Source organism: Oncorhynchus nerka, linkage group LG9b, assembly GCF_034236695.1.
Source record: "Oncorhynchus nerka isolate Pitt River linkage group LG9b, Oner_Uvic_2.0, whole genome shotgun sequence".
NCBI lineage: Eukaryota > Metazoa > Chordata > Actinopteri > Salmoniformes > Salmonidae > Oncorhynchus > Oncorhynchus nerka.
This window is the reverse complement of record NC_088424.1, coordinates 30,057,037-30,201,215: the sequence shown is the minus strand read 5'-3', so window position 1 is coordinate 30,201,215 and position 144,179 is coordinate 30,057,037. Positions and strand designations below refer to the sequence as shown.

The 144,179-nt window shown below is 40.6% G+C and overlaps 2 protein-coding genes and 1 long non-coding RNA gene across 3 annotated transcripts; 2 read left to right on the top strand and 1 right to left on the bottom strand.

The window, feature by feature from the left end:
- Positions 1-52,954: 52,954 nt before the first annotated feature.
- On the top strand, positions 52,955-124,897 carry LOC115114577 (corticotropin-releasing factor receptor 2-like). Its single transcript, XM_029642948.2, has 13 exons — positions 52,955-53,243; positions 56,871-56,964; positions 61,879-61,998; positions 100,528-100,613; positions 102,658-102,764; positions 103,099-103,216; positions 103,315-103,468; positions 110,495-110,555; positions 112,024-112,096; positions 112,398-112,483; positions 122,067-122,202; positions 123,047-123,088; positions 123,735-124,897. Exons 1-13 carry the CDS (start codon positions 53,202-53,204, stop codon positions 123,873-123,875), a joined length of 1,260 nt encoding a protein of 419 aa, XP_029498808.1. The 5' UTR covers positions 52,955-53,201; the 3' UTR covers positions 123,876-124,897.
- On the top strand, positions 66,279-67,829 carry LOC135565696 (uncharacterized). The gene is made up of 2 exons (XR_010461799.1): positions 66,279-66,338; positions 66,574-67,829. It is a non-coding gene; the product is annotated as an uncharacterized LOC135565696 (long non-coding RNA).
- Positions 124,898-132,999: 8,102 nt separating the features above from the next.
- Positions 133,000-137,129, bottom strand: LOC115114576 (myosin light chain 1, cardiac muscle-like). Its single transcript, XM_029642945.2, has 6 exons — positions 136,929-137,129; positions 135,146-135,173; positions 134,192-134,341; positions 133,742-133,915; positions 133,406-133,483; positions 133,000-133,295 (listed from the first exon to the last, which is right to left on the bottom strand). Exons 1-6 carry the CDS (start codon positions 137,028-137,030, stop codon positions 133,267-133,269), a joined length of 561 nt encoding a protein of 186 aa, XP_029498805.1. The 5' UTR covers positions 137,031-137,129; the 3' UTR covers positions 133,000-133,266.
- Positions 137,130-144,179: the final 7,050 nt, after the last annotated feature.

Below are 144,179 nucleotides of genomic sequence, written 5' to 3'. Positions count from 1 at the left end.
CTTCTGAAATGGCACATTTGGGAATAAGCAGAGGGGACTTCCTTTCCAACTAGGTTACAATAGATGGTTCATCCATTTGGGTCCTGAGGGACATTTATAGCAACATGGGTGGGTCGTCTAATGTTTGACCGAGGTGCGAGACGTTGGGTTAAAAAACAATGTGTAGTACCATAAGGGATGGAATTGCATGTCTTCTCCACACAACACAGGTCATTCTGACCTTATCACACTTGTTGTTAACATGCCGTTAAATCTCTTTATTCTGATGTTCTTTCACTCAGATCTGGTCAGTCATGTTACTTTTGCTCTTTGTACACTAGTATGTTGTCGTTGCATCAGTGAATACTGATTTTGTCTGTTTGATGGTTTCTTGGATAAGAGATTGATGTAGAAACAATGATCATTTTTGGTGATTGTAGAATTCTGAAAGAAACCATTTTCAGGTATTTAATGACATGTTACTTACTTCATAAATTCTACAAACAATCACCAGAAATGACCAATCATCACAATTTAATTTCTACAGGAAATTACTCATTATGTTCTTCAAAACTTACGAGAAGGCTGGGCTGGACATGTCCCCCCCACATTCTGAGATTGCACCACCCCCCCACAGAGTTTTATCATTGGAATGTGATACAAACCGAGACAACTGTGTTGACATGATGAGTGGGGGAGGGATTTTTTTCTCCGCTCATACGGTAGTAATAAAGGCCTAGTGTATCACAGGCTGTATCAGAACCGGCTGTGATTGGGAGTCCCATAGGGCGGCGCACGGCCCAGCGTTGTCCGGGTTTGGTCAGTGTAGACTGTCATTGTAAATAAGAATTTGTTCTTAACTGACCTTCCTAGTTTAATGAAGGTTAAATAAAAATGTAAAACATAAAATAGCGCACTAATTTGGTGGGGTGGGGGGGAATTATACACATTTTGATTCATCAGGCAGCACCGAGGCAGCAGGATACATTTCTGCACTATTCTATGAGTCGCTCAGCTTCCCAAACTTTACACGTCGCTCATGCCCCCTAGTGAATGCAATGTGGAAAAAGTTATACTCAAAAAGATGCTCTCATTTGTACTGTCGTAGCCTGAAGTAAGCTGTTTTATGCTTTATGAAGGAACATTCGATTGGAAATCAGCACCATCATTGTGAACCTCTTCTCGCCTCTTGTCCACTGGACAGAAGAAGATGTTTTATTCTTATTTTCTGCTGAGATGGGACTGCTATATAGCTTCCTTTTATTCTCAATCTAGCAAGAAGTGTTAGAGATGGCCTGACAGGCTGAGGAACAGATCTAATTTGAATTGGAAGTGAAGTGTTCTGCATTTTTCTTACTATTACTATTTTCTTATTATTCTCTACAGCGTCAGATCCAGCCGAGCTTTGAAAGGTGCTTAAAGAGAGATGATTTACCAGCACAGGAGAGACCTTGTATAATCTCGCCATGTATTATTTTTTTCTCCATGCATGCACTGCAATTTGAGCACTTCTCTTCCCAAACTAAAAGATTAATCAAATCATTCAAACTATCTTTTGTAGTGCACCAGTGCTGAATTTAATTCATTACCGTTTCCCTTCCTTTCTGGATCCACTTGGAATAATTATTGAGACTTGACATCAATGAGGATTATAATAGTTAACATGTATTGCTGAGTGGAAATCCCTTTCTGACTGCCAACCGAGAAAAACATGAGATAGCTAAGACAACTAGAGATAACTAAGACAACTACAAAGATGACCAAATTTGAGGAACAATACGGTTTGATACAGACTAAAGACTACTGATTTCCTTGAACACTCAGACCATGGGATTATGCCCCACCCTCCTGCATTCTCTGTCTGAAAAGCTTTTAATAAAATGCCATCACACACTCTTTTCAGTTTGTTACTTCACTTTGCAGATGAGTTGACAGAGGGGCCGTGTTCTTCGAACACAACAGCATCCCAAATCAAAAGAATTCAGAGCATTGCAGCAACAATAAAGACTGGATCCCCAACACATCACCAGATGCAATATACGTAGGTTTGTATACAGTAAAGGTGTTTGTTCATGTATGACTCTCTGTATTGTATTGATTTTACTTTACCATAGGAAATCACACAAACTAGTTTGTAACTGTGACTGGTAGTTTCACCTGTCTCTGACTTTGAAGCCCGGTCTTCAATCCAATTTTATGTAACAGATTAGTATTATGCTTCCACTTGCCATAGTTGACTGCATTCCAATTGTCTGCCTTTTCTCCTGAAGCATGCACTTGTTAACTTCTAGAGGAATGTCACGACTTCTACCGAAGTCGATGCCTCTCCTTGTTCGGGCAGTGCTCTGCGGTCGATATCACTGGTCTTCTAGCCATCACTGATCCATTTTTCTTTTTCCATTAGTTTTGTCTTGTCTTCCTACACACCTGGTTCCAATCCCATTCATTATCCTGTTGTGTATTTAACCCTCTGTTTCCTCTCATGTCCTTGTCAGAGATAGTTTGTTTGTTCATGATCGTGTAGTTTGTATTGGTGCACATCAGGTCCTCGTACCCACTTTGATTATGGTTTTGGAGCTGTGTTTTAAGTTATTAAACTACTCCATTATACCAAGTTCGATTCTCCTGCACCTGACTTTCCTGCCACCTATACACACGTCGATGACAAGGAAACTTTCTAGTCCAGGCTTACATCAATCCAATGCCTTTACTTGGGGAGTCAGCCCCGTTAAAATCTTCCCAACATACCGATTCTGCCCCACCAATAGGTCATGTTATGAACAGGGCTGGATTAATGAAGGGTACAGAGGCTGAAGTCCAAGAGGCAAAATAAACAAATAAAAAAGGAAATATATACAGTGTTCAGTGTTTCCCAAACTTGGTCCTCAGACTGAGTTTGGGAAACCCTGGATATTATATATACACAGAGTCCATCAGCCAGCAGAGGGTGATGATGGACTGAACGTGGCCTGGCTAATGAAAGACCTGAGCCATCCATGCCAATTTGTTATTGATAGGTTCACAATATTAGTAAACTGCCATTTAGAACATGTTACTGAGTCATTTGTGTTAATGACATTCATCTTATTCTCTGGATTTAAAAACAGTAAATTACTTGCGTACATATAATTTCCCGGGAAGTCTAAAGGAAATTTAAATACAACCACAAGTCACTGTAGCATCGCAACAATAATCCATTTGCACATAAATATGGGGATTTGTCTGTGTAGAGGAAGTCTCAAGGATGTCCTTAAACCATCTCAAGTGGTGTTGGTGTTGATGCGTTGGTGAACTATATTCAAAACGTTGACCTCTGTGTGAGTTCATAATGCTGTGTTGTTGCTAATACCTCTTCTACCTCCACCCTCTTCACAACCCTCCAAGCTGCCTGCCTGCTTGTATGTAGATATCAGACACCAGTCAACCCACAGGAAGTACTGCAGGATGGAGATGAAAATTATTCCAGTCTGACTAGCTGCTCAGGTGTCAGGTTTCGGCAGCTCATCAAAGCGTTAGCAGATCATAAGAAAGGAAGCAGCCGACAGACTGCCTACATTTCCCTACTTTCAAACGGGTCCGGGGATGGGAGGGAGAGAGAAAGTGAGAGAAATAATAGAGAGAGAACATTGTTTAAATGCAGCTTTTCTTCAACCTCTTGAAATGCAGATGACAAAAACAATTTCACAGGTTGTGATGTTTTTTCTGTTATATTTAATGTGGATCCGACATTACAATGTTGGTGTTAATATGGGGCATTGGTTCTCTAATAGGGTAACCATCACTATAAGGGTGTAAAATACAAAATGCTAGAATATTATTAACATTGATTCAGCTCACTTAGAAGGAACCCCCAGACTCTTAATTGCAATTAAAACCATGATTAGAATATTAAATATCCTTGGGAAGGAATCTTTTTTTCTTATTTTAGCCTTGCAGCACATAAAAGCTGTACTGTAACATGTGGGGAAAATAATAATTTTATTCATTTAACTAGGCAAGTCAGTTAAGAACAAATTCTTATTTTCAATGACAGCCTAGGAACAGTGGGTTAACTGCCTGTTTAGGGGCAGAACGACAGATTTGTACCTTGTCAGCTTGGGGATTTGAACTTGCAGCCTTTTGGTTAATAGTCCAACACTCTAACCACTAGGCTACCCTAATGAGAGAGGAAGTTCTCTAATCGAATACTTCCTCTCGATTAGACCCAGAGACACAGAACATTCCATAAGAGAAGGCTGTTTTCTCTCCGTTCAGGAGCCACCTGACTTCTTTGTTTACTCTCTAGAATCCTACCAGGGGAAACCGATAGCTCCTTGACATGCCTCTGTTACTCCAAGGTGACAATCCTAGCTGTCACCATACAGTATCTCATCTTGTACCCCGCATTTACAGTACATCGCCTGCCAATATGGATGATAGTGATTTAACTTTGAATAGGTTATTCCTGATACTGAGTGAATGCCTTGGAACAGTAATTAAGGTTGTGAATAATAGGGGCCGTTAGGTTAATAATATAGTGGTGTGGGGGCTGTGCTTTGGCAAAGTGGGTGGGGTTATATCCTTCCTGTTTGGCCCTGTCCGGGGGTGTCCTCGGATGGGGCCACAGTGTCTCCTGACCCCTCCTGTCTCAGCCTCCAGTATTTATGCTGCAGTAGTTTATGTGTCGGGGGCTGGGGTCAGTTTGTTATATCTGGGGTACTTCTCCTGTCCTATTCGGTGTCCTGTGTGAATCTAAGTGTGCCTTCTCTAATTCTGTCCTTCTCTCTTTCTTTCTCTCTCTCGGAGGACCTGAGCCCTAGGACCATGCCCCAGGACTACCTGACATGATGACTCCTTGCTGTCCCCAGTCCACCTGGCCATGCTGCTGTTCCAGTTTCAACTGACCTGAGCCCTAGGACCATGCCCCAGGACTACCTGACATGATGACTCCTTGCTGTCCCCAGTCCACCTGGCCATGCTGCTGCTCCAGTTTCAACTTCCACCTGACTGTGCTGCTGCTCCAGTTTCAACTGTTCTGCCTTATTATTATTCGACCATGCTGGTCATTTATGAACATTTGAACATCTTGGCCATGTTCTGTTATAATCTCCACCCGGCACAGCCAGAAGAGGACTGGCCACCCCACATAGCCTGGTTCCTCTCTAGGTTTCTTCCTAGGTTTTGGCCTTTCTAGGGAGTTTTTCCTAGCCACCGTGCTTCTACACCTGCATTGCTTGCTGTTTGGGGTTTTAGGCTGGGTTTCTGTACAGCACTTTGAGATATCAGCTGATGTACGAAGGGCTATATAAATACATTTGATTTGATTTGATTTAATATTTGAACTTGCTTTGAAGGGGCATGGATGTTCTGACAGGCTTTATAGTGGGGTGATTATTTTGCAAGGAGGGGTCATGATCACCAAAGCCTTTTAATTGCAGTGGTTGGATATGTTTCGGTCGAAACATAGGCTAATACTTAGACCTGCATGTGTGACTCCAGGACAGCCAGAGACTGAAAAAGGTTAGCCTTGAGGCTACTGCTCAATCTCAGAGAAATAGTTGTTTATCAATCTGGAAAAACAGTGGGCTAATCTAGGCTAATCAGTTAAAAATAGGATTCAGTCCCTCCAGCACTAGTAGCCCACAGCTGTGTTCCACACAGTTCCTTTAACATGCTTACAGTTGACATGCTCACTGCTCACTGTATTGTATTGGTTACCCACGTTCTTTCCAACTCATTACATTTAATGTGATTCACTAGATTGGGAACTCCTGACCTGGAACAGGCCGGACAAAGCCACAAATGGACCGTTGGTCATCTGAGGCATTTGCTTAGTTTCACAGAGGTAGCATTGACAATGCAGTATTTGCAGCTTCGATCCTTTTATTTGCAGAGCTCCAGGGTTCTAGTGGGGGACAATTCCACGCTAACAGAGTGATGCTGAGACTCACTTTTTCACTTTGAAATGTATGCTAACCAAAAACCATTGATTGAAAAGTTTGACAATCCATACACCTATATGCAGCAGTCTACTTTTAACAATTGCCACAGAAAAAAAAACACATTTACTTGAGGAACAGTGCAGATGCAAAGTTTGGTAACAGAATGACAGTAAAATCTCCCTCAGTTTTTTATGTAACTGTGGTCACATTTTGGTTATTGAACTACAGTAAGTAAAGTGGATCAATACCCGGTAACAGCTGGTTAACGTGGTCTCAGAGCATTTCATATTATTCTGTACGTAAATCCGAGACACTCCATTTTTTATGATATGTTACGTTTCGTATGGTATATATTAACTTGTGGATGTCCATCATTCATTTCGTATGTGTCACGGTCTTCCTCCTCTTCATCTGAAGAGGAGAGGCGAGAAGGATCAGAGGACCAAAATGTGGCTTGGTATGTGTTCATAGTGAATTTTAATAAAGAGAACACTGAACACTGAAACACTATACAAAAGAGTAACAAAAACAATAAACCAATGACAACCGTGAAGCTACAAATGAGACCTGTGCTGACACAAGCCACTAACATAGACAATCACCCACAAACAAACAGTGCAACCCAGGCTACCTAAGTATGATTCTCAATCAGAGACAACTAATGACACCTGCCTCTGATTGAGAACCATACTAGGCCGAAACATAGAAATCCCAAATCATAGAAAATCAAACATAGACTGACCACCCAACTCACGCCCTGACCATACTAAATAAATACAAAACAAAGGAAATAAAGGTCAGAACGTGACAGTATGAATTACAATTCGTATGATATGTTAAGACTCGTGCAATATGTTAGGAATTTGCTATATGTATGATATGTTACAAATTCCAATATGTTAGGTGGCTAACACTAAAGTTAGCTAGCTCTCGGGGTTAGGGGTTAAGGTTAGGGTTAATGTTACGGTTAAGATTAGGAATTAGGTAAAAGGTTAAGGTTAGGGTTAGGGGAAGGGTTAGCTCAAATGTTTAAGGTTAGGGTTAGCTAAGTAGATAAAAAGTAGTAGTAGTTGCAAAGTTGCTAATGTGATAAAATACTAAGTTGTCCGTGATGGAATTCAAATATTCAACCTTTGGATTGTTAGATGTTCACATTATATGACAACCCACCCACCCACACCAACCAACCAACCTCCCTAAGTAGCCTTCTATCTTATGTAAACATACCAAATGTAACAAATCATACTAATTTGAGTGTCCTGGACTTCTGTTTACTATGTTACATCTAGTCTACGAGACCAGTCTGGGTAACATGAAGGTAACAGAATGACATCATGGGTCCTTGATCTGATCTGCTAACTCTTCCCCTAATTCTAATCCTATGTCATTCTCTTCATGGTGATGTATCCTGAATAGGTTCACAATTGTATGAAAATGTAATATCCTCCTTTGCATGTTATTATTCTACACACTTTTTATTCTAATGAGCTCCGCCCCCAAACAAGACCAAATTTGGTTGGTCCGGACCGGACCAAATCTGTATCAATCATAGATGTCTATGTTTCACATGTTTGGACATCACAGTACAGCACAGTAGAGCACAGTACAGTACAGTACAGTAAAGTAGAGGAGAGTTCAGCATAGAACAATAGCGTACAGTACAGTAAAGTAAAGAAGAGCAGAGCAGAGCAGAGTACAAGCAGTATATACAGTGCCTTGCAAAAGTATTCGGCCCCCTTGAACTTTGCGACCTTTTGCCACATTTCAGGCTTCAAACATAAAGATATAAAACTGTATTTTTTTGTGAAGAATCAACAACAAGTGGGACACAATCATGAAGTGGAACGACATTTATTGGATATTTCAAACTTTTTAACAAATCAAAAACTGAAAAATTGGGCGTGCAAAATTATTCAGCCCCCTTAAGTTAATACTTTGTAGCGCCACCTTTTGCTGCGATTACAGCTGTAAGTCGCTTGGGGTATGTCTCTATCAGTTTTGCACATCGAGAGACTGAAATTTTTTCCCATTCCTCCTTGCAAAACACCTCGAGCTCAGTGAGGTTGGATGGAGAGCATTTGTGAACAGCAGTTTTCAGTTCTTTCCACAGATTCTCGATTGGATTCAGGTCTGGACTTTGACTTGGCCATTCTAACACCTGAATATGTTTATTTTTGAACCATTCCATTGTAGATTCTGCTTTATGTTTTGGATCATTGTCTTGATGGAAGACAAATCTCCGTCCCAGTCTCAGGTCTTTTGCAGACTCCATCAGGTTTTCTTCCAGAATGGTCCTGTATTTGGCTCCATCCATCTTCCCATCAATTTTAACCATCTTCCCTGTCCCTGCTGAAGAAAAGCAGGCCCAAACCATGATGCTGCCACCACCATGTTTGACAGTGGGGATGGTGTGTTCAGGGTGATGAGCTGTGTTGCTTTTACGCCAAACATAACGTTTTGCATTGTTGCCAAAAAGTTCAATTTTGGTTTCATCTGACCAGAGCACCTTCTTCCACATGTTTGGTGTGTCTCCCAGGTGGCTTGTGGCAAACTTTAAACAACACTTTTTATGGATATCTTTAAGAAATGGCTTTCTTCTTGCCACTCTTCCATAAAGGCCAGATTTGTGCAATATACCTCAGCTGTAGATCTCTGCAGTTCATCCAGAGTGATCATGGGCCTCTTGGCTGCATCTCTGATCAGTCTTCTCCTTGTATGAGCTGAAAGTTTAGAGGGATGGCCAGGTCTTGGTAGATTTGCAGTGGTCTGATACTCCTTCCATTTCAATATTATCGCTTGCACAGTGCTCCTTGGGATGTTTAAAGCTTGGGAAATCTTTTTGTATCCAAATCCGGCTTTAAACTTCTTCACAACAGTATCTCGGACCTGCCTGGTGTGTTCCTTGTTCTTCATGATGCTCTCTGCGCTTTTAACGGACCTCTGAGACTATCACAGTGCAGGTGCATTTATACGGAGACTTGATTACACACAGGTGGATTGTATTTATCATCATTAGTCATTTAGGTCAACATTGGATCATTCAGAGATCCTCACTGAACTTCTGGAGAGAGTTTGCTGCACTGAAAGTAAAGGGGCTGAATAATTTTGCACGCCCAATTTTTCAGTTTTGGATTTGTTAAAAAAAGTTTGAAATATCCAATAAATGTCGTTCCACTTCATGATTGTGTCCCACTTGTTGATTCTTCACAAAAAAATACAGTTTTATATCTTTATGTTTGAAGCCTGAAATGTGGCAAAAGGTCGCAAAGTTCAAGGGGGCCGAATACTTTCGCAAGGCACTGTATTACATTATACTGTGCTCTAATTACTGTACTCTAATCATGTGTGCTCCACTGTACTGTACTGAATTCTACTCCACTGTACTGAACTATACTCTACTTTTATTTTATTTTCTTTACTGTATTGTACTGTGCTCTACTGTACTGTAATGTACTGTACTCTACTGTGTTTTAATGTACTGTACTGTGCTGTACTGTGTTCTACTATACTGTGCTCTCAACTGTGGTTTGTGACTACTGTGATTTCCCATTTCCCATTGTCATTCTGTTACTGATTGTTTGGTAACAGAGTGACACAGTGATTGGTAACAGAGTGACACATTTTAATTACTTAATTATTCATACACAAAATTGTTACCAGTAAAACCACTATAACTAATTGGAAGGTCTACCTTTACTTGTTTCTTCTGTGAACTTCCATAATCCTCCCTCCTCATGAGGGAAAGAAATGATACAATATCTAAAGATATGCAGGTTTTGGTAACAACAATACACAATGCAATATTTCTTAAACGTACAGAAGGCAAATAATTTATGCAAAACTAAATATAAATGTTAATATTAGTTGGCAGGGGCCATTACTTCAACAATATGGTGCTTCGATATTTTTTTTTGTATACCTTTAAAGACTTTTTCTAGTAGGTGTTTTTTAACTTCTGTGTGACCAGAAATTCCACATTTCTAGGATGAAATGGTTAAAAAACATGTCTGTTCCTTAATTTCCTAAAAATAAAGACTGTTGGCTTTCATTTGACACCAATTTTGATATGCTCCTATACACTTCACATGTTGGTGCTCATGGGTCACTTACACTTACACCGGCCAATAAGTTTCTGATACGTTCACAACCACAATAAAATACACAGAGACAAACACAAAGCAAGACAGCCTGAAGGAGCTTTAGCATTTGTCTGGGTATGTAAATAGCCCCTCAAATACAGATACATTCATGCAACAACCTTAAAGGCATCATTGAGGACAACCAAAGCAGGTAGCCTAGTATTTAGAATGCTTGGCCAGTAACCGAAAGGTCACTAGTTCAAAGCCCTGAGCTGACAAGGTGAAAAATCTGTCGATGTGCCCTTGAGCAAAGCACTTAACCCTAGTTTCTCAAGGTTTGCTGTTAATAATGGCTGACCTTGGCTGGGACAGCACTCTCCAGGGGTGTCTCAGGGGGAATTGGGATATGCAAAAAGCCTATTTTCATTTCACACGTGTATGAAACAGGACAGATTTAAGCACCCACCTTATTATTACATGAATCATACTATGATGTACAGAGTAACTGCTCAGACTCATATTTATTTTATAAAAATAACAGAAGGAGGTTTGGTTCAACCATGTATCAGAGTTGGACCCAAATGGGATTTATTAAGCATGTTTTCATGATGAGCTTTGATGATTAAAGAGCCACTCCACTGTCCAGAGGAGATTGCAGGGGCACTGTAATGATGTAGAGGTGATGATAGGCCGATTGAATGGTTCTTGAGCTTCACAGAGTGTATGGGTAGAAAAATATCCATCTGATGGCGCAAGTGGATGCTGCAGTGTGGTGATGATGGGTCGTGCTATTGTAAGTAGGTGGAATATGTTTTGAAATGAGAAGGTACTACAATATCTGGACTTTTTTGTTGCAAAACGCTGTGCACACTGAACATGTCTGCAGCAACCCACATCCCTCACCCACCTGAGAATATGTATTTTTCAGCCATCTATTTCCTGTGTTCGAGGGGTGCAAAATTCACTTGTCACTTAAATCTCGCTGGACTGATTTTACTCCTCTGACTCTTTCATATTCTTGCTGGTTGTGTCTGCCATTTTATCCGTTAACGTTACCACTGCAGAAATGTTTGTAATAACCTGTCAAACACACCCTGGCTGAAATAGGCTCAATGAGATACATGGGCTTTCCATTGAATCTATACGAACTCTAACGCCATATGTCTAGCAGATGTACATGCGCTTTGCCATATGTTGTTTTTGCCGGGTGTCTAGCCCGCATTTCATTTTCGTACTTGATGCACATGTGCTTAGCAAGGCTGGAGAACGGTTTGCAGCCTGGAGAAGATCATTTTAACCCTGTTTCACCAAAGCTAATATTTCAAACAGATGTAAGTTATTCTCCTATCCATATACTGGTTTCATAAGCTGGCAGAGCAACCAACAGACTGGTGTGCACAAGGGTGCATTACAATAATTCATCCAGTTTGTTACCATTCTTCTGTCACCCATCTCTAGCTACATCAATAAATTGAACTGGCTGTTTCCAACTGGCTGTTCCCATACATAATTTAGCATGCCATCATGCAGGGCAAGCTAATGATTTGAAGATTTGAAATCAGTACTCAATAGGGTGCTGATTTCAAATCACTAGCTTGCCTGCATGTTGGCAGTTCTGTGCGTATGAATTTTGCACGGCATACTAGCCAACAAACCAAAATCAAATCAAATCAAATTTATTTATATAGCCCTTCGTACATCAGCTGATATCTCAAAGTGCTGTACAGAAACCCAGCCTAAAACCCCAAACAGCAAGCAATGCAGGCGTAGAAGCACGGTGGCTAGGAAAAACTCCCTAGAAAGGCCAAAACCTAGGAAGAAACCTAGAGAAGAACCAGGCTATGTGGGGTGGCCAGTCCTCTTCTGGCTGTGCCGGGTGGAGATTATAACAGAACATGGCCAAGATGTTCAAATGTTCATAAATGACCAGCATGGTCGAATAATAATAAGGCAGAACAGTTGAAACTGGAGCAGCAGCACGGCCAGGTGGACTGGGGACAGCAAGGAGTCATCATGTCAGGTCGTCCTGGGGCATGGTCCTAGGGCTCAGGTCCTCCGAGAGAGAGAAAGAAAGAGAGAAGGAGAGAATTAGAGAACGCACACTTAGATTCACACAGGACACCGAATAGGACAGGAGAAGTACTCCAGATATAACAAACTGACCCTAGCCCCCCGACACATAAACTACTGCAGCATAAATACTGGAGGCTGAGAAAGGAGGGGTCAGGAGACACTGTGGCCCCATCCGAGGACACCCCCGGACAGGGCCAAACAGGAAGGATATAACCCCACCCACTTTGCCAAAGCACAGCCCCCACACCACTAGAGGGATATCTTCAACCACCAACTTACCATCCTGAGACAAGGCTGAGTATAGCCCACAAAGATCTCCGCCATGGCACAACCCAAGGGGGGGCGCCAACCCAGACAGGATGACCACATCAGTGAATCAACCCACTCAGGTGACGCACCCCTTCCAGGAACGGCATGAGAGAGCCCCAGTAAGCCAGCGACTCAGCCCCTGTAATAGGGTTAGAGGCAGAGAATCCCAGTGGAAAGAGGGGAACCGGCCAGGCAGAGACAGCAAGGGCGGTTCGTTGCTCCAGAGCCTTTCCGTTCACCTTCCCACTCCTGGGCCAGACTACACTCAATCATATGACCCACTGAAGAGATGAGTCTTCAGTAAAGACTTAAAGGTTGAGACTGAGTTTGCGTCTCTGACATGGGTAGGCAGACCGTTCCATAAAAATGGAGCTCTATAGGAGAAAGCCCTGCCTCCAGCTGTTTGCTTAGAAATTCTAGGGACAATTAGGAGGCCTGCGTCTTGTGACCGTAGCGTACGTGTAGGTATGTACGGCAGGACCAAATCAGAGAGATAGGTAGGAGCAAGCCCATGTAATGCTTTGTAGGTTAGCAGTAAAACCTTGAAATCAGCCCTTGCTTTGACAGGAAGCCAGTGTAGAGAGGCTAGCACTGGAGTAATATGATCAAATTTTTTGGTTCTAGTCAGGATTCTAGCAGCCGTATTTAGCACTAACTGAAGTTTATTTAGTGCTTTATCCGGGTATCCGGAAAGTAGAGCATTGCAGTAGTCTAACCTAGAAGTGACAAAAGCATGGATGAATTTTTCTGCATCATTTTTGGACAGAAAGTTTCTGATTTTTGCAATGTTACGTAGATGGAAAAAAGCTGTCCTTGAAATGGTCTTGATATGTTCGTCAAAAGAGAGATCAGGGTCCAGAGTAACGCCGAGGTCCTTCACAGTTTTATTTGAGACGACTGTACAACCATTAAGATTAATTGTCAGATTCAACAGAAGATCTCTTTGTTTCTTGGGACCTAGAACAAGCATCTCTCTTTTGTCCGAGTTTAAAAGTAGAAAGTTTGCAGCCATCCACTTCCTTATGTCTGAAACACATGCTTCTAGCAAGGGCAATTTTGGGGCTTCACCATGTTTCATTGAAATGTACAGCTGTGTGTCATCCGCATAGCAGTGAAAGTTAACATTATGTTTCAAATAACATCCCCAAGAGGTCAAATATATAGTGAAAACAATAGTGGTCCTAAAATGGAACCTTGAGGAACACCGAAATGTACATTTGATTTGTCAGAGGACAAACCATTCACAGAGACAAACTGATATCTTTCCGACAGATAAGATCTAAACCAGGCCAGAACTTGTCCGTGTAGACCAATTTGGGTTTCCAATCTCTCCCAAAAAAATGTGGTGATCGATGGTATCAAAAGCAGCACTAAGGTCTAGGAGCACGAGGACAGATGCAGAGCCTCGGTCCGATGCCATTAGGGCCCACTACCCAAGTGTAGTAATGATGCATTGTCCCAGTGTCATAATTACCTGAGAGAAATTTCCAGTTGTTCAGCTGGTATCTTCTCATCTCTAACGACACAATAGTCATCATAGTTTGGGCTCTGTATGGTGCCATCCCCCGCCATGGAAACTTTTATGAACTTTTCTTTGTACCACCGCATGCTAGTGCAATGCAGCTAGTGCGGCATCCAAAACATAGCGTTGCGGACTGCAGTAATGCAAAGAGTTTGACGCATCTGGTGGACATGAAGCTGACGCCTCGATCTTTGAAGGGTTGGTCATGGCTCACAACACCATTATCCAAGAAACCCTAGACCCACTCCAATTTTCATACTGCCCCAACAGACCCACAGATGACGCAATCTCCATTGCACTCCACAGTGCTCTTTCCCACCTGGACAAAAGGAACACCTATGTGAGAATGCTATTCATTGATTACAGCTCAGCACTCAACACCATAGTGCCCTCAAAGCTCATCACTAAGCTAAGGACCCTGGGACTAAACACCTCGCTTTGCAACTGGATCCTGGATTTCCTGACGGGCCATCCCCAGGTGTTAAGGGTAGGTAACAACACACCTGCCACGCTGATCCTCAACACCTGGCCGTGTGGTGCCAGGATAACATCCTCTCCCTCAACGTGATCAAGACAATGGAGATGATTGTGCACTACAGGAAAAGGAGGACTGAGCATGCACTCATTCTCATTGACGGGAGCAGGCTGTAGTGGAGCAGGTTGAGAGCTTCAAGTTCCTTGGTGTCCACATCACCAACAAACTACCATGGTCCAAACACACCAAGACAGCCGTGAAGAGGGCACGACAAAGCCTATTCCCCCTCAGGAAACTGAAAAGATTTGCCATGGGTCCTCAGATCCTCAAAAAACCTGACTGGTTGCATCACTGCCTGGTATGGCATTTTTGTTTTGCTACAGTGATATCTCTGGTGCATTTTTTGTTGTTGCTACAGTGTACCCACTGAACATGTCTGTGATATCTCTGGTGCATATTTTTTTAACCTTCATTTATCTAGGCAAGTCTGTAAAGAACAAATTCTCTTTTACAATGGCCCACCAGGGAACAGTGGGTTAACTGCCTTGTTGAGGTCCAGAACAACAGATTTTTACCTTGTCAGCACGGGGATTCGATCCAGCAACCTTTCGGTTACTAGCCCAACACTCTAACCACTAGGCAACCTGCTGCCCCACAATGATGCCACTGGATGTAAATTACACTTTTGTGGAATGGTTACTCTTTCTATATGCTGACTGGCCTTAAAGAAAATCACAACAGACTATACACGGAAACAAATATCAGAATGAAAAATGACAACAACTCAGGGTAATATTATTAATTAAATGACTCTGATAGCAACACCTGAAACGAGGTGGGATGAAGAAGAATATCTTGACATCTCAGACAATCACTGAAACAGGCCTAGTAATTCTCTTAAGGCCATTAAGATTCTCCCTCCCTCGTGAATTTTATGAGGATAAACAGTTTGAGAATTTTAGCTTTCCTCTGTGGGTTCTACAACTAAAAATGACCACGATGCAAGTTAAATTGATTTTCGTGCAGCTTTATAGATCATCAAACAAGTCATTGTCTATGGTATAATCACACAGTTTTTATAGAGATAATGGAAATAGAGCACCATTAAAAACATACACTAGTGGTTAGAAGAGTTCCACTGTTAAATGTCAGGTATTGTCATCCAGTCCTTGGCCTGGTTAGTTGTATTTATTATTATTGGTAATTGTTAGTATATTTTTCATGTCATTGATCGGGAAACGTTGTTTGGGCAGGACAAACTCCACCATTCTATAATGAAAAAGCATCTCCTACGCATCACCAGCATCCACCAATCCATACAGGGAACACCAATGAGCACAACATGACATTAATCTGGATGCACACAAATAACAACCATTGGCTTTTTGAAGCAGACTAGTGCTGATTTCTACCCTTCCTCACAAAATAGCAACAACAGTATTCAAATTCCTGTAATGAATGTATTCCTGTAATGTATTCCTGTAATGTATTCCATGTATTCCTGTAATGAATACATGATGAATCTGGATATATAACATCTTCTTAAGAAATGTGTAGTAGGCTGGAGATGTCCCACTGTGATAAAAATCTAGGCCTATTGGCTATGAATTTAACTTCTGTGACTTCACACCCCAGGAGCTCTTTCGTGACGATTATAAAAATACCTTATTCATACAATTTGCAGAAAGATGACTGCTATGACAACAGAGTACACTCTGCTTGTGAATAATTCAACCCACATACTCTGTCTTGTTCCCCTTTGGAAGTGGGACTGCAAAACTACACTACTAAGCTAATTATCTCAGTGTTGGAGTCGACTGAAGCTGTCTCTGTGTCTCCCTCTAGCTATGCCACTGATCGTTCTCATCAAAGGAAGAGATGTTTCAGAGTGGAAGGTAAAAAATTCATTATCTGACTGACATGACAGCCTGGCCTCAGAACCATACGAAATTTTACCTACTAATGGTCTAGCAACTTGAGACAGAAACGAGAGTAGGGAGGTTAGTCGGGCATAATCCGCTACAGTCTAGCAATGCAAAGGTTGCATGTTTGAGTTGCATAAGGGACAATTGTAGGGACAATTTTAGCATTTTAGCTAACCCTTCCCCTAATGCTTTTTCTAAACTTAACCCAGTTCGACTAACCTGCTACGTAAATTCACCTAATCTTTTGTTGTTTTAGTTTTCCTAACCTTTGTCGTGAATTCCCCTAACCACCAGTGAAAATTCTCCCTGTAATTGTCTTTGTTCTGACTGTGCAGCAAGCAACCTGGTATCAGATAAAGACGTGCAATACTATACGTCCTCCAAGTAGTATGATAAGTTTGAAATTCCAATTCGCATGCTATTCCATTCATATTTTCACCAAACATAATGTAACTTAACATACTAAATGGAGTGGCACAAATTTACATACAGAATAATACGAATTGCCCTGAGACCACATTGGACAGGGGGAGGGTGGAGGGTGGGTTGCTTCAGAGGACTGCATGGTGAACTGCAGGCAGTGCATCTGCCTTTGAAGGGAGTTAGAGTCACTGTAAAGGAAACCACAATCTATTAGGCTAACATGACGGACAAAAGACAATTTTGTTCTGTCATTATGGGGTATTGTGAGCCAAATTGATGAGGAAAAAATTCAAGGGGTCTGAATTATTTCCAAAGGCACTGTAGATGCGGTAGAGGTCAATTGAACTGGACCAAAACAATGACATTGCCATGGAAACGTGTGGGGGAAAAGGCCGTAGGAAAATATCCTGAATCTCCTCATTGCCCCCCAGCAAAATTAGCCTACATTTAGGCTATTGTTTATATGTGTTTTTCACACTATGTTGAGGTAAAAATCAGAGTATAATGCTTGTACTGTATGGATGTCAACCCCTACACATGTCTTCTTAACCAATGTCATCTTAACCAAGCAATTGCATTATGGTTAAATCAACTTTGACTACCACCACCGATTTCTGTATGCTAGCTATGCTAACCATCTTATAAAAACAGGAGTTAACATTTGGTAGTCACTTCTTCTAAACATGAAAAGGGACAACTTTTAATTGTTATGCAGTGAAAACAGCCAAATATATCAACATTGGACCTAAGTAACCACATTGGGGTCCTGTTACAATACGTAAATAATGACACATTTGACTAATATCTACTTTGTTAGGCCAGATTGGTTGAATGTGCACCAGTTGGGTCAATGGAACAGTCTGTACTCCATTTACCCCTTTACTGCATCTATGTTTGGGATAGTTTCAATGATGGATAGGTCTAGGGATACATGTAGTTTAAATGATATATTGGACCTAACATGGTTGAGAGGAAAGGAGCTTAGAGAGTGATGATAGCAGGTCACGGTTGGTTGATGGCCTATGGTGGCCCGTTTGGCAGGAGAGATAATTGGATCGTAAAACAGACACTTAAGGCCAAACATCTTTTTACCAGAGATGCTAATAACACTGGACAAATACAAAGAGGCGCAAATGGCTCTCGACCAACCAATCTGTGACCCTTGATAAAACAACAGCTAGTGCTCGTTTTCATAGACACAGGAATGACAAATTCAGAAGATATTTACAAATTATAAAAGTAATTACATATTTTCATTGTAGACACTATTTTATTCATATCACACCACTACACAGCAAAATATGAATACATAAATTAATATATTTATAATCTGTCCAGTGCCCAGTGCCCACACAGATCCGGATTTCCAATATCCATTAGCGCACCTGGTTTGCAGGTATTGGCATCTCACTTAGGTATGTATACAGGATTGAACATTGATATGAACAATCACTGAGAGTAAACTATAGTTGTAGTTGCTAAGATTTTGAATAGCGTGTTAATTAAACATTTGAAAATCACGTTGATATGGTTAAACTCAGCTCGTATAAAAGAGATAAGTATGACAAATGCATCCTCTACCTTGGATGTGACTTAATGCAGTTCCTTCACAGCCACCTAGGCTAGGCGGGTCTGGTGTTACCAAACAATTTGGTAAGGGTGAGAGTTTCGTTAAGATTATCGAAAAATAAATCATTAGCATGTCATTATCTAGTCTCCAGAGATAGAGGAGAGAAGGAAGATCACTAGAAAATCAAGCATAAAAGAAAGTAAGAGGCACAAGAGAGAACCTGGAAAAAACATGTGTACAGCAACATGGCCCAGAATTCAAATGCTTCATTTACATCTGAGAAACATGCTATGTGCAAAAAGGACATTTTGTAATGAGCAAACTACTGAGGGTTAGAAGCACATTATGCCTACATGTTGTTAGAAGGGAAATCCAACCCTTTTGTGTGCAAAAGACCTACTTATGTTTTTCAAAGTGTTTTTTTTCTCTCGATCATCTAAGACAGTTTGATGAAAGTTTCGTCCAAATGTCTAACCTTTCGTTTTCTATTCAACTTACAAAAATAACCCAATTGACACATGATCCCCATGGGGGCAGGAAAGCTGTTTAGTGAGTCTCTAGCCATTGCTGGATGCCTCAATTATGGATTTAGCATATTTGAGGATAAGCTTTTAATTTAATTGCCTATCTGGAGCCATCGTTATGCATACCAGATGTTGTCATGAGATTTCAAGGGCATCGATGAAAAAATAATCAGTTGATGACAAAGGATCTGCGATACTATTGATTTAGTAATGCACAGCATTATTTACAGACATCTAGATCTTCTTAATCGAAATGTTCAAAGGATGGAACTCTGAACATTAACTGCTGACATAATTCAATATTGTGTATTGTGTATGTACACTGTAATTTGCTGTTATATAGTATTGACATTTCCTCCACTCCAGATGTAAGACTACACTGGCTTCATCAGGAATGGAGGCATCCTCTCCTCCTACCTCCATCAGACCACTCTCTCCATCCCTCTTTACTATGCACTGTTGCTTCTATGATCTGCTGCTGACACATGGCACCGCAGGGGGAATACTATTAAGTGCGTCAAATGAGTTCATACAGGTTTGAGCACTTAAAATTCTCCACACACAGTTGCTAATGCAACAAAAGCACACGTGGATATCCAACGTTTTACAAAAAAAAGACTACTAGGAAATTAAGTGCTGAGTGAATGACATCCCATCTAAGTGTGCATGAATTGGTAATGATGACCAAATCATCACATTTTTCTGATGATCTTGTAATGACGTTTTTCAACATTTATTGTCATATAATTGGATTCATGCTACTAGCTACAGCATCTGTTACTCTGTTTATTTTCAGATCACATTTGAGAGGTTTTTTTTGGGGGGGGAGGGGGGAATATGGTTATTCAAGATACAGTATATCAGCAATCTCCCTGAGATACAGTAAAGTGAATGAATATTGACAATGCTGTCTGAGTTTGGATGCAGACTGTATTTCTACTTGTATATGTGGTGTCACAGTGAGATTGACCCTTTAGATTCCTGTCGCTCTGCTTCCTTACTCTCAGGATACAGCACAGAGCTTTTTCCCAAATCAACCCCACAGGTGAACATTCCTCTTGCTTCTCCTTTGGTGGACCCAGTTACTCAGACACTTCCCATTATAGAATAAAACATATCTGACATTGTAATTGATAAACTTTTACAGAATCAGAATAGCTTTTGTCATAGTAAAGGAATGTCAACAAATAGTAATTTATGGGGACATTAGTGAACTACTGTCCCCAAAAATTGTGAAACAATGTCACCACTGTGTCTATATACTGTTGCTGTCACGATGACAAAACAGTTTTATGAAGGTACACTTCAAATTGGAGATACAGCAGTTGGTGACAACTGCTATAATAAGGGCTTTCAAAAATACATTTGATTGTAATTTTTTTTTTTAAAGGTTTTTGATATTCAAATGATACATGGTTTTGTAATATATTTCAGCTTCTATATACTGTAGTGTTTTTGGGATGGCTTATTTTTTGCTGTTTCATGATGGATGCATTTGAAATCAAACCAGCAGTTTCCTGGAGCATGGAGTAAGAGGAATTAGCTGTGAAACTACCCTATTCCAAGTGGCTGTATACATTGTATTATGAGTATGAAAACCAAATCAGATTTGAAAGCATTTTCTAATATTTGCCTTTCAAATATAATATGCATGATGTTATTTTTTCATGTCCAGACACATTGTCATTAGGTCATGTTAAAACCAGAGACAGATTACACTATTTCTAGGAAAATAACAAAGGTCCAATTTGTAGATGCTTTCAAATCTGTTCCAGGGTTATGGTGAAATATTGAGATTACAGGTGGCAAGGTCAGAAAGAGTTTAACCACTGCACCATGTTAACACAGTTTATTCCCATATAATAACCATTCCTCCTCTCTGTCAATATTAGTTCCCTTCATCCTTGTGTTAGAGCCTGCATGGCCTTCGCTCCCTCTCTTGTCCGTATTTGCTCTGTCATTTATGGCTTTTCTCTATTCCTGCCATGCAGCATCAATGACCTGTCACTCTCATCTTCACCCACCCCCGTGTCCTCTTCATCTCCAGTGACCTTGTCCTTTGCTCTGGCTCCTCTCCTACATGAACTCTATGACTTTCAACAGTCCCGGCCTGGGTCACAGGCCTGAACAGTTACTCAGTGCTTCCCCTCTAGTGCCTTTAGGCAGGCAGGCACTGGATGGGTAGAACCTTGGAATCATGGTGACTAATGCCCAACCCCAAGTGAGGACCTGCCCCCTACAGGCAATATGATAAGCTGGATGGAACGCTTTCCCATTTTGTTTATGCTGGTCCTATCCTTTCAGATCGTCAGTGCCGAGAAGGTAGTGTAAAACGGTTGATTTGGATTTGGGAAAGTGACACTTAAGAGTTGGCGATGTCCCACATACCTGTATAGCTCTGAGATACAGTTTCTTCAGAAAAGTATTCATACCCCTTCACTTATTCCACATTTTGTTTTGTTACAGCCCCAATTCAAAATATTTGTTTTTCTCTAAGCCATCTACACACAATGTGAATGAAAAAGTGAAAACATGTTTTTATAAATGTTTGCTAATTTACTGAAAATGAAATACAGAAATATCTAATTTACATAAGTATTTACACCCCTGAGTCAGTACATGTTAGAATCACCTTTGGCAGCAATTACAGCTGTGAGTCTTTCTGGGTAAGTTGCTAAGAGCTTTGCACACCTGGATTGTACAATATTTGCACATTATTCGTAAAGAAATTCTTCAAGGTCTATCAAGTTGGTTATTGATCATTGCTAGACAGCTATTTTCAAGTCTTGCCATGGATTTCAAGCAGATTTAAGTTCAAACTGTAATTAGACGACTCAAGAACATTTAATGTCATCTTGGTAAGCAACTCCAGTGCATATTTGTCCTTGTGTTTTAGGTTATTGTCCTGCTGAAAAGTGACTTTGTCTCCCTGTGTCTGTTGGAAAGGAGACTGAACCAGGTTTTCCTCTATGATTTTGCCTGTGCTTAGCTCTATTCCGTTTTTTTTAATCCTAAAAAAAACTCCCTGTTCCTTGCCGATGGCAAGCATGCCCATAACATGATGCAGTCACCACAATGCTTGAAATATGAAGAGTGGTACTCAATCATGTTGTGTTGGATCTGACCCAAACATAACGCTTAATTTTTTCATCCTCAGTTTTCTCCTATCATAGCCATTCAACTCTGTAACTGTTTGAAAGTCACCATTGGAAACTGAGATAGGAAGGATGCCTGTATCTTTGTAGTGACTGGGTGTATTGATACACCATCCAAAGTGTAGTTAATAACTTCATCATGCTCAAAGGGAGATTCAATGTCTGCTTTATTCTTTTTTTTTACCCCGCTATAAACAGGTGCCCTTCTTTGCAGGACATTGGAAAACCTCCCTGGTCTTTGTGGTTGAATATGTGTTTGAAATTCACTACTCAACAAAGGGACGTTACAGATAATTGTATGTGTGGGGTACAGAGATGAGGTAGTCATTCAAAAATCACCTTAAACATCCATGCAACTTAATAAGTGACCAGTTAAGCAAATTTTCACTCCTTAACTTATTGAGACTTTCCATAAGAAAGGGGCTGAATACTTATTGACTCATTTGACTGATTTTTATTTTGTATTAATTTGTAAACAGTCCTAAAAACATAATTCCACTTTGACTTTATGGGGTAGTGTGTAGGCCAGTGACACAAAATCTCAATGTAATCAATTACATTAAGGCTGTAACACAACAAAATGTGGAACAAGTCAAGATGTGTGAATACTTTCTAATGGCACGGTATAAGCAATAATTATTATAGTAGTGTTTCCACAGTTGTCCTCAAGTTGGAGAGAGAGAAAAAGGATTGGGGGAGCAGCAAACAGAAATCACCTCCATTTGCACCTGCAGTTCCAGTTTGCCCAACAGTCTTTTTAAATTAGATGACAATTCTTTATTTTTGCATAAAAACAACACCCCTTGGGATATTAAATTCGTCATCTCTTCTTTAAAGATGAATGTACTAAAACATAAGTCTGCAGTATGCGTCCATCTGGTGCATCCTGATCCTGTCTCTGCTACTCTAACATACTGTATGACCAAGCTTTTTTCTGTCCTTACCCTACGTACGTTGTTCCCATTGTTGCCAATTCAATTGCAGTCATTCTGTTACAGATTTTTGCTCTTTGTCCGGGGGCCAGCTCTATGAAGAGTGTTGATGGTTCCAAGCTTCTTCCATTTAAGAATGATGAAGGCCACTGTGTTCTTGGGGACCTTCAATGCTGCATTATTTTTTGGTACCATTTCCCAGATCTGTGCCACGACACAATCCTGTCTCCATGGACAATTCCTTCGACCTCATGGCTTGGATTTTGCTCTGACATGCACTATCAACTGTGGGACCTTATATAAACAGGTGTGTGCCTTTCAAAATCAACAAAACCACGTTCTGACCTTAGTTCCTTTTTTATTTCTTTATTTTAGTTGGTCAGGGCATGAGTTGGGGTGGGCATTCTATGTTGTTTTTCTAGGTTTTGTTCTGTTGTTATATTTCTATGTGTTTGGCATAGTATGGTTTTCAATCAGAGGCAGGTGTCAGTCGTTGTCTCTGATTGGGAGCCATATTTAGGTAGCCTGTTATCTATTGTGTTTTGTGGGTGGTTGTATCCTGTGTTAGGGTTTTCACCATACGGGACTGTTTTGGTTGTTTGTTGGTACTTTTGTTATTTTATTCAGTGTTCTGTTGATTTTATTAAATACACTACATTATTAAAAATAATGGGAACACTTAAACAACACAATGTAACTCCAAGTTAATCAAACTTCTGTGAAATCAAACTGTCCACTTAGGAAGCAACACTGATTGACAATACATTTCACATGCTGTTGTGCAAATGGAATAGACAACAGGTGGAAATTATTGGCAATTAGCAAGACACCCCCAATAAAGGAGTGGTTCTGCAGGTGGGGACCACAGACCACTTCTCAGTTCCTATGCTTCCTGGCTGATGTTTTGGTCACTTTTGAATGCTGGCGGTGCTTTCACTCTAGTGGTAGCATGAAACGGAGTCTACAACCCACACAAGTGGCTCAGGTAGTGCAGCTCATCCAGGATGGCACATCAATGCGAGCTGTGGCAAGAAGGTTTGCTGTGTCTGTCAGCGTAGTGTCCAGAGCATGGAGGCGCTACCAGGAGACAGGCCAGTACATCAGGAGGCGTGGAGGAGGCCGTAGGAGGGCAACAACTCAGCAGCAGGCCCGCTACCTCCGCCTTTGTGCAAGGAGGAGCAGGAGGAGCACTGCCAGAGCCCTGCAAAATGATCTCCAGCAGGCCACAAATGTGCATGTGTCTGCTCAAACGGTCAGAAACAGACTCCACGAGGGTGGTATGAGGGCCCGACGTCCACAGGTGGGGGTTGTGCTTACAGCCCAACACCGTGCAGGATGTTTGGCATTTGCCAGAGAACACCAAGATTGGCAAATTCGCCACTGGCGCCCTGTGCTCTTCACAGATGAAAGCAGGTTCACACTGAGCACATGTGACAGACGTGACAGTCTGGAGACGCCGCGGAGAACGTTCTGCTGCCTGCAACATCCTCCAGCATGACCGGTTTGGCGGTAGGTCAGTCATGGTGTGGGGTGGCATTTATTTGGGGGGCCGCACAGCCCTCCATGTGCCCGCCAGAGGTAGCCTGACTGCCATTAGGTACCGAGATGAGATCCTCAGACCCCTTGTGAGACCATATGCTGGTGCGGTTGGCCCTGGGTTCCTCCTAATGCAAGACAATGCTAGACCTCATGTGGCTGGAGTGTGTCAGCAGTTCCTGCAAGAGGAAGGCATTGATGCTATGGACTGTCCCGCCCGTTCCCCAGACCTGAATCCAATTGAGCACATCTGGGACATCATGTCTCGCTCCATCCACCACAGACTGTCCAGGAGTTGGTGGATGCTTTAGTCCAGGTCTGGGAGGATATCCCTCAGGAGACCATCCACCACCTCATCAGGAGCATGCCCAGGCGTTGTAGGGAGGTCATACAGGCACGTGGAGGCCACACACACTACTGAGCCTAATTTTGACTTGTTTTAAGGACATTACATCAAAGTTGGATCAGCCTGTAGGTTGGTTTTCCACTTTAATTTTGAGTGTGACTCCAAATCCAGACCTCCATGGGTTGATAAATTTGATTTCCATTGATAATTTTTGTGTGATTTTGTTGTCAGCACATTCAACTATGTAATAATAATAATATTTCATTCATTTAGATCTAGGATGTGTTATTTTAGTGTTCCCTTTATTTTTTTGAGCAGTGAATATCATTATGGACACTTACCACGCTGCACATTGGTCTGATCCTTGCTACTCCTCTGAAGAAGAGGAATTCCGTTACACCTATCAATTGAATTTACCACAGGTGGACTCCAGGCATCCAGAAACATCTCAAGGATGATCAATGGAAACAGGATGCACCTGAGCTCAACTTAAAGTCTCATAGGAAAGGGTCTGAATACTTATGTATATAAGGTATTTATATTATTTCTTAATTTGAATACATTTGCAAAAATGTCTAAACTGTTGTTTTTTTTTGATAGAATTTTTAAAATCCGTTTTATAATAAGGCTATAACATAAAATGTAGGAAATGTCAAGGGGTCTGAATACTTTCCAAATGCACTGTATCTATGCCTTTATTTCCACAAAATATAGACTCTTAGCTTTCATTTGACACAAATGTTGATATGCTTCTATACATTTCACATGTTGGTGCTCATGGATCCTTTAACATGGAAATGACCTTGGAGAACACTTACCCCGGCCAATAAGTTTCTGATATGTTTACAACCACAATAAAATACACAGAGACAAACACAAAGCAAGACAGCCTGGGTATGTACAGTAAATAGCCCCTCAAATACAGATACATTCATGCATCATTGAGGACAACCACAGCAGGAACCCTAACGTTTTGAGCGTTTGTTCAGTAACAAAGGTCACTAGCTAGAATCCCTGCGCCCACAAGGTGACAAATCTGCCGAAGTGCCTTGTGTAAGGCACTTAACCTTAATTGCTCCAGGAATGCTGTTGATAATGGCTGTGACACTCTCCAACGGTGTCTCAAGGGGAGTTTGGATATGCAAAAAGCACATTTCCATTTCACACATGCATATAATACATACTTGCACATGTGTGAAACAGGACAAATATAAGCACCAGACTTATTATTACATGAAGTATACTAAGATCTAAAGAGCAACAGTTTAGACAACAGTTTAACCCCCCTCCCAATGTGGTTGGTTCACCAGTCAGAGCTCTCGCTCTCTCTTTTTTTCCCCTCTCGCTCCCCCCTCTCTCTTTCTACCTCTCTCTTTCTCCCTCTCTCCAGTCCGGCCACCACTTCTCCTAATATCCAGTATTATTCCCCTCCCTGTAGCCTAGGCAACAGATGCCTCCAAGGTGGTGACATTAATCTGGATATTCCTCTGTCTCGCCATGACATTCTACCCCCCCTTACTCCATCATCAACCCATTCCTCTCCCAAACCCTGTTTAGACTGACAATTTGTAATTCTAATTCTCTCTTGTCCTCTTTGCCAGATTGTACCGTTTCTTTCTAAATTGTCTCAATTTAGTTATTTTGCGAAAGCCATTTGGTGTTCCTCCCTCAGCTGCACTTTGGGTTTGGCCAAGGACAGTATAAGTAATGCAGAGGATAATGACTTCTGAGTCCTGTCATTGGCTTTTTCCAGCGCCAGGGGAACTGACTGTCAAGAATCAGGCAGTTGAAGTAGGAAACTCACTCTCAGAGGGGAGTGCCAGTTCAACTAATCGACTTTGAGGATTACTGAGCAACAATGAATTTGTTTACAACACCTCAATAGCAGAATGAATTTGCTTGCAACACAACAGCAAAGCACATAAGCAGAATAAAAGTGCTGTGCATCCATAGATGTAATCAAATGTATTAACAACCAAACAAAACCAGCCTACCGAGGATTCAAAACTGCAACCTGGAGTTAGGAACTTTTTGCTTACGCAGAGCAATGATAAACCAGGAGTGACATACCATATATAATATCAATAGGGACATACTGTATAACTAATATTGACATATTCTAATGAGACCATGTTTGCAGTATTACAAAACTCTTCATGTACATACCACAACAACAGAATGAAAGAGAAGAACACTTAAAGGTTAGCTTTGTACTCTTTACAGAGGCCTCAGGCTCTCTCAGGCATCAGTGTTTGGCCTTTGACCTATATCTCATCCTCATAGAGTTTAAATACTGGAATGGTCAGAGTGGAAATGTAGAAAAGAAAAGAACCACTGTCATTTTCTTTCTCCCTTGATGGTAAAGGTGGAATGTGGTTTGATTTAAGAACTGTTGTTTGATGAGTCATCTTCTTTGGCGGATGGTATTTTTATTTACAGAGTACTCGGGCCAATGCTGCTTATTTGCAGAAGTCATCTATCCTCCGTTCCCCAAGTCAGTCAACCCTTCAATTTTATATAGAGGTTTTGGATTGGAGGCAATTTTCTGAGATTTGATCTAGTTCAGTTCTGATGCCACCCATACAGACAGCACACACAAATACAGTAGCAGGCGAGTCTTGGATACAATTATATTCTAGAAAATTCTGTGCTTCCAAATTTGTGGCAACAGTTTGGGAAAGGTCCTTTCCTGTTTTAGCATGACAATGCCCCTGTGTACAGAGCAAGGTCCATACAGAAATGGTTAGTAGAGATCTGTGTGGAAGAACTTGACTGGCCTGCACAGAGCCCTGACCTCAACCCCATCGAACACCTTTGGGATGAATTGGAACGCCGACTGCAAGCCAGGCCTAATCACTCAACATCAGTGCTCGACCTCACTAATGCTCTTGTGGCTGAATGGAAGCAAGTCCCCCCAGCAATGTTCTAGTGGGAAGCCTTCCCAGAAGAGTGGAGGTTGTTGTAGCTGCAAAGGGGGACCAACTCCAAAAATGATGCAGAAAAAGTATCCATGCTTTTGTCACTTCTATATTAGATTACTGCAATGCTCTACTTTCTGGCTACCCGGATAAAGCAATAAACAAACTTCAGTTAGTGCTAAACACGGCTGCTAGAGTCTAGAACTAGAACCAAAAAATAGAATCAAATGACTCCAGTGCTAGCCTCCCTACACTGGCTTCCTGTTAAGGCTAGGGCTGATTTCAAGGTTTTATTGATAACCAACAAAGCATTACATGGGCTTGCTCCTACCTATCTTTCCGATTATGGTCCTGCCATACATACCTACACGTACGCTACGGTCACAAGACGCAGGCCTCCTTACTGTCCCTAGAATTTCTAAGCAAACAGCTGGAGGCAGGGCTTTCTCCTATTGAGCTCCATTTTTATGGAATGGTCTGCCTATCCATGTGTGAGACGGAGACTCTGTCTCAACCTTTAAGTCTTTGCTGAAGACTCATCTATTCAGTAGGTCCTATGATTGAGTGTAGTCTGGCCCAGGGGTGTGAAGGTGAACGGAAAGGCACTGGAGCGACGAACCGCCCTTACTGTCTCTGCCTAACCAGTTCCACTCTCTCTGCCTCTAACCAAATCAAATCAAAATCAAATCACATTTATTTATATAGCCCTTCGTACATCAGCTGATATCTCAAAGTGCTGTACATAAACCCAGCCTAAAACCCCCAACAGCAAGCAATGCAGGTGTAGAAGCACGGTGGCTAGGAAAAACTCCATAGAAAGGCCAAAACCTAGGAAGAAACCTAGAGAGGAACCAGGCTATGTGGGGTGGCCAGTCCTCTTCTGGCTGTGCAGGGTGGAGATTATAACAGAACATGGCCAAGATGTTCAAATGTTCATAAATGACCAGCATGGTCCAATAATAATAAGGCAGAACAGTTGAAACTGGAGCAGCAGCACGGCCAGGTGGACTGGGGCCAGCAAGGAGTCATCATGTCAGGTAGTCCTGGGGCATGGTCCTAGGGCTCAGGTCCTCCGAGAGAGAGAAAGAAAGAGAGAATTAGAGAGAGCACACTTAAATTCACACAGGACACCGAATAGGACAGGAGAAGTACTCCAGATATAACAAACTGACCCTAGCCCCCCGACACATAAACTACTGCAGCATAAATACTGGAGGCTGAGACAGGAGGGGTCAGGAGACACTGTGGCCCCATCCGAGGACACCCCCGGACAGGGCCAAACAGGAAGGATATAAACCCACCCACTTTGCCAAAGCACAGCCCCCACACCACTAGAGGGATATCTTCAACCACCAACTTATCATCCTGAGACATAGCCCACAAAGATCTCCGCCACGGCACAACCCAAGGGGGGCACCAACCCAGACAGGATGATCACATCAGTGACTCAACCCACTCAGGTGACGCACCCCTCCCAGGGACGGTATGAGAGAGCCCCAGTAAGCCAGTGACTCAGCCCCTGTAATAGAGTTAGAAGCAGAGAATCCCAGTGGAAAGAGGGGAACCGGCCAGGCAGAGACAGCAAGGGCGGTTCGTTGCTCCAGAGTCTTTCCGTTCACCTTCCCACTCCTGGGCCAGACTACACTCAATCATATGACCCACTGAAGAGATGAGTCTTCAGTAAAGACTTAAAGGTTGAGACCGAGTTTGCGTCTCTGACATGGGTAGGCAGACCGTTCCATAAAAATGGAGCTCTATAGGAGAAAGCCCTGCCTACAGCTGTTTGTTTAGAAATTCTAGGGACAATTAGGAAGCCTGCGTCTTGTGACCGTAGCGTACGTGTAGGTATGTACGGCAGGACCAAATCAGAGAGATAGGTAGGAGCAAGCCCATATAATGATTTGTAGGTTAGCAGTAAAACCTTGAAATCAGCCCTTGCTTTGACAGGAAGCCAGTGTAGGGAGGCTAGCACTGGAGTAATATGATCACATTTTTTGGTTCTAGTCAGGATTTTAGCAGCCGTATTTAGCACTAACTGATGTTTATTTAGTGCTTTATCCGGGTATCCGGAAAGTAGAGCATTGCAGTAGTCTAACCTAGAAGTGACAAAAGCATGGATGAATTTTTCTGCATCATTTTTGGACAGAAAGTTTCTGATTTTTGCAATGTTACGTAGATGGAAAAAAGCTGTCCTTGAAATGGTCTTGATATGTTCTTCAAAAGAGAGATCAGGGTCCAGAGTAACGCCGAGGTCCTTCACAGTTTTATTTGAGACGACTGTACAACCATTAAGATTAATTGTCAGATTCAACAGAAGATCTCTTTGTTTCTTGGGACCTAGAACAAGCATCTCTGTTTTGTCCGAGTTTAAAAGTAGAAAGTTTGCAGCCATCCACTTTCTTATGTCTGAAACACATGCTTCTAGCGAGGGCAATTTTGCGGCTTCACCATGTTTCATTGAAATGTACAGCTGTGTGTCATCCGCATAGCAGTGAAAGTTAACATTATGTTTTCGAATGACATCCCCAAGAGGTAAAATGTATAGTGAAAACAATAGTGGTCCTAAAACGGAACCTTGAGGAACACCGAAATTTACAGTTGATTTGTCAGAGGACAAACCATTCACAGAGACAAACTGATATCTTTCCGACAGATAAGATCTAAACCAGGCCAGAACTTGTCCGTGTAGACCAATTTGGGTTTCCAATCTCTCCAAAAGAATGTGGTGATCGATGGTATCAAAAGCAGCACTAAGGTCTAGGAGCACGAGGACAGGTGCAGAGCCTCGGTCTGATGCCATTAAAAGGTAATTTACCACCTTCACAAGTGCAGTCTCAGTGCTATGATGGGGTCTAAAACCAGACTGAAGCATTTCGTATACATTGTTTGTATTCAGGAAGGCAGTGAGTTGCTGCGCAACAAGCTTTTCAACATTTTTTGAGAGGAATGGAAGACTCGATATAGGCCGATAGTTTTTTATATTTTCTGGGTCAAGGTTTGGCTTTTTCAAGAGAGGCTTTATTACTGCCACTTTTAGTGAGTTTGGTACACATCCGGTGGATAGAGAGCCGTTTATTATGTTCAACATAGGAGGGCCAAGCACAGGAAGCAGCTCTTTCAGTAGTTTAGTTGGAATAGGGTCCAGTATGCAGCTTGAAGGTTTAGAGGCCATGATTATTTTCATCATTGTGTCAAGAGATATAGTACTAAAACACTTGAGTGTCTCTCTTGATCCTAGGTCCTGGCAGAGTTGTGCAGACTCAGGACAACTGAGCTTTGAAGGAATACGCAGATTTAAAGAGGAGTCCGTAATTTGCTTTCTAATATTCCTGATCTTTTCCTCAAAGAGGTTCATGAATTTATCACTGCTAAAGTGAAAGCCATCCTCTCTTGGGGAATGCTGCTTTTTAGTTAGCTTTGCGACAGTATCAAAAAGGAATTTCGGATTGTTCTTATTTTCCTCAATTAAGTTAGAAAAATAGGATGATCGAGCTGCAGTAAGGGCTCTTCGGTACTGCACGGTACTGTCTTTCCGAGCTAGTCGGAAGACTTCCAGTTTGGTGTGGCGCCATTTCCGTTCCAATTTTTTGGAAGCTTGCTTCAGAGCTCGGGTATTTTCTGTGTACCAGGGAGCTAGTTTCTTATGAGAAATGTTTTTAGTTTTTAGGGGTGCAACTGCATCTAGGGTATTGCGCAAGGTTAAATAAAGTTCCTCAGTTAGGTGGTTAACTGACCCTATTACAGGGGCTGATTCACTGGCTTACTGATGCTCTTACATGCCGTCCCTAGGAGGGGTGCATCACTTGAGTGGGTTGAGTCACTGACGTGATCTTCCTGTCCGGGTTGGCGCCCCCCTCGTGGTCGTGCCGTGGGGGAGATCTTCGTGGGCTATATACTCGGCCTTGTCTCAGCTTGATGGTTGAAGATATCCCTCTAGTGGTGTGGGGGCTGTGCTTTGGCAAAGTGGGTGAGGTTATATCCTGCCTGTTTTGCCCTGTCCGGGGGTATCGTCAGACAGGGCCACAGTGTAGCCCTGTCTCAGCCTCCAGTATTTATGCAGCAATAGTTTGTGTCAGGGGGGCTAGGGTCAGTCTATTATATCTGGAGTATTTCTCCTGTGTGAATTTAAGTATGCTCCCTCTAATTCTCTCTCTCTCTCTTTTTCTCTCTCTCTCTCTCCTCTCTCCTCTCTCCTCTCTCTCTCTTCTCTTGGAGGACCTGAGCCCTAGGACCATGCCTCAGGACTACCTGGCCTGATGACTCGTTGCTGTCCCCAGTCCACCTGGTCATGCTGCTGCTCCAGTTTCAACTGTTCTGCCTGTGGCTATGGAACCCTGACCTGTTCACTGGACGTGCTACCTTGTCCCGGACCTGCTGTTTTGGACTTTCTCTCTAACTCGGAATGATCGGCCATGAAAGCCAACTGACATTTACTCCTGAGGTGCTGACCTGTTGCACCCTCTACAACCACTGTGATAATTATTATCTGACCCTGCTGGTCATCTATAAATATTTGAACATCTTGGCCATGTTCTGTTATAATTTCCACCCGGCACAGCCAGAAGAGGACTGGCCACCCATTAGAGCCTGGTTCCTCTCTAGGTTTCTTCCTAGGTTCTGGCCTTTCTAGGGAGTTTTTCCTAGCCATTGTGCTTCTATGTCTGCATTGCTTGCTGTTTGTGCTTTTAGGCTGGGTTTCTGTACAGCACTTTGTGACATTGGCTGATATAAAAAAGGGCTTTATGAATACAATTGATTGATTGATTGACTTGCAGGTGCACAAAATACCACCCAAGGTGTTTTCAAGTGAAAACAACTTTTAAGTTCATAATCACAAACTGACAGGAAAACTGCAAAACCATGAAGCTTTTAAGACAAGGCATCTGTTCAATTGTCATTTGTTCAATTGTAAATCATTTGTATCTGAAAAATTTCTTTTTTTAGGATTTCTGAAATAGTATTTTAAATCTGAGTTGGGATATGATTCACTAGAGTCACACTACGCCACACAGCATGGTGAACTCACTCACACAGCAAATGTACAGTACAGTTGAGTATCTGCATGCGATGAACAAGTAGCAGTACTTCCATTCAATTTAAGTGTTTGCCCCACTCAAATAAGTCCAAAGAAACCCCTCAATGGCTATACTAGCTCAGAATGTTCCATCTGTATATATAAAAAAAAATACCTACAAAGGAAATTGATTACAGTGAGAATCCAATCGTGATGCAAGGACAGAAACATTCAATTGAAGGAAATTGCAAATACAATTCATCAGGGTCTTGGAGATAGTGGGGAAGTATTTTGCTGAACTGAAAGCTATTCGTTGTTGTTGTTGTTATTTTCAATCAAAAGATCCTCTGTTCCACTGTGTTTTTCACCAATACAGCACCTGACCAGACAAAGGTGATAAAACAATCATGTTCCTACAAAGTGTCCAATTTCATCCATCCATATTTGCTTAAGAAAAATGGCCAAATGGGTTCAGCCGCCTTCCACTGTGACTTACAGAAGTGTTCTCAGAGCAAATCAGATGTTTTCCTTCTGATGAAGAAAGTGTCAGGGGTTTTCTTTGTAGCAGAGGGAGACAAGACACCTCATGAATAATGATGTGTGGGTATGCAGGGGAAGAAAGGTGACATTTAATTGCGTCACTCAGCCCAATGGCCAATGCATCACCTTCATTACACATGACAAAGGAGAGTTCACTGAGTTCACAGATATTATTTTGAGTGATAAAGATAGACCACTTGTTGCATACAGAATTCATTAAACATTTGATGTGGTGTACTGTATTACTGATAAAGGCTATATTAATTTATATATTAATATTAACAGGCTGCTGAGCTTACAGGTACGTGGACTGAAATGTAATTTAGTGATAATCAACAAAAAACGATTATCATCCCATCCCCAAGAGGAAGGAATGTCCATTTCAGGATTCCTAGCAGCAAGTCAGACATTTCTGTACATCATCCATCACTGCACAAAAAAGCTATTAAATGAGTGCATCATCAGGTCTTTCTCATAGCCATGTCAAGTAGATGTTTTTACACCAGAGACACCCCATTATAGAGTGTGACAGTCACTGCAGTCAATCACTATATACTGTACAAGTCAATCATAATGCATTAATGTACACAGCTACCACCACATATAGAATCACTGCTGAAAGAGACAGTGACACACATCATACAATGTATAGCCTAGTGCACATGCACACATTTCTGGTTCATTTGGACGGTTCACGTAATTGTAGCTCTGTGTCTCTCCCTAATATTTTCATGTGTCTTTCAGTTTTCCAATTATCCAAGAAAGTTGCTTTCCCACTTGTAGGTTACTTTGCTTGTCTACCTTCTGATTAAACTGTTGTCATGCATATGCAATGTTGTTTTTTCTCAACATAATTTTCAGAGTGGCTACGGATCGGACTTTCCCTTTCTTCCTGACAATTAAAGGCCTGAGAGGGCCTGCACATGTGCAAGATTCTCTGTAGATTTTGTACATAGCTGCTGCTCACTCTGCTGCTGCTTCCCCCTCCTTCCTTTCCGCTGCGATGATCGGACGTCTTTGCTTGGTGTAGTCTACAAACTTCGACATGTACAACAGACATGATCGATATGTTGTTCAACAAACTTCTTTGTCTGTGTTTGTAACAGTAGGCGGTTGACAGTACTGCATGTATTCTTGGCTATCGTGCCATGGCTGTGTCAGAGTAAGTTGTATGTTAAACTTGGCTATTCCTTTATGGGTAAGACACATTTTTACTTGCAGTCATTAGCGGCCGTAAGAATCTGTTACTTTTTCCTTTATCCCTTCTTTGTCGGAATAAAACAGGCTATAATGAGGACTACATTAAATGTGTCTTGCATGCAATTGTCACGACTTCCGCCGAGGTCGGTCCCTCTCCTTGATCCAGCTTTCATTTTCCATGTGTTTTGTCTTTATTTTCTACACATCTGGTTTTCATTATACAATTACATGTTCATGTATTCAACCCTCTGTTTCCCCCATGTTTGTTGTGCGTGATTATTTCTATGTTTGGTTATGATGGCTGGTTTTTTAACGGGTGCTGTGTTCACCCGTGCGTAATATTTACCGTTGGTTATTGGTGAAGTGTATTTCTTTACCGTGTGCCTTTATTTTTTGAGTAAAATACATTGCTCACTCATTTTGCTCTTAATTCACAAGCTACACTCACCTTCTGACAGCAATGGGCATAAACAACTGGTCTTGCGATATATATAGGTTGTTATCTTTTCATTTAAAAAAAATGTTTGAACAATTGAATCCAATGAATTGAGCAGGTTGGGTTGAGATGCTTATAGCCTTGCTAGGACTTTCTAAATATTAATTTATAAGATTGTGCTGTTATTATTTCTATTAATATGATCTATTATTGTTACTATTAAAAAAATCGGACTGTTTTCCATGTCATTTGGTTAGTCCTCTTTAAAAGCACCCTTATAGACATTTATGTTATCATGGGACTGCTCATATTTCCTACATCAATTGGCGGCCAAGGGTTTTTTCTTAGGCACCTTGCCAAAGGTGCGTCATGAGTCAGGGAGATGGTCTGATGGTCTTAATGGGGGGAGGTTTTAAGGGGTGGAATATTAGAACAAATGGAGGTTTACAAATTTGCAGCTACAGTATGCTTAACAGTGCAAATATTATGGTACAGCTATATGGACACTTAATCATTATGGTGCTTATTAATGGTAAGTTGACAAACATTGGTTGTGGTAAGTATAATTGAAACGTGGGTATTATTATGGTATGTGGGGAAATAAGTATAGCCAGTTATAATTGTAATGGCTTAGCCGAACATAAAAAAGAAGATAAATTTTTACCTGGCTAAAAGAGAATGAATATGATATATATTGTTTACAGGAAACTCATTCTACAAATATAGATGAGGTTGGGTGGAAAAAGGATAGAGCGGGAGAATTATATTTTTGTTATGGGCAAAGAAACTCAAAAGGGGTGATTTATTTTATTATTACACATTTTTATCCGATTGTGCAAACTGTGCAAACAGATCTGCAAGGAAGATGGATTATATTAAATATGCTATTGGATCAAAAACAGATCTGGCTAAATAATGATGATCCACTCTTCTTCGAAAATATATATAATAATCTATTGCGCTCACAAGAAACGAATGAGTCTATTATTATGGTGGGAGATTATAATACGTTTTTAAGTATCGCAATGGATCGTAAAAGAAATCCCCCTCAAGCACTTAAGGAGATCACAAAGATCATGGATACATTAGAACTATGACCTCGTAAGACGTGGAGGATTTACGTGGAGGAGGCTTTATCAAGCTAGCCGTCTTGATTACTTCCCAGTCTCATTCTTGCTGGCATCAAAAGTTAAAAAAGTATTAATAAGGGAAAGGGGATACCGAGTCAGTTGTACAACTGAATGCATCTTACACATTTAACCCAACCCCTTTGAATCAGAGAGGTCCATAATCAACATCCACATTTTCAGCGCCCGGGGAACAGTGGGTTAACTGCCTTGCTCAGGGGCAGAACAGCAGATTTAAACCTTGTCAGCTCAGGGATTCAATCCAGCAACCTTTCAGTTACTGGCCCAACGCTCTAACCATCAGGCGACCTGCATAGGAGACTGAATGTGATCGGACCACCATCTAATTGGCCTCCATATAACTCTTACAGAATTTCCACATGGACGAGGATGTTAGAAATTTTATCAAAGCCTATTGGATGAAAATGTGTTGTTAACTAAGACAAAATAATTAATTATTGACTTTATTTTGCACAACATACAGTAGGTATAGCAGATCCCCTTATTGTATGGGACACTTTTTACCTGTCTAGGACTGGGGTTCCGCTCGCCAATAGCCAATGAAATTGCAGGGTGCCAAATACAAATCAACAGAAATCTCATAAATCTAATCTCTTAAACAGACAAGTATTAGGCAACATTTTAAAGATACAATTCTCGTTAATCCAGACAGTGTCTGATTTCAAAAATGCTTTACAGTGAAAGCTCCACAAACGATTATGTTAGGTCACCACCAAGTCACAGAAAAACCCAGCCATTTTTCCAGCCAAAGAGAGGAGTCACAAAACGCACAAATAGAGATAAAATTAATCACTAACCTTTGATGATCTTCTTCAGATGACACTCATACGACTTCATGTTACACAATACATGTATGTTTTGTTCGATAATGTGCATATTTATAGCCAAAAATCTCATTTTACATTGGCGTGTTATGTTCAGTAGTTCCAAAACATGCTGTGATTTTGCAGAGAGCCACATCAATTCACACAAATACTCATTATAAATGTTGATGAAAATTCAAGTGTTATGCATGGAACTTTAGATACACTTCTCCTTAACCTTTTTGGGATAGGGGGCAGCATTTTCACTTTTGGATGAATAGCGTGCCCAGAGTGAACTGCCTCCTATTCTGTCCCAGATGCTAATATATGCATATTATCATTAGTATTGGATAGAAAACACTCTGAAGTTTCTAAAACTGTTTGAATGATGTCTGTGAGGATAACAGAACTCATATGGCAGGCGAAAATCGGAGCAAAATCCAACCAGGAAGTGGGACATCTGATGTTTGTAGTGAATATTTATGGTGTTGTTTCTAACTTTGTTGATTCCAAAATGGCGGATATTCCTCTGGCTGTTTTGGGTTCTGAGCGCCGTTCTCAGATTATGCTTTTTCGTAAAGTTTTTTTGAAATCTGACACAGCGGTTGCATTAAGAAGTCTATCTTTAATTCTGTGAATAACACTTTTATTATGATGTTTATTATGGGTATTTCTGCATAATCACTGGATGTTTTGGAATCAAAACATTACTGCATGTAAGGCGCCAATGTAAACTGAGATTTTTGGATATAAATATGCACATTATCGAAAACATACATGTATTGTGTAACATGATGTCCTATGAACTAACACAATCATATGTTGTGTTTTAGCTGTATAGCATTTTTGAAATCGGACACCAGGGGTAGATTAACAAGATGTTTATCTTTCATTTGCTGTATTGGACTTGTTAATGTGTGATAGTTACATATCTCTAAAAAATATTTTAGAATTTTGCGCTGCCTTTTCAGAGGAATGTTGTCGAGGGGTTCTGCTAGTGGAACCCCTGCGCTAGAAAGGTTAATGCAACCGCTGTGTCAGATTTTTTTTTTTACTTTACGGAAAAAGCATACCATGCAATAATCTGAGTAGGGATCTCAGAGCCCAAACCAGCTAAAAGAAATATCCGTCATGTTGCGCAGTCAACATTAGTCAGAAATAGCATAATAAATATTCACTTATCTTTGATGATCTTCATCAGAATGCACTCCCAGGAATCCCAGTTCCACAATAAATGTTTGATTTGTTTGATAAAGTTCATAATTTATTTCCAAATAGCTTCTTTTGTTAGGGCGTTTGGTTAACAAATCCAAACGTGCGTTCAGGTCCAGCCGAACGTCCGACGAAAAGTTCAAAAAGTTATATTGCAGGTCGTAGAAACTTGTCAAACTAAGTATAGAATCAATCTTTAGGATGTTTTTATCATAAATGTTCAATAATGGAGAATTCCATTGTCTGTAGAAAAACAATGGAACGAGAGCTACCTCTCATGTGAATGTGCATGACTGAGATCAAGGCTGCTGCCAGACCTCTGACTCAATCCCCTCTCATCCAGCCCCCCTTCACAGTAGAAGCCTTAACTTCATATGGCTGCAGGGGCAGTATTGAGTAGCTTGGATGAAAAGGTGCCCATTGTAAACAGCCAGCTCCTCAGTCTCAGTTGCTAATATATGCATATTAGTATTAGTATTGGATAGAAAACACTCTAAAGTTTCTAAAAATGTCAAAAAATAGTCTGTGAGTATAACAGAACTGACATTGCAGGCGAAACCCTGAGGAAAATCAAAACAGGAAGTGGCTTCTATTTTGAAAACTCCATGTTCCATAGCTTCCCTTTGCTGGATTTAAAGGGATATGAACCAGATTCCTTTTCCTATCGCTTCCTCAAGGTGTCAACAGTCTTCAGACATAGTTTCAGGCTCTTATGTTGAAAAATTAGCCAGAACGATAACATCACGTCAAGTGGTCACATGAGTTTTGCTCGCGCAACAGAGTTTGGATAGGTATTGCTTTTCCCTCTCCTACTGTGAAAGACATTTGCGGTTGATATATTAAAGCATAATTTCAAAATCTGACACGACAAGTGGATTAACAAAAGGCTAAACTGTGTTTTCCTATTTTGCACTTGTGATTTCAGGAATATAAATATTTGTAGTAATATTTATTGAATGTAGCGCTATGCTATTCAGCGGTTGTTGATGACACTTATCCCGATAGGGAGATTGCAGCCATAACAAGTTAAACAACGTTCTAAAGATGGTTTACATCTAGTGGAAGTCTTAGGAAGTGCAAAATGACCCATATCCCACTGTGTATTCGATAGAGGCTGAGTTAAAAAACTAGAAACCTCAGATTTCCCACTTCCTGGTTGGTTTTCTTCTCAGGTTTTTGCCTGCCATATGAGTTCTGTTATACTCACAGACATCATTCAAACAGTTTTAGAAACTTCAGAGTGTTTTCTATCCAATACTAATAATAATATGCATATATTAGCATCTGGGACTGAGTAGGAGGCAGTTTACTCTGGGCACGCTTTTCATCCAAAAGTGAAAATGCTGCCCCACATCCCAAAGAAGTTAAATGTACTTTTACAGGCCATTCAATGCAATATTCATCATTAAAACTAAATCAGTTTAGTTCAAAGAGTATGGACTAATAAAGAAAATAGAGGAAACTATACTGTAGAGGCACAAAATAGGTTAGCGGGGAAAAAATGGAGCTACTTATTCAAGAATGATCAAGTGTAATGTATTACAAAAAGAAGGTGAATTGGATGGAAAACGGTGAAAAATGCACAAACATTTTCTTCCTTTTTCAACATAGAAATGCTACCAGAAATAATTTACAGAAATTCATTACAAATGATGGAGTCATCCATGATTCACCAAATTACATTTTGAAAAAGGATGCAAAATATTTTAAGCATGTTTTCTTTTCAGTCTCCTCAATTTCCACTGAATGATGTGAACTGTAAGGATTTATTTCCTAATAATAATAATAATAATAATAATGTAAAATTAACAAATTTACAGAAAGACCTGTGTGAAGGCCAACTTACAGAAGAGGAACTTTTTGAGGCAATAAAATATTTTCAGTCTGGAAAAACACCATAGCTTGATGGCATACAGTAGAGGTACATCAGACCTTTTTTGATGTACTCAAAGATCCATTATTGGCATGTTTTAATTTCTCCTATAAAAATGGTAGACTTTCAGGTACTCAACCAGAAGATATGATTTCATTACTACTAAAACAGGACCCAGGTGGTAAGTATAAAGATCCAGTCCATTTAAAAAACTGGAGGCCTCTTACACTTCAACGTTGTGATGAAAAATTCGAGCGAAATTTAGAATAAAAAAGATTTAACCAGATATTGTTCAACCTGATCTGACAGGTTTTTTACATGGATGATATATTGGAGATAATATAATAATTACTTGAAACAATTCAACATTATGAAACATCAAAGATACTAGGCCTGGTCAACATAGCACATTTTGAAAAGGCCTGGATTACTTTAATTTTGGTGAATCTCTTAAACAACGGGTTAAAGTTGTGTACAGCAACCCCGGATGTAAAATAGTAAATAAAGTATTGAGCTTTTAAGAGGAGTAAAACAAGGCTCTCCGTTGTCTCCATATCTATTTATTAAGGCCACTGAGTCCGCAATCTGGATCCCTGTACAGTCTTATTGAAGATATTGATCACTTTTCTAGCCTGTCTGGACTAAAACCTAATTGTGAAAAGTGTACCATATTACGTATTGGATTGTTAAAAAACACAGTGTTTACACTACCTTGTAGTTTATCAATAAAATGGACGGATGGTGAAGTACACATACTTAGTATTCACATATCAAAAAATATAAATGAACTTACCGCAATCAATTTCTATAGAAAGTTATATACGATTCAAAAATAGATACGATTCTAAAACCATGGAGAGGTAAATGCTTGTCTATTAATGGAAAAATCACATTGGTTAACTCTTTGGTCCTATCACAGTTTACTTACTTAATAATGACACTGCCTACACCAGATGACTTGTTTTTTAAATCATATGAGCAAAACATATTTCATTTTATTTGGAATGCTAAGTCAGACAAAATTAAACGTGCTATTTGTATAATGAATATGAGTTTGAGGGGGCTCAAATTATTAAATATTAAAGCTTTAAATCGCTCACTAAAAGCTTCACTCATACAAATGGTTCTCCAGTAGAATATTAAGAAAGGCTCATCCTTTGTTAAAAAAATGGCCTTTTTGCCTTCATACAGATTAAATCAAAACAAATTTTATTAGACACATGCGCCGAATACAACAGGACCTTACAGTGAAATGCTAACTTATGAGCCGCTAACCAAAAATGCAGTTTAAAAAATAAAATAAAATATGGATAAGAATCAGAAATAAAAGTAATAAGTAATTAAAGAGCAGCAGTATAATAACAATAGCGAGACTATATACAGGGTACCAGTACAGAATCATTGTGAGGGGGCACCGGTTAGTTGAGGTAATACGCAATTAAATTAAAAAATATATTATAATATTTCACCATTATAAATCCTCTTTAGGGATCCCTTAAAGCGCCAATCCCGTTAGCAGGATAGATTTGACAACATCCGGTGAAATTGCAGAGCGCCAAATTCAAACTGCAGAAAAATCTATATTCAACATTCACGAAAATATAAGTGCAATACATCAAAATAAAGCTTAACTTCTTGTTAATCCAGCCACTGTGTCAGATTTCAAAAAGGCTTTACGGCGAAAGCACACCATGTGATTACCTGAGGACAGCGCCCACATACAAACACATGAAAATCATTTTTCAACCAGGCAGGTGCGACACAAAAGTCAGATATAACGATACAATAAATGCCTTACCTTTGAAGATCTTCTTTTTGCAATCCCAAATGTCTCAGTGACACAATGAATGGTCGTTTTGTTCGATACATTCCTTCTTTATATCCCCAAAATGTCAATTTATTTGACGCGTTTGATTCAGAAATACACAGGTTCCAACACACCCAACATGACTACAAGGTATCTAATAAGTTACCTGTAAACTTGGTCCAAACACTTCAAACAACGTTTTTAATCCAACCTCAGATACCCTAAAATGTAAATAATCGATAAAATTTAAGACGGGATAAACAGTTTCCAATACTGAAGAAAAACAACACGGAGCGCACTCTTGTTCACGCGCACCAAAATACTAGATACCTTCTGTGTGACACGTAGAAAGTGACACGTAGAAAGAATGTGTGACACGTAGAGAGTGAATGTGTGACACGTAGAGAATGACACGTAGAAAGAATAGCACTACTTCTTCATTTCTCAAAAGAAAAACATCGAACAATTTCTAAAGACTGTTGACATCTAGTGGAAGCCATAGAAACTGCAATCTGGGCCCTACTAAATCAGGGTTCCCATAGAAATGCATTGGAAAACACAATGACCCCCAAATATTTTTTCCCTGGATGGATTGTGCTCGGGTTCCGCCTGCCAAATAAGTTCTGTTATACTCAGAGACATTATTATAACAGGTTTAGAAATGTTAGAGTGGTTTCTATCCAATACTTCCATACATATGCATATCCTAGCTTCTGAGCCTGAGTAACAGGCAGTTTACTTTGGGCACGCTTTTAATCTGCACGTGAAAATAGTGCCCCCTATCCCGGAGAAGGACAGTTGAGAACAAGTTCTTATTTACAACTGTGACCTGGCCAAGATAAAGCAAAGCAGTGATAGAAAAACAACAACACAGAGTTACACATGGGATAAACAAACGTACAGTCAGTAATACAATAGAAAATCTGTATACAGTGTGTGCAAATTAAGTAAGAAGGTAAGGCAATAAATAGGCCATAGTGGAGAAGTAATTTCAATTTAGCAATTAACACTGGAGTGATAGATGTGCAGATGAGGATGTGCAAGTAGAAATACTGGTGTGCAAAAGAGCAGAAAAACAAATAAGGGATGAGGTAGGTAGTTGGTAGGATGGGCTATTTACAGATGGGCTGTGTACAGCTGCAGCGATCGGTAAGCTGCTCTAACAGCTGATGCTTAAAGTTAGTGAGGGAGATATAAGTCTCCAACTTCAGCGAATTTTGCAATTCGTTCCAGTCATTGGCAGCAGAGAACTGGAAGGAAAGGCGGCCAAAGGGGATGTTGGCTTTGGGGATGACCAGTGAAATATACCTGCTGGAGTGTGTGCTATAGGTGGGTGTTGCTATGGTGACCAATGAGCTGAGATAAGGTGGAGCTTTACCTAGCAAATACTTACTGTATACAGTATGCAGCTATTGAAAAGATATGGGAATATCTGCTCAATCCAAATGTACAACCAACTGATTGAGGCATTACCACATAAATGGAGGAGGCAAGTTGAAAAGGGAAAAGGTAGGGAACTTGTTTGCCTGCCATATATTAAAGATACAAAATGGCTGAAAGGATTTGGCATAAATGGAAAAATACAGGTTGCAAAAAAATGGGAAGAGATTTTAGACGTACCGATTCCATGGCACATGGTTTATGAACTGGTACAAAAAAACAATACTTGATTCATTACCTGCAAAAGTATTCACCCCCCTTGGTATTTTTCCTATTTTGTTGCATTACAACCTGTAATTTAAATAGATTTTTATTTGGATTTCATGTAATGGACATACACAAAATAGTCCAAATTGATGAAGTGAAATGACAAAAATAACTTATTCAAGAAATTATTTTTTTTTTAAATGGAAAAGTGGTGCGAGTATACGTATTCACCCCCTTTGTTATGAAGACCCTAACAAGATCTGGTGCAACCAATTACCTTCAGAAGTCACATAATTAGTTAAATAAAATCCCCCTGTGTGCAATTTAAGTGTCACATGATCTGTCACATGATCTCAGTATATATACACCTGTTCTGAAGGCCCCAGAGTCTGCAACACCACTAAGCAAGGGGCACCACCAAGCAAGCGGCACCATGAAGACCAAGGAGCTCTCCAAACAGGTCAGGGACAAAGTTGTGGAAAAGTACAGATCAGGGTGGGTTATAAAAAAATATCTGAAACTTCCCACACAGCACCATTAAATCCATTATTAATAAAAAATGGAAAGAATATGACACCACAACAAACCTGCCAAGAGAGGGCCGCCCACCAAAACTCATAGACCAGGCAAGGACGGCATTAATCAGAGAGGCAACACAGAGACCAAAGATAACCCTGAAGGAGCTGCAAAGCTCCACAGCGGAGATTTGAGTATCGGTCCATAGGACCACTTTAAGCCGTACACTCCACAGAGCTGGGCTTTACGGAAAAGTGGCCAGGGAAAAAAGCCATTGCTTAAATAAGAAAATAAGCAAACATGTTTGGTGATTGCCAAAAGGCATGTGGGAGACTCCCCAAACATATGGAAGAAGGTAGTCTGGTCAGATGAGACTAAAATTGAGCGTTTTGGCCATCAAAGAAAATGCTATGTCTGGCGCAAACTCAACATCTATCATCACCCCGAGAACACCATACCCACCGTGAAGCATAGTTGCATCATGCTGTGGGGATGTTTTTCATCGGCAGGGACTGACGCCAAATACAGGGAAATTCTTGAGGGAAACCTGTTTCAGTCTTCCAGAGATTTGAGACTGGGATGGAGGACAAGCAGGACAATGACCCTAAGCATACCGCTAAAGCAATAAGTGTTTTTTATGGGAAACATGTAAATGTCTTGGAATGGCCTAGTCAAAGCCCAGACCTCAATACAATTGAGAATCTACGGTATGACTTAAAGATTTCTGTACACCAGCGGAACCCATCCAACTTGAACATTTTTGCCTTGAAGAATGGGCAAAAATCCCATTGGCTAGATGTGCCAAGCTTACAGAGACATACCCCAAGAGACTTGCAGCTTTAATTGCTGCAAAAGGTGGCTCTACAAAGTATTGACTTTGGGGGTTGAATAGTTATGCACGTTCAAGTTTTCAGTTTTTTTGTCTTATTTCTTGTTTGTTTCACAATAAAAAAGAATTGTCGTTTTCAAAGTGGTAGGCATGTTGTTAAAATCAAATTATACAAACACCCCGAAAATCTAAAACAAAACAATATTTGTCCTTCGAAGAGGGGGGGATGGGTTCATAATAAAAATAAATAACAATAATGATAATAATATAAATAATATCATACAAAAATGGGAAAATGAAATGAGGCTATTGCAAACATTAGCATGACATAATCAGGGAGTCTAAGTAGCTATTTAATTATTGGCTAAGCAGGAGGAAGACATGCCGTTTAAAGTGGAACGTGGGCATACAGCTACTCTGGCAATCAATCATCTGCTGTATATCAAATTGTGTGGTACTGTATGATCATTAAGAAGCAAAATAACTTAAGGTTACTTGCGTAACCCAGGTCCTCTGATATTATGAGTGAGACATCTCACTTGTGAATTCACCAGAATCTCCTAAGTAGCTCCAAGAACCAATCATACACGTCAATCGGAGTGTCTTGCTAATGTTGTCATTTGGTGTTCAGTTTTCCAATTATTCAAGAAAGTTTCTTGAATGCTTGCAGGTCATTTTGTTTGTCTACCTTCTGATTAAACTGTTGTCATGCATATGCAGATAGGTGTTTCTTATACATATCATTTTTAATTACAACACCTTTCGTTTCCTTCTTCTGTAGTAAATGGTGTAATGAAGTCATGTGACCATGCCAGTGAGTCAACATGAACGGCAGGTCTTGTGTACACTATGTTCCAACATAAATATAATGGCACAATGCCTATCTTTCTTCAGCCCTCAGTATCTTGTGCATGACTAAACAGTATCAATACCACAACAGTGGGCATGTGTTTGTTGTCAAACAGAGGTTGCATCGTCACTGAAACGTTATAGAAGATACACATGATTATTGCAAAGATACGGAATTTGGCCATCACTGCCCCATTTAAAAAATGTCTTAGGCTCAAATGGGCTGTGGTTGGCAGGATTTCAAAACGCAAGTACCGCTATAGTTCTGGTCAGAGTTAAACCCTAACATGATATACAGTAACTGTCTTCCCGAGGAGAGTTAGGACAAGGTTGTTCAACCTGGACAGAGCCACCGTACTCAGAGGTTAACCTCAGTCCCAGAGGTGGAACTCTTTTTGTGACTTGATAAGGAAAACTAGAAGTAAAATACCTCCTTCGCTAGCCCTGAAGTTGCCTCACGCTAACTAGCTCCTTTGACCATGAACTCCAGGTGTCAGATGTCTTGGGAGCAGCTGAGTTAGAGGGCTGTTGTGGTCTGGATGAATATGTTAGACGTTGTGGAATGGACTTACCCAGATAGGAAGACTGAGAGCAGCAGCTGATGCCTGTCCTACTCGAAAGACTTGATGAATAACCTGCCAACTTCATGTTCCAACATAATCTTCTGTTTCATGGTCCAGCTAGCACACTGGTCCTTAACAGTATTTCTGTTTACATCCGAAGGAAATTATGTGACTTATGTGTGACATGCTTCAACTGAGCGACACATTTGGAATCTTGCATTGATTTTGTGGTTGTTGTAAAGCTGACTTCACATAAAGTCTTGTTCCTGGAGCTGTCATGAAGCATGTTGACAACAACAAACAGCCTAATGGATCACTTCTAAATAAATTAGCTACCCACATTCTAAGAGGTAGCCTGCAGCACCCGGTCTTGAACTCTTGAACTAGTCACTGTTACTAGCTGGCTACCACTCAGTACTCTACCCTGCACCCGAGACTGCTACCCAATGCACATAGCTATTGAACACTGGTCACTTTAATAATGAAAATTGTGTTTTTTGACCTTTTTATAAATTAATAAAAATTCAAAGTTGAAATGTCTTGAATGTCACATAATAATAAGCAATAATAGTGGTTAACATGATTTTACCTCATCTCTGTACCCCACACATACAATTATCAGTAAGGTCCCTCAGTCGAGCAGTGAATTTCAAACACAGATTCAACCACAAACACCAGGGAGGTTTTAGGGAAAGAGAAAGGGGGATACCTAGTCAGTTGTACAATTGAATGCATTCAACTGAAATGTGTCTTCCTTCCGTATTTAACCAAACCCTGTGAATCAAAGGTGCGGAGGGCTGCCTTAATCAACATCCACACCGTCAACGCCCAGGGAACAGTGGGTTAACTGCCTTGCTCAGGGGCAGAGCGACAGACTATTAGCTTGTCATCTTGGGGATTAGAGGCCCAACACTCCTACCCGCCAGGGTACAATGCCTCGCAAAGAGGGCACCTGTTGGTAGATGGGTAAAAATGAAAAAGCACACATTGAATATCCCCCTGATCATTGTGAAGTTATTAATTACACTTTGGACGATGTATCAATACACTCAGTCACTAGAAAGATACAGGTGTCTTGCTTCTTTTATTGCTTCTTTAATCACCACAACAGTTTTCAGCTGTGCTAAATAATTGCAAAAGGGTTTTTCTAATGATCAATTAGCCTTTTAAAATTATAAACTTGGATTAGGTAACACAACGTGCCATTTGAACACAGGAGTGAGGGTTGCCGATAATGGACCTCTGTACGCCTATGTAGATTTTCCATAAAAAATCAGCCATTTCCAGCTACAAAAGTAATTTACATAATTAACAATGTCTACACTGTATTTCTGACACATGTTATATTAATGGACAAAAAAAATAGCTTTTCTTTCAAAAACAAGGACATTTCTAAGTGACCCCAAACGTTTGAACGGTAGTGTATGTAAATCAGATATTTATTTTAAATCATTTGAAAACATTTCTGAAACCCTGTTTTCACTTTCTCATTATGGAATATTCTTGTGTGGATGGTTAAGATTGAAAAAATACTTAATCCATTTTGAATTCATGCCGTAAACAGGGGTGGACAATACCAGTCCTCGAGGGACTGATTGGTGTCACAGTTTGGCCCCAGCCCCAGCTTACAAACCTGACTCCAATAATGACCTAATCATGATCTTCAGTTTAGAATGCAATTTGACTAATCAGCTGTATTTGCTAGGGATGGAGAAAACGCGTGACACCAATCAGGCCCTCGAGGACTGGAGTTGCACACCCTTGCAAGTAACACAACAAAATGTGGAATAAGTTAAAGGGTATGAATACTTTCTGAAGGCGCGGTATATACTGTATTCTAGTCATGGCTCATCCTATATAACTACTGCTGTACACATCTTTTCTATTCGTATACTGTCTATACTGCCCATACACAACATAATATAACTAACTAACTATTTTGGGGATTTGTGTGTATTGTTTTGTATTGTTAGGTATTACTGCACTGTCTGAGCTAGAAACATAAGCATTTTGCTGCACATGCGAGAACAACTGCAAAATATGTGTACTCGACATGACCAACAACATACTATTTTATTTGACATGCACTTAGTGCATCTGTAGTCTGATCTGTTTGTAGCTGGTGTAGAGGAGTCAGGAGCCGGACAGCAGATATGAGTAAATAAACGTACTTTACTCAACATATACAATCGTAATACAAAAAGAGAGCCCACATTAACGGCCCGTACTACATACAAACAATTACTCACAAACAGATATGGGGGAACAGAGGGTTAAATAATGAACAAGTAATTGGGGAATGGAAACCAGGTGTGTAAGACAAAGACAAAACAAATGGAAAACGAAAAGTGGATCGGCAATGGCTAGAAGGCCAGTGACGTCGACCGCCGAATGCCGCCCGAACAAGGAGAGGGGCCGAAGTCATGACAGCATCATTTTATGAGAATGCATAAGAATCACTACTGTATATGATTGCATTTCACAGAAGGTTAAACTGAGGCATGTTATATATGCCATCCATCCTCTGAAGCAAAGCACAGGCCTTCAGTCTAGTGACATCTGAATGTCACACGGGACAGATCACTCTAACAAACCATAATGTGATGAAAAAGGGGGGATGAAAAGGGAGATGAGATCATCAGCCTTGTTTTTCTTTGCTTGAGAGAGCGTGATGCGGTCAGGTCAGTGCGTAGCCAGCTCAATGTAAGCTGCAGCAGTAGCTTGGTCTGTCAGAGCCAGATGTAAACAGAGGAGAGATGCCAGGGAGAGTTAGCATTACCTTTAGGTCCCCAACAACTCCATAGTTCACACTACTGCTGCACGATCATCAACATCAGCCTCAGTGAGAGAGAGAGAGAGAGAGATCTTTGTTTACTTCAAAGAGTTTGATAACTCTGGCTTAGTGACAAAACATGAAAACATTACTCAGGATGAATAGAACAGAAACTAATTAGACATATTACTTCACAACTCACAATCACAGATGCAGCAGAATCACATCCACAGATCCTTTGTCTGTAATAAATAGAAACAATTTAGGAATTGATGCAATAGTATGACCCAGCAGCTCCCTGATCATTGTGTAATTAGAATATATTGTGAAGATAAGATAGAAGAGCTATTCTGCTATTATTGTGACTTCGGATAAGAACCTTTCAACTAACTTAATATACACAGTAGTATGAGTATACAGTAGCTCATTTTACAGTAATTTGACCTGGGTGATAAAGAAGTGTTGAACTGTCATGAGCGCTCTCAAGGTATGACCAACAATTTGCCTCGGTTTATCCGGAGGGGAAGAAGAAACCACTAAAATGGAGAAGCATGACGTTTTCCCCCATATTTCCTTAACTGTGGTTTCTTTGTGTCAACAGACGGCTCAGACATTAGTCTCTTCTCTTCCAGACCTTCAGACAAAAGAGCTCAGTGAAAATGAAGTGAGCACAAAAAAAGTCTTCAGTACCAAGTATGAGCACGGTCATTGATCAGTTATCTCAAATATCTCATAATCGTTGCAGTTAATATGTCACAGCCATTAACTCGCTATCCCCTCAGGTGCTGATAATTACACCCCATCACAGCTCTTCATGCATGATCATCATGCACTGTGCCGTATTTGCCCAAAGGAGCTAACAATTGTTTGCCTAGTTTTTTAGGTTAGGAAACGCAACAGTTGAGACAGTTGATTCTTCGATCAGGTACAAATATGGTGGAAGAAGACTGGATCCATGCAGAGTATTTACAAAAAAAAATGAAATGGCAAAAATGACTTGAGAAACATAATAGTAACATAATAAACTTGAATAATAGCATTTGATTAGGCCTAACAATAGCAATAGACAACTGTGTGTAGAGGTTAGGCTTGGAAAGGTTTTTTCACCTGGTCACATACAGCCAAACCGCTACACACAGCCTACATCGTTGTCACCATATTAGCTAAAGTAATGTCATAGTCAGCATAGCTAATAGAATTAACATGTTAGTGAACCCGCTAAAATCATGCAGTAACATTAGTTTACAATCAGTAAGCAGTTACACCAGCAAGCCCCTCAATAAATAAGTAATCCCAAAACTGTGCCTTGACTTAGAAGACTTCCAGTGTTGTGTTCAAAAGTCATAGCCAGCTAGCTAACATAGCATCCCTCTGTTTGAGCGGGGTGTTTCAGTAGGCTAAGCTAGCTAGCTGCATTTGCTAGCTAAGTAAGTCAAACTGAAAAAAAATGGCACTCTCTGTCTCTCTATTTATCTCTTGCTTCTCCTTCAAACTGGTCAACTATTGTCTTTCTCTCTCTTTGAGTCAACTACTCACCACATTGTATACACTGCAGTGCTAGCTAGCTGTAGCTTTTGCTTTCAGTACTAGATTAATTCTCTGATCCTTTGATTGGGTGGACAACATGTCAGTTCATGCTGCAAGAGCTCTGAAAGGCTGGAGGACGTCCTCCAGAAGTTGTCATACTTAATGTGTAAGTCTATGGAAGGGGTGAGAACAATGAGCCCCTAGGTTTTGTATTGAAGTCGGCTACACCATGGTGCTACCCTACAGAGTAGTGTTGAGGCTACTGTAGACCTTCTTTGCAAAATAGTGTGTTTTAATCAGTTATTTGGTGACGTGATTATATTTAGTGTAGTTTTATCTAAAAAGTATAACTTTTTAAATATTTTACAATTAAACATTTGATGAAATTCACTGGGGAGTGATGGTCCTCCCCTTTCTCCTCTGAGGAGCCTCCACTGGTATCAATGCACCCAGTCACTACAAAGATATAGGAAATCAATCAGGGATTTCACCATGAGGCCAATGGTGACTTTAAAACAGTTACGGAGTTTAATGGCTCTAATAGGAGAAAACTGAAGATGGTGTCACGCCCTGACCATAGAGAGCTGTTTATTCTCTATGTTGGTTGGGTCAGGGTGTGATTTAGGGTGGGTTATCTAGGGAAATTGTATTTCTATGGTGGCCTGATATGGTTCCCAATCAGAGGCAGCTGTTTATCGTTGTCTCTGAATGGGGATAATATTTAGGTAGCCATTTTCCCATTGTGCTTTGTGGGATCTTGTCTAGATATAGTTGCCAGTGAGCATTATTATTCGCGTCATGGTTAGTATTGTTCTTTAAGTTTTCATTTCCAAAATAAAGGATGGAAACATACCACGCTGCATCTTGGTCTACTCCTTATGACGAACGTGACAGATGGATCAAAAACATTGCAGTAACTCCACAATATTAACCTAAATGATAGACTGAATAGAAGGAAGCTTGTATAGAATAAACATTTCAAAAATATGCTTCCTGTTGGAAATAAGACACTTAAGCAAAACTGCAACAAATGTGGCAAAGAAATGTACTTTATGTTGGGCTCCCGAGTGGCGCAGCGGTCTAAGGCACTGCATCTCAGTGCAAGAGGCATCACTACAGTCCCTGGTTTGAATCCAGGCTGCATCACATCTGGCTGTGATTGGGAGTCCCATAGGGTGGCGCACAACTGGCCCAGCACTGTCTAGGTTTGGCCGGGGTAGGCCATCATTGTAAATAAGAATTTGTTCTTAACTGACTTGCCTAGTTAAATAAAGGTTACATATAAAATAAAAAATTATGTCCTGATTACAAAGCGTAATTTTTGGGGCAAATCCAACACTCTTCATATGTTCAAGCATGGTGGTGGCTACATCATGTTATGGGTATGCTTTTCATTGGCAAGGACTAGGGAGTTTTGTTTTTGTTGGATAAAAGGAAACAATACAGAGCTAAGCACAGGCAAAATCATAAAGGAAAAACCTGCTTCAGTCTGCTTTCCAACAGACACAAATTCACCTTTCAGCAGGACAACAACCTAAAACACAAGGCCAAATACACACTGGAGTTGCATAGACGACATTAAATGTTCCTGATTGTCTAGTTACAGTTTAGACTTAAATTGGCTTGAAAATCTATGGCAAGACTTGAAAATGTCTGTCTAGCAATGATCAACAATCAACTTGACAGAGCTTGAATAATTACAAAAATGTGAATCCAGTTGTGCAAAACTTAGTTGTGCAAGACTTACCCAGAATGACTCATAGCTGTAATCATTGCCAAAGGTGATTCTAACATGTATTGACTCAGGGGGATGAGTACTTATCTAATCAAAATATATTAGTGTTTTACCTTACTTTTTTACTTTTTATTTTATTTTTACAAATGTTATTTTTCTTCCAGTTTGACATTTGAGATTTTTTTGTAGCTCGTTGACAGAATTATCACCATGTGTTATTACTTTTCTATTATTTCTCTATTTTATTTTTCTCTGCACTGTTGGGAAGGGCAAACCTTTCACTGTTAGTCTACACCTGCTGTTTACGAAGCATGTGACCAATACAATTAGATTTGACACACACACACACACACACACACACACACACACACACACACACACACACACACACACACACACACACACACACACACACACACACACACACACACACACACACACACACACACACACACACACTGGAAGTTACAAAAAATAGAGGCCTGAACTTTAGAATGTAATCTATGGCAGAAGGTCCCAAGACCAGCTGATCACTGAGTGGGAGGTGAAAGCTTGGAGAAATGGGAGAGAAATATTTGATCTCACCAGTTGATCTGATGGTCTCATTACAGTAGAGTTGCTTTTCCCCACCATGATTTACTCTCTCTGCTATTGCTTTCTGCTCTGCTCTGCTGCACATCTGACATGGCAATGTTTATTTTTGTTTTTTTTTAGAAACCAGTTAGATCAGATTCTGATTCCTGGCAGAGAATACATGGCGGCATGAAGACATTCAGTCATTCACAGTTAATGAGGAGAAGTTTTATATTGCAGTCTTTTAAGAGTTGACCTCACCCGTGTTAGTGCATGGATGATTGTTATCTCTTTTCTAATGCTTTATTGGTCCGTCTCTGTCGATGTAAAATTGAGCAGAATATTTTCTTTCATTCATAAGTATGTGATTCCGTCTTGATGACAGTTTGAGATATGGGATGTGACACAGACCGTGAAAGAGCTGTCGTTTTTTGGGATCTGTCTCTCCTAACATGATTTCAGCATCAACATGAACGCTGCAAATATTTTGTTACTTCTGTTACTGTTGTATGTGAGTATTTAATACTTTTCCTTTCCTGACAGTTTAGAAATATTATGTTTTTTTTTTACATGTACACTTCAACTGCAATGCCGTTTTTACCTTGACTGAAGGCAGAAATGCCTTGAAACTATGTCAATCTTCTTTAATGTATTCTATTCCTCTTACCTTGAGATTATACATTGCTATACACATACAGTACTTGAAAACTAACCAGGCACATGTTGAGGGGCTACATGGATGGCTTTGAGTCAATTCACTGCCACTTCAGTGAGATCTACTTCAGAATGTGACTTTATTTTCGATGTCCTTAGTTGATCTATTCTACACTCAAGGCATGCAATTCTGTTTGAGTATACATTTGTGAGACAGCATGCAGTCCAGATAATGCTAATCAAATCTGTACTTGATATTTGGATCAGATCGGAATTGAATATACAGTATGTTATAGGCCTACATGTGTGGGGGTTTAATGCTTACCAATTATGAATGGTTTTAAAGAATTCTTGACTAGTAACATATTGAGACCTCACCATGAGTGACCTAGACGCGGACATGTGCAGATACACACACACAAACACCCGTAATGGAAAAGCAAATGTGATCCCTTAGGAACTGTGTGGGAATGTTTTCTAAAATGTATTGAACGAACCGCGGATATTTCCTACATAGTTTTATAGGTAGACAAGTATCTTTTTTTTAAAGGGAACATTTTCTCGATGCAGTTATACAGTACAGGTCAATGGATACCTTGTTCATCAAATTATTTTGAGGGCTATAGCAGTGAAGTGAAAACTGTACATGGCTAACTAGTCTTTAACAGTTTGTTCCAGATCCCAGTAACCATTTCAAAATTAGGCTACCATTATGAAGCCATTGTAAAACTGTTAGTGCAGATTCCAATTTGTTACATAAGTATTCCCACCCCTGAGTCAATACACGTTAGAATCCCCTTTGACAGCGATTACAGCTGTGAGTCTTTCTGGGTAAGTCTTCTAGGAGCTTTGCACACCTGGATTGTACAATATTTGCTAGACAGCCATTTTCAAGTCTTACCATGGATTTTGAAGTCGATTTAAGTCAACTGTAGCTAGGCCACTCAGAAGCATTCAATGTCATCTTGGTAAGCAACTGAAATTTATATTTGGCCTTGTGTTTTAGGTTAATGTCCTGCAGAAAGGTGAATTTGTCTCCCAGTGTCTGTTGGAAAGCAGACTGAACAAGGTTTTCCTCTAGGATTTTGCCTGTGGTTAGCACCATTCTGTTCATTTAGTCCCTGCCAATGACAAGCATACCTCTAACATGATCAGGCACCACCATGCCTGAAAATATGAAGGGTGGTACTCGGTGATGTGTTAGCAAACCTCCCTGGTCTTTGTGGTTGAATCTGTGTTTGAAATTCCCTGCTCGAATGAGGGACCATACCGATAATTGTATGTGTGGGTACAGAAATCAGGTAGTCATTCAAAAATCATGTTAAACAATATTTTTGCACACAGAGTGAGTCCATGCAACTTATTATGTGACTTACTAAGTATATTTCTACTCCTGAACTTATTTCGGCCATAATTAAAGGGTTGAATACTCATTGACTCGACATTTCAGCTTTTCATTTTTAATACATTTTTACACATTTCCTAAAACATAATTCCACTTTGACATTATGGGGTTTTGTGTGTAAACCAGTGAAACAAAATCTCAATTTAAAACATTTTAAATTCAGACTGAAACACAGCAAAATGCAGAAAAAGTCAGGGGTGTGATGAATACTTTCTGAAGGTGCTGTATGTATAGACTAGAGGGGAGGGAGCACTGTGACAGCAGCAGCAGTCAGCTGAGCATTCTAATTAGGCTTGCTGTGCTGTTATGCAATTCCTCAAGTCCAGAGCTACAGTTGTGAGTGAGGTTGCAAAATTCCGTGACTTTCAATAAATTCCCTGGTTTTCCAGAAATCCTGTTTGGAGGTTTATGGATTTCCTGCTTATTCCCTGCTGATTCCCGGAATCCTCCAACCGGGATTTCGGGTAAACCAGGGAATTTATTAAATGTTCCCAGAATTCTGCAACCCTATATTAGGGAGCATTAATATGTTGCATTTTTAAAATATCTTTGTTGCTGCAGCGGTACATCATTAATGTGACAAACTCTCTTGCAGGGTGAAAGATTGTAAGTTAGTATGACTACACCACATGTGAAACAGCCCTGACCTGCCCTGTAATAGACCCTTTAGACAGCGTCCTTAGAACGACTTCGTCCACCACAACCCCCAGAACCCCCCAGAGATCTCAGTCCAACCCCAGAGGAGACCTTAATGCTGCAGCTGCCCTTCTACCCTCAGCTTCCTTTGTGCTCCAGCCTGTTCTTGTCCCCCGCTCCCTCCAAAAAAGGACATTCATTTTACAGAACACAGCTGGCCCCCCAGTTATAAAATGAGGGCTTACCTTGCCCACTATCTAATCTGACCACCAGTCAGTGCCCGTCAAAAAGGGAGGGATAGAGGAGAAGCGGATGTTGCTTTGGCCCAAACACAAACATCTGTAACCTCTTGTTGCCACATTTGCCACACTGTCATATCTGACCACCAGTGGAGGTAGAGGTGGTTAGAGAGCAGGGGAGGAGAGAACATTTACATTACATTTAAGTCATTTAGCAGACGCTCTTATCCAGAGCGACTTACAAAGACAAAAACAACTGCACACGTGGCAGATTTCAAACACAAACAGAGAACTTACAATTTAAGTACGTTTAAAGCTAATTGAATCTCATCCAATGATAACAGGTCTTCACGATGGCTTGTTACTGGCTCCTCCTATCCACCTCCAAACCAAACCACCATCTCCCAAAACAAATATATACAAACAATTTAACACTGGTAATAATAGTGGGATTGTCCGACAGTGCTACAGCTCAACTCAGAGCCTATAATAGAAGTGATGGTCTGGTAACTGGCTCATATAGTGTTCAGTGTGTGTGTGTGTGTGTGTGTGTCAACCACAGAAGAGGGGAGTGGAGGAGAGAGGAGAGGACAGGATAGGGGAGGAGAGTAGGGAACGGTAGAGAAGAGGTATGGATAAAGATGAAGCTTATATTTTGGCCCACACCCAAACTCAGCCATGTGGGAGCTCACGTTGCTACCCTGTTATTGTGCTCTGCCATGCCTTCATATCACCCAGAGGAGCAAGTCATGGGGTCAGGCCAGCCAGTCTGTCTGGGAGGGGAGGGTCACTCTGATAAGCTGCACACATGCTTCTGTAGAGTCCTCCTGCCTGCCAAATGAACTTAGTCAGGTGGGTACATTACATTAGCAGGAGTCATTGCATTACCTGAGGACAGGAGGGACACACTGTCGACTGCCTCTGATTAGAACCACAGCTAAATTAACCTTCAGATCTACCTACTGTCTGTTTGGTTATTCACCATAGCTAGGTAATACCACCATGACTAATATGACGTTTTTTAAAATCCTTAATGCAATGCATTTGTTGCCAGATTTGAACCGTTTGTCAAAATTATTCAGATGATTAAAAAAGCCTATTTGCATCCCTAATCATAGAACACTTACAGAGTAAATTAATATTTACATTCATTCATCAATTTGCTCACATGCACTTTATTTTTCTTCTTCTCCTTCCTTTCCAGCCCAGTACATTGTGTGAGCAGCTCTCCCAGCTCTCCCTGCTTGCCCTGCTACAGAAATACTGTGAGGCTCTCTCCGCACTCTACAATGTCACAGGTAATGTCAAATATGAATGAAAGTGGGGAACACAATGAGTGTTTGTTCTTTACAGCCTGTTAATGACTTTACTTTATTTATTGACTGAAGAATTAGAGTGATGCTCAGTCAGAGCACATACCCCAAAGTAGCTTTGTCACGCAACGAGACTGAGGTAACACTCATTGGTGTGCACAACGGGCTGATTGAATGACAAGCACTGCTTAAGCCAAGGCAGATCATTTCACTAGAGGATGTTTATTGGCATAATTAACTAGTATTAATAATCACATCCACCTTCAGTGTTCTAAGTCATAGTCATACCAATTAATATGCTTGAGCAGCACTTATTCCAAGAGTGTTGGATGTCTGGGGTTTTACACAGACTTGGTTGTTCGTTTGCGAGCGTGAAATTAACCTAGCTTCATAATATGTGAGGAATGAGTCAGTGTTGCTGTAGCCAACTATTTTTGGGACATGGAGACATGTAAATACCAACAGCTCTATTGTGTCATAATTTTTTTTCCCCCCGGAATATTGTAAATGAAGGAATACGGGAATAGTCTGGCCTCCTAGCACAACATGTCAAATTATTTTCCAATGTATTTAGCCTGTTGGATGTGGATAAACATTTCAGCAAGATTTGGAGATGACAAAATAATGAATTACACGTGTGTTATGAGAGAAAATTCTTATTTCTCTCCTCCACATGGAACCGGTGTGAAATGGCTAGCTAGTGTTGTGCGCTATCTGTGATGTCACTCGCTCTGAGACCTAATTGTTTGCCTTGCTCTGCAAGAGCTGATGCTTTTGTGGAGCGATAGGTAAGAATGCTTTGTGGGAGGCAGTTGTTGATGTGTTAAGAGCATCCCTGGTTCAAGCCCAGGTTGGGGCGAGGAGAGGAACGGAAGTAACACTGTTACACACAGAGAGCATTAATCATCATTCCTGTTGACAGGATTATTTGAAAAAGGCATCTTCTGCTCCTGTATTCTCACTAGCATGTCAAACTAAAAGCTCCCTCTCCCTGCTTATTTTAGATCAAGTCTAAAACACAAGTTAGATGCATCGTGAAAAAACAGCACTTTGTCAGAGAGATTCTACAATCATGTATCTATTACAATAGAGACTTTTGTATTGGTCTGTATCCCCCCACCCCACTAATTCTGCCACCGCTGCAAAAAAAAATCCTAGGGGAAACATTATGTAGTATCTGACATGAAGCCAATTGATACAGAACAATGGCAATAACTCTTTCAGCTGCTTCTTCCTCATTCGTGCTGTGTCTCCTACCTGCATGATTCCGCAATCTGTTTTTCCAGCCCATTGTGCCCTTGCTCTGGGCAACACCTTACTGAGTGAGAATCTGCAGATTCTCTCTCTGTCCGCCGGGCCTAGAAGACTCAGTCTTTGTCAATCAGACAACTGAATCAAAATGTGTCTCTTTGAACCAGCACAAAGAACGTCAGGATCTGAGCTTGCAGATAAAGTATGACAGTCAGTGTTTAAAATTAGGTCAGACAAGTTTACTCTAGAAGGAAGAATATATTATTAAATTGCTGGTTTCTTTTGTTATCCTCAAATGGTCCTCACTTCTCACTGTTATGATGACATATAAAGAGTTACCAGGAAGACCTGTTATGATGATAAACTATATAAAGTTACCAGAAACTCAACACATTCAATTCACCTGGTTTAGATGGTCCATTGCGCCAGTAGATGAAATCTAGGTCTTCTCTCATCTGGTAAGGATCGGACCCTTTTTTTTACAGTTTTTTGCCCAAATTGACATACCCAAATCTAAATTCCTGTAGCAAGAATATGCATATTCTTGATACCATTTGAAAGTAAACACTTTGTAGTTTGTGGAAATGTGAAATTAATGTAGGAGAATATAACACACTAGATCTGGTGTTTTTTTATTTTGTTTTTCCATCATGTTTGAAATGCAAGAGAAAGGCTACAATGTATTATTCCAGTTTAGGCGCAATTTAGATTTTGTTCACTGACTGATCCAATGAATCATTGTATTTCTGTTCAAAGTTTTGTATCAAGTCTGCCCAAATGAGCCTGATTGGTTTACTAACAAGAATTTAAGCTTACTGCCCATATCAGATATGTCTACGTTCTGGGAAATGTTATTGTTACTGTTACTTACAACCTCATGCTAATCACATTAGTGCACGTTAGCTCAACTGTCCCATGGGGGGGGGGGGGGCACCGATCCCGTAGAGGTTCCTTAATTTACCAGACATTATGAGCCAATGCATTCTTCATCTGAAATATTTGATGAGAGGTGAAAGCTGTGCAGGACTGATTCACAACCTTACGGTCTCAAGGCGGCTCTGGGATCCATCGGTCTCCTATATGTGCAAGTATTTTGATCCAACTTTGCAACCCTGATGTAATGTCTCTCATCTTCACTTCAAGACTTTTGAAGCAGAAAACCCAGAAGGGTTTACCTTTACCTTTCCTCAGCAGATGAGAGAATGCATATTTTATTGGACATGCCCAGACTACACTAAGATGCACAGAGTTGATGACTGCAGGTCTAGCCTATTGTCCCAAAGTATACAGACCACCACAGGCTATTTGTTTAAAATCCTTTTTAGGCGAAAGATATTAAAAACAAATAATTGTTCCTTCAACATGCTCTTCGAAAAGCAATCAAATGCATTGCTATTAGTTTTATTCAAACTGAAATATAATTGTCTTATACCACAGCCACTTTATTTTTATAAAGCCATATCAGTCAATATTCATAACGCCTTCTTAATTTACGGTTCTGCATTCAGGGAATAACCCTGAAAAACTCTAATTAATGATCACTTGGCAGTTTTGTTTAAATCAGTTATTAATACATTTTCAAGTTCATAACTGTGCACTCCCCTCAAACAATAGCATGGTATTCTTGCTATTGTAAATTGCTACTGCATGCTACTGTAAATTGGACAGTGCAGTTAGATTAAAGACTTACTTTCAACCAGTCTGAACATTTCACAGCAGAACCACAGGCGATATAGTATGACAGCCAATATGTGAATACTGTGCCTAAGGCCTATAAATTCGATGTGCAGGGACGACAATCAATGTTATTTACAGACTTGTTTACTTATCTGCTTCCCCCATTAGCCTAATGGAATATGGAGCATAACAAGTAAATTAATAATGATCATCATCATCATGATGGTGATAATGATATCTAGTCTAATTCCATAGCTGGTAGCCTGCTCTGGGGGAATACATTAACATTTAGGTGGTGCTATTAATAGACATGGGCAATTAAAACTTCCTCCACTAGGCTACTCTGTGCTGAAGTTGACACTCACAGAGCTGGGTTGGGGGACGGATGGACGTGTATGTTTCAGATCTCCTAATACGTGTCTAGACTGCATATCACAGTAAATGAGATGGAACAGTAATTGTATGTGCGAGTCCAGTGCAAAACTGAGAACTCTCTCATTTAGATAAAGGTCATGAGTCTAATTGAACAAATAAATAGATAGATCATCAGTCTGTGATACATATGTAATACAGAAAGCATTGGAGAAAGTGTTCCTACAGGACATTTATCATAAGCTTCATCAAAAGCTTTATGAACATTTATTTCAAAAGTGACATCTTCAAAAGATTGTTGGACACATTTTTCATGCAATTTCACAACCGTTTAATGTTCATTCCTTTATCAACCTAACAGATTTTTTTCACCCACACAAAATAGATAGGTCGACTTAAAAATACATTGGAATAAACACTTTTCCCTGCAGTCAGAACTTTAGATGGATAACGCAAATTATATTAGGGAATTCTGAATCTCACAACGGTGCTTGGCATAACTCAGAGGTATGGGAAACCTAATCTGATAGTAATCTGACTAACTGTTACAAAAATGATCTTATTTTTAAATAAAATAAGAGATTAGTCAGAAAGGGTCCCTTTGATGGGATTCTGAGAGGAAAACAGACTGTAGTTAGTTTAAAACCATTTTCTTGAATTGATGTGTGTTTTGGATTTAAACATATAAATAGAATATAGATATTTATATATTCTCTAGGCTACATGCCACTGAAAACTATTTAAGGTAACATTTATGTCACCCACATCATGTCTGGGATGTATCCATAACCTGTTTCAATGCCCCCTTTTCCCTGCCTCCTGCTCCTTCCTTCACCCCCCCCCCCCCTCATATATACCTAAAGAAAATACCTTTAATCTTTTTACTAAAAGGTTTATGAAAAAACTATAAATATCGTTTCCAACAGTGCTTCCATCAGAACATTGGATCAGCCACTGCTACCAGATTGGACGCATTTGTCTCAATAGCTCACTGACACCGGCTGTCATGAGACATAACAGATGGGTAGTGTGTAAAAGACATCGTCTATCTGTATGAATTTAACTAACTTTGATCATTTGTGCATAATTCCACAGAACGATTATGAATTTGTGCTAGTAGGCTGAAGCTCACTGCATCGATCTGATTGTACAGGGAGAGTAGGAGAGAGAAGGAAACTCTCGAGTAGCCTACGTGGAGTCAGAATTCCGAGTGCGTCAATTGGACGAGCAGCTTTCCACGGGTTTGAAACGGGCGCACTATTTCTTGGCATTCTATTTTGGATGAAACACATGCACGTAGTAGGCAACGTGTTAGGAGCCTTTCGGACTTCAAGCCTAGCTCTTTGATTTAACGTATCAATTGAACCATGGATGCTACGATTTACCAAATCATCTTTGGGGAGTTTGGGGACCCAAACTGTAGTTTGATGGATGCCTTTCAAGACACTTTCTACGAAAACGCATCGTTCTCTTTGATGGATTTTGACGGTACGAGTTGGGGGGATTTTGACACTGTCATCAATGGTTAACCTCTGCTTTCCCTTGAAGTCTTGAGCAATTAATTATCATTATTTAAACGCCTTTTTTGTTTATTTAAAGGTTTGTATTGCAATGCCACAACTGATGAGATTGGAACATGTTGGCCAAGGAGCAACACCGGACGGATGATGGAGAGACCCTGTCCAGAGTACATCAACGGGGTGAAGTACAACACCACAAGTAAGATATTAAACCATTTCAATATTTTGTTTGATTTTTTCACCGTGCATCTTTACACTGTTAACATTGGCTACATAGTGGGGATTGTCCCTGTCCATGCGTAATTGGGTGGCAATACTTATTTAGCCGTGATGTTTTGATCATAAATGAAGGGGAAACTGTAAACTGTGCAATCGGAGCCAATCTTCTAATATTGGATACAGCAATAATATCATATTCAGTTTGCGGGTGGGTTGCTGGAATGGAGCCAAAGACTCAAGTGCCATTTTTAAACTCGAATAAATTATTAATTAATGCAGTGTTTGCAGCCACTTGCTCTCAAATATTAGCTGAAATGTGTTTCTTCTACCAAGATGTGTGATGATACAATACATTTTTATTTGAGCGAAGAACATTTTTTCGAATATGGAACACTGTTTGTAAGCAATTTGTCCAGTTATGTAAGAACCATTCTGTTATGACACATTATCATCAATGTCAAAATAAGACACACTATCTCTCCTGTCTGTTTTGGCCTTGTGTCCTTCCCTGTGATGTTGGTGGACTCACTCACTCTTCATCACCATACCTCTCCAGATGAATTAGACCACATTGGTGAGCAGCAACACCCTGCTGATTGATAATATAGAGAAACACCTGTGTCACCCAATGCATCATTGTCAGCATCCAGGAAAGTAGTTGATGAGATTATACAATAACAACCTCTGATTAATGAATACTAACAGGTGTCAATATGAAAACAATAGATCACAGATGATGGTTGACCAGCCAACTCTTTTGAGAAATTTTAACATACAATTAATTGTCCAGTAGATCTTGTGCTAGCTCAGCAATCTAATGCCTAAGCTTTAGCCCAGCAGGTTCACACAGGAGACAGAGGTTTGAATCCAGTCGGCCATTTAGCATAAAGCAAAATACAGGGTATTAAACTGATCCAAAGTGAAATGTTTAGCTTTTTGTTAGTAATTGGCACTGATATAGAAATTCAATATGTTGGCTATGATAGCGGGATAGGTTGACTGATTTGATCATTTCAGGATATACACAGACAATGAGTTTGCCTCTCACATTCAACTGTGATTTAACAGAAGCCCTATGTCCACACTAAATCAAATCAAATGTTATTGGTCACATACACATGGTTAGCAGATGTTAATGCGAGTGTAGCGAAATGCTTGTGCTTCTAGTTCCGACAATGCAGTAATAACCAACGAGTAATCTAACCTAACAATTTCACAACAGCTACCTTATACACAAAAGTGTAAGGGGATGAAGAATATGTACATAAAGATATATGAATGAGTGATGGTACCGAACGGCATAGGCAAGATGCAGTAGATGGTATCGAGTACTGTATATACATATGAGATGAGTAATGTAAGGTATGTAAACATTATATTAAGTGGCATTGTTTAAAGTGGCTAGTGATACATGTTGTACATGTATGGCAGCAGCCACTCAATGTTAGTGGTGGCTGTTTAACAGTCTGATGGCCTTGAGATAGAAGCTGTTTTTCAGTCTCTCGGTCACTGCTTTGATGCACCTGTACTGACCTCGCCTTCTGGATGATAGCGGGGTGAACAGGCAGTGTGTAACGGCTTTCTTCCGTCGAAGGAGAGGAGGACCAAAATGCAGCGTAGTTCGTGTTCAACATGTTTAATAAAAGACGATAACGTGAACACTACACAAATACAAAATAACAAACGTGGCAAAACCCAAAACAGTCCTATTAAATGCTGAGCTGTAGTCAATGAACATCATTCTCACATAGGTATTCCTCTTGTCCAGATGGGTTAGGGCAGTGTGCAGTGTGGTTGCGATTGCTTCGTCTGTGGACCTATTGGGGTGGTAAGCAAATTGGAGTGGGTCTAGGGTGTCAGGTAGGGTGGAGGTGATATGGTCATTGACTAGTCTCTTAAATGACGGAAGTGAGTGCTACGGGGCGGTAGTCGTTTAGCTCAGTTACCCTAGCTTTGGGATAAGGATTGATTGAATATGTCCGTAAACACACCAGCCAGCTGGTCTGCGCATGCTCTGAGGATGCGGCTAGGGATGCCGTCTGTGCCTGCAGCTTTGCGAGGGTTAACACGTTTAAATGTTTTACTCACGTTGGCTGCAGTGAAGGAGAGTTCGCAGGTTTTGGTAGCGGGCTGTGTCAGTGGCACTGTATTGTCCTCAAAGCGAGCAAAGAAGTTGTTTTGTCTGTCTGGGAGCAAGACATCCTGGTCCGCGATGGGGACAGGAGCTTCCTGTTTTAGTTTCTGTCTATAGGCTGGAAGCAACAAAATTTCTGAAAGGAGGGCAGGAGGGCCTTATATGCATCGCGGAAGTTAGAATAACAATGATCCAGGGTTTTACCAGCCCTGGTAGCACAATCGATATGCTGATAGAATTTAGGGAGTCTTGTTTTCAGATTAGCCTTGTTAAAATCCCCAGCTACAATGAATGCAGCCTCAGGATATGTGGTTTCCAGTTTACATAGAGTCAAATGAAGTTCTTTCAGGGCCGTCGATGTGTCTGCTTGGGGGGGATATGCACGACTGTGATTATAATCAAAGAGAATTGTCTTGGTAGATAATTCGGTTGACATTTGATTGTGAGGAATTCTAAGTCAGGTGAACAGAAGGACTTGAGTTCCTGTATGTTGTTATGATCACACTACCACTTCGTAACCGTGTTATGGGTTCAAACAAGGTTGTGTGAACGTTCAAACCCTGTTTGTGTTCAATTATAAAGTGCTTATTAACTGTATATTAACTCTCGTTTTAGAACACTGTGTTCAATCATAGGTTTTTCCAAACAATCTAATCATCCCAATCCTTCTCTGGGTAAACTATGAACACAGACTTCCCATGCACTCTCATGTACTGTATATTGTACCCTAAAAGGCTGGATGTCAAATCCAGCACAATAATGTTAGGCCAAGTTAAAGGGACAAGACACTGGTTAGCAATGAAACAATTGCTAAAGCAGCTAAATGAACAACAAGGAAACAAGAGACCAGCTAAAATGACAAATCGATGGTCAGAAACATCTCAAGTCCGTGGAATAAACTGTTTGTTATTGTTGTACGTTTGTGCAGTGTTGCTTGCATCATTTGCATTATATCTGCTCAGTGCCAACTGAGTTTCAATACGCCAACATCCAAGGCAGCACATTGTTCACTCCCATAGCGTTCACATATAAGGTACTTTAGATAAGCATAATAGGGACATTGCGTTTGCTGAAAGCTTGGTTTCATATGAATGGTTTAAAAAGTAGCAGTTAGGTAGGACAACACATTAATCTGCTGTAAATGGATTGGAATAATTGTGCTACCAACTTTGCCATAAATATTTTTAAAAGTTCCTATTTTCAATGCTTTGAAAAACAGGCAGTATAATGTAATTCACTCATTTACACCATGTAATGACCTGAACATGTCAGTAAGGATAATCAATAGATCTTTTGCTCATCACTGAGATATTATGAGTTATGTTTAGTTATGAGGAATATATGTGTGGAATCCCAGTGGTCTGGATAAGAAGTGTTTCTTCCACAGTTCTTCAGGGCATATTTAAAAATGTTATGTTCGAAAAAGCAGCAAACTCTGCAAAATGTAAAATACTAGTCAAATTTTACATGAAATCTCTGGTAATATTGAAAGAGTTAATGTCTTAACATTTGTTAGGCTGTTAAAAGCTTCTGGGCAGGGAGAGATGTGGTGTGTTAGGACTTTTTTTTAATGAAAAAAAAAACAGCCAGTGAAGGACATAGGGGTGTATGAAATGTACTCCTCAGCCTGAAGCGTCCCCACTTTTCGCATGGTGTCGACTGATAAAACGCTTCAGGAGGGTGGTCACGTGTGCTTGCAAGACAGAGGTCCTGGGGTTGTGCCTCTGTGTCAATTGAATCAGGAGGAAGTGGTACTGGCTACGCAAGCAACGTGACATCCTTTACACCAGCATCACAGCCTTTAAAGCTGCTATATGTAACTTTTTGGGCAACCCAAACAAATTCATATAGAAATTGAAGTTATAGATCTGTCAATCTCATTGAAAGCAAGTGTAAGAAGTGGTAGATCTGTTCAATGTGTGCACTATTTCCTAGCTTCCCAGTCTTAACCTATTTAATCCCATCAGTCACAATAGTGACCGTACAAAACTTTCAGTTATAAGGCTCCATTTTTTTTACTGAATGATGTATCAATGCGTTTCCAGCAAATATTGAAATAATAAAGGTGCAGTGTCACATGTGTCATGTGTCACATGTTTAGTGTAAATTGTCACATTACCAGAGCTGTTTACTTCCTGGTTGCACCATGAGAAGAGGATGGCCGCATCAAAGCTCCTAAACAAAAGGTTAGTAAAGTATGTTAACATAAAGATAGGACAAATATTTTTGGTACATATCATATATAAGTTGTCTTGTATTGATATATGCATTTTCAATTACTCAACTTTGTTCAGTGTGGTCACAGAATGAGTAAACTTGTTGACGGCAACAATAGTGAACTGCGGAATAACACATTGCATCTAGGTGTACACATACATAGTTATTGTTCTACCTAACTTTCTACTCTGTTCTTTCTTTTAGTTTCACTTTGAGTCAACTTCTGGATATGTTAGATCTAGGTGACCGCCCAGTCAAGGCATGCAACATTGCAGTTATCCCTCAAAATGAGAGATGCTGTCCTCAGTGATTGTGATAGCAATAGGTCAGATATGGTCTATGAGGGGGAGACAGGCCATTAGCCAGCCAGACTGTTGAATGCATATGCTGAACCAAACCTATGCAAACAGATCATGACAGGAACAACGTTATCAGTGATGATGACCTACCCCCTCCATTGTTGATAATGAAGAGCCAAGGGCCTCACCCGCCAGAGGGTCCAGTCAGAAGAGCCAAGGGCCTCTACCCGCCATAGGGGCCAGCCAGAAGAGCCAAGGGTAAAGCTGCAGGTGGTCAAAAATAAAGATCAAGTGTTCAAACAATCGAAGAGGCCTGGCACCTACGTGATTTCAAAACACATAGTATACAGCCCAAATATGCAAAGGTTTGTCACGAAACCACTGAGCCACAGAAGGACATCTCTAATGGCTGCTACTGTTGAAGATCAGGCAAGATATGACAAAGCTTCTCACTGGCCAATCAACACAATGCACCGGTTCCAGAGATGTCGTCATTGTGACAAACGCACTACCTATGCATGTGAGAAATGCAAAGCGCCACTGCACATTGAGTGATTCAAGATATACCACGGACAGCAGAAAAGGAGATAAGAGTGAATGAAAAAGGACTGAAAAAGCCAATACAAGAAAAATAGAAAAGTCAATAAAGGGTGAGGAGAAGCAGTACAACGGACTCTAGGAAGAAAAGTCAAAGAAAAAGTGAAAAAGACAATCAAAATTACTGGTCAATTGAAGGTCAATTGATTCAAGACCCTGTATGACAGTAGGTGTGACTGATCACAGTTCAAAAGAGTGATGAACAAAGTGATGAACAAACTAATATATATACAGTATATATATATATATATACGTATATATATATATAAATATATATATGTGTATGTATGCATGTACTGTATGTATGTATGATGTGTGTATATATATATATTGTTTTATTTTGTTCCGTGTAGGCCTCTACTTGAATGCATATTCTACAGGCTACCTCTATCCTAAATGTTCAATGTGAATTAATCACACGACTGCTATACAGTTGTTAGTGAATGTTGCACTGAAATGTCATAATGACAATGTTCCAATAAAGTTACAATATTAATGTTTCAATACATGTTGCACTAAAGCAACAATGCATGTTACAATAAAGTAACAATGTTGAAATTTGTTGATGGTTGTTGTTTTTTGTCTTTGTGATGGGGCATTCTAGTGACAATGCTGGAGACTACCAGTGACAGAGTTTTAAATGTGTTAATAACTGGGCTGGGATAAGAATTTTGATGACTGCGTAGGAGAAATATGTTAATTCAGTATACATTACATTATCCCACCAATTGTGACCGACCATAAAACACACCTTTTCACCTACATTTCCATGGAAAATTCCCCCAAATAATTATTGATTATTTCAAAGGGTTAGTAATTTTCTTGTCTGGGAAAAATTAGGGATTAAATGGGTTAAATTTCATTTTTGCATCTTTTACTTGCAGTTTTGTATACCAGCTTCAAACAATACAATATCGTTGGCAATGGAAAAAATATTTCACAGCGTTTTAAGATGGTACAATGATTCTCTACACTAAACTGATATTAGGTGAACTATAAGAAATTTAGCAACCAGGAAATGGCAGAGCGAATTCGGCATAGTGCACCTTTAAAGACAAGAAACTCAAAGACAAGAAATTCAGTATGCTCAACGAATCTTTGCAGCAGGCGTGTAATATTACAGTCCCGCTCTTTTATATACACTATATATACAAAAGTATGTGGACACCTCTTCAAATTAGTGGATTCTGGTTGCTGACAGGTGTATAATGGAGCACACAGCGATGCAATCTCCATAGACAAACATTGGCAGTAGAATGGCCTTACTGAAGAGCTCAGTGTTGAGTGCTGTAGCACGTAAAAATCGTCTGTCCTTGGTTGCAACACTCACTACTGAGTTCCAAACTGCCTCTGGAAGCAACTTCAGCACAATAACTGTTAATCGGGAGCTTCATTAAATGGGTTTCCATGGCCCGAGCAGCCGCACACAAGCCTAACGCATTGATCACACCGACAGCGTCATTGCGCAAAATGTTACGGACCATAATCTGGATATGTGTGCAACAAAACTTCAACATTCAACTGCTATCATTTCTATCAAGCCATTTACACATACAGTTTGGGGCATACATTCGATAAATCCAAAGTATGCATCACACAAAGCGCACTGCAACTGCCTCTGCCTCTGCAACGCAATGCAATGCTCCAATGCAAATGCAGTGTTCCATTGGAAATGAATGAATTCCTGGTGTACCAAAATGCAATGACGCTGTCGGTGTGATTGAGGTGTGAGATCACTATGCGCAATGCCAAGCATCGGCTGGAGTGGTGTAAATCTCACCGCCAATGGACTCTGGAGCAGTGGAACACGTTCTCTGGAGTGATGAATCACGCTTCATCCTCTGGTAGTCCGAAGGATGAATCTGGGTTTGGCAGATGCTAGGAGAACACTACCTGCCCATATGCATAGTACCAACTATAACGTTTGGTGGAGGAGGAATAATGGTCTGGGGCTGTTTTTCATGGTTCGGGCTAGGCCTCTTAGTTTCAGTGACGAGAAATCTTAATGCTACAGCATACAATGACATTCTAGACGGTTCTGTGCTTCCAACTTTGTGGCAACAGTTTGGGGAAGGCCCTTTCCTGTTTCAGAATGACAATGCCCCCATGTACAAAGCTAGGTCCATACAGAAAGGAAGAACTTGACTGGCCTGCACAGAGCCCTGACCTCAACCCCATCGAACACCTTTGAGATGAATTGGAACACCGACTGCGAGCCAAGCCTAATCGCCCAACATCAGTTCCCGACCTCCTCAATGCTCTTGTGGCTGAATGGAAGCAAGTCCCCACAGTAATGTTCCATCATCTAGTGGAAAGCCTTCCCAGAAGAGTGGAGGCTGTTATGGCAGCAAAGGAGGAACAACTCCATATTAATGCCCATGATTTCAAATCAAATTCAAATCAAATTGCATTTGTCACATATTCTGAATACAACAGGCATTACCGTGAAATGCTTATTTGCAAGCCCTTAACCAACAATGCAGTTCAAGAAACAGAGTTAAGAAAATATTGACTAAATAAACTAAAGTAAAAAATAAAATGTAACACAATAGAATACCAATAGCGAGGCTATATAAAGGGTACCGAGTCAATGTGTGGGGGTACAGGTTAGTCAAGGTAATTAGGGGAAGGTAGGGTTAAAGTGACTATGCATTTTGTAATGAGATGTTCAGAGAGCAGGTGTCCACATACTTTTGGTCATTTAGTGTATCTTGAGAGTCCTAGCAATACAGACAGTCAAGCTCAGAGACGATGGGGAACAAAATCAGCATGTGTGGATCAATGTATTTCACAGATTCATGTTAAGCGTGCTAGACAGGCCGTTATACTCAGTGAACCCAGCAGGATGTTACAGCACAGGGTCATATGGGCCCTGAGCCAACTAAGCTGCCATAATGTGGTTATCCTGACCACATGGTGTCATACAATTTTTCATACAGGGGTCATACCTCTTTCCAGTATCTACAACCACTTACTTCTCTGGAATACACCCTAGAGTATTACACCAGAAGTGTAGTGGAGGGCAAATGCAAATCCACCTTTTGCAGAAAAAAATATAAAAAATTAATATAGAGAGCGTTTGTAATGGGTGCGTGTTGGTGGCAGGGAAGTCAAGCGCAGGAGAACGAACTTAGTATAAACAGAGTCGTTTAATAAGTGCTCATAAAACAAACAAAAATATATACAAAAATAATAAAAGTGGGTACAAAACCCGTCGCACACCGACACATGACTTGCACAAAACATACAATCAAACAATCTCCGACAAGAACATGAGGGGAAACAGAGGGTTAAATACACAACATGTAATTGATGGGATTGGAACCAGGTGTGAACGAAGACAAGACAAAACCAATGGAAAATGAAAAATGGATCAGTGATTGCTAGAAGGTCGGTGACATGGACCGCCGAACACCGTCCAAAAGGAGAGGGCGGAAGTCGTGACAGCGTTACTTTACACAACACGAACGGTGGTCAGCATTTACCCACCAATCTTTCTTTTTTACTATTACATCACCGCTTACAGCAGTACATCTAATATGACACAACATTGAACATAAATACCGCTATCTATAATCCATGATAAGGACGTACAATATAGTTATTTTGATATGCCTTACCTATAGACTTTGGATCTGTACATTTTCACTTTAACATAACTTTGTGACTGCTAATTTATGCTTAGTATTTCTGTTATTTCAGGAGACTTTGTCATGCAGATCAAGAACAACTTCCACACTCTTATGTGAATTCACCTTATTAAGACCCTTCTAAAGCTGTACAACCTTAGGCCAAGATTATGTAAAATTGCATTTTACGTAAAAGCAACATATTCTGTGACAGGTGACTCTTTAGACACAAATCTTTCCTACAGATGTAGGATCTTAATTCGATCACCCTGTTGCAGGAGAACTTTCTTACAATGTAGGATATTTAAAACGTGTAGTGTTTTTGAGGTTTAAAAATGATTCTGAAGATTGTAATTTCCACTGACTTGATTTTCCCTTACAAAAAATCTAACCAACCTTTACAAAAATGTCCATTAATTATAATCCACTTAATAATGAACTTTTCCTTTTGCTACAGGATAATTTTCCTGCTGTAGCAAACTGGCTCAAATTAAGATCCTACATCTGTATGATAGTCAGAATGATTTCTATTCACTGAATGATTGTCTCCTTGGGATTACAGTACAATGAACAATATTGGACATGCAGTTGTAGGCCTGCATATTAGAATAAGGGTTCAAATTCAGGTCACTGAATTGTTACTGGGAGGGTTGAAGATACTGTATGCCTGGACTCATAGTCTCAGTATTTTGACTTTGCGGTTCTAAAGATACCACTGTGACTGTCAAGTCTCTCAAGTTTCACCTAGTTGGCTGACAGTGCACTAAAATGAACAGTTTAGTGGGCCACATGCCATGGTTACATTAGTTGGTTTTGGAATCAATTGAACAGAAATCAGAGGTTTCAAACGGCAACGGACCCTCTCAGATAGGGTGCCGCACAGTAAATTGATTATTTCCTTTCCTTTCAAAACGTCTAAATGTTAATGTCAACGGAGTGGCTCTTTAAGAGGTTTATACATTTTTAAACCTCCTCTGTGTGCCTTTTTTTGTATGAGTGTTCATCTAATTCAATGGTTTATTTAAAACATGCTTTACCAGGCTGTATGGAAGGAGGTCCATCATTGTCTGTCCCTTCGATGTCATAACCGTGTCATTCAATAACTGGCCAGCCTCTAGGTCACTGGATCTTCCCAAGACCTCTAGAGAGACAAATACTGTATATTAACACTTTGGTGTCACAATTGTGTGACGTCCCTCAGGAGCCTCATCTAATTTCAAGCCACTTCTCTGTTGCCTCAAGTGCTCGTCCAATTCAGTTAAATCAAAATTGGAGTGTGTAACTCTGATTAGTCAGACTGAATAATTTTTCCTTTCCACTGTCAACCCATCATTCTGCATGACCCTGTGTCCAGTAAAGCAACGAGTCTGGCTTATAGTGTTTATAGTTTTATAGCTTCTTAAAGAGCAAATCCAATATCACACCAATCAAGTGCTACTGATTGTTTCAACCGCTGGCAATTAAGAGTCAGCTGGAACAAAGCACTGACACCTGCCTGCCCCGCAGGTCTAGAGAGAACAACACATTTTTTGCAGTATTGTGGGGATAGCACTTGTCACTTTCACTAAATCAGAGAGATAGAAAACAGAGTCCCACCACAGGGATTAGCCGTGGCTTGACGATCCAACGGAAAGCAAGCTGGAGCAGCGGAAAGCAAGCTGGTCTTTAACATACTAAATAGTTGGTGATATTACAATAATAGAATGTCAAGCTTTTTCACGTAATGTGTTGGAAAGAGTTGACTGCAGTAGGACCACACAATACGATATTATCACAAACCGTAGGTGATGATTTGGGATTTGATACTGCAATTTCATTCCGTTTTGATGGTCCAAACAATTTTGCTCAGTCATGAAAATAAAAGTTCTGAAAACATGTTTCCTTGCCATTTGAAAAGAAAAAGGAGAACAGAGTTTTGGTGCAGGAACAGATCATTTTCGCTACCTATTAAAAAAAAAAAACCTTTAGAGTCGATACCTGCTGTCAACATATAGATATAAAAATCAGCTAAAATAATATTACGATACTCTGCTGTAATGATGTATTTTACATTTTTAATAATATCCTGGTATGCCAAATATTCAAGTCAATTACGATAATAATTTGTATCAATTGGTAGATCACCAATGTGATGGACACTTGTGTCCTCATGAAACTGATTGGAATTCGGAAAGTGCATTCGGAAAGTATTCAGACCCCTTGACTTTTTTCACATTTTGTTATGTTACAGTCTTATTCTAAAATGTATAAAATTGATCCCCCCCCCTCATCAATACCCCACAATGACAAAGCAAAAAAATGGTTTTTAGAAATCTTTGCAAATTTTTGCAAATGTAAAAAAACGGAAATATCACATTTACATAAGTATTCAGACCCTTCACTCAGTACTTTGTTGAAAGACCTTTGGCAGTGATACAGCCTAGAATCTTCTTGGGTATGATGCTACAAGCTTGGCACACCTGTATTTGGGGAGTTTCTCCCATTCTTCTCTGCAGATCCTCTCAAGCTCTGTCAGGTTGGATGAGGAGCATCGCTGCACAGCTATTTACATGTCTCTCCAGAGATGTTCGATCGGGTTCAAGTCCGGGCTCTGGCTGGGCCACTCAAGGACATTCAGAGACGTATCCCAAAGCCACTCCTGCATTGTCTTGGCTGTGTGCTTAGTGTTGTTGTCCTGTTAGAAAGTGAACCTTCGCCCTTATCTGAGGTTGAAGCGTTCTCTGAAGCAGATTTTCACCAAGGATCTCTCTGTACTTTGCTCCGTACTTTTCTCCATTCACTGTACTTTGCTCAACAATGCTCCTTATAGGGCACATCACCGCACTCTATACTCCTCTGTAAACTGGTCATCTCTGTATACCCATCTCAAGACCAACTGGTTGATGCTTATTTATAAAACCCTCTTAGTCCCCACTCCCCTCTATCTGAGATACCTACTGCAGCCCTCATCCTCCACATACAACACCTGTTCTGCCAGTCACATTCTGTTAAAGGTCCCCAAAGCACACATATCCCTGGGTTGCTCCTCTTTTCAGTTCACTGCAGCTAGCGACTGGACCGAGCTGCAAAAAACACACTAACTGGACAGGTTTTTCTCCATCTCTTCATTCAAAGATGGACACTCTTACTGACAGTTGTGGCTGCTTCGCGTGATGTATTGTTGCCTCTACCTTCTTGCCCTTTGTGCTGTTGTCTGTTCCCAATAATGTTTGTACCATGATTTGTGCTGCTACCATGTTATGCCACCGCCATGTTGTGTTGCTACCATGTTGTTGTCATGTTGTGTTGCTACCATGCTGTGTTGTCATGTGTTGCTGCCTTGCTATGTTGTTGTCTAAGGTCTCTCTTAATGTAGCATTGTGGTGTCTCTCTTGTCGTGATGTGTGTTTTGTCATATATATATATATATATATTTTTATCCCAGCTCCCATCCCCACAGGATGACTTTTGCCTTTTGGTAGGTCGTCATTGTAAATAAGAATTGGTTCTTCTTAATTAACTGACTTGCTTAGTTAAATTACATTAAAAACAGTTTGCACCTGAGCTCAATTTCGAATCTCATAATAAAGGGTCTGAATATTTAAATAATGAATCCGATTTTTATTTTTAATAAATGTACAAAATTTCTGCAAACCTGTTTTCACTTTGTCATTATGGGGTGTTGTGTGTAGATTGATGAGCATAAGGCTGTAACGTATCAAGATGTGGAAAAAGTCAAGGGGTCTGAATACTTTCCGAATGCACTGTATATAGTCTACCATGCATTACATTTGAATGAATGTGAATTCATGTAAACCCAATGCTGTGACATTGAACCATTATACCTCTTAGGTACCAAAAAGGCATTTCTCACTTGGGTGGCTGAGTAATCTTTTGCCACTTGAGCAAATTAGTTACTTTAATTTGACACTTAATTGGACAGCACTTGAACATTACTCCTCTCTCTCTCTCTCTCTCTCTCTCTCTCTCTCTCTCTCTCTCTCTCTCTCTCTCTCTCTCTCTCTCTCTCTACCTCCACTTGTCAGTGAATAAATCCTGGTCAGGATGTTTTGTGAACACTTCACTGGCTTCATTGGTCACACAATCGACCCTAAGGGATTGGCTGTCTAATCAGCACCAGTCTCCCCATGCTGAATACTGAACACTGCCACAGTTTCACTGCACTTTAAAAGTAAACACTGATTTTTAAACAATGCCACATTCTCCCTGTACACTGCCAGTCACCCTCCACTTCAAAACTGGACACTGACATGGTGAGTGCTGACTATTCTCCATATAGAATCAGGACTCCAGAGGCTCATGAGATGTATATCCTCCTCCAGTACTCAGCAAACATGAAGATCTCCCAAATAATATTATTACTCCTGGAGGAATGAACTGTCATATTACACAGTACCAGTCAAAAGTTTGGACACACCTACTAATTCAAGGGTTTTTCTGAATTTTTACTGTTTTCTACATTGTTTTAGGATGATGTGGTGATAATGTTGATCATGCCAGCTATTGGTGTTTTAAAAAAAAATCTGTTGTCTGCCTGTTTCCTTGAATTAGAGGTTGTAACAAAATCAACTATTGTTTAGTTTGGGTAGAATTCAGTAACATATGTAGGCCCTGTTCAGAAAAAGAATCCCTAACCCCTAGAGACCCTCGACAGTTTCGGATATCTGAGAGGATTTGATAGGTTTGAGCAATAAGCTAATAGCTCCACCTTGCCCTCTGATAGGCTATAGGGGCAGTTTTTGCACAGGGCCCTTAGTGTTTTCAGTACACATGGCAGAAAGAGACTACCCTACTGTCCTCATAACAGCTGGTGTCACTTATTTTTAGTTTCTAAATCTACTGGTGAGTAAAGTAATGCCAACATAATTATTGTTTAAAGGGACATGTGCCATCTCCATTCTCCAAATCGATCTGCTAGTTTAAGAAGCCTGACAGGGTTTATCTTGATAAGTTCAACCGTACAGTACAGGACAATTAAACTAAGTTTAGTATGAGGATTTGGCCTCCTTTGCTGCATTGTTCTCAAAGGGCATTTCAATCTTATGAATTAAATTAAATATTACCTGTCAGGTAATGTTTTCAAACAATTGTGTTTCACATTATTGAATTTTGACCTTCTGTGCCTTCCAGCTTTCCATGTCTTTGACTACTGTCTTAGATGTATGTGAAAGTGTGGAGGCTTCTCTGAGACTGCTGCTCTCTGACTCTGAGGCTTCAATGGATCCTGGTGATACTTTGAGGACATGATTTATTCAGTTCATTAACATCTTGTTCATAATAAAGTAATCCACCACTGATTCAAATTGCTCTTGGAGTATAAATGAAAGAATTTGACAAAGAGACTACACAAATAATAAGTAAATTACAAAGTAAAAGTAAAATTTACAAAGAGAATCGGGGGGGGGCAAGCAGGTATTTCTCAAGTGAATGCTCTGGTGAATAGATGGCACAGAATCTTAGCAGCTATAGGTGCAAAAGTGAGAATATTATTTGAAGATAATTGAATTTCGAAAGTTATGGTAGAAGCTGTTTATTTCTGTTGTAACTGTTGTTAACTTGGAACATCTCAAGTTTTGAATGGTAGCTTGAGGCCTGGTGAACCTTCTAAAAAGTCTGACCCAGATATGGACATAATCTCAGCTGTAGCCAACCCTTGTTTGCTTCCCCGAGGTGGAAGCTTTAGACAAAGCAGATGATGACGTTTGAATCCTTGTCCAAGTGTACTAATCTTTTTTAATATGCTTTGGGAGCATGAAGGGGAAGCTTCAAAGACACAGCTGTGAATTAAGGAAAGCGTTTTCCCCAACACCCTTCTCCAGGTTCTCACGGTTTGTCCCTTTCAGTGGCCGTCGCACAAAACAGGCCCTTTTTAAGGGCCATTTGTGAAAAGAAGTTGTTGTTTTTGGAATAATTAAATTGGAGTTCCAAAATCGACAGTATGGTTGAAAGTACACTACATGACCAAAGGTATAAGGACACCTGCTCATCGAACATCTCATTCCAAAATCAAGGGCATTAATATGGAGTTGGTCCCCTATACTTTTCTGGGAAGGCTTTCCACTAGATGTTGGAACATTGCTGCGGGGATTTACTTTCATTCAGCCACAAGAGCATTAGTGAGGTCAGGCACAGATGTTGGGTGATTAGGCCTAGCTCGCAGTTGATGTTCCAATTAATCCCAAAGGTGTTTGATGGGGTTGATGTCAGGGCTCTGTGCTGGCCAGTCAAGTTCTTCCACACCAATCTCGACAAACCATTTCTGTATGGACCTCGCTTTGTGCTCAGTAGCATTGCCATGCTGAAACAGGAAAGGGCCTTCCCCAAACTGTTGCCACAAAGTTAGATGCACAGAATCGTCTAGAATGTCTTTGTATGCTGTGAGCTTGTGTGGCCTACCACTTCTCGGCTGAGCCGTTGTTGCTCCTAGACCTTCCCACTTTACAATAGCAGCACTTTTATTTTTATTTCACCTTTATTTAACCAGGTAGGCAAGTTGAGAACAAGTTCTCATTTACAATTGCGACCACTTACTAGGGCAGCTCTAGCATGATGAACTGACTTGTTAGAAAGGTGGCATCCTATGACGGTTGAAAGTCACTTCAGTAAGGCCATTCTACTGCCAATGTTTTCATGGCGGTGTGCTCAATTTTATATACCTGTTAGCAACGGATATGGCTGAAATCGCAGAATCCACTAATTTGAAGGGGTGTCCACATACTTTTATATATAGAGTATGTCTATTGTGGTGTTGTCTGCTGGAGGTTGAGTTTCAAATGGACAATTACATGACATGGGCTTTCTAACACCTTCCCAGAAATGAGTAATTTAGCCAAATTTGTACCTCTTTCTCATGGATATCACAGCACAAACATCACAGAATCAGACATTTCTATTTCTCTAGACCAGTGGTCCCCAAACTTTTCATAGTCCGGTACACCCTCTAGCACCAGGGTCAGCGCACTCTCAAATGTTTTTTTTTTCTCCATCATTGTAAGCCTGCCACACACAAACTATACGATACATTTATTCACACTTCATCCTTAATTATTATAACGTTAACATCATAATAATTTACTATGCAGATGTTATTATTCAGTGTCACTCAGGCAAATACATATTTGGCTGCAAGAGGAGCCATTACTCCTTCGCCCATGAGTATTTCTTGTTTGTCCTCTGGGTTTAATAAGTTAACATTTGGAATAAATGTAGTAATTTCTGTGAATAATGAATCTTTTGTGAGAAATATGTATCACAGTGAAGTAGAAAGTGCATCTCTGTTTCTACCTTCCATGTTGTGTAGTGACCACATAAACGCTCCTCTTTGGGTAGCCATGTCTTTTTATGTCTACCAATTTCTGTTGCCAATTAGTGGTCACAGCCTGTTCTTGCTAAGGATCTGCTTCGTATCTCTGACAGAGTAGAGATAATCAGCCAATTCATATTCTCTGTTTAGGGCCAGACAGCAATTTAGTCGGCTTTGGGATTTTATTTCATTTTTACAATGTTGTAAATATGATTCCTTTGATTGGTTCATGATTTTGTTTATTTTAATTATTTATTTTGAAGCAGTGCTGGTGCAGCTTAGTTGGTTAGGTCCAACACCAGCTGACTGAGAGGGCTCTTTCTCGGCTCAGTTTATTGAGTAGCCCCCAAACCTAACTTCGTAAAGAGCTAGTATTACTCTGTCAAATATTTTGGTCCAAATTCCAATTGGGATATTGATTTTGAATAATTTCATTGTTATTGCACACAATGGTCTGCAAGCTTATTTGAGTGCATTCACTACCATATTAAAGTTTCCCGATGCAGACCAAGGTATGAGTCATTTTTCGTGTGTTCAATTATGTTTTTTGTTCAGGTTTGTTTAGATTTGTGTTTCTGACATCTGGGGGTTTTCTGGAAAATCATTATTTTTGTTTTTTTTATATAGTACTGCCAGGGCCCAATTATGGCAATATTGCTCTAGAATGTTAAGGTTCTGTTGAAGACCTTATTTGGTTGGTGATAGAATAACCAAACCATCAGCATATAGCAGGTATTTTACTTCTGTGCAGAATAGTGTGAGTCCAAACCTTTCCTGTTGAAAAGGTTTGGACTCAAACTGCAGCCTTGTCTCACACCTCCGAAATTCCCCTGTAATTATTGGGGTCTGATTTGTCTCCACTTTTGTGGGTAGGGAAAATGAGTCCCTGGTTCCATACATAAGGAAAGCAGCCAGAAGTTAGCACCATGTTGAACAATTTAAGCACAGCATTTTGCAACTCAATTTGTTGTCACAAGCTTGCTGTCAATCAGGTTACCATGACAATCATCACAACAACCAGGGTCAAAGATGAAGAATGTGGTAAACATTTGGCTGTTTGATAGGGGACCATATAAACGCGGCCTAATATTTTTTTTAGGTATAAATGTGTTGATGTCACTGGACATTTTACAGTGCCTTTGACTTTATTGTCTGTCCTTTAGGAACTATCTCTAAACGAGTTGAGGAGAGTTTGGTAATTGAAACACCATTAATATAATGAATCAATGCCTGCTCTTCCTCAAACATAAATACATATTTCTGCCTTGGGTATAGGCTTGGAGCAAAAAGTATTTCATTGTTTGAAAATCTTCACACCAAAGAAAGGCTTTTTGTTGTGAGTCTGGGTACTGGAAATGTAGTTGAATGCACATGATCTCTGTTTTTTTGGGGGCATCACTTGGACATTCTGAAGTTTTTCAAACAGTGCTTTCATGTTACACTGAGAGTAGTGCCTTGGGGAATTGGAAGTGGAGCGTTCATACTGAATGTGCACGTCTGTGTGTTTTGATGACAATACATTCTCCAGAGACCAATTTGTAGGGTCAATGGACACAAGACAGATTTTTTTTCTTTATCTCTCAGTTTTAGGGATATGTGATTGCATCTTATTTCATCACCAAGTCAGGCCAATACGTATTTTGTGAGGGTATACAGTTTGTCCCTTATGCCGATTTCAAAATAACTGGGAACTGGGAAATCTCTGACTTCCGATTTCAGTGCATTCAAGAAAACTGGAGAAGAAAATGGGTGTAAACGGTCATCCAACTCAGAATTCCATTTCAGAAACTAGGGCATCTTTCTAGAGCTCCGACTTTTCTACCTGAAGATCACTGACGCCATGATGACCAGTTGTCTTGAAAGCACCATTACTATATCAGATTTGTCTTCTTCTTTCAAATAAATTTAAAGATAAACATATTGGACATTTGAGGGTGTGGGTTCACAAAATATTGTTCATGACAGGCAGGTTCAAATATCAAAACCAAATATGAACCAACTATATTAATTTGGGGACAGGTCGAAACACACACGAAACATTCGTGGACATTTAGCTAACTTGCTGTTGCTAGCTAATTTGTTCTGGGAGATAAACATTGCGCTGTTATTTTACCTGACATGCATATGGTCCTTTCTTTTGCTGGATCTTTGTAGAATTTTGACCTATTTTGAGTCTAACAAAATGATGTGTTCTCTGCTCCAAGTTGGAAACTTTCTGACCTGAATTTCACTAACCTCATGATTTGACCTCGTTTTTTCCCGAGTTCCCAGTTGTCTTGAAAGCCCCACTATTTTAGCACCTGGCTAACCAAAAAAGTGTTAACCAAATCAAAATATATTTTATATTTGAGATTCTTCAAAGTAGCCATGTGTACATTTATTTTACAGCACTATTCAGCATGTAAGCCTAGGTGTTAAATACAGTATCTTCCTGCTGTGATGGGCTGTGTTGTCCATGCTGTGAGCCCATTGTTGTTACAACTGTATGAAGAGTAGCATGTTGTCTGTGCATACACTGTCATGTGAAAAAGTAAGTACACCCCCTGGAAAGTGGTATTTTTTTATTTTCTTATATTTTTAAAATATATTTGGACACATGGATATTTGAGCTAAATTCCAACCACATTCATTGATAATGATAGCCCAATTAAAAAAAACACCCCAACATTTTTTTTTTACTTTGAAAATGTTATGCAATTAAAATGAACAAAAATGCAATTTCCTTATGAAGAAACAGTTAGTACACCCTTACCTTTACCATCACCTAAAATGGCTAAAATTAGAATCAGGTGCACCAAAACAAGTTCAAATTATTAGAAAAGTATTAGAGAGTAACTTGGGGGAGGGGTTAGCCTTCCATAAAGATTCAAAATTGGTCTGGTGTGGTCTTAAACCATATGGCTCTCAAAAAAGAAAAATGAAGACATGACTGATGTTTGCTGGACAGCTCCTGGGTCAAGAACAACGTGCTCTGGGCAGATGAATCAAAGGTGGAGTTGTTTGGCTGCAATGCTAGACTCCATGTTTGGCAAAAATAAAACACTGCCTTTGTACAGAAGAACCTCACACCAACTGTAAAGCATAGAGGCAGTGGCATTGTGGTTTGGGGCTGCTTTGCTACCTCGGTTCCGGGCCAACTTGCCATCATTGAGTCAACCATGAATTCCATATTGTACCAGAGAATTCTTGAGAAGAATATCAGACCATCTGTCTAAAAACTGAAGTTGAGGCCTCCAGGGTGGCGCGGTGGTCTAAGGCACTGCATTGCAGTTGCTAGCTGTGCGACTAGAGATCCTGGTTTGAGTCCAGGCTCTGTTGCAGCTGGCCTCGACCTGGAGACCCATGGGGCAGCGCACAATTGGCCCAGCGTCGTCCGGGTTAGGGGTTGGCTGGCAGGGATGTCCTTGTCTCATTGCGCTCTAGCGACTCCTGTGACAGGCCAGGCGCATGCACGCTGACACAGTTGCCAGGTGTACAGTGTTTCCTCTGACACATTGGTGTGGCTGGCTTCCGGGTTAAGAGGGCATTGTGTCAAGAAGCAGTGCGGCTTGGTTTCGGAGGACGTATGGCTCTCGACCTTCGCCTCTCCCGAGTCCGTACGGGAGTTGCAGCGATGAGACAAGACTAACTACCAATTGGATAGCACAATACTACACATAACGTGACTGTTTGCTGTGTTAACTGAGTGATAGCATGCTGTTTAGCTATCCTGACTGATCTGTCGGTTATTGATGGTCTGAGAAGTACAAAAATTGTATTAATGTATTTTATTGTTCCCACCTGTAGAGTGTGAGTGAATTTGCAGTAGAAAGTTCATTTTCATCCCCATAGTGAAATCTTCAGTCCCTGTCCTCTTTTGTTTAACCAAAGAGAGATTTGGTATTTTGTCAGCAGAACAATAATCTCACTCCACACCAGTTTGTAAACTCCCAAATTCCTTCTTGTCGACTTCCACAGGGAGGGATTAGCATGTTTATGACACCCCCAGGAGCCTTACACTGTTCACAAAAGAAAAGTAGGTAAAAAAAAAAGAGGTGTACTCATATGCACTTCTTACTTTTCAGAAACGGTACCCCGCTGGCTTAAATGCCACTGTTCATGTAAATTGAACCTGACAACAGAGAGAAACAATGTCTCCAAATGCCATATTCATCCAACCAACTGTTCCTGGAATCTAAATGACTAGGGATTTAGGCTATTTATTTGTGATAATCTTCAACCCATAGTAATACATGTTTTCTTACTAGACATGTAATGATTCACCAACATGCATCAGTCTCTGGTTCAAATGTTTAAAATATGAGTTCATCGGTCCACGTGATCCCAAACCAATCCAAATGAAGCATGCAACGTTCAGGAAAAGCAATTTAAATGCTACGAATCGCCGGGTCACACATTTATTTAGCTCAAATAAATGTATTTCTACCTTCCGAAAAACTGCAACCTCTGCTTCAGTGTGGAACTAAACATGTCATTGTGTTGACAGTCAATGATCTACAAGTAATTTTGCATGCCGAACAACAATAGGCAATATCAGTAGCCTAGCTAAACTGAGCTCTGGGCACAGCTTCGTGTACTGACCAATGAGATGCTGATCGGGACATTAGATTTGATTTTGATTGTTCAGGTTCACCATCAGCAATAGTTTTGGTAGTTTTGCTTGAAACAGTCAGTATATATATATATTTGAGATATACAGGGTAAAGTTGGCAATTTCATAATGAGGACAATCACTTTTGCTATCCACACTACATGGTTGAAGCAGGAGAATAAGGGAAGCTCACTTTGAGGCTGTTAACTTCCAAATGTTCTAAATCATTCAATGATGAGACGGGGGTCAAATCCAAAGTTGTACTATATAACATTGGCTATGTCCTAGTTCATTTTTAAAGATACATATTGATACATTAGTAGCTCTAACACCTTTAATCTTCAAAAATGATAAATTAATTAGTGTTTAATGGTGATTTCAGATCAAAAGTGTGTGCATGTGTGTGTATGGGGGGGGGGGGGGAGTGGGGTCAAAAAGCAAACAATGCCCCACCTAACTGATAATGGGGTGGGAGATGTTTATCTTATGGCTCAGCTCAGGTGCCTACATACACTATACATCATTTACATAATTTACATACACACACAGGTCAACGCAGACAGATCCAGCTCAGAGGCCCAGCTCGTGAGCTCCATCAGCAGCAGGTTTAGAATGGAAAATTAATATTTTTATGCCGTAAATGTTAGTGCATTGAACCAAATCGCATCGGTTTGTTTCTCTAATCAAACCGAATCGCTTCAAACTAAAACGTATTGTTCCTGTATCGTATCGGCGCCAATGAATCTAGATATGGATCGAATCGTCTTGAGAGGGAAAGATGCACAGCCCTAATGCTTACAGATGAGTTCCTTGTCCTCTGCAATATAATCTGTCAAAATGACAGTGTTGACTCAGAGATCTTACCTTAGCCCCAAGTTCAATTGCAATTCACATTTCCATCTGGGAGAGGTTTTTCTGCTTTCAAAACATGACCCTCGTCCCATACACAAAGTTACAAACCATCAGAGATGACTGATATATTGAAGGGATGTGAAATATGCATTTATATTTGTTTCCTTTTTTTTATTCCATGTTATTTCCCTCACATAAATCTACAGGGGGTCAGCCACCCAGCCAGCCTAGCCTGAGTGATTGTTGGATTGTCCCCCAGCCGCCTCTCTACAGGAGGTAGACTGTACTTAGCACCTCAAATCAACCTCTAATTTATCATGATATGTTCATTAATTATAAATCCACTACTGCAAGATGAGAATGAAAATAACCTGATTTATATACCGTAATCGGTAGTCCAAGTCATTTCCATAGATCTTTATGTCGGTGTTGCATGTGGATCAACATGCAGCGACTCCAAGTGTTTGGCCTGAGCCTCAGAGGCATGTGTGGAAGTAGAATCCATCTGCCATCTTACAGTTGGAGACAGATGTTAAGCATAGCCGCTCAGCTCTCCTCCAATTAATTATACTGTCCATTTAATGGTGTTAATGTGTATATTAGATGTAAAGTCCCCTGTTTTTACAGGACCTGCGTGGTTCTGGTACCGGTTCCGACTTGTATATAAATTGATCTGTGGACACTGAAATGGCTTGCATTGAGCAATAGCCCTGGTTCCTACGGCCACAGTAGTCTTTTTTTCTGAGCCCGTGTGATGTAGGATGTGAAATCTGAAAGCACTTGCAGCTGGGATGTCCCCCCTACCATTTCATTTTCTCTTCTGACTGTCTGAAGTCCTGGCTGAACCCTATGTCACAGCCACGGACAAGCACGTGCCTGTAATCATTCCATCTTTACGCAACAGGAGAGAGTGGTTTCATCACGGTAGCACATCGATTTATAGCCATTCATCTAAAATAATTCATAGATTTTAAACAAAAACACTGTTATAGATGGACAACGTTACAGTTTTTCCTAATTGTTAACACACCTTTGCTGAAACTGGTATTCTGGTATGCAAAACTCTAAGCACAAAACAGTAAGCCGATTTCCCCAAACCCTACAGACATCTTTAAAAATGAAACACAGCAATCAAAATCATGTACTCCCTGCTCAAAATGAAACTGCATACAGACACCCATCAAATTCATCTAACTTAGTGACAACTGACCTATTCAAAACACTACTATAAGAACCTATTTCAGACTAAGATTTTGTTGTTATACTGTACAGCAAGATGGCGCCAGAGAAGAAGGCTGACGTTTTACGTGTTACTAACCAATTGTGTTTTTTTGTTTGTTTCTTTGCGTTGTTTGTAACTTAAAAAAACAAACATATTTTGTACATAATGTTGCTGCTACCGTCTCGTAAGACCGAAAATAACTTCTGGACATCAGAACTGCGATTACTCACCACGAACTGGCAGAATCCTTTTTTCCTTTAACGAGTCTGACGAGCCCGTCGTGAATGACATACTGCTTTCCCGGGAACAGGCCCAGATCCTTGTCATTTACGTGAAGAGAAGGCAGAGAAAAAGGGGCCAGAGGGTGGGCTGCCTTCTGAGAATTCGTAGGTGATGGAATAAACCCCAACTGCCTTCCATTCTGCTAGCAAACATGCAATCTTTGGAAAATACAACTGTGAAACTACAAACGAAACATTCAAAACTGTAATATCTTATGCTTCACGGAGTCGTGGCTGAACGGCGACATTATCAACATACAGCTGGCTGGTTATACACTGTATCGGCAGGATAGAACAGCAGCGTCTGGTAAGACAAGGGGCGGCGGACTATGTATTTTGTAAATAACAGCTTGCGCACGATATCTAAGGAAATCTCAAGGTTTTGCTCGCCTAGAGTATCTCACTATAAGCTGTAGACCACACTATCCACCTAGAGAGTTTTCATCTGTATTTTTCATAGCTGTCTACATACCACCACAGACTGATGCTGTCACTAAGACCGCACTCAATGAGCTGTATTCCGCCATAAGCAAACAGGAAAACGCTCACCCAGAGATGGCTCACACCAACACCAACACCTGCATTGCTTCTACACCTGCATTACTTGCTGTTTGGGGTTTTAGGATGGGTTTCTGTACAGTACTTTGAGATATAAGCTGATGTACGAAGGGCTATATAAATACATTTGATTTGATTAGATTATCCCAGAATCCCTAGACCCACTCCAATTTGCATACTTCCCTAACAGATCCACAGATGATGCAATCTCTATTCCACTACACACTGCCCTTTCCCACCTGGACAAAAGGAACACCTATGTGAGAATGCTATTCATTGACTACAGCTCAGCGTTCAACACCATAGTGCCCTCAAAGCTCATCACTAAGCTAAGGACCCTGGGACTAAACACCTCCCTCTGCAACTGGATCCTGGACTTCCTGAAGGGCCGTCCCCACGTGGTATCGACGGGGCTGTAGTGGAGCAGGTTGAGAGCCTCAAGTTCCTTGGTGTCTACATCACCAACAAACTAACATTGTCCAAGTACACCAAGACAGTTGTGAAGAGGGCACGACAAAACCTATTCCCCCTCAGGAGACTGAAAAGATTTGGCATGGGTCCTCAGATCCTCAAAAGGTTCTACAGCTGCACCATCGAGAGCATCCTGACTGGTCGCGTCACTGCCTGGTATGGCAACTGCTCAGCCTCCGACCACAAGGCACTACAGAGGGTAGTGCGTACTGCCCAGTACATCACTAGGGCCAAGCTTCCTGTCATCCAGGACCTCTACACCAGGCGTTGTCAGAGGAAGGCCCTAAAAATTGTCAAAGACTCCAGCCACCCTAGTCATAGACTGTTCTCTCTGCTATCGCACAGCAAGCGGTACAGGATCCATAAGACTCCTGAACATCTAATCAAGTGGGTGCCCAGACTATTTGCATTGCACCCCCCTGTTTTTACACCGCTGCTACTCTCTGTTGTTATTATATATGCATAGTGTCGTGGAAATTTCCTCTATTTACCAAATCATGGGAGCAAACCACACACACAAGTCAGAGTTAGTTATCAAAGTCCATCTTTAATTATATGAGCTCTATCACAATCCTGTGACTCTCAGGTAATTCAGTGTCTCTCAGTGAATTCTCTGAGAGCCTCCCCTGCATTGCAACTGCGATCCTTTAATAGCAAAAAACACACATAGTCAGACAGCATAGACATAATAAATCGTTCAGCTTTGTCTCCTTACTCAAACCCAGAACCATAAACCAATCCTCCATATCAACAGGCATATATCAAATCCATCATATCTTTACAGGATCACAGAGACACACTGACTGGCACACAGACATTGTGGAGCCAAGAGATACACGCTTGATGATCCCTTGACCTCTCCCCTCTCTGTGGCCCATGCAACTTAGTCTTGACATAGAACAGATACTGCAACCCTGCCACAGTATTATACAAAAATAACATTCTTGATGAGAAGTAACTTACAAACATATGATGAATATAAAACATCTTACATATGTTACCAACAAATTCTGATTATTTCCACAACATTAGCCACTTTAATAACTCTACCTACATGTACATATTACCTCAATTACCCGACTAACCGGTGCCCCCGCACATTGACTCTGTACCAGTACCCCTCTGTATAATGTCTTGCTATTGTTATTTTACTGCTGCTCTTTAATTACTTGTTACTTTAATTTTTTATTCTCATTCATATATATATTTTTAACTGCATTGTTGGTTTGGGGCTCATAAGTAAGCATTTCACTGTAAGATATACAGTTGAAGTCGGATGTTTACGTACACCTTAGCCAAATACATGTAAACTCAGTTTTTCACAATTCCTGATGTTTAATCCTAGTAAAAATTCAAAGGCTTTTAGGTCAGTTAGGATCACCACTTTATTTTAAGAATGTGAAATGTCAGAATAATAGTAGAGAGAATGATTTATTTCAGCTGTTATTTCTTTCATCACATTCCCAGTGGGTCAGAAGTTTACATACACTCAATTAGTATTTGATAGCGTTGCCTTTACATTTTTTAACTTGGGTCAAACATTTCGGGTAGCCTTCCACAAGCTCCCCACAATAAGTTGGGTGAATTTTGGCCCATTCCTCCTAATTTTGGCCCATTCCTCCATTCCTGACTAATTTTACTGTGGATATTGTAACGGATTTCTTGACTTGAAGGAGAGGCGCACCAAAGCGCAGCGTGGTTATTTTGATTCATGTTTAATAAAGCACTTCACATGAACAAAATAACAAAAACAAGAAACGTGAAAACCCAAAACAGTCCTATCTGGTGCAAACACAGAGACAGGAACAATCACCCACAAACCCACAGTGAAACCCAGGCTACCTAAGTATGATTCTCAATCAGAGACAACTAATGACACCTGCCTCTGATTGAGAACCATACTAGGCCGAAACATAGAAATACCCAAATCATAGAAAAACAAACATAGACTGCCCACCCCAACTCACGCCCTGACCATACTAAATAATGACAAAACAAAGGAAATAAAGGTCAGAACGTGACAGATATAGATACTTTTTCCAGCATCTTCACAAGGTACTTTGCTGTTGTTCTGGGATTGATTTGCACTTTTCGCAACAAAGTACGTTCATCTCTAGGAGACAGAACGCGTCTCCTTCCTGAGTGGTATGATGGCTGCGTGGTCCCATGGTGTTTATACTTGCGTACTACTGTTTGTACAGATGAACTTGGTACTTTCAGGCGTTTGGAAACTGCTCCCAAAGATGAACCAGGTCTACCATTTTCTTTCTGTGGTCTTGGCTGATTTCTTTTTCATTAACCCATGATGTCAAGCAAAGAGGCACTGAGTTTGAAGGTAGGCCTTGAAATACATCCACAGGTACACCTCCAAATCACTCAAATGATGTCAATTTGCCCATCAGAAGCTTCTAAAGCCATGATATCCTTTTCAGGAATATACCAAGCTGTTTAAAGGCACAGTCAACTTAGTGTATGTAAACTTCTGACCCACTGGAATTGTGATACAGTGAATTATAAGTGAAATAATCTGTCAGTAAACAATTGTTGGGAGAATTACTTGTGTCATGCACAAAGTAGATGTTCTAACCGACATGCCAAAACTATAGTTTGTTAACAAGAAATTTGTGTAGTGGTTGAAAAATTAGTTTTAATGACTCCAAACTAAGTATATGTTTACTTCTGACTTCAAATGTACACCTGTTTTATTCTGCGCATGCGACTAATACAATTTCATTTGATTTGATTTATTGTTTGTGTGTACTCAAACAAGAAAGGAACACAAATTTCAACATGACTCAATACATGTCAAACAGCATACTGTAAGCACACATACAGTACATATTTTTCATATGCAAAGGAAGAAAAATGTGCTTATTTGTACTACTGTACTGTATGTTAAATAAATAGTATGGAACAGATAAGGAAACTCTCAAAAAACAGTCAAATCTAAATCATAAGTCAATAAACAAATACTCCATTGTGAAAACAGAATAAGTCATGTCTGTTGTATTGGTCCGGCCACAGATTTTCATCAACACCACAGGCGATATTCTCCTTGGCCAGACAGTGGGGGAAATATCTTCTGTCATGACGCATCCACCCCTGACAGGACTCTGCTAGAATGTCACCACAGGCCTCCTCTATTGCCTGGAGAAGGGCCATACGTTCATGGGGTTTACGATCATACACCTTCCACCGCCATGCTGAAAACAACTCCTCAATGGGGTTGAGAAATTGGGATTATGGTGGGAGATAGAGAATTGTAAACCTGGGATTGTCATGGAACCCGTTGCGGACCTGAGCGGCCCGATGGAAACGCACATTGTCCCAAATTAGAACATACATTTGCTGCACAGGATCAACTGGCCTTCTCTGCTCTGGCTGAAAAAGATTGTTATGTAAGGTGTTCAGGAAATGAAGGAGATGGGCAGTGTTGTATGGTCCAAGGGTAGCATGGCAGTGGAGGACCCCATTGTGGCCCATAGCTGCGCATATGCTGACATTTCACCCGCGCTGGCCAGGTACCTCAATGATGGCGCGTTTACCTATCTTCCTTCCTTTTCTCCTTTTTGCTAAATTGAATCCAGCCTCATCTATAAATATGAGTTGCTGGGGGATGGGACTTGCATCCAACTCCATGATTCTCTGAAATGACAGTAAATACTGTAATTGCTGTATAGTAAAGTTCACTGGCAACATCAATGAGTCTCATGTTTCAAGAGTGTAATACTAGTACATTACTTACTTGCACATATTCATATTTATCCTTCACTCTTTGGGAATTCCTTTGAAATAGGACTCTAGATTTGCTTCATCCGGAGATGGTGTTTCTTAAGGATGCTGTCTATGGTTGATAAGCTCACTCTGATGTTATGGAAGATGGCAGGGTTTTTAAAAATCTGTTGTTGGATTTCCCGCTATCTTATGCCATTATTTTCAACATCCATTTGCACAATGGCAGCCTCCTATTTGTCTATAAATAGCTGCGTTCTACCACCACGTGGTGGTCGTCTTTCAGTTCTACAAATACAAAATAGCTTACAGTTCATTTAACACTACAGTAGTACAGTATACAAGATAAACATGTTACAAAGTAGTATAGCTTCCAATTTCATACATAACAGTAATACATTAAACATTTACTTTGTTTCCCCTTACAGTATGTATTGGAATCTACAGTCTTTACTGTGCTTTATGTTGTACTACTGTCAAGTAGTAAAAGTAGTAGATAGGTACAGTATGTACTGCAGACATAGGACCTATTCTCATTTAGGAATGTCCGGATGATGGATGCTACGGTGAAGAGGTTCAGATTGGGCTGCACTCTCTGCCCAGCCTCTCTCAAGGTCAAACCATGGTTGACTACAAGGTCCACCACCGTCGCCCAAATTTCATCAGAAATTACTCTCGCTGTCTTCCACCACCTCCACCTCTACCCCGACCCCCACCTCTACCTCTCTCTCTGCCAAGTTTGCTTCCATTGTTCTCCAAACACAGGAGTACTCACCTGTGGCCTTTTTCTATTGCAAAGTGAACATTTGCGCAATTAGTGTTTTCCCATGTGAAGAGTGAAAGTGATCAGTTGGTAATTGAGTTTAGCTTGTTGAACAGGGTTGCGTTTTCATTTGCACACAAAATATTTTAGTTGTGAAAGTTGTGCCAGAGGTAGAGAATTGTGTATTGTGTTTTGCCAAATGTTTGTTATAGAATTTCAATCTGAGTGTAAAGCAAAACGTGCCAGTAGTATTGCAGATTCGGTGTATGGTTCTGCTAAATGAGTTACAGGTCTGGGTCATTGTGCCTCATGGGCCAGTTTTAGTTTGTAAACAGTTGGGGAAAACTGTAATATGAGATGAAAGGCGAGTTCGTAACGAGTTCAGAAAGCCAAGCTAGAGCTCTGTGATTTGTCCACAACGATGTGGGCAGACGTTTTGATCAAGAGAAACCTTAAGAAAATATGCACATTTTCTCTTAACGCTCAACATATTTTAGTTATAAGAAAGGTGAAATCTTATAGTTCGTCATTTTATCATTTGATTATGCTATATTTAGAACACATATAGCCTACATCATAAAATATTTCATATTTTTATATTTGTACTTGTGCTTGTGTCTACATCTCAACAATTTCTAAGTGACTACATCTCAACAATTTCTAAGTGACTACATCTCAACAATTTCTAAGTGACTACATCTCAACCATTTCTAAGTGACTACATCTCAACAATTTCTAAGTGACTACATCTCAACAATTTCTAAGTGTCTACATCTCAACAATTTCTAAGTGTCTACATCTCAACAATTTCTAAGTGACTACATCTCAAAATTTTTAAACTATTTTTACCAGAAAGGTAACATTTTAGCCTTTCTTTGAGTATGCAGCATTACTAGTTATTGATAAATAATAACTTTTGGGGATTACGTAGATTATATTTTTGATTTAACTGGTTATGCTGTATATATTAGCATGTCTGGTGTCATTGTACAGTAGGGTTCACATGCCTTTAATACCTCTAAGATATCTCTTAAAAAATATATGTTTTACTTCCTGGCACAGTCTGGAATAGTAGATGTTTCTTAATGCCCACAGTGCTTTTATCTTTCCTGTATGCATGTATGTATACAGGCTTTCCTTACTTCTTTATTCTCATATAAATGTGTAAACATTCTTAAATATTTCCACTCCATAATATCTGTTTATTGTATCGTATCCTATGATATTTTACTATCATAGGTTTTACTCTACTAAATGAGAGCATTGCTCGATCACTGCTAGTCAAGAACCGCTGCTAGGCAGGCACAGTGAATGTGACTGTCTGTACTGTTTTCCATTGATGTATATGTCATTCCTGCCTTGTTAATGCCTGATTCAGATATTAGCAAGGTTAGGGATGAGTCAGTGTTATTAAATGTTCTGTCTCATTTACAAACATTTTCAGGTGCCTTAATATTAGGATTTAGCATTTTGACTGGCCAGTATATGAGCTTTATTTCCATACCACTTTCTCAGGGCCAGAAACTGCTCATTGTACTCTATGTATAGCAATAGTAAAAGCATGAGCACGTTGAGCTCATGGTAGTATAGTGGTTAGAAAGGTTGCTGTTAAGGGGGTAGGGCTAGCCAGTAGCCTATTTGAGGTTGATATCCATACCACTTGTAAAGCAGTAGTAAAGGCATGACAGCATTAGGCTCATGGTAGTATGAAGGTTAGAAAGGCTGCAGGCAAGGGGTTTGGGTTTCACCCCTAACGTCTAACTGATTGGGCCAGTGGCAAGGTGACTTGTGGATGTTGCTGTAGTGGGCTACGGTTGTGGATCAGGGAGTGCTTTCACTTGATCAGTGCCAGCCTCTGATGGAGTGCTTTCACTTGTTCAGCTCCGTCCATATCTGATCTCTGACCAATCGATGGTCTGAGGAGGAGCAGCCTGCCAGATATGGTGGTGGAAAGGGACTAATACAACAGTATAGAACGGCAGTGTGTGCATTTTCTCAGGAAGCTGTTTGAGGGAACTTTTGTGGTAGATATGGTGCTGTAATTTAATGGCAACATGACTAGCCTTTGAAATAAATAACTCATTCTACTCCACTACTCTGTTTAGAATGCACTGATCCATTTGCAAATGATATGCAACTATCTATCCAAATAAAAGTGCTATATTTCTCCAGAATTTGACAGCTACCCCTTTAAGAATCTCATCCATCATGTCATCACATTGAGTCTGGGTCAGAGGTAAAAGTAGTCAATTCAATTTGGTCACCAAATGCTCTCATTCTGGGGACTTTTCCAAAGAGACAAATGCTGTTTGTGTGTTGCTCAGTGACCTTAGATAAAAAAGGCCAATCATATTATATTGTGGCCTGAAAGATACTCTCCTAGTCTGTTTATGAGCCTGGGGTGTTGTAGTGGAATGGTTAGCCAGAATTGTTTAGTTTTTTTGGGGTGATTTTCTTTACATACATTATGCTGAAATCAGTGTGTACTGTATTTCAGTAGATGTCTACTGTAATGAATCTACAAGAACATATAATGTTGAGAAAAAATACGACATGGGAAAAAAGCGTTCATATCCAGCCCTAGGTCTAATTTTGTCCTTAGGCTGTTCCTTTTTTAGAAGTCATGAGTCAATGTCAGAGATACTACTGCATTCGAGCAGGGTTTCACAAACTCGGTCCTGGGGCCTCCCCTGGGTGTACGTTTTGGTTTTGGCCCTAGCACTACACAGCTGATTCAAATAATCAAAGCGTGATGATGAGTTGATTATTTGAATCAGCTGATTTGAAACAGAGATTTGCCATACAGGGTCAGATTTCTCAGGGATAAGATTTAAGGTGGCCTGCCAGACAGGGATTGAAGGCAACACACTATCAACACACTAGCTGTAAGGGTTTTCCTGTGGTGAAGTAGAGGCGGACCAAAACGCAACGTGGTTATATTGATTCATGTTTAATAAAAACAGATAAACATGAACACTACAAAACAATAAACGTGGAAAACCAAAAACAGCCCTATCTGGTGCAAAACACAGAGACAGGAACAATCACCCACAAACACACAGTGAAACCCAGGCTACCTAAGTATGATTCTCAATCAGAGACAACTAATGACACCTGCCTCTGATTGAGAACCATACTAGGCCTAAACATAGAAATACACCAAAACATAGAAAAACAAACATAGACTGCCCACCCAACTCACGCCCTGACCATACTAAATAAATACAAAACAAAGGAAATAAAGGTCAGAACGTGACACTAGCTGTTGTTTTACATAGCCTTTTAAAATCATATAAATTGCATTCATCCGAGCTGTCTAAACACCCTTCGACGTCATTTCCTCTTCCTCTTTTCAATATATTCAAGTGTACAGTATCTATCTGGAAACACTTTAACAATGGACAAAATGTATGATATTAGTAAACATTCCCTCTCAAAAATAATCAATTTACCCATTAGAGCAGGGGTATTCAGCTCTTACTCTGACGATGTCCAGAGTCTGCTGGTTTTCTTATCTACCTGATAATAAATTGCACCCACCTGGTGTCCCAGGTCTAAATCAGACCCTAATTAGAGGGGAACAATGAAAAAACACAGTGGAACTGACTTTGAGGTCCAGAGTTGATTTTGACGGATTTAGAGCAGCAAAATAAATATGAGCAAATATTTTTTGTAGACATGAAAATCAAAACCTTTTTTTCATTTTCCCCTGGTAAGTGAATTTAAAAGCCTTTCCCTTGATGTTGTGTTTTTTTGTTTTACATTTAAGAATTTCATCCTTGCAAAGTTAAAATGGATATGCTGTCACTCTAAGGCTCGAAAAGGAACATCAAAGAAGCCACTGACATATTTAATTTGTGTCATTGTGTTTTGAAGCACTGTTGTTTTTCCTTAATCTGAGAATACTGTTTGACCCTCTTGACTTCTTGACTTTTTAAATTAAGGCGAACTACGCCCTAGCCTTACCCCGTATCTGATGTCTGTGTAGAAAACACCATCACAGTGACAGATATGCCTCGATTTGTTCTGTCTTAAAAAGACATGCCTAACTCTCTTAAGCAGGGAGGTATATCTACTGTACTTTGACATGCCTCAGGTCATACAATTTAATTTGAAATGTCTGGAAAGCGTGACTGACATAACTGGCTCAGGTGGGTGACATGCATGGAATATAGAGACAGTAATACATCCCTTTATAGGAGTTGTTTCATATGCAGAAGCCTGGAAACTCATCTAAATCTAGGAGAACATACAGTATATTAATATATCAAAAACCTAGGAATTATACCTTTTGATTAGATTTGATTGTGTTTTTGATTCATTTTTTTATCACCAGCATTGTGATAAAGTGGGTATGGAATTCTACAACCTGCTCAACCTGTACAACCAGCTGGATTCTCTTCAACCCTTGGGAAACCTCCTTCAATACTATAAACAACATACTGTACACTGAGTGCACAAAACATTAGGAACACCTTCCTAATATTGAGTTTCACCCCTTTTGCCCTCAGAATAGCCTCAATTCGTCAGGGCATGGACTACAAGGTGTCAAACGCGTTCCACAGGGATGTAGGTCCATGTTGACTCCAATGCTTTCCACAGTTGTGTCACGTTGGCTGGATGTCCTTTAGGTGGTGGACCATTCTTGATACACACGGGAAACTGTTGAGGGTGAAAAACCCAGCAGCATTGCAGTTCTTTACACACTCAAACCATTGTACCTGGCACCATACCCCATTCAAAGGCACTTAAATATTTTGTCTTGCCCATTCACCCTCTGAATGGCACACATACACAATCCATGTCTCAATTGCCTCAAGGCTTAATTTTTTATTTGTTTTACCTGTCTCCTCCCCTTCATCTACACTAATTTAAGTGGATTTAACAGGTGACATCAATAAGGAATCTTAGCTTTCACCTGGATTCACCTGGTCAGTCTATGTCATGGAAAGATGTTTTGTACACTCAGTGTATACTGTACACAGAAACCTCAGTTTCTCCTTATCCAAGTCCAATGTAAGAGTTGAAACTGACTCTAGAGTGCCATAGTTATGGAAAGAGAAACAAATATATGAATAAAGTGGCTTCATCATGCGTTTTGTACAGATGGTTAGTCAGAAACCTGTACTCCTCTCAACCTGCTCCCCAGACCTAAATTCTTGACTGAAAGAGTGTTCTTCACAAAGAAAGGATGATATGAACACAGAGAAAAATTAAGTATCTGGGAAAATCCTCCTCGTCTTAGAAGTGTAGAACTGGGGGTGTTTGAGCTACCGTACAAGACTTTGCCTGCAGACAGGCACTGTTGAAAGTATCTGAGTATTCCCGGAATGCCACCCAATGACTTTGGATTTACTTTGTCAACTCTGGAGTGTCTGAGTACAGAGGAGGATGAACCTTTAGGGAGTCAGAGGTACAATCCAGTTCTCTTTAATATCCTAAAAATACACTCAAAATGTATTTAGTACATCTCTCATCTGTGAAACAAGGCGTTTGTTGTCCAGTTCAGCACGGCCTCTGGCATTGGATCAAAACACATGTCCAGTTAGTTTTGTTAAACAGGGTCAAATGAACAGACTCAATGTATTTGGTTGGGTAATGTCATTGATTGTTTTGCCTTGTCTCATGGGACTCACGCTGCCTGTTTGTTCCAAATGATTTAACTGAAGGTGTACGCTGCATCCAATTCAACTGTATAGATTCTTCATGGTTAAATATCCATCCAGTGCAAATTAAAAACATTGATTATGAGCCGAGGTCTTACTGTTGATTAGGAAATACCATTGAACTCAGAACAATAAGATTTGACTCACGCTTAACTGATAGCGTGATACCTCGTTATGTACACATGTTAGCTTTATTCATAATCAGGTGTTGTCCTTTGTCTTGTGTCTCAGTAAATCCTCATGTGTTGAAAGGTAATAAACCAGATTGCATGGCCAGATCTGACCGTCTTTATTCAACCCCACTGCCACCCCATCCACTAACTCAGCACACCCTGCTCCTCCAATCAATCATCAAGCCAATATTTAGCTAAAAAAGGTCAGTGAACAGGCCCCAATGTTAATTGTATACATCATGATTTTGTATATCTCATTATACAAACGAGAGACAATCATACAGTATCAAAATGTTGAAAAGAAAATAGTGTGAGGCGTTGAAAAGGACTGATTCATTTGAAATGATCTGATTCTCTTTCATGAAATGGACATAACATAATGCACAAAATTAAGAGGATTAAAAAGAAGTTTGAAGTGGTCTTCAAGAAGGAGATTAAAAAAAAGTATACTGAAATGTAGAAAATGGGGATATTAAAATGTTAAAAAATCTGTTCAAAGTTGATTACAATAAGAGGTTTTAAAAGATATGCAAATATATTAACTGGAGGACAAAGAGGCTTTGCAAATCCCCTTTCATAAATTAACATTTTTATTCCTAAAGTGTCTAGGGTGGCAGAAAAAAGATTAAACTGGTAAACTTTGAACCGAGGGGCAAAGTAACACTCTTGTCTCGACTCACAGGAGAGTGCTAAGTGAAAGACTGTTGTGTCACGACTATGGACTTAATAACTGCTACTGTAAGTTAAAGATTGAAAGTGTTACTGATTGTTGTGTAACTATTATTGACTTAATCCTACACATGAATGATTCTGTAACTATTATCAATGTATTATCTACTAGGACTATTACAAGTGAATGATTGAAAGTGTTACTAATATTTCTGTTACTATTATTGACTTAATCTTACACATGAAGAATTGTGTAACTATTATTGACTTGCTACTATACGTGGCGTAATGCTATGTAATGATTATCAACTAAATAAATTAAGGATTATTTAAGCAATAAGGCCCTTGAACCCAGGGATTATTGTGTGATAACTCCCAACTAAGGGCTGTTCTTAGGCCCGAGGTGAAGCCGATTCTAATCATTCTACTCATTTGACTATGCTATGCTAAACAAATCATTGGCATGTAGCTATCTTGCAGAGATTCAATGATGATGGTCCTTAGTTATTTTTTAATTAGTTAGTTTTGACCCAGTTGTTTTGACCTATTCATTCAACGTTTGTCATGCCCTGACCTGAGTATTCTTTGTTTTCTTTATATATTTTGGTTAGGTCAGGGTGTGACATGGGTGATGTATGTGTTTTTGTACTGTCTAGGGGTTTTGTAGGTTTATGGGGTTGTTTACCATCTAGGTGTTTATGTATGTCTATGGTTACCTAGATTGGTTCTCAATTAGAGGCAGCAGCTGTTTATCGTTGTCTCTGATTGGGAACCATATTTAGGCAGCCATCTTCTTTGGGTATTACGTGGGTTATTGTCTATGTCTGCACTCGTTGTCATAGCGTCACGATCGTTTTGTTGTTTTTGTTTTTTCGTCATTCAATAAAATAATGGATTCATAGCACGCTGCGCTTTGGTCTACTCCATATGACGATTGTGACAACGTTGCTATGCTAAACAAATCATTGGCATGTAGCTAGCTAGCAGAGATTCAATGATGTGGAGAGAAAATAACTTCAATGAATAATGATTTAATAAATATCCAATAGGCCTACATACAGAGAGTTTGCATTTGTAAAATGATATGTTGTTACACAGGTCGTAGAGGCAGACAGGTATGTTTATACAACCCCCAACTATTGCAAACCAAATAGTAGCATGGTGTAACGTGTGAGCTGGGAGTCGGGAAGCAAGTTCAGGGAGTGAATACATTTAATGACTGAACGAAACATAATACAACACAACACAAGAAACACGAACAACGCACAGACATGAAACAGAAACAATATCGCCTGGGGAAGGAACCAAAGGGAGTGACATAAATAGGGCAGGTAATCTAGGAGGTATTGGAGTCCAGGTGAGTGTTATTATGCGCTGATGCACGTAACGAGGGTGACAGGTGTGCGCCATAACGAGCAGCCTGGTGACCTAGAGGCCGGAGAGGGAGCACACGTGACAGGACCCCCTCCCTGATGCGCGGCTCCAGCTGCAGGACACAGACCAAAATGACGATCCCGGGGATCAAGAGCGGACCGGTCACCTCTGCTGAGGCACAGGAACCTGTCGATCTGGCTGAGGCGTGGGAGCATGGCGACCTACACCTGCATTGCTTGCTGTTTGGGGTTTTAGGCTGGGTTTTTGTACAGCACTTTGAGATATCAGCTGATGTACGAAGGGCTATATAAATACATTTGACCGGACCATGGAAAAATAATGTGTAGATGCTTATTCCCCGAAGCTGATGAAGTTTATGAATTTCCTGCCTGGGCTGTAGGGCAGTGGAATTATGACATTAATATGTCATGGTATTTTGTAGGAGTTGTTGTCCCACAACTCCTGCATATCAACCAATTAGCATCCAGGATCCAAACAACCTGTTTTACAATGTTGTTTAACTATCATTGACTTAATTCTACACATGAATGATCTTGTAACTATTATTGAGTTAACTACACTGAACAAATCTATAAACGCAACATTCAAGAATTTAAAAGATTTAACTGAGTGAGTTACAGTTCATCCAAGGAAATCAGTCAGTTGAATTCAATTCATTAGGCTCTATGGATTTCACATGGCTTGGAATACAGATATGCTTCTGTTGGACGATGAACACAATTGCATTTTATCGATGGCAATTTGAATGCACAGAGATACCATGACGGGATCCTGAGGCACATTGTCGTGTCATTCAACCGCCTCCATCACCTCATGTTTCAGCATGATAATGCACAGCCCCATGTCGCAAGATTCTGTACACAATTCCTGAAAGCTGAAAATGGCTCAGTTCTTACATGGCCTGCAAACTCACCAGACATGTCACCCATTGAGGATGTTTGGGATGCTCTGGATCGACATGTATGACAGCAATATCCAGAAACTTCGCACAGCCATTGAATAGGAGTGGGACATCATTCCACAGGCCACAATCAACAGCCTGATCAACTCTATGAGAACGAGATGTGTGAGGCATGCAGCGCGACAAATATTTTTTTACAGGTTTTTTTAAAAGGTATCTGTGACCAACAGATGCATATCTGTATCCCCAGTCATGTGAAATTCATAGAATAGGGCCTACTCATTTCTTTTAGTTTATTCATTTGACCAGATAGAAAAACATAAAACATAAAACTTGAAAAATCCATACATGCACATGAATATAATAATTGAGGATAACACACAGTAAAGTCTGGGTCTTATTTCCATATTGGTCCTCTTCATTTATTTCAATTGACTGATTTCTTTATATGAACTGTAACTCAGTAAAATCTTTGAAATTGTTACATGTTGCGTTTATATATTTGTTCAGTATATTATCGACTTACTTCATAACTGTTACTACAAATGAATGATTGTTGTTTTACTATTATCTACTTATCTTAAATATAGCATATTCATATGTATTGTGTAATATTGAACTCAACATTGATGACAAGACTAAATTCATACATTTGATTTTTGGCCAATAGGAGCAACCAGCTATGAGTACACATCTTAATTTGAACACTCTTTTGTTACTGAGAATTTTCCTGCATCACAGGAAATGCAGATGAGCTTTGGGATTTACATAAATTCCCTGAAAATACACACTAACACACAGTTATATTAACAGTATTGCACTTTTCATGTAGACTACTTTTAGCCAGCTGATAGCCTAACCACGGATCAAGCAATATTATGGACTAAACGTTCAAATCCTGTTGCTGAAGGATTATTTTGCTGTGACAGTATAGTTCAAATTAAGATCCTACATCTGTATATTTCTGTTTACTCTATTGAATGTACCTGTACTTGAATTATAGCACATAAGTAATGTGACCATACATTTACAATCCTCTCACTCCTCTTTTCGCAGGGAGTGCTTACAGAGAATGCATGGATAATGGAACGTGGGCTCTGAAGAGCAACTACTCCAGTTGTGAACCCATTTTGGAGGAGAAGGTTGGTTTAACTATTGGTTATACAGATCAAACCCTATGCCTTCTCCTTTATTATGCTCATTGCAAATAACCTGTTAGAGACAACGTTAACAACCAGAACCACACACATCACATACACAACCACACACAACCACACACATCTCATTCCAAAACCATGGGCGTTAATATAGAGTTGGTCCCCCCTTTGCAGCCTTGACAGCCTCCACTCTTCTGAGAAGGCTTTCCACTAGATATTGGAACATTGCTGCGGGAACGTGCTTCCATTCAGCCACAAGAGCATTGTGAGGTCGAGCACTGATGTAGGGCACTTAGGCCTGGCTCGCCGTCGGCTATCCAATTCATCCCAAAGGTGTTCCATGGAGTTGAGGTCAGGGATCTGTGCTGGCCAGTCAAGTTCTTCCACACTGATCTCAAAAAATAATTTCTGGAAAGACCTCGCTTTGTGCATGGGGAAATTGTCATGCTGATACAGGAAAGGACCTTCCCAAACTTTTGTCACAAAGTTGGAAGCACAGAATTGTCTAGAATGTCATTGAATGCTGTAGTGTTAAGATTTCTCTTCACTGGAACTAAGGGGCCTAGCCCGAACCATGAAAAACAGCCCCAGACCATTATTCTTCCTCCACCAAACTTTACAGTTGGTACTATGCATTAGGGCAGGTAGCGTTCTCCTGGCATCCGCCAAACCCAGATTCGTCCGTCGGACTGCCAGATGGTGATGTGTGATTCATCACTCCAGAGAATGCGTTTTCTCCGGAGTCCAATGTTGGCGAGCTGTATGCCACTCCTGCTGATGCTTGGCATTGAGCATGGTGATCTCAGGCTTGTGTGCGGCTGTTTAGCCACGGAAACCCATTTCATGAAGCTCCTGACTAACAGTTCTTGTGCTGACGTTTCTTACAGAAGCAGCTCTAGCAGGGCAGAAATTTGATGAACTGACTTGTTGGAAAGGTGCCATCCTATGACGGTGCCACATTGAAAGTCACTGAGCTCTCCAGTAAAGCCATTCTACTGCCTATGTTTGTATATGGACAATGCATGGCTGTATACTCAATTTTATATTCCTGTCGACAACGGGTGTGGCTGAAATAACCAAATCCACTCCTTTGAAGGGCTGTCCACATACTTTTGTGTATATAGTGTAATCAGATCAACCTGTTAGACACGATGATGTACAACATGTCCAAGATAACAACATTTAAAATGATATCTTTGGTATAACGGTTTTCTTCCGTTGAAGGAGAGGAGGACCAAAATGCAGCATGGTTAGAGTTCAACATGTTTAATAAAGGCCACGAGAACACTACAAAATACAAAACAATAAATGTGAAAACCGAAACAGTCCTATCTGGTACAATGACACAAAGACAGAAGACAACCACCCACAAAGTACCCACAGAATATGGCTGCCTAAATATGGTTCCCAATCAGAGACAACGATAGACAGCTGCCTCTAATTGAGAACCAATCTAGGCAACCATAGACATACAAACTACCTAGAAAGGAAACAGCCCCATAAACATACAAAAAACCCTGACCAGACAAAACACATAAATCCGCCATGTCACACCCTGACCTAATCAAAATAATAAAGAAAACAGAGATAACTAAGGCCAGGGCGTGACATTTGGAATGGTTGTGTAACATGATTAGCGGATTATTTTCATGCATACTTTAGGACTTTCAAAATGATGATATTTATGTTTGCTGCTTTACTGATGTCACAAATACGGAAAGATTTTCACATATAGTGCAGAATTAGTTGTGGCATAATTACCTTACTTGTCTGATTAGAGCATATTTATGGCACATTTACTATATAATAACAGTGTATTTATTCTTACTAATCCAGTCAGCTAAAGTATGTAATTTATCATCAGAATGTTTCACATTTCCATTTGTATGTATTATCGATATCTTTTGAAGGTGAATTGTGCATTGCAAATGTATGTCTCTGTCAATGTGTATATAACCCCTTTATTTTTAGTTTAACATTTTGTGTCTATCGAGATTTTGAAGTAGATCTTGTGATATTCTCCCCACAGAGGAAATACCCAATGCACTATAAGATTGCTCTGATCATCAACTACCTCGGCCACTGTATTTCTGTGGGAGCTCTTGTCATAGCCTTCGTTCTCTTCTTATGCTTAAGGCAAGTACAGAAATAGTACCCTTCTAAATGTATCTGCAGTACATGTGACCTCGTACAAAATAATGACTGAAATGTATGTGGACTGCAGGACTGCCCTCCTATTAGGCTAACTCGCTTAATGTCTTTTAAGTGTCTATGTAAAGTATGCACTGTGTTTTGATGCTTGTTAATTAATATAGCACTTTTAAAAATAATTGATCAAGTAAATTGCACCCAAGAATAAAATGTGTTTAAAGGTATACTTGTCGCCTACTATAGGAATATGTTTTTGACTGGAATTTTGTAACTTTAGGTATGTAGACTAAAACATTGTTTTCTTTATTTCCTTCTCTAGGAGCATACGATGTCTTCGAAACATAATCCACTGGAATTTGATAACAACCTTCATTTTGAGGAATGTTATGTGGTTCCTACTTCAGTTGATTGATCACAATATACATGAGAGCAATGAGGTAACTGTCGTTAAAAATTATTATTTACAATTCACATGACTGTTAAGCTTTTTATTGCACTAATAACTAACTATGATTGTTTTCCTATCTTTCTACAGCCTTGGTGTCGTCTTATAACGACTATATATAACTATTTTGTGGTGACCAATTTTTTCTGGATGTTTGTTGAAGGATGCTACCTTCACACAGCCATTGTGATGACTTATTCAACAGACAAGCTAAAGAAATGGGTCTTCTTGTTCATTGGCTGGTGTAAGTGCATTCTAATTAATAATGTTCAGCATCAGCAAGTGTTTGAGTACCAATTTACAATGTCAGACTATGACAAGTGACTGGCTTCTATCATAAAACTGCATAAAGCAGAATTAACACCGCCTAAATATGAAACATGAAATGGCAGTTATTATGTTTACCCTCTTTTCAAAAATCATATTGTCACCTCCATGAGCCAATGTGATAGTCTGGTTAAAACAAATTGTTTCTAGAAATAGGAATATCATTTACTGTAGCTGTAAGAGGTAAATCCCCACATATTACATAGAACAGACCAGTGATTTTATTAATTCACCTCCATCACAAAGGGTGAATGCTACAGAATGCTTGAGTATACGTATGTAGACAATGTAGTTAAATATCGCTGATTAGCAAAACAAAACCCCATTCCATTTCTCTCAAAGCACCCTGTGAGATGAAACAAAAAGCATGTATTTTCAAGAAAAGCATACGCTATTGGATTGTGGGTAAATCAGAGGTGGTTGTGCATCATTTCAGGCCTGTGATTGAGCAAGTACTTGATGGGACGGGCAGCAGATGCATCCAGTCATCACCACATAAATGACCCAGGCTCACCTAGAGCTGAAGTGTTAGTGAAAGCACATTGCAGTCAGGAGAGACTAGCACTTATGTTAGAAACTGACTCACACCATGGAGAGGCACCTGAAATGACACGAGTAGCCTTGAGTCATTCGGCTGAGCTGAGCTCACTGCTGAGCCATTTTGCCATTTTCTTTATGTTACATGTACAGTAGTGTAGGACTTTATATGCACTGGAATAAAAACATTGATTTGAATGGATATGTATATAGCTCACATTTAAGTGAATCATCCCAAATAGCTCTTTGTACTTATTGTAGGCTAGGGTAAAGGCCAGGGTATAGTAAATACATCCAGTATAGTTATTAGAAATCTCATATTGGCCCCAAAATGTAATTAACTAAAGTTTGTTCACTCAATTCAGCTAAGTGTAGTGGAGGTGTTGTGGTGTTGTTTCATTCCATTGGTTTCAGCAGTGGAATGTGTTGGTGTCAGGAGTGGGATGACGGTCAGAATTAATTTTATACATTTACATTTAACAAAATGTTTCAATTGATCTAGCAGTCTATCTGAACAGTTATGTCTTTGCTATGCACATTTATTCTGTAAGAAGTGAAAACCTTGCACAGTAGTGGATCATTTGTCTATATATGTTAAAAGATAAGATTGTAATCAGGTTTTATGTTTGTTTTATTGGGATGTCCTTGAGAAAACCCTTCAGTAATTTACTCAGTCTGCCACAGTTCCACTGATGATCAAGTGGTTTTCATGCGCAGGTCTCAGCTTTGAAGTGGAATCTTACAGTATTTGCAACATTGAATTATGATCTCTCATTTCAGGCATTACCGTGACAAGTCTTGGTTCTTACTCTTGTGAATCATAATTTCTAATCAGTATGTCTGTCATGTGGGTTAATTTAACATAGACTTTCTTCTCTTTTTCTAGATTAGAACAACTATGCGTTGTCTAGGTATTATAAGGGCACAGGGCAAGACCCAGATGCAGACACGGGAGGCAGATGGTTCAAGTCTCTGATATTTATTATAATCCAAGGGGCAGGAAAGAGAATGGCAGTGGACAGGCAAAGGATCATAAACAAGGTCAGAGTCCAGGAGGTACAGAGTGGCAGGCAGGCTTGAGGTCAGCGCAGGCAGTATGGTCAGGCAGGCGGTTTCAGAGTCAAGGCAGGCAAGGGTCAAAACCCAGGAGGACTAGCAAAAGAGTGATAAGAACAAGACAGGACAAACTGGCAACAGACAAATAGGAATAAATGCAATAAATACCCATGGACTAATGGGGAAAACGGGTGACACCTGGAGATGGGTTGAGACAATCACAAAGACATGTGAAACAGATCAAGGCATGACAGGTATTTGTATTTACTGTGGATCCCCATTAGCTACTCTTCCTGGGGTCCAGACACATTAAGGCACATGACAAAATAAACAGCGATTAATTAGGGGGTGGGAGGGCCAGAGGTGGCAGAACGTAGTACTCTGGTTGGGGTGTAGCATAGTCTGAAGGTAGAAAGGGGCAGTTCCTTTTGCTGCTTCATAGGCATGTACCATGGTCTTGTAGTGGAAGCGAGATTTGACTGGAAGCCAGTGCAGTATGTGGAGGAACGGGTGAAATGGGAGAATTTATTACGGACAGACTTCTCCCCATCTTAGCTACCATTGCGTCAATATGTTTTGACTATGACAGTTTACAATCATGGGTTATAAATCTCCTCAACTTGCTCAATTTCAACATTATTCAGTACAAGATTTTGTTGAGGTATAGGGCTTAGTGAATGGTTTATTCCAAATGCAATGCTTTTAGTAAAAAAAAATGGCACTAGCTTATTACTTGCCACACATTCTAAAACTAACTGCAGCACTTTGCTATCACTTACTGTGATAGCTGATGTGTATACATAGACACACTGGCTTTATTCAGTGCCAGTGACAGGTCATTAGTAAAGATTGAAAAAGCAAGGGGCCTAGACAACTGCCCTGGGGAATACCTGACTCTACCTGTATTCTGTTGGAGGCTTCCTTAAAGAACACCTGCCGTGTTCTGTTAGACAGGTAACTCTCAATCCACAATATAACAGGGGATGTAAAGTCATAACACATACGTTTTTCCAGCAGCAGATTATTATTGATCATGTCAAACGCTGCATTGCAGTCTAACAAAACAGCTCCCACAAGCTTCGTATTGTCATTTCTTTCAACCAATCATCAGTCATTTGTGGAAGTGATGTACATGTTTAGTGCACCTCCTTATAAGAATGCTGAAAGTCGGTTGTTAATTAATTTACTGTGAAATAGTATTGTATCTGGTCAAACACAATGTTTTCCAAAAGTTTACTAAGGGTTGGTAGCAGGCTGATTGGTTGGCTGTCTGAGCCAGTAAAGGTTGCTTTGCTATTCTTGGGTAGCGGAATTACTTTTGCTTCCCTCCAAGCCTGAGGGCACACACTTTACTGTAGGCGTAGATTGAAGAGATGGCAAATAACAGTGGCAATATAGTCCGCTATCATCCTCAGTAATTTTCCATCCAAGTTGTCAGACCCAGGTGGCTTGTCATTGTTGATAGAAAATAATTTGTTCACCTCTTCCACACTCACTTTAGGGAATTCAAAATGACATTGCTTGGATTAACAGAGGCATTCAGTGGAGTTAGAGGAATATAAATTAGCTTACTTAAATTATGACTACCAACACCCTTGGGACAATATTTGAAGGGCAGCAGGTAGCCTAGCGACTAAGAGCGTTGGGCCAGTAGCACTGGTTTGAATCCCTGCGACGTCTAGGTGAAACATCTGTCAATGTGCTCTTGAGCAAGGCACTTAACCCTAATTGCTCCTGTAAATTGCTCTGCATAAGTGTGTTTGGTAAATGTAAGATGACATAGCCTAACACAGACAGAAGCATGTCTGTTCTATTAAATATATTCTCAAATACTTGTGTGCCTGAACTGACATGCATTATTGTTGCTGACAGTTATGTTCAGATGAAGGGAATTAAATAGTCTAAAATGGGTACCATCTCAGTGCTAAACTCAAACAGCTGTGTAGCCAACTATAGCTGCTGGCAACCTAATTCAAAGCCTATACTTTATCACTCAGGTAACTTTCCAGTGCTACTATTTTTGGCATGTAATGTTGTTATTAAAACTGAATCAGACAACCCCATAGTAGAATAGTTGACCTATTTACCTAGTCATCTTTTTGTTGTGTGTTCTATGCAAGAGTAAATCAAATCAAAATCAAATCAAATGTATTTGTCACATACACATGGTTAGCAGATGTTAATGCAGGTGTAGCGAAATGCTTGTGCTTCTAGTTACGACGATGCAGTAATAACCAACGAGTAATCTAACCTAACAATTCCAAAATTACTACCTTATACACACAAGTGTAAAGGGATAAAGAATATGTACATAAAGACATATGAATGAGTGATGGTACAGAATGGCATAGGCAAGATGCAGTAGACGGTATCGAGTACAGTATATACATATGAGATGAGTAATGTGGGGTATGTAAACAAAGTGGCATAGTTTAAAGTGGCTAGTGATACATGTATTACATAAAGATGCAGTAGATGATATAGAGTACATAGAGTACATACTGTATGAGATGAATAATGTAGATTATGTAAACATTATATTAAGTAGCATTGTGTAAAGTGGCTAGTGATATATTTTACATCGATTTCCATCAATTCCCATTATTAAAGTGGCTGGAGTTGAATCAGTGTGTTGGCAGCAGCCACTCAATGTTAGTGGTGGGTGTTTAACAGTCTGTTGGCCTTGAGATAGAAGCTGTTTTTCTGTCTCTCGGTCCCTGCTTTGATGCACCTATACTGACCTCACCTTCTGGATGATAGCGGTGTGAACAGGCAGTGGCTCCGGTGGTTGTTGTCCTTGATGATCTTTATGGCCTTCCTGTGACATCGGGTGGTGTAGGTGTCCTGGAGGACAGGTAGTTTGCCCCCGGTGATGCGTTGTGCAGACCTCACTACCCTCTGGAGAGCCGTACCAGGCGGTGATACAGCCCGACAGGATGCTCTCGATTGTGCATCTGTAGAAGTTTGTGAGTGCTTTTGGTGGCAAGCCGAAATTCTTCAGCCTCCTGAGGTTGAAGAGGCGCTGCTGCGCCTTCTTCACGATGCTGTCTGTGTGGGTGGACCAATTCAGTTTGTCTGTGATGTGTACGCCGAGGAACTTAAAACTTACTACCCTCTCCACTACTGTCCCATCGATGTGGATAGGGGGGTGCCCCCTCTGCTGTTTCCTGAAGTCCACAATCATCTCCTTAATTTTGTTGACGTTGAGTGTGAGGTTATTTTCCTGACACCACACTCCGAGGGCCCTCACCTCCTCCCTGTAGGTCGTCTCGTCGTTGTTGGTAATCAAGCCTACCACTGTTGTGTCGTCCGCAAACTTGATGATTGAGTTGGAGGCGTGCATGGCCACGCAGTCGTGGGTGAACAGGGAGTACAGGAGAGGGCTCAGAACGCACCCTTGTGGGGCCCCAGTGTTGAGGATCAGCGGGGTGGAGATGTTGTTACCTACCCTCACCACCTGAGAAGTCCAGTACCCAGTTGCAAAGGGCGGGGTCGGGACCCAGGGTCTCGAGCTTGATGATGAGTTTGGAGGGTACTATGGTGTTAAATGCTGAGCTGTAGTCGATGAACAGCATTCTCACATATGTATTCCTCTTGTCCAGATGGGTTAGGGCAGTGTGCAGTGTGGTTGAGATTGCATCGTCTGTGGACCTATTTGGGCGGTAAGCAAATTGGAGTGGGTCTAGGGTGTCAGGTAGGGTGGAGGTGATATGGTCCTTGACTAGTCTCTCAAAGCACTTCATGATGACGGAAGTGAGTGCTACAGGGCGGTAGTCGTTTAGCTTAGTTACCTTAGCTTTCTTGGGAACAGGAACAATGGTGGCCATCTTGAAGCATGTGGGAACAGCAGACTGGGATAATTGAATATGTCCGTAAACACACCAGCCAGCTGGTCTGCGCATGCTCTGAGGACGCGGCTCGGGATGCCATCTGGGCCTGCAGCCCTGCGAGGGTTAACACATTTAAATGTTTTACTCACGGCTGCAGTGAAGGTGAGTCCGCATATTTTGGTTGCGGGCCGTGTCAATGGCACTGTATTGTCCTCAAAGCGGGCAAAAAATGTATTTACTCTGCCTGGGAGCAAGATATCCATCCTGGTCCTCTCAGGGGCGCATTCAAGTTGGGAAAGACATATGAGGAAAACATGTATTCTGACAAGCAGTCAACGCATAACAATTCTTAATAATGGAATTACGGGGAAACACTTTTGAAAGCAGTTTTGGCAAACGTATTTTGCTAAAAAAGAGGGGGATCCCAGTTTTCCATCGCTACCACATTTATTTCTCTACTCCTTTAATTGCGCGTCTGACATCATTTTACAAATGCAGTTTTACAACTGAGTTTCAAGCATGGTTCAGGTCCAGCTGCACAATAGAGCTCTTAAAGGGGCAATGACGTCTTAACGGGGCAATGACATACTTTGTAATAGAAACGAAGAAATGCAAATTTTTGTGTGAATAATAATTAAGAATGATTTATATATACATATTTATATAAAAATAATTAGCATTAATAATAATAACAATCAGGATGTTGTGTCCAATGGGGTTAATGCAGATAGACAAACCCCATGCTTCTGCCTATGTATATTTTATAGCCCCTATGCTGCAGCAGTTGGGCTATAGGACATAATGCTTATTGCTAATAACACATCTGATGATATAGACCATGCATTGGCTACAATTTTTTTTTACATACATTTTACCAATATGTTATTGGGCCCATTTCTGGAGTTGGAAATTATATTTTAGATGGTGTCAGCATACTTTTTTAAATCATGAATTTTAAGTAGAATGTCCTTTTAAAAAGTCACCAGAACTGAGCTTCTCAGTCCTAAATATAAATTATCCCAGGGAAGACCCCGGACCCCCTAAGCAACGAGTCTGGAACGGGTCTGGAACTCACAGTTTAATACATAAACAAAATAATCCTCAATCCCTAAAAGCATGATGGCCATGACTTTCTTACATGAAAGTGGAGGTTAACTTGGCCCCAGACAATCGATCTGAGATCAATTTAAGATTAATTCCTGGGATCTTTTTTATTTTTCTTTAACCGCTGAATGTAAAAAGTGGAATAGCTTTAACTTTATCTGTCCAACACTAGAGACCAAGAAGATAAGCAGTTCTTAAGCCAGATCAAAGTAGAACTGGACGGATCCAACTGGCCTCAATGGATTCCCTTAATTTAATCTCTGTAATAGCTGCTAAACACTGCAGCCTGATTCTAATTTAGAGCATGTCCCTACTCCCTAATGATATTAACACTATCACTCAGACGTTGTAGTCTTCAATACTTTTAGATGTGATGTTTATTGCCAATAAGTTTTAAAAATATATCTTTCTTTCAGGCATTCCATGTCCTATAATTGTTGCTTGGGCCATTGGGAAGCTTTACAATGAAAATGAACAGTAAGTGCACATTTCTAATTAACAACAACAGTGGAATCTCAAGCATTTTATAGTAAGTAGTTTGTGTTGTAGACATTTTGTTGTATTTGATGACCTTTGATGGAGTGCATAGAAACCTATACGTATCACGTTTCAGAATGATGATGTCTTATATCCTTTGTGGTACAGTGTAGTAATTACGCCTTTCTGGCGCAGGCGTTCCACTAGCGACCCACCTCGACAACATCCGGTGAAATTGCAGAGCGCCAAATAAAAAAATAAACGCAATATTAAATATTCATGATAACACAAGTGTCATACGTGATTCTTTAGCTTAAAATCTTGGCAATCTAAACGCATCGTTGGATTTCAAATAGCCTTTACAGCGAAAGCACAGCATTCAATTATCTCAATTTACTGTATTGTAGGTGTCACAGAGGCATTTGCTGTAGCATTTACAAGAGGATAATTCATGTTATCTAAAGTTATCATGGCCATAGGGGGGGACATATGGGCACGTCATTTTTATCCAAGCCAAACTTGGTGCAAAACCATGCCCACGAGTAACCTAGCCACATTTCAATCCGAGCTGATTGGTCAGAGTTCCATGTGACAAAGTAAATGTGCGTGAGAGAGAGGAAGAATGCTTTTATATATAAGTATTTAAAATAATGTTTCATTAATACTACAAGCCACCTTGCAATTTTATGAAGTTGGCTTTAGCTAGCCTAGACAGGTTCCCAATCTCCCAACCTCATAACTAGCTACCAAGAAGCCATATCAGGTTATCAATCAAGTTAGATAGCTAGCTTGTCTAACTATCGTAGCCGGCTTGCCTGCTGGCAAGGTTAGTAGACTTTAGAAAAGAAAGCAATTGCTATATGTACTGAATAAGACTCACATTCCCTTCAATCTTTTACCCAGATTTTAGCACCAGACAGCTCAAGAGTTATGCTTAGATATGCAGAATTAAGCATAATGATTATGGCTCTAGATTGTGTAGATGAAGGGGAGGAGACAGGTTAAATAAGCATATTTAAGCCTTGTGTCATTTGAGACATGGATTGTGTATGTGTGCCATTCAGAGGGTGAATGGACAAGACAAAAGATGTGTCTTTGAAAGGGTATTGTAGTAGGTGCCAGGCACACCAATTTGAGTGTCTCAAGAACGTCAACGCTGCTGGGTTTTTCATGGTCAACAGTTTCCCGTGTGTATCAAGAATGGTCCACCACCCAAAAGGCATCCAGCCAATTTGACACAACTGTTGGAGGCATTGGAGTCAACATGGGCCAGCAGCCTTGTGGAATGCTTTTGACACCTTGTCAAGTCAATGCCTCAACGAATTGGGGCTGTTCTGAGGACAAAGGGGGGTGCAACTCAATATTAGGAAGGTGTTCCTAATGTTTTGTACACTCAGGGTAGATTGATACAAATGGTTAATATGCTACATTTTGAAAGCAAAGCCATTCATTTAATGTTTGTCAACAGATGCTGGTTTGGGAAAGAACCTGGAAAGTATATTGACTACATTTATCAAGGGCCGGTCATCCTTGTTCTTTTGGTAAGTAACAAGTCACTGCAGTCCCTGGTTCAAAATCCAGGCTGCCTCACATCTGGCTGTGATTGGGAGTCCCATAGAGCGGCGCACAATTGGCCCAGGTTTGGCCGGGATAGGCCATCCTTGTAAATATGAATTTGTTCTTAACTGACTTGCCTAGTTAAATAAAGTTTTTTTTTTTAAATAAGCTGCTCTAATGAAACAACACATGTCAGTTCCTCAGTTGTTGTTTTTTCATTACTAAAACATCATGTTCTACATAATGAACTCATAATTAAAGTTTTCCATCTGTATTCTCTGCTAGATAAACTTCGTTTTCCTCTTCAACATAGTAAGAATTCTCATGACCAAGCTGAGAGCTTCTACCACATCAGAAACCGTACAGTACAGGTGAGTCACTTCTCCCGTGGGGGTTTGTTATTTGGAATATCGCATGTCAAATTATGCCACCTTTACTTGACCCCCATTTCAATCTTTGATAAAAGATTTAGATGAGATTCTGCACACTTAAGTAAAAGTAAAGATACCTTAATGGAAAATGACTCAAGTAAAAGTGAAAGTCAACCAGTAAAATACTACTTGAGTAAAAGTCTACAACTATTTGGTTTTAAATATACTTAAGTATCAAAAGTAAATGTAATTGCAAAAACATACTTAAGTATCAAAAGCAAAAGTATAAATTATTTCAAATTGCTTATATTTAGCAAACCAGACTGCACAATTTTCTTGTTTTAATTTTCTTTTACGGATAGCCAGGGCTACACAACACACAAACATAGTTTACAAGCGTTTATGTTTAGTGAGTCCGCCAGTTCAGAGGCAGTAGGGATGTCAATGGGATGAACTGAAAGCACGTATATCCTACTAACGGGACAGCGTAGCCTAGTGGTTAGAGTGTTGGACTAGTAACCGGAAGGTTGCAACTTCAAACCCCCGAGCTGACAAGGTACAAATCTTTCGTTCTGCCCCTGAACAGGCAGTTAACCCACGGTTCCTAGGCCATCATTGAAAATAAGAATTTGTTCTTAACTGGCTTGCCTAGTCAAATAAAGGTAAAAAAAAACAAAAAACGCTAATATCTTATGTTTCACCGAGTCGTGGCTGAACAGTGATATTAAGAACATACAGCTGGCGGGTTATACACTCTATCGGCAGGATAGAGCAGCAGTCTCTGGTAAGACATTGCCTATATGCCTATGCATATATGTAAACAGCTGGTTCACGATATCTAACTCTCAAGGTTTTGCTCGATGAGCTAATCATGAGTATCTCATGATAAGCTGTAGACCACGCTATCTACCTAGAGTTTTCATCTGTAATTTTCGTAGCTGTCTACAGACTACCACAGACCAATGCTGGCTGTTACGAATCCCTTTTGGCCCGACAGTCTAGGGGGGGTAATGAGACCCGTAACGTAACTCATGCAAATTATTGTGACAAAGTAAAAGTGTGCACAAAATAACCACGACAACAGAAATCTACCGTCAAACTCTAGGTTTATTTATAAACACACGGTAATTGGGGGAGCAGGAAAAGGGGCTGAGCTGGACCCAAGGAAAGAAACAATAAGTATTCAAAAACACCCCTAAGCTAGACTAGCCTACTTTAACAACAGCTAACTAACTAACCAAAAATACAGTGGGTGGTCCGCCCAGTTCTAACTAGTGTATTTAACAAAGTTCACCTACGGGTAGTGTATTCCCATGGGCGACTTGTCTTGGTTCCCCCTTTTCCCACCAGCAACAAACAAACACCATAACCAAAAACAATACTCACAGGTGATGACAAAGTGCTATGGAGGTGCTTAAACAAAAGAGAGGTTACGACACAAGCGAGAGTGAAACACAGAGACCTACAGACATGGCATTTACAGAGAGATTGCGCTAGAGATTGAGCTCCAGAACAAACAAATGATGGGGTTTTTAAACCATGGGGAAGGAACTGTGATAGGATAGGAAGTAGGAGGAGGTGTGTCTTCTGATTGATGATTGATTGTTGACTGATTGGGGAGTGATGGTTTTCACCTGTGAGGGGAGAAGGAGAGAAAAGAAACACACACAGGATACACACACACACACAGGATAACTGTATCCGTAACACTGGCACTAAAACCGTACTCAATGAGCTGTATACCGGCATAAGCAAACAGGAAAACGTTCATCCAGAGGCGGCACTCCTAGTGGCCGGGGACTTTAATGTAGGGAAACTTAAATCCATTTTACCTAATTTCTATCAGCATGTTAAATGTGCTACCAGAGGGAAAAAATCTACACCACCTTTACTCCACACACATAGACTCATACAAATCTCTCCCTCGCCCTCCATTTGGCAAATCTGAACATAATTCTATCCTCCTGATTCCTGCTTACAAGCGAAAATGAAAGCAGGAAGCGCCAGTGACTCGGTCTATAAAAAAGTGGTCAGATGAAGCAGATGCTAAACTACAGGACTGTTTTGCTAGCACAGACTGGAATATGTTCCGGGATTCTTCCTATGGCATTGAGGAATACACCACATAAGTCACTGGATTTATCAATAAGTGCATTGAGGACGTCGTCCCCACAGTGACTGTACATACATACCCCAACCAGAAGCCATGGATTACAGCCAACATTAGCACTGAGCTAATGGGTAGAGCTGCCGCTTTCAAGGAGCGAGACTCTAACCCGGAAGCCTATAAGAAATCCCGCTATGCTCTCCGACGAACCATCAAAAAGGCAAAGCGTCAATACAGGACTAAGATCTAATCATACTACACTGGCTCCGACGCTTGTCGGACGCTGCTCTTTAATTATTTGTTATTCTTATCTTTTACTTATTTTCTAAAAACTGCATTGTTGATTAAGGGCTTGTAAGTAAGCATTTCACCTGTTGTATTCGGTGCATTTGACAAATCAAATTTCATTTGCTTGGATTTGATGATCAGGGATGTTCTCTTGGTAAGTGCGTGAATTGGACCATTTTCCTGTCCTGCTAAGCATTCAAAATGTAACGAGTACTTTTGGGTGTCAGGGAAAATTTATGGAGTAAAAATTACATTATTTTCTTTAGGAATGTAGTGAAAGTAAAAGCTGGATATATGAATAGTAAAGTAATGTACAGATACCCCAAAAAAACTACTTAGGTAGATTTACATTTACATTTAAGTCATTTAGCAGACGCTCTTATCCAGAGCGACTTACAAATTGGTGCATTCACCTTATGACATCCAGTGGAACAGCCACTTTACAATAGTGCATCTAAATCTTTTAAGGGGGAGGGGGGGTGAGAAGGATTACTTTATCCTATCCTAGGTATTCCTTAAAGAGGTGAGGTTTCAGGTGTCTCCGGAAGGTGGTGATTGACTCCGCTGTCCTGGCGTCGTGAGGGAGTTTGTTCCACCATTGGGGGGCCAGAGCAGCGAACAGTTTTGACTGGGCTGAGCGGGAACTGTACTTCCTCAGTGGTAGGGAGGCGAGCAGGCCAGAGGTGGATGAACGCAGTGCCCTTGTTTGGGTGTAGGGCCTGATCAGAGCCTGGAGGTACTGAGGTGCCGTTCCCCTCACAGCTCCGTAGGCAAGCACCATGGTCTTGTAGCGGATGCGAGCTTCAACTGGAAGCCAGTGGAGAGAGCGGAGGAGCGGGGTGATGTGAGAGCACTTGGGAAGGTTGAACACCAGACGGGCTGCGGCGTTCTGGATGAGTTGTAGGGGTTTAATTGCACAGGCAGGGAGCCCAGCCAACAGCGAGTTGCAGTAATCCAGACGGGAGATGACAAGTGCCTGGATTAGGACCTGCGCCGCTTCCTGTGTGAGGCAGGGTCGTACTCTGCGGATGTTGTAGAGCATGAACCTACAGGAATGGGCCACCGCCTTGATGTTAGTTGAGAACGACAGGGTGTTGTCCAGGATCACGCCAAGGTTCTTAGCGCTCTGGGAGGAGGACACACTGGAGTTGTCAACCGTGATGGCGAGATCATGGAACGGGCAGTCCTTCCCCGGGAGGAAGAGCAGCTCCGTCTTGCCGAGGTTCAGCTTGAGGTGGTGATCCGTCATCCACACTGATATGTCTGCCAGACATGCAGAGATGCGATTCGCCACCTGGTCATCAGAAGGGGGAAAGGAGAAGATTAATTGTGTGTCGTCTGCATAGCAATGATAGGAGAGACCATGTGAGGTTATGACAGAGCCAAGTGACTTGGTGTATAGCGAGAATAGGAGAGGGCCTAGAACAGAGCCCTGGGGGACACCAGTGGTGAGAGCACGTGGTGAGGAGACAGATTCTCGCCACGCCACCTGGTAGGAGCGACCTGTCAGGTAGGACGCAATCCAAGCGTGGGCCGCGCCGGAGATGCCCAACTCGGAGAGGGTGGAGAGGAGGATCTGATGGTTCACAGTATCGAAGGCAGCCGATAGGTCTAGAAGGATGAGAGCAGAGGAGAGAGAGTTAGCTTTAGCAGTTCGGAGCGCCTCCGTGATACAGAGAAGAGCAGTCTCAGTTGAATTTGGATCAAGAAGGTCATTCTGAGAGAGATAGCGGGAGAGCTGGCCAAGGACGGCACGTTCAAGAGTTTTGGAGAGAAAAGAAAGAAGGGATACTGGTCTGTAGTTGTTGACATCGGAGGGATCGAGTGTAGGTTTTTTCAGAAGGGGTGCAACTCTCGCTCTCTTGAAGACGGAAGGGACGTAGCCAGCGGTCAGGGATGAGTTGATGAGCGAGGTGAGGTAAGGGAGAAGGTCTCCGGAAATGGTCTGGAGAAGAGAGGAGGGGATAGGGTCAAGCGGGCAGGTTGTTGGGCGGCCGGCCGTCACAAGACGCGAGATTTCATCTGGAGAGAGGGGAGAAAGAGGTCAGAGCACAGGGTAGGGCAGTGTGAGCAGAACCAGCGGTGTCGTTTGACTTAGCAAACGAGGATCGGATGTCGTCGACCTTCTTTTCAAAATGGTTGACGAAGTCATCTGCAGAGAGGGAGGAGGGGGAGGGGGAGGAGGATTCAGGAAGGGAGGAGAAGGTGGCAAAGAGCTTCCTAGGGTTAGAGGCAGATGCTTGGAATTTAGAGTGGTAGAAAGTGGCTTTAGCAGCAGAGAGAGAAGAGGAAAATGTAGAGAGGAGGGAGTGAAAGGATGCCAGGTCCGCAGGGAGGCGGTTTTCCTCCATTTCCGCTCGGCTGCCCGGAGCCCTGTTCTGTGAGCTCGCAATGAGTCGTCGAGCCACGGAGCGGGAGGGGAGGACCGAGCCGGCCTGGAGGATAGGGGACATAGAGAGTCAAAGGATGCAGAAAGGGAGGAGAGGAGGGTTGAGGAGGCAGAATCAGGAGATAGGTTGGAGAAGGTTTGAGCAGAGGGAAGAGATGATAGGATGGAAGAGGAGAGAGTAGCGGGGGAGAGAGAGCGAAGGTTGGGACGGCGCGATACCATCCGAGTAGGGGCAGTGTGGGAAGTGTTGGATGAGAGCGAGAGGGAAAAGGATACAAGGTAGTGGTCGGAGACTTGGAGGGGAGTTGCAATGAGGTTAGTGGAAGAACAGCATCTAGTAAAGATGAGGTCGAGCGTATTGCCTGCCTTGTGAGTAGGGGGGGGAAGGTGAGAGGGTGAGGTCAAAAGAGGAGAGGAGTGGAAAGAAGGAGGCAGAGAGGAATGAGTCAAAGGTAGACGTGGGGAGGTTAAAGTCGCCCAGAACTGTGAGAGGTGAGTCGTCCTCAGGAAAGGAGCTTATCAAGGCATCAAGCTCATTGATGAACTCTCCGAGGGAACCTGGAGGGCGATAAATGATAAGGATGTTAAGCTTGAAAGGGCTGGTAACTGTGACAGCATGGAATTCAAAGGAGGCGATAGACAGATGGGTAAGGGGAGAAAAGAGAATGACCACTTGGGAGAGATGAGGATCGGTGCCACCACCCCGCTGACCAGAAGCTCTCGGGGTGTGCGAGAACACGTGGGCGGACGAAGAGAGAGCAGTAGGAGTAGCAGTGTTATCTGTGGTGATCCATGTTTCCGTCAGTGCCAAGAAGTCGAGGGACTGGAGGGAGGCATAGGCTGAGATGAACTCTGCCTTGTTGGCCGCAGATCGGCAGTTCCAGAGGCTACCGGAGACCTGGAACTCCACGTGGGTCGTGCGCGCTGGGACCACCAGATTAGGGTGGCCGCGGCCACGCGGTGTGGAGCGTTTGTATGGTCTGTGCAGAGAGGAGAGAACAGGGATAGACAGACACATAGTTGACAGGCTACAGAAGAGGCTACGCTAATGCAAAGGAGATTGGAATGACAAGTGGACTACACGTCTCGAATGTTCCGAAAGTTAAGCTTACGTAGCAAGAATCTCATTGACTAAAATGATTAAAATGATACAGTACTGCTGAAGTAGGCTAGCTGGCAGTGGCTGCGTTGTTGACTTTGTAGGCTAGCTGGCAGTGGCTGCGTTGTTGACACTACACTAATCAAGTCGTTCCGTTGAGTGTAATAGTTTCTACAGTGCTGCTATTCGGTGGCTAGCTGGCTAGCTAGCAGTGTTGATTACGTTACGTTGCGTTAAAAGAACGACAATAGCTGGCTAGCTAACCTAGAAAATCGCTCTAGACTACACAATTATCTTTGATACAAAGACGGCTATGTAGCTAGCTATGTAGCTAGCTACGATCAAACAAATCAAACCGTTGTACTGTAATGAAATGAAATGAAATGAAAATGTGATACTACCTGTGGAGCGAAGCGGAATGCGACCGGGTTGTTGAGTGCGGAAGTTCTATTCGGTAGACGTTGGCTAGCTGTTGGCTAGCTAGCAGTGTCTCATACGTTAAGGACGACAAATAGCTGGCTCGCTAACCTCGGTAAATTAAGATAATCACTCTAAAACTACACACTCTAAACTACACAATTATCTTGGATACGAAGACAGCAAAGACAACTATGTAGCTAGCTAACACTACACTAATCAAGTCGTTCAGTTGAGTGTAATAGTTTCTACAGTGCTGCTATTCGGTAGACGGTGGACGTTTGCTAGCTGGCTAGCTGCTGGGCAGATAGCAGTGTAGACTACGTTGGGACGACGAAATACGATAATTACGCAATTATCTTTGATACAAAGACGGCTATGTAGCTAGCTAAGAAGAAATTGCTAAGATTAGACAAATCAAACCGTTGTACTATAATGAAATGTAATGAAAAGTTATACTACCTGCGGACCGAAGTGCGGATGCGACCGCTCGCTCCAACCCGGAAGTAGATAATAAGTAGATAGTACTTAAGTAATTTACACCACTGCAAATTTCAAGCCATCCAGAAGTGAAATTTTGCTAAAAGGAACAGTAATTTCCTATAATTTTGACAGACATGATATGTGACTAAATGGTAGAGAGTGAACTGGTTTTTCCAAGAATATTATCACCACATAACCTACTTGTCTAGGTTCCATTTTGTTTTTCCCTCTGATGCTGGTGCATTGAAGACTGTCAGGGGAGGATAAAAACACAACCTAATCCAATCACTTACAGGAAGCACATTACATGACCAAAAGTCTGCTCGTCAAACATCTCATTCCAAAATCATGGGCATTAATATGGAGTTGGTCCCCCCTTTGCTGCTAAAACAGCCTCCACTCTTCTGGGAAGGCTTTCCACTATATGTTGGAACGTTGCTGCGGGGACTTGCTTCCATTCAGCCACAAGAGCATTGTGAGATCAGGCACTGATGTTGGGCTATTAGGCCTGGCTTGCAGTCGACATTCCAATTCATCCCAAAGGTGTTCGATGGGGCTGAGGTCAGGGCTCGGTGCAGGCCAGTCAAGTTCTTTCACGCCGATTTCGACAAACCATTTCTGTAGGGACCTCGCTTTGTTCACAGGGGTATTGTCATTCTGAAACAGGAAAGGGCCTTCCCTAAACTGTTGCCACAAAGTTGGAACCACAGAATCGTCTAGAATGTCATTGTATGCTGTAGCTTTAAGATTTCCCTTCACTGGAAATAAGGGTCCTAGCCCGAACCATGAAAAACAGCCCTAGACCATTATTCTTCCTCCACCAAACTTGGCACTATGCATTCGGGCAGGTAGCATTCTCCTGGCATCCGCCAAACCCAGCTGCCAGTTGGTGAAGCGTAATTCCTCACTCCAGAGAATGCATTTCCACTGCTCCAGAGTCCAATGGTGACGAGCTTTACACCACTCCAGCCGATGCTTGGCATTGTGCATTGGTGATCTTAGGCTTGTGTGCAGCTGCTCGGTCATGAAAACACGTTTCAATGAAGCTTCCGACGAACAGTTATTGTGCTGACATTGCTTCTAGAGACAGTTTGGAACTCCGTTTTCACTGTTGTATTCGGCGCACGTAACAAATAAACTGATTTGATTTGATTTAGTGAGTGTTGCAACCGAGGACAGACGACTTTTACGCACTACACTCAGCGGTCTTGTTCTGTCAGCTTGTGTGGCCTACCACCTTGTGGCTCCTAGATGTTTCCACTTCACAATAACAGCACTTACAGTTGAATGGGACAGGTCTAGCAGGGCAGAAGTGTAACAAACTTACTTGTTGGAAAGGTGGCATCCTATGACGGTGCCACATTGAAAGTTACTGAGCTCTTCAGTAAGTCCATTCTACTGTCAATGTTTGTCTATGGAGATTGCATGTCTATGTGCTTAATTTTACATACCTGTCAGCAACAGATTTGGCTGAAATAGCCAAATCCACAAATTTGAAGTGGTGACCACATAATTTTCTATATACCAATGGCTACTCTAATTCATAGGAATGTCCACTCACTGTTTGTTTGCTCTATAGGTGGTCTGTAAAATAAGCTTTATCCTAATGTGCTCTTCATCCTTTCCTTCGTAATACATTGTATATATTGTGATGTGAGACTGCTCAACATTCACATTTTATGGAGAAATTGACGGAGCATTTAAACTCCCTTCTACTCAACAAAGTGATGAAACAGTCATCTGCTTTTTTATGGATGAATCCCTTCAATATGTACTTAACTTGCACGCACCATTACATAACATTCCTATGAATATATGGCCACACACACACATTGACACACACACACACACACACACACACACACACACACACACACACACACACACACACACACACACTTTCAATAGAAATGAAGTGCTGATGTTGCACAGTGTCTAATAACCTTGCATATCATATTCATAGAACAACTTGCATCGTCCTCAAATTCACATTTAAGCTCTTTTTCATGGTGGATTATTTGAGAGCTCAAAGGGGGAAATCTCAAATCCCAGCAACATCTGCAGACCTCTGTCCTAAAGAAAAGGGTTTGGCTTATTTTACTCCTATGCTGACATTGCTGTCATTGGGTTCCCAGTGGATTTATATCCTTAGATACAATATGTAATGTGCTATTTGAGGTGTAACCTGGGCCATCAACTGCTTCACTGCTTAGGTAGATTAGCTGAAATCCTATCATATTTCGATAAAATGAAGAACGCCATTTGCAACCAGATACTCAAATGGGCTTATAATGTCCGACTTTTGTTCTGGTATCAAGTTGTTGACACCACGGCTTTTCACTTTTAAATGTATTTCTTCTCAATGCGGTTCTTTCATCTAGAATGGTAGAACAATCCTTGCATAATTTAATTCAGCTTTATTTTGATAAGTGCTTTTTGTTATGTAATATCTACCGCAAAACCCTAAGAAATAAGCTCCATTCCCTCCTCAACCTGCTGGAGGCAAGCCTTGGGCAACATTGTCAACAATGTCAGTAGTCTTGTGGGATGGGATTCTAATCATACTTACTCAGAATGTGTATCTCTGACATTCATTATTTGGGGTCTTTTGTAAACAGATTGTGGTAATGATTAAAAGTATTGCAATCTACAAAAATAGATAGAAAGGAAACTTTTTGGGTCTTTCAATGCTTTTTTGTATTGACGTACATTGAAACAAGCAACCACTCTCCCCAGTTACTTATGTAACTACTGTACAGTAAATGGGAGTACTGATGTTTTTCTGTTATTTCCTTCACAGAAAAGCGGTCAAAGCGACGTTAGTGTTACTGCCTCTGCTGGGGATCACCTACATGCTATTTTTTGTTAATCCCGGGGAGGACGACATCTCGCAAATAGTTTTTATTTATTTCAATTCATTTCTACAATCATTTCAGGTAAGATCATGGAGTCTGTTCTTTTCCAAGTTGTGCCCCTCTTTTCCCAAGAACACAAAAACCCTGAACCTTTATAAATCTGTGTCATTATCTTTGTAGCTTTAATATACTGTTAATTGAAGGTGTTATAGGTTTTATAGCCTGTGGAAGAAGGACTATTTGTAGGCTACTATTGTAAGGCTTTGTGAACCTGGCCCTGGATGCTTTAAGTGTTCTGAGCTGTCAGGAGAATGTTTGTAGAGACATGTATGTGGGCGTGAGTTGTGCACAGTGGGTATTTTCAGTGTACATCTTCCCTCCACAATGCAAGGCTGAGGGGGTGTGGAGAAGGTACTTTGTTAATGGTGCTGAGTGAAGGGATGTGTATAGGATAGGATAAGGGTCCATTTTATAACAGTTTTAGACTATTTTTATACAAATGTTATGAGAGGTTGTTCCATCCTGACTTAATACTCCTATTATTGATCTGTATACTGTATCATTGAAATGGGAAAAGGGTAAACAAGTTTGTGAATCATTCAATTACTTTGTTGTTATTTCTATGCACTTTGTAAAATTAACTCAATTGAGAAGAAAATGTAATCTTCCACTTCTCAGAAAGCAGCATTTTGTTTACATTAATCACATTTGAATTCTGAAACAAATGCCTATTGCTAGCATACCTTGAGTGGAAGTCGGATTATCTGGACTCAGATTAAACACTATAAAATATCTGACCAATAGCTGATATTGTCCAATACTGTGCATCCCTATTTTAGTTCATTTATAAAGATAGCTCAATGAAAACAGATTGTAAATACATTCTGTACTATACATTCTAACAGTGTCCTGTCTTGCTTTCCAGGGGTTCTTTGTTTCAGTATTCTACTGCTTTCTAAATGGCGAAGTGAGTCAACAATGATCTTTTCATGTGTGGGCATTGCCGTGTGTCAGATCGCTATGTAAAGGTCTGAGAGGCAGTAGACTTCTAGTCCTGAGACCCTTATTTCACCTCTATCATGGAACGCCATCCTTACCCTGCAGGCTATGTTTGAACATACATTACTGTAGATGCTCTTTATTTTTCTAGACCTATTTCCCCCATCTTTCCCCCTTACTTTAGTGATGCATCATTGTTGAAAGTCATTAAGTGCCATAAAAAGGGTCATGAGTCATTCTGTAATCGGGAAAAACGTGACTCCCTCCTGCTGCTGCTGCTACTGTTGTTCTCCACTTCCTTTAAGAAGCTGTTATTGGAAGCTGTTATTGGTACACACAAAACAAATACAAATTGTTTGAAGTCTACAGTGGCTACCTTGGAAACTATTTGATGTGAATCCTCATGTATCTGACATTTATTGTTCTGTACTGTTTTGTAAAGATTTTTTTCTTGGCGGTTATTCAAATGTCAATTTAAGTTAAAGGGATTTCCTGTGTCCTACATATTGTGTGTCCTAGATGCTTTGTGTGGGGATAGATGTAGTATACTGTAGGAAGGACAAAGAAACACTGGCTGACCACCACTAATACAGTATTTCATTGTAATCTTCCAGGTGCGCTCAGCCGCCAGGAAAAGATGGCATCGTTGGCAGGACAACCATGCCCTGAGAGTGCGTGTGGCACGTGCCATGTCCATCCCCACGTCACCCACCAGGATCAGCTTCCACAGTATAAAACAGACCACAGCTGTTTGACCTAGATCGCCGAGTTCAAAGGTCGCCTTTGGAAACGTCCCTTTTCTAGGGAAGACACTTGTCTTAAGGCATCTCTCCATAAATGTTGTCCATTTGCTTTATTTATTTTCCCCTCTGCATAAAGAAAGACAGAGCACTTTGAGAAAGAGACCATTAGGATTTCCAGATTATAATACCGTAACATGACGTCCTAGGACGTCACACAGGAGTCAGGACCATTCAAAACAGATGGGCAAGGTTGCCTCTCCAAATAAACATTGTGAAGTAATTGCAGAGTCTAAGTTGTACTGCCATTGCATCAAGAACTGTTATCATACTATAGTACATCAGGTTATATTTTAATAGGTCAGGAAGGTTGACCTTTCAAGGCCCCGTGCTGGATGCTGATGAGGCAAAACAAAATCAGTGTTAGTGTCAAAAGAGACCCTAATCACTCCCAGCACTGTACTGTACTAGTGGTATTTATATCCATAACCCTTCATTATTTGATATCTATGAGAGGGTAGAGATCATTTAAGCAGGATTGTGCTTTAACAGTGCGGGCACGGGATGCAATTGCATTCTGTGTCTGTTGCACACCAAGTTTGAGATGAGATTAGAGAGATGTAATTATACTGTTAAATAAGGAAGTGATACTCTTTGGTTTGTCATCAGCACTACTTTTATGAGTTGTCAAAATGTCACCCTAAGAGCTTTTCATTTGTATAAATGTTTTAAGGCTAATTTATTTTCAGATTGTTCCTTGCCAATCACTCTCTAACTCTTTTGAACAGCATAACGTCAATGATGTGTTTTTCTCACTTCTGTATAAAAAACCCTAAGGCTACTCTAAATAAATCAAAGCTATCTTTCACTGGGTTCGAGTTCATACTATATCCATTATCTAATGCAAATAATGGAGATGGGACTGTGATTCAGATACAGTGGGGCAAAAAAGTATTTAGTCAGCCACCAATTTTGCAAGTTCTCCCACTTAAAAAGATGAGAGAGGCCTGTCATTTTCATCATAGGCACACTTCAACTATGACAGACAAAATGAGGAAAGAAAATCCAGAAAATCACATTGTAGGATTTTTTTATGAATTTATTTGCAAATTATGGTGGAAAATAAGTATTTGGTCACCTACAAACAAGCAAGATTTCTGGCTCTCACAGACCTGCAACTTCTTCTTTAAGAGGCTCCTCTGTCCTCCAATTGTTACCTGTATTAATGGCACCTGTTTGAACTTGTTATCAGTATAAAAGACACTTGTCCACAACCTCAAACAGTCACACTCCAAACTCCACTATGGCCAAGACCAAAGAGCTGTCAAAGGACACCAGAAACAAAATTGTAGACCTGCACCAGGCTGGGAAGACTGAATCTGCAATAGGTAAGCAGCTTGGTTTGAAGAAATCAACTGTGGGAGCAATTATTAGGAAATGGAAGACATACAAGACCACTGATAATCTCCCTCGATCTGGGGCTCCACGCAAGATCTCACCCCGTGGAGTCAAAATGATCACAAGAACGGTGAGCAAAAATCCCAGAACCACACGGGGGGACCTAGTGAATGACCTGCAGAGAGCTGGGACCAAAGTAACAAAGCCTACCATCAGTAACACACTACGCCGCCAGGGACTCAAATCCTGCAGTGCCAGATGTGTCCCCCTGCTTAAGCCAGTACATGTCCAGGCCCGTCTGAAGTTTGCTAGAGAGCATTTGGATGATCCAGAAAAAGATTGGGAGAATGTCATATGGTCAGATGAAACCAAAATTAAACTTTTTGGTAAAAACTCAACTCGTCGTGTTTGGAGGACAAAGAATGCTGAGTTGCATCCAAAGAACACCATACCTACTGTGAAGCATGGGGATGGAAACATCATGCTTTGGGGCTGTTTTTCTGCAAAGGGACCAGGACGACTGATCCGTGTAAAGGAAAGAATGAATGGGGCCATGTATCGTGAGATTTTGAGTGAAAACCTCCTTCCATCAGCAAGGTCATCGAAGATGAAACGTGGCTGGGTCTTTCAGCATGACAATGATCCCAAACACACCGTCCGGGCAACGAAGGAGTGGCTTCGTAAGAAGAATTTCAAGGTCCTGGAGTGGCCTAGCCAGTCTCCAGATCTCAACCCCATAGAAAATCTTTGGAGGGAGTTGAAAGTCTGTGTTGCCCAGCAACAGCCCCAAAGCATCACTGCTCTAGAGGAGATCTGCATGGAGGAATGGGCCAAAATACCAGCAACAGTGTGTGAAAACCTTGTGAAGACTTACAGAAAACGTTTGACCTCTGTCATTGCCAACTAAGGGTATATAACAAAGTATTGAGATCAACTTTTGTTATTGACCTATACTTATTTTCCACCATAATTTGCAAATAAATTCATTAAAAATCCTACAATGTGATTTTCTGGATTTTTTTTCTCATTTTGTCTGTCATAGGTGGTGTACCTATGATGAAAATGACAGGCCTCTCTCATATTTTTAAGTGGGAGAACTTGCACAATTGGTGGCTGACTAAATACTTTTTTGCCCCACTGTACATTTATATGACACTTATTTCAAAAACTAAACACAAACACTATTTTAGTGTCGCAGTCCCTTATTTCAGTCCGCATAATGCCACAGCTGTCCCAAGTCAAGATACATTTTAAGGTACAGTACATGAAATCCTTTTTTAATGTATTAAAATTATTGAATTATTTTCTCTCTTTCAAATCCCAATGTGCTGCACTTAGTCATTGTCAATGCTAAGCTGCTGTGTCCAGGAGCCAGAGAGAGATAGAGCCTGATGAGTTAGAGTTCCATTTGGCTTCCTTAATGCTTTGCCCTGCTCAGGTCAACATGCCAAGACCTGCCCCGGTAGTGACCGACCGACCATCTGACCTGCATGGGTGTTATCCTCCTCTCCCTCCAGGCCCATTGCAGTGTCATACAGATTCCAGGCACTTAGGCAAGCCTGGTTATTCAAGCTTCAGTAAGCAGTTCTGGGAAATAGAACAGTAGAACTCATGCACCCATGGAATTAACTTGGGATTTGGAATTGTAGAAATTGTGTAAATAGATGGCATGTTGGGGACAAACTCACTAATCTGGTGTGGAGGTATTTCTCTGATTTGGGTTCAAAAGCAAACTTCTTTGGTATCAATGATACATGCTTGTTACCTGACTAGTTGCCATGAAGATAATGATTATGGCAACAATCTTTCTCATTATTTTTGTTACTTTTGGAGTAGTAAGGAAGACCGCTCCAATAAAACAATATCACATCTGTTGAGGTTTGCTGTTGTGAAAAGGGCTTAGATATGGCTGTGACTACATCAGAAGTAATTATTGCTTTACACATTCTCTTGCAATTGAAATTGTACTCTAACCACATTTATGTTGTACAAAAGTTAATTAAAATTACTTGACAAATGGTCTAAAATTGCTTGTAGGGGAAGGTATCGTTTGATAATTGCTGTGAACATGATTGACCTGTCATGACCATTAGAGTTTACATCCCTTGATTGCTCTAGGCCTAATTTTCTGGAACAGTTGTCTATGTAGCAGTTCTCTGTGATATTTTCATACAAAATGTATATTTTCATAATTGTGACTGAGTCCATATGCACAAGAAATCTCTTGAATCAAAGTATTCAAGCAAACAGTCCCGAGATCTATATAAATACGTAAATAATGGTCAATATTTAGCTATTTTCTGGTCCTAAACCACTAAACACTGTTGGTTGAACATCATTTTGTTATTTATGTTTGGGAGGTGCCTCCAAGTTGAATGTTTATTTTGGAGAAGTTTTACTCAGATTTAGGGGTTCTAGTTTGAGAAGGTCTAAAAAGAAGAATATATCTTCAAAGAGTGCGATAAAACATGTATAACCAAAATGTTTCGTTGTAATGTACATAAACTCTTTTAAAGTTTGTTGTATATTGTAATTAGTAATTGTACAAATGTTATGATGTAAATATGTTTTTTTTCTATTATACTGTTGGAGTGAAAGTAATTCATTAAGAACATTCAGAGCATTCAGGTTACATGAATACCTAGGACCATCCAAAGCAATCATAGAAAGGTATGAATATTTGAATAACATTTTACTTCATCATCTCACAATCTCTTCTTGTGCATCTTAAATTGTACTTTCCATAATGTTCTAGTCTATTGAATTCATTACAATTCTGCACATACAGTACATATTACAATACTCCTATGAAAGTTAAAACTCACCAAGCGAAATCACCCCCAACATTTTTCTTTGATTGAAACATGAAAATTTAGATTTTTTTGTTGCAATTTTTATATTATTTTATGAATATATAATGAATAGTTCATTCAAAATGACAAATTCACCAAAGATAACAGACACGTTTACCTGAATATGTTTACTTGTTGTCAGTGCACTTTCTCTGACCAAATCATTTATTTTTCATATTTTGTACAGCTTCACCATTCTCTGATGTATTCTCGATTTAATAACTTATTAATGTACAGGAATGCATTTTGGCTGTATGTTGAAACACCAACGTTGCCTTTTAGAAAAACAGAAAAGTGTGTTTTTGTGGAACGAAGAAAAACTGTGTTTCTACAGTAAATGTTGTACGGTGTATGATCGATATGCATTTATAAAAGTACATGTGGTAAAATCAACCTTCAGATTTGAAATAAATATTCTATTCAACTCTCTCTGGTTTGTAATGTCTGCTACCTGCAATCTTGTCCAGAATTTCCAGACATATTCATACTTATTCAATAAACAGTATTCACTGAGGAGACAATGAGGAGAAGGGATTGCATGTTGTGCATTGTATTCATTCTATTTCATTATACCAATACCTGATTTGGATTAGGATATTTTGGATCCAATAAAGGTTTGATAAAGGCTTGCCATCTCTAACCGCAGACTGCCATTAAAATGACTGAATAGAATAAATATTTGAATGATGAAGGATGCTGGTTTTACCGCCAGTGTGGCATGCTAGCCTTACATGCAGATGTTAGACCCATTGGGATTATTTTACAATGGCCTAAGGAAGTGGTAGGTTATATAATATGATTGTGGATTGGATTTGATATTATTCTGACTGTGGTTGGACTGAGTGAAGTGGAGCAGAATAGGCTGCCTATGCCCAGTCCCCTCAACACTCAACAATTAGCTGTATCTCTTATTCAAGCCAATAAAGACTTGTTTTGAAAATAACTGCTCCTGTTGCTTGACAGGCGCATCAAAGGTGGATTGTGGATCTGATGTGCCCCCAAGGCTATAGGGCCAGATGCTACTGGGTCCTCCTCCATCAACTTGTAATATTTCCCTCAAGTGCACTGTGACTATTTTCAGTCGCATTTCACCAGTCGTAAATTTAGCTAATGATAAATGTCATAACTGCATGTAAAGTAGCTAGGTATCTTTTTAATGAAATATATACTTTACTTAGTCATCATAATCTGACATAACTCACAAACTGCACTACACGAATGTGACCTGTGTCCTTGACCTCCTTGAATCAGTGGAGCAAAGGGGCCTCAACTACGTGTCTCCATCAAAAACTAACATGATAATTCCGGCTACAATGTATAAATGTATAAATATATATACAGTACCAGTCAAAAGTTTGGACACACCTACTCATTCAAGGGTTTTTCTTTATTTTTACTATTTTCTACATTGTAGAATGATAGTGAAGACATCAAAACGATGAAATAACGCATATGGAATCATGTAGTACCCAAAAAAGTGTTAAACAAATAAAAATATAATTTACTTTTGAGATTCTTCAAAGTAGCCACCCTTTGTCTTGATGACAGCTTTGTACACTCTTGGCATTCCTCAACCAGATTCATGAGGAATGCTTTTCCATCAGTCCATCAGGACTTCCCACATATGCTGAGCACTTGTTGGCTGCTTTTCCTTCACTCTGTGTTCCAACTCATCCCAAACCATCTCAATTGGGTTGAGGTTGGGTGTTAGTGGAGGCCAGATCATCTGATGCAGCACTCCATCACTATCCTTGGTCAAATAGCCCTTACACAGCCTGGAGGTGTGTTTTGGGTCATTGTCCTGTTGAAAAACAAATTATAGTCCCACTGAGCGCAAACCAGATGGGATAGCTACCGCATGGCAAGCGGTACCGGAGCGCCAAGTCTAGGTCCAAGAGGCTTCTAAACAGCTTCTACCCCCAAATCATAAGACTCCTGAACATCTAATCAAATGGCTACTCAGACTATTTGTTTTGCCCCTCCCCCCTCTTTTACACCGCTGCTACTCTCTGTTGTTATCATCTATGCATAGTCACTTTAATATGACCTATATGAACTGGTGGTCCCGCACATTGACTCTGTACCGGTACCCCCCTGTATATAGTCTCGCTATTGTTATTTTACTGCAGCTATTTAATTACTTGTTATTTTTATTTATTTTTCTTATACAGAATTTCTTTTTTTAAACTGCATTGTTGGTTAGGGGCTCATAAGTAAGCATTTTACTGTAACCTGTTGTATTTGGCGCATGTGACTAATACAATTTGATTTGATGGCATACTCGTCAGACCAAAGGACAGATTTCCACCAGTTTAATGTCCATTGCTCGTGTTTATTGGCCCAAGCAAGTCTCTTCTTCTTATTGGTGTCCTTTAGTAATGGTTTCTTTGCAGCAATTCGACCATGAAGGCCTGATTCACACAGTCTCTGAACAGTTGATGTTGAGATGTGTCTGTTACTTGAACTCTGTGAAGCATTTACTTGGGCTGCAATTTCTGATGTGCAGTTAACTCTAATGAACTTGTCCTCTGCAGCAGAGGTAACTCTGGGTCTTCCTTTCCTGTGGTGTTCCTCATGGAAGCCAGTTTCATCATAGTGCTTGATTATTTTTGTGACTGCACTTGAAGAAACTATCATTTCTGGATTTACTGACCTTTATATCTTATATCTTTATATATTTGTCTTTACTTATTTTGAGCTGTTCTTGCCATAATATGGACTTGGTCTTTTACCAAATAGGGCTATCTTCTGTATACCACCCCTACCTTGTCACAACACAACTGATTGGTTCAAACGCATTAAGAAGGAAGACATTTCACAAATGAACTTTTAACAACGCACGCACACCTGTTAATTGAAATGCATTCCACATAGAAAATTGTAAAACATAAAGAAAATCCCATGAAAGAGTAGGCGTGTCCAAACTTTTGACTGGTACTGTACATATCAAACAACTAATTACCAATGAAAATGAAGTTAACCTCCCTGCGATTTCATAGATCAATTTAAAGGCATGTCATGATTGCACATGGATTTTCTGCTCCAAATAACATCCACATAAATGTGACCACTCAGACCCCATTCATCCAAACGCTGTAGACACGCACAGCCACATGCATGCATTAACACACATGCCTTCAAACTATAGTAGTTTATGATCATTGTTCTGTGGTAGTGGAAGGAGATTTGATAGTGGCAATTGTAAAAGTAGAAGAGGTTGTGATGATGGTAGTATTTTAGCAGTACTATTGCAGTTATAGCTGTAAAAGTACAGTAGTACACCATACCTGCTATAGCGGTGTTTGTCATAGCACATTTCTTACAGAGGATGCATTCCAAAGTGCTTAAATAAAATTAAGAGACACATTAAGATAGTAAAACAACAGTAAAATAACAATTCACATGAGAGACATGCTATATTGCAGTATTTGTCTCAGTGTGCCTCCAGAGAACGACTGATGGGAGCAGGTTTGTTTATCAGGTCATTCAGGCTTATTGACCCTCAGTGTCAGTTAGTACAGCAAGCAGCATGTAGGGGTCTCCCTGGGGTTGAGCCACAGGGTCTGGGGCTAAAACAACATGATTTGCTTACTGCTACAGCACATTAGGACAATGAGACCACTGTTCACTCGATTCTTCATAGAAGTCAGTTATTCAACTTGGCAAACAATTTGTTCCACATGAAAGGTCAATAAGTTGCAGTCACGATGAAGCCGATATACTGAAATGGAAATATTTAAAAGGAAAAAAGGACAACAGGGGTGACTGATGTATACCTACTGATCTGTATCGGATCATCTTAAATCAGATTTGTAATAGCATGTGATTATTGGGTATTCTCCTGCTGAAAACAATGAATCAAACAAACCAAAGAGCCACTAAATGGTCTCTGGTTTTCAGACCACCAGCTCCATCTATTGGTTGGAGGTGAGAGGCCAATGAACCTACTGCATACTGTAGGCCTATACATTACCCACTACAGCAATGTGTGGGATCTTTAAAAACGCAACTAAATTCTTCTTATAAAATGGCATGATTTTTTTTGTTTAAAAATAATAATAAATTCCGCTTTTGTATTCAATGTTTGAGTAGGTCTGCAACATGTTTTTCGGGACAGTTGCAGGTCTGCCCTCTTTTGTCTGCAATCAGGCAAATCAAGTGGCATCATTCAGGTGCCACAATAGGTCGTGTGGTTTGATAAACCACAGAAGATGAAAAATGGAGACATAAAAAGGGGACCTTGTTCTACAGTATGTGGACACTGACAATAATCACCTCAGACATTTGGGATAACTTTAAGCAGAGTTATTCCTTTCAAGTGAAATTGTCTTATTAAGTAAAGTAAAGACAGACGAGACAGTGGAAGAAAAGATACTTCGTGACCACATCCTTCATTACACATAGTGTGTGCCTGGACTGAGAATGTATGTGATAGAAATACTACAATGACTACTGACGATGTGGGAAGGACATATAGTACCTTACAGAACACACATGTCATAAAAGGAGTCCATCTCCTTTCTCCGTAAAAACATCATTTGTATATGTCTTCAGCTCATGCTAAAGATTGTTGATAAACTTACCTTGATGCAGTAAGAAGAATTGCCATTTTTGATATATAAAGATGAAGGACCTCAGTATGGAGTTTGCCTGTTCCATTTAAATGATATTTTTGGCAGTTTCTTTGAATTTATCACTGTGAGGTGCTTGTTTGGTAAAGTATGTTAGTTAGACCAATAGCACACTCTTTTGTTTGTAGGCTACATGAGGGAGCATTGACCATAGACCCCAATACAGGACATGTCACATGGCAAGAGAAATATGACAGAGGAAAATCAGTTACAATAGGTCAAATGAAAATTAGGAAGTAAAGTTGCATAATACCATAATAATGAATCATTCTGTTTAATTACAAGTTTTGATCCACAAATGAACAGTGGGGATATACAATAACATTTGTTATTTGAGTCTACATGAAGGGGCACGATAAAAACAATGAACAGTTAGTTGAATGGTCCTGTCACGTGATGGAATAGCAATCCAACTGGGCACATAGGGATGAACACATGAGATGAGAGGCATGGTGTGGACTTTACATAAACATATGAACAATCATCTGTCTTCAACTATCAGGTGTCTCGGCGGTGGCAGCCTTTTTAAGATGCCATGACGTGTTTTACAAAAGCTGCGAAGGAAAATAGACAAGGGAATTAGGTACGGAAATATTGATTGATTTAAAAGGTATGTTTTGGAATGTTTGGTCAAAGAGAGCAAGAAGAGGGTATCATTTTTTACCTTCGTAGTTTACACAGCCGTTGGCGTCCTCCTGGTTTGTCATGAGCTGCTCAACCTCATCCTCCTTCATCTTTTCACCTATAACCAATCAAACATACTGTTCAATTCCCTTTTTTAGTTAAATAGCATTTAAATTGAGTCTGCCCTAAAATCTTTACAGTCTACATTAGCTGTGTCCCATCCTGTATGTCATGTAGCCAACTCTTCTACTGTTGTCAATGGTCTGACAATAAAGAGTTGGCTACTTCCCATATAGGATGGGACCAGACAAAGTCAAACTATTTTAGACTGTATTATTGTATGCTATGTTAAATATGTCTAAGGCCATGGACTCACCCAGTGATGCCAGGACGTGCCTGAGCTCAGCGCCCATGACTGTACCATCGCCCAGTTTGTCGAACACCCTCAGTCCCTCAACAAAGTCCTCATATGTGCCGCGGTCCTTGGCTTTGCAAATGTGTTGGTGGATTGGCAGGAAGCTGTCAAAGTCCAGCATCTTTGTCGCCATTTCTGTGTATGAAACAACAAAATCAAATGTCATTGAAACCATCCACACTACCACCAATACAGGAGCTAGAAATGTAGAACATTAACTTGTATTAAAATAATACATATTCCATATATGATTAACCAAATTAGATTTCAAATATAAAAAGTTAATAATAGGTACATTTTAAAAGCTTATTGATAAAACATCAAAGAAAGCCAACTGATCAACATATATATTTTTATTGGTTTTAGAAACTCCCCAAAATAAACTGATCATGGAATGTTGCATGGACTTACCTTCAGGCTTGGGCTTTCCAAGGACGTACATGATTTCTGCGTTGGTGGGGTTCTGCCCCAGTGCCCTGATCACATCACCACACTGTCCGTACGTGATCTTCATCTCATTCAGTGGTGTCCTGTCGAACAGCTGGAAAGCATCCTTGAAATCTGTGGAGAGAGCAACACAAAAGTGGCGTTGTGTTTCTAGATTATTTTTCGCTTGTCTGTCAGGGCCCTAAAAGCAGGCTGGTCTCACAGCATGCAAATCTCAATTTGAGTATAGGATGGACATTTTCAAAAGACAATGATTTACTGTTGCTTTCTCTCAACACATCTCTATCACTTTCATGTACCTCTGTCACATTCAGTGGTGGGAAAAGTATCCAACTGTCATACTTCAATAAAAGTAAAGATACCTTAATAGAAAATGACTCACGTAAAAGTAAATGTCACCCAGTAAAAGTCTACTTGAGTAAAAGTTTAAAAGTATTGGTTTAAAATATACTTAAGTATAAAAAGTAAAAGTATAAATCATTTCAAATTCCTTATATTAAGCAAAACAGATGGCACCATGTGTTTAGTTAGTCTGCCAGATCAGAGGCAGTAGGGATGACCAGGGATGTTCGGTTGATAACTGCGTGAATTGGACTCTTTTCCTGTCCTGCTAAGTACTTTTGGGTGTCAAGGAAATTGTATGGAGTAAAAAGTACAATATTTTCTTAAGGAAAATAGTGAAGTAAAAGTAAAAGTAGTCAAAAATATAAATAGTAAAGTACAGATACCCCCCAAAATGTACTTAAGTAGTACTTAATGTATTTGTACTTAAGTACTTTACACCACTGGCCACGTTCATGTACTTCTGTCACATTACACTTTCATGTACTTCTGTCACACTGCACGCTCATGTACCAGACTAGATATATTGTGAAAACACAGTCAAACAAACTCTAACAACAATAATCTCAATCTTACCTTCAATTTGCTCGGGGGTGAATTCAAGCTGAAAGGAAAAGCAAAATCATTAAACCCTATTTGGTGCAGGATGTGAATGTGAAGGGAAGTGAGCAACAATTGAAAATGACTTTGAAAAACTGAGGTCAAACACATAAAGCCTTGATAGTAGTTGTATCACCCCACTCGCCTTTATGACGCCCCCACTGTAGGTGTCCAAACAATATAGAGATTCCCCAGGCTACAGTTACACTCCACTTATTCTAGTTATTTAAAGCCAGGGCTTGATCAGTGTCAATTTATGGCTGACCTTCAGACACACACAGCCTCCACACACATGCCTCCTGCTGACTGTTTTGATTGTGCACATGCCTTTGACCAACTGCTTTTCCTGTCTACGTTTTACACCAGGTCTGTTGTCTTAACGCAAGATGATGTGTAAGATGGAGGTTACAAGTGTCATGCAAATGATTAAGTGACACTTCACCAGCATAGAGAGAAAGTGCCCTATTAAAAGGGTAAGCATTTCACAGCTGATGAAGGAGGTCAGGGTTGAGTCACTTGAGTCCCTCTGGATGATCCTGACTGTAAAGTGAATGTGAAATGGAGGAGAAAAGGAGGAGAAGGACACTAGAACGAAATGGTGCTTATCCCACATTTCTGGTTGTCTGAATAACTTCAAAGGTCTAACCCAAAGCTGTATTAAAATCCAATTTATATTCATTTCAAATCCTTCATGTAAAGAGGATCGCACCCTTCTTGGCGATTTTCCTATTGTGTGTGTTGGATTTGTTTCAGATAGTCATAAATTACTGTCAGATCTGTGGATATTTAGAGATCCCAGCCAACGGTGGAGCTACATAGTTTTGCATGTTTAAATAAATGGCCTTGGTAAGATACATATGTATTTATCTTTGCACTTTTTTCCCCTTTCTTTTTTGCACAAAGCCAGTCAGCCTTTCGATTTGGGTGGTCTGCTATGCATGGACATAAATTAAAATCACATTGTGTGGCTTTAACCTCACTACATTGTAATACAGCTGCTCCCTCAACCATGGAACATGTTTACCCACATAGAAGAGGCAGAAATAGCAAGAAACAAACGTTGTCTTGTGTAAGCTAATATATACCAGCTCAAACCTCCATCAAGTTCAAGCTACTTTGGCTTATGTACAAAACAATGTGACTTACAATGGTAAATAATAGTACAAAGAAAGCTCAAGGCCTGTGTTTGCATATCATATAAAATGATCATTGTTGCTCTTCAATCTGTCATGCTACTGGTGTTTTGTCTTATCAATGTGGAAACGGCTGAACAGTAGGATTCCTATTTGAATGCACTGCACTGTTCACGTCACATGGTGTCTCTGATGTTCTTGAAAAACACAGATGACTATCGATGGAAGACCGAACTCTTACTGCCATCCTTGAAAGGTCAGTTTTGCCCTCAAGTGGATAGATGGCTTGATGTTGAGATTAAGGGTATTACATTTTTTCTTATCAATTTTATGAATGTGAAAAGAATGGAACCTCACACATATGGTAGTAAAATGATGTCCTGTCTGATAGCCCAGTATCAATTGTTGCATCTAATAAACATATAATAAACAGCCTTTTTCAATCTTGAATTAATCCCTAATCATTTTAAACACATTTGAAGATAACGAATAATTGAAAAACATGTTTATGTTAATGTTTCCCCTACCATCTAGACCACCATCCAACACTCACATCCAAAGCTCATCACATTTTCCTTATTCCCATCGTCATGCAAACCAAAGTGAAAATAGGAGTTTTTCTGTACCACAACTTCTGCAGGGTTAAACTCCGGGATCTTGACGGGCTCAGGCTCTGGGGCTTTGGGTTTGGGTGCTTCTTTGGGCTCTTCCTTCTTCTTGGGCGCCATTGTGAGAACAGAGAAGCACAACTAAGCACAGGAGCCACAGGAGGAACAACACAGCAGAGGGTAACACTTTGGGTTGGGGCTGGGGCCCTTTATTCTGTCAGTCCAGGTGTCATCCTCACCCCCTCCCTGGCCCGCAGAGCTGCCAACAATAGTGAGTGTACTATAAAAGGCCATGCTTTGTGCTTCTATTTAAGACAGACTACAGGCTGCGGATGCACATCATCAAGATGCCTACTAATTTGGATCGAAATCCCCCGCCTGGGTCCTCATCCTTGAATCCAGCTATTTCTATCTAGTCCATATATGTGTTCAGGTGTGCATGCTAACTGTTCCTGTAGATGGTTTGCAAAACTACCTTTAACTTCCTTCATACCTAACACAAAGAAATAAGAATGGTATCCACAAGTTCATCTGACTCCGGGGAAGTAGATAAAGGGATGTATTGCCAAAACCCTGAACTTTCCCTTTAAGGGAAAATGATAGTGTTGTAACCGAAACTCTTTGTTCTACCAGTTATTTTTTAGTTATTTTACCTTTATTTAACTAGGCAAGTCAGTTAAGAACAAATTCTTATTTTCAATGACGGCCTAGGAACAGTGGGTTAATCTGCCTGTTCAGGGGCAGAACGACAGATTTGTACCTTGTCAGCTCGGGGGTTTGAACTCTCTAACCACTAGGCTACCCTGCCGCCTACTGAACTAAGGTGTTGAGGGGGGGTATGTGATCATCTGAGAAGCAGACGGTGAATGTGACTCACATTATCCTGCCATAATAATATTGATAATACCCTGCAATTACTCTCCACTCAGATTGAATATTGCATAATGGCTAATAAATTAGTATTATCTGCCACGGATAGGACCGGAGGACATGTGTGTGGGCAAGCATGGTGGGTCTGTGAGATTATTATTTATTTATGGGACAGATGTTCCTATCTGCAGGGATTTGCAGAGCATTAGTGACAGTGTGGAGAGAGATTTGAATAGTCTCTCTGCTGGCAGTAGACCCAAAGGCATATTAATTGCTCTTGGACTGGACTTTTCAGATGTTAGCTTATGGACCTGCTAATAAAAAATGGCTTGCTTGATCCATGACAAGACGCCATTGTCTCTTTCTGAACAGCTTGCCCCAGAGAAATCCACCACACCGTGTATTTTCCCCTTCAGTTAACATGCAGGATCAATCTGATGGAATTATTGGTTCGTTTCACACTGACTGCTCAGCTTGCATTGCACAAAAAGACAAGGAAGGAAACTTTCATTATAAGAGGATATTGAAATGCTGTGTTTAGTGATGCATACTGCTGACTATGGATAGAAAAATGGAGAGAAGAATATGGAAATAAGATCAGTGTCAGAGAAACGAAGCATAAACACAGCACACACTCCTCCAAATAATGACTGCATCTAATATAATCAATGAACTATCAAGAACCTGCCAAGTAATGGTTTCTTTATTTAATCCGAAGAAAGTGGTCTCCCATCCAATGTCTATAATAGTCCACATTGCATTGTTTGTTTCTGACAATGCTTGTGTTCTCTTGTCTGTATGCTACTGTACAAGGACTCTGGCAGCTGCTTTGTGGTTGTATTTCAAGACCCTGCGACTGATACATTATTCTATGCCCATGTCGTGAAAATTTGACAATTTGTTTGATTCGTTAAATAAAGTTTATGGTGTGACCGATATAATCTAAATGAACTGTTCTTCCTTATGTACTTTTGTTTCCTAGAATATCACACAGGCATGTGACCAAGTTTGGATTGGTTCAACGCCATCTCCTCAGCTTGCCAGTGTGCCACTTTTAACTTCCGATTGCTTCCTATTTCCAGATTGTCTTTGAATTGTTTCAACATTTGGCAAGTAAATACTGAATGAGCCTAGAGATTTCCTGTTTGTAATGATGAGTGAGTATACTGCTAAAGGGAATATAAATACTAAATGAGAGAAGAGATTTCCTTTTCCTCAACTAAATGGTCACACAGGTGGCGAACAGCTTTACTCTGACAACAGGGTTATATGATCATTGAGAGCTTTGGACTATAATGCTCTATCGGCATTTTAGTCTATCGGCATTTTAATTGAGTTATTGACATAGCCTTGTTCTGTTGAATGTTCTCTACCGATAAAGTGCTCTAAATACCCCAATTCATGTTGTTAAGTTCAAAAGAATACCATTTCAAAATTGCTGACACCATTCAAACCAATGAGGATTCAGACCTTTAAAGCCAAGCATCTCAGAATCATCTTTTTGCAGATAAAACTTTATAGCCCCAAACTCTCAATGTGTCAATCTGGGCTGAATTAAGTTCATCCATACAGGGGTTATTCAAGGCTACATCTCACTCTACCTGGAGAGCCTACCAATCAAAGGCAAAATACAAGCTTATCAGGTAATAACTCTACAGAGCCCTGTGTGAAAGAGGCAAGGTAGGCTTAAGGCCAGCAGTGCAGATTTGATTATCACAGGCTGTGATAACCCACAATACTGTGAATATAATGTAATTATTGCGTCAAACATCATACACTGGCTACTGATGAACTCTGTTAGTGTTACTGAATTGATCAGCTCCTGTTTTCAGAAATCATCCTGCTCAATGTCATTTGCATCAGTTATCAAATCAAAGTGAAATGTTCTACCAGCCAATGACTGATAATTGCATAAATATGTCAGTAAAATTCATCTCCGAACAGACAGTACTGCACCTTGCCATTATTATGTTGTGATGCCTATCCAACTCATTGCTGGCTTGCACTTGCACTTGAACAGAACCCCGGCCAGTCAATGAGTGTCAACCTACATAGAGGCACAGATGGAAACTCAGTGTGTCAGTCAGGTTATAAATGGATCAAGCCCTTCATAGCTCTAACTGCCACACCACGAACATTATATCAGATGATTGACATTGAAGAGGGCTATTGCAGTCATCCCAGAATGACCACCCCATGGGGAAGCTCGTAAAACATGCATGATCTGTCCAGTTTGCTATTTTGGTGCTGCCTGTTGTTCTCTCTGGTACGTACCTTGGAAAGGGTCCAGACGATTTACAATGTCAATTGTTATTTGGCCCTCAAACAAAGCGAAGCGACCTTCAGTGCAGCTGTACTGTAGCAGAGGCTGCTTAGCAAACTAAAGTCCTAAGTAAGTATAGACACACTTAGTTTGAACTTCACTGTTTGGATTCAATGAAACACAGTAACATCCCTTAATCCAGAAGGGACAAACAGAGAACTAACAAGAATTAATTCATTTATAAGCTGTACACTGTCGAATAACAGCCATAGAGCACAATTATCCAGGAAATTCAGCTGGCAATGTCTCAAATTATGGTTCTGCCCTGCCGCGTGGCAGGTTATAATTCTGTCTAAGTTCAGGAGGACGTGGATAGCACTATTCTCAGGGAGGAAGAGAGTTGATGATTAGAAGGAGAAACACCTATCAAGGTCCCCGATAACTAGTGTGGATCCCTTTGCATAATAGTTCAATGGCCAGGACTCCCGCATGAGACTGGATTGTTAGGGTCTAGAGCTGTCAAACATGTGATTTCCTGTGTTTTATATATATTTCCACACTATGAGGTTGGAATAATACTGTGAAATGGTGTAAAGGATGATAATGCCCTTTACGTTTAAGAGTGTAAGAGCTGTTTGAAAACCATTGAAGTCCATGTATGTAAAATATTCAGGTATTATCTATTCAGTGATAGGACTAGACCTAGACCTTGATTAGATTTAACATATGAAAAAGACACAATCTTTATAAAAACATTTGCCTATTTTAAACTCACAGGAAACACTTAGTTAAACATTGCATGATATTTGTGAGTATTTCAAATCATACAAACTTGAACCTGTTACTATGAGGCTGGTGCCACACTGTCAAACTGTCACCAGGCATAGACTGGGACACAGTGCCCTCCTTTGGCTAAAAGGTTAAATATGTGACATGGAGTCAACAACACCCATTTACTTTCTATGTGTCAGACAAGGAACAAGCTGTACAATTTTATATGAATGAAAGCTGTTGAATGAATGAAAGCATGAAATCATGGTTTTTGATGACTCCATCACTATAATTCCTGTAGAATGTACAGCATCTCAAGAAAACTTTACAAGAGCTCTGTTCGATCGAACCCATGCACACCCACTTGAACACATTCTAATCTACTTTAAACTTTAAAATATTTGTTTTCTTAAATTTAATTCAAAGAACATCCAACTATTATGGGCCAGTTCAAATGCCTAACATTAACTGTTGACTAAATAGAGAGACAAAGTTACCTAATACCAAAGTTGTGGACACGAGTAACATAACTTGCTTTTGAGTCTGACTCCAGTCCCAAATTTCATGACTTGATACTCAACTTGATAGAAATAAAATAACTTGAGACTTGACTTCGGGACTCTAATTGAACATGACTTGAGACTGATGACTTGAAATGATCCACTGGATGTCATAAGGTGAATGCACCAATTTGTAAGTCGCTCTGGATAAGAACGTCTGCTAAATGACTTAAATGTTAAATCTGGCCAGGTTTTATAATGTTTTGTCACTCATTTTGTGGCAGAGAGTCTACCTGGATTACTCTCCATGCACCCAGAGGCAGTAGCTGCAGTAGCTGCAACAGATTGGCTAGTGAAACGCACACGCAGCACTCTGATTGGACCAGCAAACTGTCAATCAACACAGGTCGGGTGAGCTAGCAGATTGGATCAGGTGCAGCACAGATGTCAAATTATAGGAAGAGCGGATTGCCATAGTAAATAAATATGCAGCTCCAAAAATTGTTTGGTTATCAAGAATATGAACATTTACATTGCAAGCTCATCAGCAATGGGGCATCAATTAGTAGCATAGGCCTACTGGTATTTTGGTATGTAGCAGTTGCTTGAAATGTCGAATTTACTCATGAATCTTGCATTTAGAATTTGTTTAAAATGAATTATTACTGTAGCGAAGACACACCATAGGAGTGGCTCTTTACTTGAGCTCTCAAAACTCCCACCAGTGGAATGCTATTTTTCTCCTGTTGAAGAGTTTGCTGTTGCTTTCACATGTTTAGTAAATATCTAAATTGCACCTGGGCAGGAAAACTACATTATGCCCTTTCTCCTGCATTTCAAAGATGATGGTACAATTTTTTTCCCAATAACTCAATTTAGCGGAGTATCTACAGAATGAGCATTTAATTTTACCCATTGATCAAAAGATTGGACACTCGACTTTAATGCACATTTATTGGGCACATATCAGACCTCAGTATAAGACCCAGATGCAGACAGTTCAAAATAACAAATGTTTATTTACGAATCAGGGGGCAGGCAAACGACAGTTCAAGGGCAGGCAGAGGTCAGTAATCCAGGGCAGAGTTCGTAAGGTACAGAACGGCAGGCAGGCTTATGGAAACAGGAGACAAAGGGCTGTGAGACATAACTTTAATCCTAATCCTCACATGAAAAGTGAGATGTATACGGAGGGTACGGGGCAACAGAGGACGAACAGCAGAGGGGCTAAGAATCTTGGAGTTGGGGAAAGGAGGGGCAGATCCCGAGTGGACAGCCATACCCTCTGCCCGAGACGATACCGGGGAGCTGGGGTCCGGTGGTGGTCCACCTATTGTCGATACCTGGAGGTGGTCTTAAGAAGAGCCGACCGAGTTTTCTTCCAGGTCCGACCTCTTCCTCTTGCTCCGGGAAGAGTGGGGGCTGATATCCGAGGGAACGCTCAGAAGAAGAGAGACCAGTGGCAGAGCAGGGGAGGGTGTTGTAGACGTACTCAACCCACACGAGTTGCTGGCTCCAGGTGGTGGGGTTGGCGGAGACAAGGCAGCGAAGAGTTGTCTCCAGGTCCTGATTGGCTCGCTCCGACTGGCCATTAGACTGGGGGTGGAACCCAGAGGACAGGCTGGCCAATGAGCATGCAGAACGCCTTCCAGAATCGGGACAAGAACTGAGAACTCTGGTCGGAGACCATGTCCACCGGGAGTCCATGGATCCGGAAAACGTGCTGCAACATGAGCTGAGCCATCTCTTTGGCGGAGAGTAGCTCGGGGAGAGGAATGAAATGGGCGGCCTTGGATAACCGGTCCACTACTGTAAGGCAACGGTGTTGCCATCAGACGGGCGAAGACCAGTGATGAAGTCCAGGGATATGTGTGACCAGGGAAGGTGAGGGACAGGATGTGGTTGAAGGAGACCAGCTTGAGCTTGCCGATGAGTTATATTCTGTGCACAGATCATGCAGGTGGCGACGAAAGCGGAGGTGTCAGGGACCATGGTAGGCCACCAAAAGCGTTGTCGCACAAAGGCAACGGGAGCCCAGGTGGCAGGCAAGCCTGGAGGGGTGGACAGCGTGGACAGAGTCAGGAACAAACATTTGGGTCTCTGTCCCCCCCGGCTGGGAACGCTACGCCTCACAGGCCTGATTCTCTATTCCCCAGCTGAGTGCTGCCGTCAAACACGAGATGGGAAGGATGGTCTCGGGTTCTGAGGGTGTAGCCGCGGGTCTATAGAGGCGTGAAAGTGTGACATTCTTGGATCCCGGGCAGTAGGAGAGGGAGACGTTAAACCGCGTGAAAAGCAGGGCCCACCTAGCTTGCCTGAAATTGAGACCCTTGACGGTGCGGAGATATTCCAGATTCTTGTGATCCGTCCACACAATGAAAGGATGTTCCGCCCCCTTTATTGACAATGAAAATGAGGGGGAAGAGCTAGAGAACAACGTGACAACTACGAATGAACAACCACCGAGGAACCAGGAAAATCAGGAAGATTGGGGCAGGGAAATGCAGCTAGCTAGCGTAGCTAGTGTGACTAATGTGGCTCCGGTGGCTAAGAGAAGGATATGGTCGATTCAAGAAGAGAAATGAACAGACAAGTATTTTTTTGTACTGCATAATGGGACTAGCTCACTTTGTCTTATTTGCCAGAAGGCAGTCAATTGTTGCAAAACAAGCAAATAAAGAGCGACATTTCCAGTCACACCATGCCACTTGAAAAACATATACACCACAAAGCAACCACAAAGCAACAAAATAGTGCAACTCAAAGGACAACAACATATGTTGGACAGATCTAGCACTGTTGCATAGAAAACTACAGAGGCAACATATGAGATTGCTTGGATACTCACAAGAAACAAGAAGGCCT

What these genes read in the sequence shown, in the direction of transcription:
- LOC115114577 (XM_029642948.2), top strand. Translation starts at nt 53,202, where the DNA reads ATGAACGCTGCAAATATTTTGTTACTTCTGTTACTGTTGTAT. An exon ending in GGTGAAGTACAACACCACAA is followed by an intron (nt 61,999 to 100,527) that starts GTAAGATATTAA and finishes CTCTTTTCGCAG; the next exon opens with GGAGTGCTTACAGAGAATGC. An exon ending in ATATACATGAGAGCAATGAG is followed by an intron (nt 103,217 to 103,314) that starts GTAACTGTCGTT and finishes ATCTTTCTACAG; the next exon opens with CCTTGGTGTCGTCTTATAAC.
- LOC115114576 (XM_029642945.2), bottom strand. Translation starts at nt 137,030, where the DNA reads ATGGCGCCCAAGAAGAAGGAAGAGCCCAAAGAAGCACCCAAACCCAAA. An exon ending in TTAACCCTGCAGAAGTTGTG is followed by an intron (nt 135,174 to 136,928) that starts GTACAGAAAAAC and finishes TTTTCCTTTCAG; the next exon opens with CTTGAATTCACCCCCGAGCA. An exon ending in CGGCTGTGTAAACTACGAAG is followed by an intron (nt 133,296 to 133,405) that starts GTAAAAAATGAT and finishes TTTCCTTCGCAG; the next exon opens with CTTTTGTAAAACACGTCATG.